Source organism: Pelodiscus sinensis, chromosome 24, assembly GCF_049634645.1.
Source record: "Pelodiscus sinensis isolate JC-2024 chromosome 24, ASM4963464v1, whole genome shotgun sequence".
NCBI classification, from domain to species: Eukaryota; Metazoa; Chordata; order Testudines; family Trionychidae; genus Pelodiscus; species Pelodiscus sinensis.
This window is the reverse complement of record NC_134734.1, coordinates 13068595-13182067: the sequence shown is the minus strand read 5'-3', so window position 1 is coordinate 13182067 and position 113473 is coordinate 13068595. Positions and strand designations below refer to the sequence as shown.

At 54.2% G+C, this 113473-nt stretch overlaps 3 protein-coding genes and 1 long non-coding RNA gene across 5 annotated transcripts; 1 reads left to right on the top strand and 3 right to left on the bottom strand.

The window, feature by feature from the left end:
- Window positions 1–3724: 3724 nt before the first annotated feature.
- Window positions 3725–13293, bottom strand: VSIG8 (V-set and immunoglobulin domain containing 8). Its single transcript, XM_075908070.1, has 7 exons — window positions 12903–13293; window positions 9548–9714; window positions 7820–8021; window positions 6248–6412; window positions 6025–6159; window positions 4741–4879; window positions 3725–4421 (listed from the first exon to the last, which is right to left on the bottom strand). The coding sequence occupies exons 1-7, from the start codon at window positions 12949–12951 to the stop codon at window positions 4328–4330; spliced, it is 951 nt and encodes a 316-aa protein (XP_075764185.1). The 5' UTR covers window positions 12952–13293; the 3' UTR covers window positions 3725–4327.
- A 25795-nt stretch (window positions 13294–39088) lies between these two features.
- Window positions 39089–70798, bottom strand: CFAP45 (cilia and flagella associated protein 45). The gene is made up of 12 exons (XM_075907756.1): window positions 70615–70798; window positions 70389–70514; window positions 60533–60675; window positions 55150–55294; window positions 54092–54262; window positions 53357–53535; window positions 53005–53134; window positions 52518–52664; window positions 51587–51700; window positions 49442–49635; window positions 47233–47457; window positions 39089–42563 (listed from the first exon to the last, which is right to left on the bottom strand). The coding sequence occupies exons 1-12, from the start codon at window positions 70615–70617 to the stop codon at window positions 42488–42490; spliced, it is 1653 nt and encodes a 550-aa protein (XP_075763871.1). The 5' UTR covers window positions 70618–70798; the 3' UTR covers window positions 39089–42487.
- On the top strand, window positions 65359–106036 carry LOC112544499 (uncharacterized). Of its 2 annotated transcripts, none has more exons than XR_012897473.1 (4): window positions 65359–65566; window positions 69079–69172; window positions 99914–100112; window positions 104962–106036. It is a non-coding gene; the product is annotated as an uncharacterized LOC112544499 (long non-coding RNA). The 2 variants fall into 2 exon arrangements; XR_003087848.2 differs by lacking the exons at window positions 65359–65566; window positions 69079–69172 and adding exons at window positions 97749–98125; window positions 98202–98275.
- Window positions 79715–95144, bottom strand: TAGLN2 (transgelin 2). Its single transcript, XM_006115188.4, has 5 exons — window positions 94990–95144; window positions 82950–83145; window positions 82430–82604; window positions 81263–81365; window positions 79715–80774 (listed from the first exon to the last, which is right to left on the bottom strand). The coding sequence occupies exons 2-5, from the start codon at window positions 83127–83129 to the stop codon at window positions 80633–80635; spliced, it is 600 nt and encodes a 199-aa protein (XP_006115250.1). The 5' UTR covers window positions 83130–83145; window positions 94990–95144; the 3' UTR covers window positions 79715–80632.
- Window positions 106037–113473: the final 7437 nt, after the last annotated feature.

Genomic DNA, 113473 nt, shown 5'->3' with positions numbered 1-113473 from the left:
TGGGTCTGCACTGACCGAGGGCAGCAACTGTGAGTGGGTGTGAGGAGGGTCGAGCATATGGAAGGGGACTTTTGGGTGGCTGGACTTAAGAGCCTGAGAGGAAAAGGACACTGCCCACTTGGGTGGGACTTTGACTCATGAACTCTGTCTGTGACTCATGAACGCCGAGTGACTTCCCCCTTTCATTAAACGGGGTCTTATCCGCACACGAGTGGGGAAGCAGTGCCTCCCAGAGGCACCCAGGGGTCAGGGTCCATCCCTCAGGCTACTGGTGGGGGCTCGAGTCGGTTCTCTGTTGTGTTGATGTAAAGGTTCCTTTAGACCGGCCCTGGTTGCTCCTGGAGCCACCTAGCAGAAGGGCTACAGCGGGAAAAGCTGGTGTGTGGATCCAGGGCATTGGAAGGGGTATGGTTTGGCAAAGGGCGAGGTCACCGTTTCCCATATTCAGGGCAGTTCCCCCACTTCTGCTGTCCATGCTTTATGGTGAAGGGAGACACATCGGCCCCTGGCCAGAAGGCATCCAAGCCGCAGCCACGAGTGGGGTTTGGGGTTGGTGTGTGCTACCGACGTATGCCAGTGTAACTACACCACGCAGGGTGTACACAGAACTATGGTGTCTCCTCCTGTCAACATAGTGAGTGGCTCTTGGGGAGGTGGGGTACATACGCCAGCGGCAGAGCTTCTCCCATTGACACTGAGCACTACATTGCCACAGTGGAGAACAGCTTTTCATTTCACAGCCCCCCCCATAGGCAGGGAAGGGACCTCCCCTCTCTCCCCGCCCCACGGGACAGATGAGAGCTGAGGCTAAAGGACAGGATCAAGGTTATTCTACAAAGCCAGTGGCAGAGCTGGGGAGAGACACTCAGGCAGCTGCACCCCCTGTTCAGGGTGCTCTCCATGAGCCCAGACCCTCACCGGAAGGGCAGGGCCAGAGATGGGAAGTGAGCTGAACAGACCAGAGCGGGGGGTAGGGTGGTAGTGGAGGATAGAGTTGGGGGTGGGATATAGGCCAGCACTAGGGGCTGCTGCTCCCCTGCCTCCCCTCTTCCTGCCCTTCCAGTGCTCAGCTGCCTTCCCCCCCCCCCCACTTCATTCTGTTCCAGCATCCACTTGCCCTTGGTAGCCGGAGAAGAGTCTATACGTGACTCCACAACCCAAAGGGGCCCTGGTGCTCCTCTCGCCTGAGCCCCTAGATGCCCCAGGCCTGGGACCAGCCCAGGCGAATTCCTTGTGAGAGAAACATCCCTTCCTGGCCTTAGCAGCTGCGGGTGAGGGAGACTCTGCCGGGCCCTTGGGGGCCGTTCCAGTGGCCAATGGCAGTAACTCCGAGGTCAGGGCGGCTGGGAAGGCCGAGAGGGCTCTGGGCAGCCAGGAGAGGAGTTCAGAGCAGGAGCAGGCAGTGGAAGTGCCCCTCTCCTGGGGGCTGTGTGGGGCCACGGCAGCCACGCCGTGGCAACACTGCCCTGGTGGGACCCAGAGAAAGAATGAGGACCAAGGGTAAGGGTCTGAAAGGAGCCTGTGCACCCACGCAGGCCCAGAGCCTGCCTTGGAAAAGCCGAGTGTGTGTGAGGGGCTGTGTGCATGCGACAGGTGTGTGGCAGGGGCTGCGTGTGAGCGTGTTTGCACACCCGTGTGTGGCTTTAAGGGGCAGAGCCCTCACACCCTCCCCACCTTGTAGCCAGGAGGGGGAGGGTCTCAGCCCCCTCCGTTGGCTTGGGACTCCCATGGATGCTATGACACGTCCCATAAAAGATTCAGTCCGTTTGTCTCCTTTAATGGCACTGCTCTGTACATACCGCTCCTGTGGCCAGCCCGGTGCCCCTGTGCGACACCCACGATCTACAGACGGGTGCCTCTCCCTCGGGAGCAGCGCTACTCAGCTCTTACGCTGCCCTCCGGACGCAGGGCAGCACCACCCCTGGCAGCCCCCAGAGGCAGCAACGGGGGCAGGTTGGCAAAGGGACCTGCGCAAACTCACACAGGGACACCTCTGAGATGGAAACTGAACCCAGAAGTCTGGGTTCCCTGCTTGCCACATTGGAGCATAATGACTGAGCCGTGCAATAATTAAAGTTGGTGTCAAAGTTTCTACCCCACCTCCCCCCAGCCCCAAGCCCAAGCCCACCCCATCTGACCCAGTCCCCCCGACCCCAGGGACGGCCCTCAACATCTTTATGCATCACCCGAGGAAATCACTCTATCTCACTCCATCACCCCTGGCCCAGAGAGCCCCTCCCCATCTGAACCCATTATCCCTGGCTCAGAGAGCCCCCTCCCCGTCTGACCCTCTCACCCCTCCCCATCTGACCCCCCAGTACCCGTGGCCCAGAGAGCCCTTCCCGATCTGACCCCCCCATTACCCCCACACAGAGAGCCCCCTCTCCGTCTGACCCTATCACCCCTCCCCATCTGACTCCCCATTACCCTGGCCCAGAGAGCCCCATCCCCTTCTGACCCCCCATTACCCCGACACAGAGAGCCCCTCCCCATCTAACCCCCCATTACCCCTGACACAGAGAGCCCCTCCCCATCTAACCCCCCATTACCCCTGACACAGAGAGCCCCCTCCCCATCTAACCCCCCATTACCCCTGACACAGAGAGCCCCTCCCCATCTAACCCCCATTACCCCTGACACAGAGAGCCCCCTCCCCATCTAACCCCCCATTACCCCTGACACAGAGAGCCCCCTCCCCATCTAACCCCCCATTACCCCTGACACAGAGAGCCCCCTCCCCATCTAACCCCCCATTACCACTGACACAGAGAGCCCCTCCCCATCTAACCCCCATTACTCCTGACACAGAGAGCCCCCTCCCCATCTGACCCCCCCATTACCCCTGTCACAGAGAGCCCCTCCCCATCTAACCCCCCATTACCCCTGACACAGAGAGCCCCTCCCCATCTAACCCCCCATTACCCCTGACACAGAGAGCCCCTCCCCATCTAACCCCCCATTACCCCTGACACAGAGAGCCCTTCCTCATCTAACCCCCATTACCCCTGACACAGAGAGCCCTTCCTCATCTAACCCCCATTACCCCTGACACAGAGAGCCCTTCCTCATCTAACCCCCATTACCCCTGACACAGAGAGCCCCCTCCCCATCTAACCCCCATTACCCCTGACACAGAGAGCCCTTCCTCATCTAACCCCCCATTACCCCTGACACAGAGAGCCCCCTCCCCATCTAACCCCCCATTACCCCTGACACAGAGAGCCCCTCCCCATCTAACCCCCCATTACCCCTGACACAGAGAGCCCCTCCCCATCTAACCCCCCATTACCCCTGACACAGAGAGCCCCCTCCCCATCTAACCCCCCATTACCCCTGACACAGAGAGCCCCCTCCCCATCTAACCCCCCATTGCCCCAGACACAGAGAGCCCCTCCCCATCTAACCCCCCATTACCCCTGACACAGAGAGCCCCCTCCCCATCTAACCCCCCATTACCCCTGACACAGAGAGCCCCCTCCCCATCTAACCCCCCATTACCCCTGACACAGAGAGCCCCCTCCCCATCTAACCCCCATTACCCCTGACACAGAGAGCCCTTCCTCATCTAACCCCCCATTACCCCTGACACAGAGAGCCCCCTCCCCATCTGACCCCATCATCCCAGTCCCAAGGAGTCCCCTCCCTGCATGACCCTGTCACTCCTGGCCCAGGGACTTCCCCCCACCTAACCCCATCACTCCTGGCCCCCGAGAGCCCCTCCTCATCTGCTCCCCTCCCACTGGCCCATGAGTAAGGTGGACCCCTGATTCCAGCTGGTGCCCGGACAGACTGGGCAAACCCCAGGGCCTCCTCCAGAAACAAGGGGAGGTTTCCAGGTGCTGTCTGCCCTTCCCCTGCCACTCCCGTGCCATACGTGTGCCCGGCTGGGTGGATCGTGTCATGACACGTGTCCTGACATGTCGTGACGCAGCTCAGCCCCGCGGTGTGTCGGGGGGGGGGGTGGCTCTAGGACTAATGTGTCTCCCTAGCTGTGGCTATGCTGGGCGGGGGGGCCTCCCACTCCCCACAGGCAGGAATGGGGCAGGAGCTCAGCAACCCTGTGAGAGGTCAGTGCTGGGTCCCTGGATCTTGCCACTGCCCTGGGGGCTCAGCCCCAGAGCCCTGCCCTGCCCCACCGCGGGGCTGCCCCAGAGCAGCTGGGATTGTCCATGGGCGTCACGTGGGCAGGAGCAGTGTCGGAGGGCGGCTGGATCCCAGGGGCTGGGCGCACAGCGGGGAGGTGTTTGCTTCTTGTCTTGCTTGGAGCCGGAGCGTCGCTGGGAGCCCCCCTGCTCGGCGGGGGAGCTCTCCTCCCCGCCCCTGGGCGCTACTTCTGGCACGGCGTGTAGCTGACGTGGTGGGAGCAGCCGTGGCAGGGGTGCAGGGGCCCGCCTCGGCATGGGGTACCAGCGGCACTGTCTCTGTGGGCAGGGAGAGGCAGCGTGAGGTCACTCCTCCCTGCCCCATAGCGCCCGGCCCCCTCCGCCAGCTCCCTTTCTGCCACCCCGAGTCTGCTCGCCCTTGGGGTGCAGCCGGGGTCGCTCTAGGCACCCACAAAGCTCGCGGCGGCACCCTGAGCCTCGGGCGCCCTCCTGCCTGGTGTCGCTCGATGGTTCCAACTCTTCCCTCCGCCGCCCGTCTCCCCTCTTTGTCCTTCACCCCCTTTCTTTCCCTGCTCCCCCCACCTTGTTCCCTGCCTCCCTTCCAAGGCGCCCCACTGCCCCGGGCCAGAGGCGTCACCTGATCTCGATGGGCACCCCCGGGTGGCAGTGCCTCCGCTTACAGTACCACAGCAGGGCCCAGAGGAGCGTGAGCAGCAGGATGAGGAGGAAAATGGAGCCCAGGACAGATCCCACGATGAGCCCCACATTCTTTGAGCCTGCCGAAGGGGAGCAAACCCGTCACCGTCTCCCCTTCCCACGCAGGGCTGGGACCTGTGCCCAGAAAGCGCCTCAGGGACGCCTGTCTGCTGAGCCCTAGCGATTCCCGCCCGCCGGGCACCGGGCCGGATTCATTGTCTGCCCCATGGGCACCACCTGCCAGCCTACTCAGGAAGCCCATATCACCCATAGGGCCCTGCATGGACCACAGATGGGTCAGTGCATTAGCCTGGAGCTTTGGCTCAGACCCACGAATCTGCCCTCCCAGGCAGCTGGCTCAGCCCCGTGATGGGGAAAGGAATCGGGGGAATCTTCAGGTCTGTCTACGGGAAAATGGTGTAGGGAGTCTCCACTGAAGGAGGATTAGAGTTATAGAGTTTAGGGCTAGAACAGGGGTGGGGGGAACCTTTTTGGATTGGGGGCCGCTGACTCAGAAAAATCAGCTGGGGGCCACACACAAGAGAGAAGCAAAAAAGCCCCCCAAAAACAAACCTTCCTTGACATGGCCCCCAACTCAAAAGGCCACACCAGAGCCAATGCGGGGGCCCAGGCTAGAAGATTTTGTGTGCTCCAGCCCCACGGGGGAATGGTGGAGGAGAGGGGTTGGAGTGCCAGCACGCACTCCCCAGTACTGCGGGGGGAGAGTCCCAAGCCTCGGGAGTCAGATCCAGGCAAGCTGGAGGCAGCATCCGTCCCCCAGGCCTTGTGTTTCCCACCCTTGGGCTAGAAGAACCCATCAGGTTGTCCAGCCTATCACAGACGTCCAGACCTCCCCACACAGCACCCCGATATGAGCCCACGCACTGGGATTCCACTTGAGCATCAGCCTGCCAAAGCTTTGGGGTGCCAGACCCACTGCCCAGGAGGGGCCGAGTCTCCATTGCTCCCCAGGAGGCTCCAGACTGTCCAAGAAGGAGGGTGGGGTCCAGTGTTGGGGGCTGAGCTCTGTTCAGGCTGCCCCTCGCCCTGATGTTTCTGGACAGGCCCATCCTCTCAGGTTGCTCCCAGCACCGGGTTGGTCCCGCTCCCAGCCCACCCTGGGGCCAGGAGCCTCCAGGAACTAGACCCTCTGGTCCTGCCCATGCTGCCCCACAGGCTGCTCTGCGGCTGCCCCACATTCTGGCATTGTGCCCCCCAGTCCTACCTGAGTAGCCGGGGCGAGAGACAGAGACGTGCACCATGCACTGGTTGGATCCCACCCGGCTGGTCACGCGGCAGCAGTAGGTCCCGGAGTGCTCCTGTGAGAGATGCTGGATCACCAGGTCCCCAGAGCCTTGTGCTGCAGGAGAGATGGAGCCCCGTGAGCCCCCACGAACTGCACCCCCCATGGTCAGCTCACCAGAGTGGGCCCCTCCCCCTCTGCTTACCCTGCACTGCCCCGGAGGGCAGCCAGCTGCTGGCATAGTTCCCCCCCATCTTGGACCACTGGTAGGAGACGGGCACAGAGCCTCCATTTGAGGAGCACTTGAGCGTGAGGTCCTGGCCCCAGACCGGCTCCCCGTCCATCCAGCACTGAGGCGCCGCCGGCTTCTCTGGGGAGAGAACACAAATGGCAACAGTGACAGGCAGCTCGTGGGGAGTAGCAGGGAGGGACCAGCCGGCACTCTGTGTTCCGAGGTAGGCAGGCTTGGGGTGGCCAGGCTGGGGGGCTGAGGTCAGCACCTGGGGGCTGGCAGGCAATGTCGGTGGGCGGGGGTCGGCACATGGAGGCTGGCAGGTGGACCAGCACATGAGGGCTGGAGGCAAGATCAGATCTGTCTGTCCACATGGAGTGGTGGTCAGGGACAGTGGGCAGAGGTAGGTCATGGTGAGGGGTTGGGTTAGTGATGGGTGGGTCAGTGTTGGAGTTTCAATCTGTGGGCAGAGTGAGGTTGTAGGGGTTGGGTTGGTGGGTGGAGTTTGGGTTAGTGGGTGGGGTCGGTGAGTGGGACTGGGTTAATGGTTGGGGGTTGGGTCAGTGGTTGGGGTTGGGTTAATGGTTGGGGGTTGGGTTGGTGGGCAGGGTTGGGTTAATGGATGGGGGTTGGGTTAATGGTTGGGGGTTGGGTCAGTGGTTGGGGTTGGGTTAATGGTTGGGGGTTGGGTCAGTGGTTGGGGTTGGGTTAATGGTTGGGGGTTGGGTCAGTGGTTGGGGTTGGGTTAATGGTTGGGGGTTGGGTTGGTGGGCAGGGTTGGGTTAATGGATGGGGGTTGGGTTAATGATTGAGGGTTGGGTTGGTGGGCGGGGTTGGGTAAATGGTTGGGGGTTGGGTCAGTGGGTGGGATTGGGTTAATGGTTGGGGGTTGGGTCAGTGGGCGGGGTTGGGTTAATGGTTGGGGGTTGGGTCGGTGGGCGGGGTTGGGTTAACGGATGGGGGTTGGGTCGATGGACTGGGGGAGTAGCAGGGTCAGTGGGACTCACTTCACAGAAGGATGGTGGCCTGGCGGGTGTTAGGAGGGGTTGGGGTTGGCTTAATGGGTCAGTGGGTGGAATTTGGATCAGTGGGTGGGGTTGAATGAAGGGGCTGGAGGATCTGTGGGTCAGCAGGGGGGGTGAAATTCACCTGGCATGGCCTGGGTGCCCTGCTGGTTGTCAGCAGGAATTGGTGTTTGGGCAGTGGGAGGTCAGTGGGCAGTGGGGGGTCAGCAGGAGGGTGACCAGACGTGTGGGTGGGCAGGGATGAGGCAATGGATGGGGCAGGGTTAGAGGCCCACAGCAAGGGTGGGCCCCTCTGGACTCTTTCCCCCACCCCCCTCCCCTCATCCCTACTCTGATGCTCCTGCTGGGGAAATGGGGCTGGTGCACAGGCCCTCGCCTTGCTGTACTGACTGGAGCATGGTGTTTCTCCTGCCCCACCCCGAGCCTCCCTTCGCAGACCCCGCTCCCTGGCAGGCAAGCAAGTGGAGGTGCCAATTCCCCCCCACCCATTGCCTGGGCCTTCTGGGCTGGGTGGGCTCACCGAGTACCATGATGGTGATGACGTGGGTGTCGACGGTGGCTTTCTTCACCCTGCACTCGTAGCTGGCCGAGTCTGACATCTGCAGGTTCGCCAGGTAGATGGAGGCGTCGTAGTGGCTTGGGTCCGGGGCCACAAATTGCACCCTCTGCGGCAGGCCTGGGGCGCTGCCGTACCTGACCTTCTGGTCCTGGTAGATCAGGAGCTGGCGGGGAGGAGCCGACCCGCAGTGAGCTCCAGCGGATGACGAGCAAAGGGGACTGGGCAGGAGCAGCACTGGGGGGCTGACCGCCCCAGTCTTGGGGACCAGCCTGGACAGGGAGCTGCTAGGGATACCTGGTCTGCAATGAAGTTTGAGACTCCTCCGTCTACACCGACGGGGGGCAGAGAGGCGGGTGGAGCCCAACCCAAGCCAGGCGCACCCAGCATCCACGCAAGAGGGGAGGGACGGAAGGGCTTCCGCGGAGGGTGGAAGCACAGGGCCCAGGGGCAAGGAGTTGGGGCCCGCGGAACAGAAAGTGACAATCCCTCCAGAGGGAGGCCTCTCGCTGGGGCAAGTCACAGTGGGGAAGCTGGGTCAGGACAGTTCAATAGGGCCTGGGGGAGACTCAGGCCTGCTGCTGGGGCTGTGCCCAGGGGAGGGACTGGCACAGGGAGGCGGCTCGAGAGAGCATGCACAGGTGAGGGAGGCTGGCAGGGTGCCATCGGCCACGTCGGCAGAGCCCAGGGGTCTGTGCAGCCGGCTGGAGCCACAGGAAATGGAATCCGAGCCAGGACAGTGAAATTCTCCAGCGCACTTGTGCTGGGCAGGGGGTAGCAGCCCACCCGAGCCCCCTCCCTCTCACACATATGGGGTGCCAGGTGTCCGGCATTGTACCCAACAGTCCGGTATTTGCGCGCTCTGTCCGGTAAAAAAAATCAGAAAACACCAGACATGTTCAATGTCCAGTATTTTCTGATTTTTCCGGCTGCGCACCGGACGGAAGCCTGGTGTGGGTGGGGGGAGCGGCTGGGAGTCCCAGCTGGGAGGCGGGGCCACGATTGCCACTGGGAGCCCTCAGTCGGTTGAGTGTGAGGAGGAGGGGAAGCCTCCTCGCTCGTGCACGCCGGGAGCCTGCGCGGGACAGGCAGCAAGTGCCCAGGTCAGTCCTGCTCCCCGCCGACCAATTTGCTCAACCCCCCTTCCCGGCTGGCCGGTTCTCCCCCACTTCCCCTTCTGATCTGCCCCGGCCAGCCCCCCTGCACCTCCCCCAGCTCTGCTTCCCGCCGGCCCATTCCTCTTCCTTATCTCCCCAGCCTTATGCCCCCAAACACCCCTCCCCTCCAGCTCTGCTTCCCGCCCCCCCTTACTCCCGGCCATTCCCACCCCCTCCCAGCTGGTCCCCCCTCCCCTGATATCCCACGGCCAGCCCCATTCTGCCCGACCACCCCTCACGACCAGCCCTGCTTCCCATTGGCCCCGCATCTCCCACAGCCAGCCCTGTTGCCCCCCTCATTAGCTGTTTCCAGGCCCTCCCTTCCCCCCCTTTTTTTCCCTTCAACAAAATTTTTTCCTGGTGGTTTTTTTTTGGGGGGTGGGGGTCGGTATTTTTGTTTCAGCCATTTGGCAACCCTACCCACACATGAGGGGAAACTGAGGCAAAGTCAGCCCAGGGGTCCCACCAAGCCAGCGTGAGTGCTGGAAACACACCATCCTGGCATGGGTCTTGCTAAGGAAGTGGGGTGACTCACCGGCAGCTTCTGCTCAGTGTTCATCATGGTCCATACGATGTCCAGGTCCTCGGCTCCATTGTCCTCAGGCTCCAGTACGTAGGGGCAGCCCAGCTTCACGGAGTCCCCCTGGGCCAGGTACAATGTCTGCTGGCCCTTTGCATTGATCCGCACCGCCGCCAGCAGAGCTGAGAGGCAGACAGACAGAGCCTCCCATCAGGCCAGACAAACTAGGGCTGGGGAGAAGGTCTTCAAAGAGAAGGAGAAGTCCCTGGGCGCCTGCTCCAGAGATGGAGCCCCTCCCTGCGGTACACAGAGCCGCCCCGCACCGGTGCGGGGCATAGATGCCGGCTCAGCAGGGCGCCAGTGTGGGAGCCTGTGAGGGGAGTCTCAGATGGGGGAGAAGGGAGAGTCCCCTCAACTTTTAGAAGGTATCACGTGGTGGGGCATGATCCCTGCAAGGCCAGCCCACCAATCTCACAGAGCCTGTGGGACAGAGCATGCTCCGGGCAGGGACCAGGCTCTGCCCTGGGCAGACATAGGGCTCTGTTGCCAGGGATTTGCCAAGCCGTGGGCATCCGGCAGCAAGGCTCCCACTCGGCCCGGTCAGAATACAGAGAGCCGGGGGGGGGGGGGGGTTAGCCCTGTGTCTGAGCACAGTGTGATCCCTGGGCCGTACTTACCTCAGGTCAGTGAGGACAGACAGCCCCGAGGGGGAGCCACGCGAGGTGGGACATTGACACTGTGTGCAGCAGGGGGCACTGTGACGCGCCCACGCGTGGGTCAGGCACCCCCGTCCCAACCACCAGAGGGCAGCGTCCCGCACAAAGTCCCCAGCTGGTGGAGTGAACAATGTCCCTCACATCTTAGAGGGGGCGGTCCTGTGGGTCTGTAACTTCAAAAACCGCGAGGAGTCCGGTGGCACCTGCGAGACTCACAAATATGCCACAGGACGACGTGTCGTTTCTAAAGTCACTCAAGGGGTTTTAAAGTTGCCAGGGTCCCCCACCGGCCGGGGGAAGTGAGCAAAGGCCCTGCAGGGAATGAGGAGCGGGGAGGGGGGGGTGTTTCATTGAGGCTCACTCTGCCAAGTGGGGAACGCACCCCGCCCCGAGAGCCTGGGGGGTTTCATGCTGCAACCAGCCTGGGTTGGGCTATTTACTGAGCGACTCTTCCCAGAGCTCTTTGGAGACGCACGCAACCCAGGTGCAAAGGGCTCTTCTCAGGATGGCTGTGCGGCGGGGCAGCGCTGCAAGGGATGATGGGAGAACAGAAGGTGCTGCTGGTGGCCCGGAGGGGATTTCAGCTCAGGCAGAGACCATAGGCCAGCTTGGAGGAGCAGCCGTGTAGCACGGGCAGCCCAGTGGGATGGGCTAGCCACCTGAGCAAGTGCCTGGGGAGGGGCACATTCAGGGGTGCTAGCCTGTAGCTCAGCAGCTGTCAACCAGGGTGCACCTAGCCGGGGGGCACACAGAGGGAGGCACCTCAACTCCTCTAGCTATTTGCCTACTTTTACAGCTGTCAATACACACAAACGTTTCCTACAGTGGCTTGTTTATGATGCTCTATGTACTATCCTCAGAAGTCTAAGTACAATATTTACACTGCAGTCTGTTTTGCTGATAATTACTGGGTGGTAACGAGGAGAAAGTCAGCACTTTTCCAGTCCCGGTGTGGCCCAGGCACTTTGGTACTCTTACGTCTGATTTTGCCACCCACTGGTTTTTAAGTGAGGTGAGATTTGGGGTATGCAGGACAAATCGAAGGGGGACAGCGAGCTGCAATGCTGGAGACTCACTGCTGTAGTGCATTAGCTCGAGCAAATCTATCCCAGGTGCACCCACCTGAGGCGGAAACCACAGCATCAGCCCCAGGGTACATCTATCCTAAGAGGTTTCTCTCTGGGGCTATGTCTAGACTGTAGGCTTCTTGTACAAGAGTGTGTCCACACTGCAAAAGTGCATCGGAAAAGCGATGCACTTTTGCACAAGAGAGCGTCCAGACTGCATGGGTGCTCTCTCGCAAGAAAGCCCTGATTACTATTAACAGAATGGCCACCAGGGCACCTGTGCTTCTTTCAATAGGCTGTTTTTGAGCAAAACCCCCATTTCCCGTCCACACGCACCTTTTTGCGCAGGAGCTCTTGTGCAAAAAGAGTTATTCCTCATAGAAAGAGGAATACCTACACCGTAAAAACCCCCTCTGTTCTGTTGATTCACTGTAAATTTTCTTGTGCAAAAACCACGCTTGAGGTGTGGACGTACCACGAGTTTTTGCACAAAAACTTTGCAGTCTAGACGTAAACTGGCTACATTTGATCAGTGCCCCCTACAGGAAGTGCTCGGACTTATGGAGCAGGAGGAGTTTTGTGCCGCACTAAGCGCTGGACAACACAGGTGTAAAATGACCAGTATAACAACACGGCTAGCGAGGGCTAATGATTCAGCTAGTGATTCAACATGGCTAGCGATTCAGCTTTAGGTCGGCTTCTTAACTCGCCTGGTGTGAACGCTGCTCTGGAACAAGACTGATTGTCCTCCAGCGTAATCACCCCACTCCACAACGAATTCACTTTTATGTGGGCATCAAGTGTCCACACCGGACGGTTATTCCAGCACAGCTATTGTTATTATTTATTAGCTCTATTACCAGAGCGCCTAGCAGCCCCATCCAGGGACCAGGCCCCATTGTGCTAGAGGCTGTGCAAATGCAGACCATTCCTGCCCCATGGAGCTCACAGGCTAGAGCCCAGGAGTTATTTCACATCAGCCAATTTCCCAAAGTAGATGAGCTCTAAATCATTAGCCCAGGTGCCATGGTGGGTGAGGTGGGTATAGAACCATAAGAACATAGGAACAGCCATATTGAGTCAGACCAAAAGTCCATCTAGCCCACTATCTTGTCTGCCGACAGTGGCTACTACTAGATACCCTAGAAGTAGTAAACAGAACAGGTAATCATCAAGTGATCCCTCTCCTGTCATCCTTTTCAAAACTTTGACAAACAGAGGCTAGGGACACCATTTCTACCCATCCTGGCTAATAAGTATTGAATTTGTCCTCCATGAATTTATCCAGTTCTTTTTTGAACCCTGGTAAAGTCCCGCTCTTCACAACATCCTCTGGCAAGGAGTTCCACAGGTTGACTGTGAGCTACGTGAAGAAAAACTTCCTTCTGTTTGTTTTAAACCTGCTACCCATTAATTTCATTTGGTGACCTCTCAGTCACTGGCGTTCCCACCCTCCCCCAGATGCTGCGTTGGGATGGTTCTGGGTAGAACTTCTGTTCAGGCCAGAGTCTTTTTTTGCCCAGCTAGTTTGCTCAGGGACCTGTCACAGGCTGTGGAGGTCTGAAGGGGTCCCTTGGCAGAGCCTACCTGGCATTAGAGAAAAGAGAAGGAACTGGATAGTCCCTTGCCCAGCCATGGCCCTGCAGCCTCTGCCGGCGTATCCAGCGCAGCAGTGAAGAGAGAAGATCCCGGGTGGAGAGCGTGTGGGTGGTGAGAGCTCCTAGACAGGGCAGCAGCGCGGCTCGGGGCTGCTTTTATCTGCTGGGGTTGGGTGTTCCTCCCTGCGAGGAGGATGCCTTTGGGGTGAGTGAGCAGCTCCACGCCATGAGTGTGAGTAGCACCCGCTCCCTGCTGTGCCTACCTGGTAATTAACACTGGCTTGCTTGGCTGCTGAGGGCTTTCCTGCCAGCCGGGCCCGTCGCCCGGCCTCCCTCCAGCACGGAGAGGCCGGATGGGTGGCTCTGTGGGCTCAGGGCTTGGGCGGGAGGCTGGCGACAGCCAGTCTCAGGGCTTTTAATGGGGCCTCGACTTACCCGCTGAGTTTACACCTAGTTTCCACCCGCCGCAACCGGCACCTGGGACTGGGGAGCAGGGGGATGCCTGTCTACACTGCCCCTTCTTGCACAAGAAAAACCCTCTTGCGCAATGCCGTTCTTCCTGAAAAGTAATAGGTGTAACGGCATTGCTCAAGAGGGTTTTTCTTGCACAAGAAGGGGCAGTGTAGATGCTCCTTGCGCAAGAGCCTCTTCTGAAAAAATGGTGGCTCGTTAGGGATGCAAATGAGGCTCGGCGACATTCCACGCTTAGCCTCATTTGCATATTACTTGCACAAGAAGCCGCAAGTGTAGACATAGCCTGAGTGTGGGATCGTGGGACCACGAGCCTGGGATGTGGGGGGTGGGCCTGGGAGCATGTGACTGGGTGAGACAGGGTGCGTGATATGGTCTGCGTGATGGGTTGTGGGACGGTGTGTTACAGTGTGTGTGACAGGGTATGTGACTGAGTGTGTGAAGAGGTGTGATGGGGTGGCTGTGAAGAGGTGACCGTATGTGATGATTTGTGTGACTAGGAGTGTGTTACGGTGTGTGTGAGACAGGGTGTGACAGTGAGCATATGATGGGGGGGTGACTAAGTGTGGTGGAATGTCAGGGAGTGAATGTAACATTGTGACTATGAGTGTGAGATAGTGTGTGTGTGATGGTTTATGTGACCAGGTGTTACATTGTGTAAAGGGGGGTGAGGATGTGTGCAACTATAGGCATATGATAGGGTTTGTGACTGAGTAAGTGATGGGGTGAGACAGTGTGTGTGTGACTGAACATGTGAAAGTGTGTGTGGCTGTGTGTATGTGATGTTTGTGTGTTACAGCGTGCAAGATGGCGTGTGTGACTGTGAACGTGATGGGATGTGACTGAGCAAGTGATTAAGTGTGACAGTGTGTGTGTGTGACAATGTATGTGATGTGGTGTGTGTGACTGTTCATGTGTGATTATTTGTTTGACTTGTTAGAGTGTGCGTGAGATGCGGAGTGTGTGTGACTGAGTGAGTGATGGAGCATAATAGTGTGCACACAACTGTGAGTGCTACTGTGTGCGTTTGTGAGCAGGAGACGAGATGTGTGTGATGGTTTGTGTGACTGTATATTACAATGTGTGTGAGATGGGATGTGATGGGGTGTGTGGCTGAACCCTAATCTAGACGCTCAGATGCTTTGGTGTTGCTCCTTTAGGGGCTCTGTGCCACCCCCTCCCCCCTACGAGGGGAATGGCCCAATCCAGCTTCCTGTGGCACCCCGCCCCCTCGCGCTGCATGGGGCACTGGGGTCGGCCCTGGCTCTGCGGGTACAGTGCTCCAGCCCGACTTGCTGCGATTACTTTTCCTTGAAAAGCTCTGCCCAGAACGGGACCTGCCCCGTCTGGGGATCCTGCAGGATCTCCCCGTGCAGTGTTATTGTCTCATTAATTCACTCCTCTGCCCAGAGCACTTTCCCCGTGTCAAGGGGTGTTGTTAGTGTGTGGGAGGGAGAGAAGCGGGAGGAGGAAGGTGCCGGCGAAGGCTGGGGGGATCATGGGGCGGGGGTTAAGCCTGAGGCCCCCAGTGCTGGTGATGGCCCAGCCTTTTCCAGCAAGTCAGAAAATGGGGGAATTTGCACAGGAACACATCCTTCTCCCCCCCCACCACACCACCAATCTCTTTTTGAAATGTTCTGACCTCCTCCATCCAGCCGGAGAGGATGGGGGCAGGGGAAGGGAAGTGTTGCTGCTTCCCCCCAGGGTTGCTCATGTGCCAGTATCAATCACCTCCGTCCCAGTCTGTGGGATGGAGCAGGACGGCAGCTGCCCTGCCCTGAGCCCTGCTGGCTGCACTCCAAGACTGCGGGGGGATTTGAAGCCTGAAGGAAGCAGGCAGGCGGGACCGTCGCCAGGATTGTTCCATTTCAGGGCTTGTCGTGGTCTCCTTCTTCCAGGCGTGATTCCGCCACCGTGGGAACGGCTCTCCCAGGCCACCTTCTCTCAAAGCCGTTCCTCAGAAGCTGCTTTTGTGTGACCCTAAAATGGAGCCTGCCCCACTCACCTCAGCTGTCCAGACACCTCTCAGGCTCTCCAGGGAGTGGCATCTTTATACTCCCACCACCAATGTTCCTTCTATTTTCTTCCAACCACATGCAGAATACATTTTGTCACATGCACTCAGATATGTGCTGGTGCGCACCCCCAGGAGAAACTCATGCGGCCAGCTGTGGGTGGTGTGGGTACTCAGTTGGGCGGTATTTGACTTTCTTCTGGGTGGCTAGCCAAGAGTTCAGCTTACAGGGAACGCTGCTCACCACCAATCCCAACCCACTTTTGTGCAGCCATGTAGCAACAGAGATTTCTTGCTCTTTCCCACAGAACCAGAGGGGGACCAAAACTCTCCCACTCTGGGACATCAGAGCATGCTGAGCTCAGCTAACCCCATCCTCATCCCCCACCTGCCTTCTTTCCTGTGCCTTTTTTTACAGCCCTCAGCTGAGAGTCCCCAGACTGATCAGCTAATTAGCTGCTTATTTCCCAATCAACCTTCCCTAGGGGAACCAATTAGGGCCTTTGGGTACATCCCCATTGCAATTAGACATTTGCAGCTGGCCTGTTCCAGCTGACTTCGGCTCGTAGGTCTCGCACTAAGGGGCAGTGGAATCGTAGTATAGATAATGCCATTCATCTGAAGAATTGGATTGTGCCCATGAAAGCTCATGATACCAGCTACAAGCTTTGTTAGTCTCTAAGGTTCTGTGGAACTATTTGCTGTTTTTTAAGTTTATTCAGTTAGGGCGTGTCTAAACTACATGGCTCCGTCAATGGAGCCATGTAGATTAGGCTGATCGGCAGAGGGAAATGAAGCCGCGATTATTTAAATTTAAATGGCTGCTGCGCTCTGCCGACCAACTGATGATCAGCTGTTTGTCGGCAGATCGGGGCAGTCTGGAGGCTCCCGCGCTGACCTGAAAGCCCTTTGTCGACCTTCCCCTTATGCCTCGTGGGATGAGGTTTACCGAGGAGGTCGACAAAGGGCTTTAAGGTCGACAGGGGAGTGTCCAGACTGCCCTGATCTGCCGACAAACAGCTGATCATCAGCTGATCGGCAGAGCGTGGCAGCCATTTAAATTTAGCCTCCAGCACTGTCACAAGCCTCCCACCTCTGCTCTGCCACTAAGGCCTTGTCTACACTGGCATGTTTTGTCACCAAAAACTGCCTTTTGTTGACAAAACAGTGAGAGAGTTTATGCTACACTACGACTTTTGTTGGGAAAAACACCCAGTTCTGGAGACAAAAAACTTCTACTCTGTGACAGACTTTTGTCTTTTCCCCTCCCTTTATTGTTGACAAGAAGCCAGTGTGGACTCTGTAGTTTGTTTTGTGGCGAGAACTGGCTTCCGCCAGTATCCTGTAATGCCTGCCCTGATGGCTGTGCTCAGTGTTTTGTGATCTCTGCTGCCCTGCAGACATGAGTCCTTCCCTTTTCAAAACTCCAGGCAGTATCTGACAGCTGAGTGAGCTGCTCTGTTTGCGGAACAAATAAAAAGAGCAAATAATTTGAATGCTCCTGTTCTGCTCTGCTAGAAACACAGCACCGGGCAGACTGTTGCTGCAAGGGGAGGGCTGGAGAGACCGCTGTGCTGCTTTAACATTCCTCAGCACGGAGAGCTCACAGAGCTATTCATGATGCTGCTACTGGCAACTGAGAATGCTGTTGGAGAACTCAGAGAGAATCCCAAGAAGCACAGAGATAAGCTTGTAGATCCATCTCTGTATTAATCATAAATCTCTGTATTAATCATTTTCATCTGAATGTGGATCATCTTCATATAATCGCTGTATTAACTTTGTCTCAAGTCCTTTTATATAGAAACTAGGTATCTTCATATAGAACACAGAAACTTTGTATTGAGTCTTTTATATTAAGTCTTGGTAGAATAGTTCCTAAAAATTAGTAAGATAAAGAGAATATCTTTGTATCAGAATTGATCTTTCCCCTTTTACTTAACTGATTGCCCTGTTGGGTGAATGAGGTGTGAAGGGATAAGGTGTGGAAGGCAAGCACCACCAGGCAGTTAGAGAGGGGATGGAAGCCAGATCCAAGAACAATGAGACCTGTGAAGTGGGCCCATTGAAAAAAGACTGAACCTATGGATGCGTTGGGAGTCAGCAGCAAGTGCCTGCTTTTGAAAGCCCTCTCATTGAAGATGGAAGTGGCAGCATTAAGACAACACCCAGAAAAAGGCGCCAGAGATGACTAACTGCATACGATGACTCTCACAGATTTTGCATATGCATAAGATGATAGATTTGCATGAGAGGGGAGCTACTATAATATACATCAAAGGTATCTTGCAGAGGTTTTGTCTTGTCAACATGGGAGCATTGACCTGGATTGGCAGAAGCCTGGCTCCACCCCTCCCCCACCTAACTCACCTGGCCAGTGTGGTTAGGGGGAGCAACTGGTAACAAGAAGATGGAATGTGTTTGTGTGTGTGAGTGCATGAGTGTGATATGTCATATGCATATGATAAGTGTGGATTGCTATATGTATCACCAGTATAGGTGGCATTTCGCCTTTTCCCCTGAAAAGATCCCTTGTAGCACTAAGTACAAGAAAGTCTGCCTTCCCATAACACTTCACTGTGGGATGCTTACCCCCAGTGCATTGCTCTCTCTGTTGTCAGGGGAGCTAATGATGTGGCCATGAAATGCCGATAGTGGGAGGCCGAAAAATCAGTTTGATCAGTTTTCACTTTTGCATGTCGACAGCACTTTTGTTGCCAAACCTTCCCAGTGTAGCCACAGCCTAAGGTTCCCTTACCTTGTGCTCTCCCTCCGTTAGAGGACTGGTAGCTTTTCCCCAAGCTCATCCTTAGGATGATTAACCCCCTGCCACCCGCAAAAGTCACATTTCATGAGTAGGGAATAACCTCATAATTCTTTTTTTGGCTCATTGGTCCTTACACTAGGAGCAACCCAAGGTTAATTTCTCTCCCCTGCACTGTTCTGTCCTCTTCTTGTGTTTTCCCTCTCGTCTTTAAAAGAGTCCTGATGTGTTAAGGCCTCTCAGGGGTTAGTCAAGTCTCCCCCACAGAGACGTTACATGCATCCCCACCAGCACACCTATACATGTGCAATTTGAATCCAATGAATTCCTAAGATAGCCGTGGGGAATCTAAGGCCTGGGGACTGGATGCAGCCCCCAGCTTGCCTGGATCTGGCCCCAGAGGTTCAGGGCCCTCCCTCAACACTGAGCCTGTGGTGGCTTTCTTCCCCTCCTCCCCCTGCTACTCCTCTGTGTGAGGGGAATGTGAGGAGTGTCTATCTCTTTCTCAGTTGGGGCCACCTCAGCAATGGGGTTGATTAGTTTGTCTGTTTGTTTTTCTGCTTCTCACTTGTGTGCAGCTCCTGATGGATTTTTCTGTGGGTCAGTGGCCTCCAACCTCAAAAAAGTTCACCACCCTGTCCTAAGATACAGTAAGGGCTTGTTCCGGATATTGCAGGAAGTTGCCATCTCTGTCACACTACATGTCTAGTTTGGGGTCTTTCATCCTTTTCTTACCCACCACTGCTCAGTTTAACACCCTATTTCCAACATATTTTCCCCAGTCTTTTTTTATACGCCCAAACCATCTGACCCCTGTATTCCATCAGCTTTTCTGTAATTAGGGCCACCAATACACTGCCTGTAATTAACAGTCCAAACTTGGTCCATTCTTGTCATTCCAAGCATCTAGCCTAAGATTTTCATTTCCGCTGTGTCCAGTTGAGTGGTCAAGGCCTATACAAGAGCAGGCCTAGCTACAGCCTTATAGATCTTATTTTGCCATTTGATGGGCATTTTCCTATTGCTGAGCACTCCACTTCTCTGCATTTAGTCCAGGCCTTTCCTGTTCTGCTTAGAAGTTCTTCGCTGAGTTCACCAGGGTAGCTGTGTTAGTCTGATTTAGCAAAAGCAACAGGACTCCTTGTTTTCTTTGGAGCAGGGAATGTTCTGTCCCTTCCCAGTGTTTTCCCGCTCGCCTCTCATTCGCCTTAAAAAGAGTCTGATATCTTAACTGCTCACGATAGTTAAGACCACAGCAGACTGTGAAGAGCTTCAAAAAGATCTCACAAAACTAAATGGCAAATGAATTTAAATGTTGATGAATGCAAAGTAATGTAGATTGGAAAATATAATCCCAACTATACATGCAACATAATGGGGCTAATTTAGCTATTGCAACTCAAGAAAGAGAGAGATCGTGGAGTCATTGTGAATAGTTCTCTGAAAACATCCATTCCATGTGCAGCAGCAGTCAAAAAAGCAAAGAACATTAGGATTCATTTAAAAAGGGATAGAGAATAAGACAGAGAATATTTTATTGCCTCTGTATAAATCCATAGTGCCCCCACATCTTGAATGCTGCATACAGATGTGGTTGCCTCATCTCAAAAAAAGATCTCTTAGCATTGGAAAAAGTTCAGAAAAGGGCAACAAAAATTATTAGGGGTTTGGAATGGCTGCCGTATGAAAATAAATTTAAAAGACTAGAACTTTTCAGTTTAGAAAAGAGGAGACTAAGGGAGGTTGTGATAGAGGTCTATAAAATCATGACTAGTGTGGAGAAAGTAAATAAGGAAAAGTTATTTATGTGTTCCCATAACATAAGGACTAGGGGTCACCAAATGAAACTAATAGGTAGCAGGTTTAAAACAAAAAAAGTATTTCTTCATGCAGCGCACAGTCAACCTGTGGAACTCCTTGCTAGAGGATGTTGTAAAGATCAGGACTTTAACAGTGTTCAAAAAAGAACTAGATAAATTCATGGAGGACAGGTCCATCAATGGCTATTAGCCAGGATGGGTAGGAATGGTGTCCCTAGCCTTGTTTTTCAAAGGCTGGGAATGGGTGACAGGGTAGGATCATTTGATGATTCTTTGTTCTGTTCATTGCCTCTGGTGCACCTGGTGCTGGCCACTGTCGGCAGACAGGATACTGGGCTAGATGGACCTTGAGTCTGATCCAGTGTGGCCATTCTTATGTTTTTGCTGAGTTCACCGTTATCCTGTACTATTGAACCTAGATACTTGAGCTTCTGTCCTTGGGCAGTGGCTGCCCCAAGACTTGCGGTCTCATTGCATTCCTGCAAGGTAGCATGGAATCTACAGACCATATTGTTTAGTTTATTTCTGCTGCGCTTGATGTCATCTCTTTCAAGTGTCCCTTCTGTCTCTCTCAACTTCCACTTCTTCTTTGCTTGTCCTCCAGGAGTCTGCAAAAAAGCCTGTTCAGGGTGCCACTTTCTGGATGTTTTCTGAAAGTAGCTGCTGCACCTAACTGAATGCAAAGGAGTTTCGTGCTGAGCCTTCATGGAGTCCGACTCTTCCTAGAAACCGTTCCTTTCCTCCACGCGGCCTTCCGACTGCACTGACGGCATCTGGTGTGTGTCCTGGATGAGTCTGAGATAGTCTTGGGGTAACTGTTTTGCTCTCATACATCGCCAGATGCTTGTCTACATGGAGAAACGGATCAGAACAGCTGCTCCTGTGCACACAATTGAGTCCACTCTGGGAGTTCTTCCAGAGCAGCTGATCCCACAGCAGCTGTTCCAGTTCGTTTCCCTAGGTCGACAAAGCCCTCAGAAAGGAAGGCGACAGCAATGGAGTTCTGCAGATCCTCACTGCAGGATGGGTGCTACGAGTCTCGTGGTCCTTGTGCCAGATTTAGAGGAGTATTTAGGCACCAAATGTAGGTGATTCCTGCAGGTAGACCCCTAGTGGCATTTCCAAAAGTTCCTGATTGCGTTGGGCTCCTCAGCCTGGCTGATTTCAGTGGGAATTCCGCACATAGGAGTAAACACCAGCGAGGACTAGACCCACAAAGCGGCTAAGGAAGGGGCCCTCAGACCCCAGCTAGCTGAGCAGGGCACCCCCAAAACATGCAACGGGGTGGGAGTCAGGGCCCTGATCCGCAAAGGTGCCTGACTTCCGTTGACCCGGGCCGTAGGCTGCTGGGCTGGAAGGAGGCACCTCTCTCCACTCAGCCATGAACCTCCCCCAGAGCCAGGTGCCTGAGCCGAATCCGCCCGTTCTCAAGAAAGAGGGAGACAACCCCCAGCTTCTTGCCACCAACAGCCCAGGATTTAGGACCCTCCCTTGGGAAAGCCACGTTCAAACGCCTGCTCTGTCTGATTTGGAGCGAGGAACTGAGCGTGCCTTCCTCCTCCCCACGGAGAGCCCCAAGAACAGGGCTATAGGCCGTGCCAGGCTGGGGCTCTCCCTGCCAGGAAACCAGGGCTGTGGCAGAGTCAGTCTCCAGCCACTTAGCACATGCAGCTGGTTTGCAATGGGCTCCCTAATCGGCTACGCCGCTGGAGTGGTGGAGAGCGTGAGCAGACGGGCTACACCCAGCAGCCACTGCACCGCGCACTTCCCCATAGCAGAGATGATTCCTGCAGCTTCTTGTTTCCAGCCTTGTTCTAGATGGGCCCGTGCTTTGAACTTTTAGGGTCAAAGAAAATGTTTTAATTTTTTTCTCGCATCAGAAAAAAATGAAACTTTTAGGGCCCACGGAAATCTATAACATTTTGCCTAAAACAGAAAAAAAATGTTGAAGTATTTAAAGTTATATCAAAAATAATTTTTAATATTGATATTATTATGGTGGGAGGGGCCCTCGAAAGTCATAATGCGGCCCTGCCCTATCTAGGGCGAGAGTGGCTGCTTGCCCGAACCCTGCCTGCACCTCAGATGGGGAGGGAGGCTCAGGGAGCAATGTGGGCATGGGTGTGTGTGTGTGTTGGGGGCGTGTGTGTGTGTTGGGGTGTGTGTGTGTGTGTGTGTGTGTGTTGGAGGGTGTGTGTGTGTGTGTGTGTGTGTGTTGGGGGCGTGTGTGTGTGTGTGTGTGTGTGTTGGGGCGTGTGTGTGTGTTGGGGGCGTGTGTGTGTGTGTGTGTTGGAGGGTGTGTGTGTGTGTGTGTGTTGGGGGCATGTGTGTGTTGGAGGGGGCGTGTGTGTGTTGGAGGGGGCGTGTGTGTGCGTGTTGGGTGTGTGTGTGTTGGAGGGGGCATGTGTGTGTGTGTTGGACTGCGTGTGTGTATGGGGGCGTATGTGTGTTGGAGGGGGCGTGTGTGTGCATGTTGGGGGTGTATGTGTGTGTTGGGGGCCGTGTGTGTGTGCACGTGTTCCAGAGTGAGTGTGTCAGAGCGCTGTCTCTTGAGACAGTCTGCCCAGGAGCTCTGGCAGCTCCCACTCTGGCACCAACACCTCCCCGGATCCTCCCCGCACCTCAGCAGAAAGGTCGGATTCAGGGGCAGGGTCCTGTACCTCCAACTCACACTCCTGGCTCGGCCTGTGTGTCTGATGAAGCCTCCTTCCCCCGCTGCCTCCGCAAAGAGGTCAAACCCCACCTGTGCCTGGGGCTCCGGTTTGCTGGTTAATTACAGGCGTGGGCTTGGTGCCCAGGGCCTGACACGGGTGCCCCCGCCTGTGCCTCCGTCTCCGCGCCCAGGCAGCGCATTTAGTGCCTCCATGGCCGTGGCGTCTCCGCGTGGAGGCTCGGGGCGCTTGTACTTACTGCCCACTTTGGTTTATTTCAACGTTACAGAATTCACCTGGTGGCCACCGAAGCCTGCACTGTGGCTGAGAGCACGCCCTAACCGCCCCGCCCCAGGGCCTTCCAAGATGGCATCGGATTCTTAACCTTTGCAGCCACCCTCAGCTACAGCTACACCCGCCATGACAGTCCTGAGAGCCCCCTTGCCTCTCATTTTGCTTCCTGCAACGGGTCCGAGTGCCGTACTGCTCAAGGGGAGAATCCAGCCTTGGTCAGGGACTGTGGTGGCTGCCGTTCTGTAGCTGTGAGATGAATCCCAGAATACTCTTTGCCCACGATCCCACCCTGCTTCCCAGGGGGCCAATCCGCTAAGGGCCCCATCCCCAGCATCGCCTCCCTCCCGTCTCCACACTGCCGCCCCGAGCTGTGGATAAAGCACCAGGCGCAGCCTCTGTTTGTAACACTGGCTCCAGCAAAACCCTCCTGCAGCTGCTGCAGAATCTCCCCCAGCAGGGCCCCGAATCCAAGGATTTGGCTCCAGCCCTGAGCTCCTGGAGCAGCACAGTAACTAATTGGCCATGAATTCCAGCCCCGACCAATCCAGGCCATGACACCACCACTCACCAGGCACCCAGCTCCTCAGCTCCGCCAGCCCAGGCAGCCAGTAAAAGCGTCTGCCCCGGGCACTGGATTTGTGGTTTTCCAGTTGGGCCCCACGCCCAGCGCTGCCCAGCCTGCTCCACCAGTCAAACTCAGCCCCAGCCTGATTATTAACACCCTGCTGGGCCACCTGCTGTCCCAGTCACTGACCCAGCACCCGGCTCGTTTTTCTGATTGAACCCTGAGAGGGCTGGAGCCACGCGGAGCCAGCCACGCTCTCTGCAGCGTCTGTGATTTAGCCAGCCCGGAATCATAGAATCATAGAATAATAGGACTGGAAGGGACCTCGAGAGGTCATTGAGTCCAGCCCCCCGCCCTCAAGGCAGGACCAAGCTCCGTCTACACCATCCCTGACAGATGTCTATCTAACCTGTTCTTAAATATCTCCAGAGAGGGAGATTCCACCACCTCCCTTGGCAATTTATTCCAATATTTGACCACCCTGACAGTTAGGAATTTTTTCCTAATGTCCAATCTAAACCTCCCCTGCTGCACTTTAAGCCCATTACTCCTTGTCCTGTCCTCAGAAACCAAGAGGAACAAATTTTCGCCTTCCTCCTTGTGACACCCTTTTAGATATTTGAAAACCGCTATCATGTCCCCCCTTAATCTTCTTTTTTCCAAACTAAACAAGCCCAGTTCATGAAGCCTGGCTTCATAGGTCATGTTCTCTAAACCTTTAATCATTCTTGTCGCTCTTCTCTGTACCCTTTCCAATTTCTCCACATCTTTCTTGAAATGTGGCGCCCAGAACTGGACACAGTACTCCAGCTGAGGCCTAACTAGTGCAGAGTAGAGCGGCAGAATGACTTCACGAGTTTTGCTTACAACACACCTGTTGATACAACCTAGAATCATATTTGCTTTTTTTGCAACAGCATCACACTGTTGGCTCATATTCAACTTGTGGTCCACTATGACCCCTAGATCCCTTTCCGCCATGCTCCTTCCTAGACAGTCGCTTCCCATCTTGTATGTATGGAACTGATTGTTCCTTCCTAAGTGGAGCACTTTGCATTTCTCTTTATTAAACCTCATCCTGTTTACCTCTGACCATTTCTCTAACTTGCTAAGGTCTTTTTGAATTATGTCCCTATCCTCCAAAGAAGTCGCAACCCCACCCAGTTTGGTATCATTTGCAAACTTAATAAGCGTACTCTCTATCCCAATATCTACATCATTGATGAAGATATTGAACAGTACGGGTCCCAAAACAGACCCTTGAGGAACTCCACTTGTTATCCCTTTCCAGCAGGATTTAGAACCATTAACAACAACTCCCTGACTACGGTTATCCAGCCAATTATGCACCCACCTTATCGTGGCCCTATCTAAGTTATATTTGCCTAGTTTATCAATAAGAATATCATGCGAGACCGTATCAAATGCCTTACTAAAGTCTAGGTATATGACATCCACCGCTTCTCCCTTATCCACAAGGCTCGTTATCTTATCAAAGAAAGCTATCAGATTAGTTTGGCATGACTTGTTCTTCACAAACCCATGCTGGCTATTCCCTATCACTTTATTACCTTCCAAGTGTTTGCATATGATTTCCTTAATTACCTGCTCCATTATCTTCCCTGGGACAGACGTTAAACTGACCGGTCTGTAGTTTCCTGGGTTGTTCTTATTCCCCTTTTTATAGATGGGCACAATATTTGCCCTTTTCCAGTCTTCTGGAATCTCCCCTGTCTGCCATGATTTTTCAAAGATCATAGCTAAAGGCTCAGAAACCTCCTCTATCAGCTCCTTGAGTATCCTGGGATGCATTTCATCAGGACCTGGTGACTTGCTGACATCTAACTTTCCTAAGAGATTTTTAACTTGTTCTTTGTGTATCCTATCTTCTAAACTTACCCTCTCTCTGCTTGTATTCACTACGTTAGGCACACCTCCAGACTTCTCGGTGAAGACCGAAACAAAGAAGTCATTGAGCATCTCCGCCATTTCCAAGTTTCCTGTTACTGCTTCTCCCTCCTCACTGAGCAGTGGGCCTACCCTGTCCTTGGTCTTCCTCTTGCTTTTAATGTATTTATAAAAGGTCTTCTTGTTTCCCTTTATGCCTGTAGCTAGTTTGATCTCATTTTGTGCCTTTGCCTTTCTAATCTTGCCCCTGCATTTCCGTGTTGCTTGCCTAATGGATGAGACGTGTCCTGTGGAGAAGCCTCCTGTGGCCAGCGGTGGTGCAGCTCCTCTGCTCCAAAGCCGTCCGTCGGGCTCACACTCACGGGGCATCTCTCTCTGGGCAACAGCTGACAACGTCTCATCCCAGCGTTGGTTCACTTTGCTCCACGAGGCTGAGCAGCGACAAGCTGTCCTGGCCTCCTGCCCTCACCGGCAGGACCTGGAACTGCCCGAGCAGCTGCAGACACAGAGCAGTGTCCAAGGTCCTTGCAGTTGGACCTGGGGACTTAGACCACATGACCATCATTCCCTGTAGGCTTGTGCGGCCCCTCAGGAGAGATTCAGGTGCTGCCCAGCTGATTAGCAGAGCGCTCACAGTTACATTTGTGTGTCTACACTAGTCGACTAGTCGACAGGCAACTTCCGCCTTCCTCCTTTGAAATGTACAAGAGCCCCCGCTGATTGAACCCTGAGGGTACATTTGTACCTTGTACATTTCAAAGGAGGAATGCGGAACTCCGCGTACAGGGGCCAGCAGAAAATCCCGCTGATTTTGGGCTGCATGCTTTGAAATGCACTAGAGTCCCCAGCGGGGGCACTTGCACATTTCAAAGCCATGGAGCCTGGGGTCAGTGGGGGACTCAGAGTCCCCCACTGACCCTGGGCTCCATGCCATGCTGCATGCCACTGGAGCCCGGGGTCAGCTGAGGACTCCCCAGCTGACCCCAGGCTCTGTGCAGCACTTCCCCGGAACCTGCCCCAGCCCCCCAGCTGATCCCGGGTTCTGGGGAAATGCTGCAGGGAGCCCGTCAGCTGCCCCTTTGAAATGCCGCCTTTGAAGTACCCCTTTGAAGTACCCCTCCCTGTCCCTTTGCTGCCTCTATCTCAGGGTATGTTTACACTTGCCCCCTACTTCGAAGTAGGGAGGCAAATGAAGCATACCAGCTAATTCGAATTAGGGGCTTTAAATCGGACTCCTGTTTCACTGCCGCGTGTAGACGCGGGCAGTTACTCCGGGCTAGTGAATTTCTAAAATGGCGACTGGCCGGGAACATGCAACTCAAGCGTGGGATATTTAAATCCTGGGCTTGATTTGCAACATCGGTATGCATCATTTGCCTCCCTACTTCAAAGTAGGGGGCAAGTGTAGACATACCCTCATAGAGGTAGCAAGCAGGATTGACTAGTCGATTAGTCTTTAACATCTGTAATGTACACATTTGGTGGAGCACATTTGGCACATGCCTTGGTGCACATAGCAACATTTATTCCGCACTTGGATAGAGACAGTCTTCACCTGGATGGAAAAGGTTAAAGGGAACTCTGCATGTGCCCCCAGTGCTCCAGAGCTGTGCACTGCTTAGTTATTGCTGTTATTTATTTGTGTTGTCATGGGGCAGTGGAACCCAAACTTTTCACATCATCCCTCCCCCTTGCTCCTGTCTGCCCCCATCGCAGGAGCTGAGGCCAGGAGTGGGGCTGCAGCCACTCTCATATTGTGTTCTTCCGAACAGCAGCCCTTCCATGATGTTATGGAAAACAGATCTTTTCCTGGGGCTTCCAGTTGTCCTGACACAACCCAACCCCGAACGCGTTTTAAGTTAGGAGAAGAGGAAGCTGTATGGTGGCCCTTGAGCAGGCTGGCTCAGGTGGAATAACACCGGGAGCTATGCAGCCTGGAGACACCCTGAGCAGAAGGGAAGGAGACGCACGTATCTCCCCCAAACAGCAACAGCTGTGTGTCCTTAGTGGGCCACTGAGCAGAAAGACTGACACAGATGCCCTGGCTTGTGGCACTAACATAGGACAGGACACGGAGCAGTTGGATTAGCTTCATGGGGCAGGGCGGAGCAGCCGGGTGGCAGTGGACTCAGCACATCAGCAGCCTGAGTGTTGTGATGTTCTTAGTGGGCCCCACAGTGCAGTGGGGAGTTGGAAGGGGGCCATGAGGGGCAGCCAAGCCTGATAGTTTGTTGGGAAATGTAGCCAGAGGAATTCATGCACTCAGGACCCTGTAGGGCCAGCACCAGTTTGCAAAGGTGCCAGTGCCTAGCTCCACAAAGGCTGGCACCTAAATCCAATGTGCAGGTGCCAATCATAGAACACTAGAACCGGAAGGGGACTTGAGAGGTTATCGAGTGCAGTCCCCTGCCCTCACGGCAGGACCCAGCACCATCTAGATCAGCAGTTTCCAACCTTTTTAAGCATGAGATCACTTTTTGAATTTAAGTGCAATCCAAGATCTACCTCAAACTCAAATATCCTTGCCCCGCCTCTTTTGTGCTCCTTGCCCCACCTCTCTCTGAGGCCCCGCCCCTGCTCACTCCATCCTCTCTCCCTTCCCCCATCCTCACTCACTTTCACCAGGCAGAGGCAGAAAGTTGGGGTGCAGATTCCGATCTTGGGTTAGGGGATTTAGAGTGTGAGGAGTTCTGAACTAAGCTTGGGGCAGGCAGTTGGGGTGCAGGAGGGGGTTCTAGGTGCAGGCTCTGGGAAGGTGTTTGGATGCAAGGGGGCTTCGGGCCCTGCAGCACTCCCAAAAGCAGCCAGCAAACTTGCTCTGTCTCTAATCCTCTTGTGCCCCCTGACGCTCTGTGGAGATAGGATACAGGGTGGGAGAAGGGGGCACCTTGATATCAGGGCCCTCCTCTGCCTCCCCTGCCCTGCGCCGCAAGCAGGAGGCTCCTGAGAGGACAACTCCAAGGCAAATGGCAGGAGATGAACAGCAGTGGGGGGAGGGGCAGCTGAAGTGCTGGCACTTGATAGCCACCGGGCCAAACCAGTCAGGGTCACCTGTCAGAGGCTCCAAGATCTGCCAGTAGATCCTGATCTACTGGTTGGGGGCCACTTGTCTAGATCATCCCTGACAGGTGTCTGTCCAACCTGGTCTCCAATATCTCCAGCGATGGAGATTCCACAACCCCCCTAGGCAATTGATTCCAGTGTTTAACCACCCTGACAGGAAGTTTTCCCTAATGCCCAACCTAAAGCTCCCCTGCTGCAATTTAAACCCATTGCTTCTTTTCCTATCCTCAGGGGCCAAGGAGAACAATTTTTCTCCCTCCTGTTTGTGACATCCTTTTAGATACCTGAAAACTGCTATGATGTCCCCTCTCAGTCTCCTCCTTTCCAAACTAAACAAGCCCAATTCTTTCAGCCTTCCTTCACAGGTCATGTTCTTTAGACCTTTTATCATTTGTTGCTCTTCTCTGGACCGTCTCCAATTTCTCCACATCTTTCTTGAAATGCGGTGCCCAGAACTGGACACAATACTCCAACTGAGGCCTAATCAGCGCAGAGTAGAGCGGAAGAATGACGTCTCGTGTCTTGCTCACAACACGCCTGTTAATGGAGCCCAGAATCACGTTTGCTTTTTTTGCAACAGTGTCACATGGTTGACTCATATTTAGCTTGTGGTCCAGTATGACCCCAAGATCCCTTTCTGTAAGACTTCTTCCTTGAGACTGCAGAATCCTCGTTCGGCTGTTGCCCAGGCCATGGGGTGCCCACATTGCTGTCAGTCAAGTCTCCATCCTAGGCATCGACGTTTCCCCCAGGGCAGAACCATGCAAGTCCCTGGTGCCACCCCACCGTTAGTGAGCTGCTCATGCCCCAGGCAATCCCCTCTTCCCCCATCTCACCTGCTGGCCTTGATCTGTAGGTCAGCTCTTAGCACACCCCACCCACATAAAAACCAGCCGGGGCAGCAGAGTGGGAATATTTCAGGCAGGCATCCTGGGGCATGGCAGAATAGCTGGGTGCTGGGGCAGGGCGCTGTCCTGGGCGTGTGTGGTAAACCTGTTTCAAATCCTCACCCCACTTAGCTCTCCCTCGCCCCGCTCCAGGAGCAGGTTCGTGGTTGGGAATCCCAGGGGGGCACCAAACTCCTCAAGGGATGGGGCTGAGGCAGCGCGACAACTCCTGGTCTCTGGTGCTGGGTTTGGGAGCCCCGGGCACTGTACAGGGAGTTTGGGCGGCTCCAGCAGGCAGGCCCCAGACCACTGCAGCGCCTGCCCCTCTGTGGACTTACCCCTGAGTGACACCGCAGGGAGGTGAATGCACAAGGACCACAACGGGCAGGTTGGACTCACGCTTGGAGGTCTCCTCCCATCACCCCAGTCTGTTGCCCCCCCTTCCTGCTGCTGCATGTGGGATGCTGGGGGAATGGGAGGGGTCTGGGAGACCTGGATGCCAGGCAGCTCTGCAGACCCTGGAGTGTGAGCAGCCTCCCTGCTCCCTGGCCTGGCTGAGCCAGGGCTGGCTGAGTTAGCGGGAGGGGTGGCCGAGGTTGGCGGGCTCCCTTGGGCACACAGTTGCAGAGAGACAGCAGCAGAGGAGAGTGGAGAGAAGCACAGCAGACCAGAGTCTTGAGGCCTAATCCCTTCCTCGTGCCTCTCTGCAAAACACCCCCCACCCCCGGTGCAGGCATGAGCTGCCCCATGGCCCTGTTAGCTGCGGCTGCAAACAAGAGCAGTGTCGTCTTGGCTGGCTGGGCCCAGCCTCTCGGCATCCAGGCTTAAGCCCTTCAAGATTCAGTCTGTGTCCCTTAGGTCTGTTTGCACCCCCAGGCGGCAACACTATCCCCCCAGCTCCGGCTGCCCCAGGGCCTGGGCTGGCAGAACCCCTCACTGAAGCTGGTGGACTGGCAGGACGGGCTGCCCTGTTGTCAGGACGCAGGAACGGCTCCTGACTCAGTGTCTAATGGGCTGGGCTGGGCGCAGAGAGTTGGCCCCAGCCTGACAGGTGCTTTGGGAGCGCCAGAGAGAGGCAGCAATTAGAGGAAGCTGCTGAGCAACAGCTTCACTGCTTTCCTCCCTCCCCCGTGGGCAGGTCAGCTGGGGAAGGGCGCAGGCCCACCGCTCTCCTGGGCAAGGGGCTACAGCTAGGGAAGGAGCAGCAGGGGAGGCCAGGAGCTGCAGCAGCTGGACACAGGCGGGCTGGCCAGCAGGGACAGAGCAGAGCCTGGGGGAAGCAGGGGCCAGGGCCCTGAGGTCAGACAGCTAAACATCAGGCCCTAAGGTAGTCGTGAGAACACGAGCTGGCAGCCCCCCAGAGGTCAGCCACCAGGAAGCAACTTGGGGAGCAGGGCAGGTACACAGACACTTAATGCCTCCGGGGTGGGGGTGGAATTTGCAGCCTCAGTGTGGCTCACAGCATAGTCACGAGCTCCGTGCGAGTCCCTGTGAGGCAGCCGTGTGGGACCAGAGCCCGCCCAGGGGGCCTGCTGGCCAGAACCAAGAGTCTGGGAGGAACAGGAAGGGCAGAGTGGGGGTAAGGGTGGCTACATGGATAAATAGGGGGTGTACGTGGGGTGTGAACACCGAGTGTGCACGGAAGGGGTGCATACAAGTGAAGTGGTGCCAACCCAAGAGGCTTGTGCCAAGGGCAATGGCAGAGGCCACCCTTCCGGAGCCGGCCTTCTGCCACGAGGCAGCACTTGTTTCTGGCTAAGGTGGCCGGTTCCACTTGGATGTATTCCTGGAGGTTTCATCAAACAACAATCTTTAATTAAAGGTTACTCTTTAAGGCAGGGGTGGGGAACCTCAGGCCTAGAGGCCGGATGCAGCCCTCGGCTTGCCTGCATCCAGCCCCTGGGTCTCAGGACTCCCCCCCCCCCCCCCCCCCCAGCACTGGGGAACCTACACTGGCATGCTAGCCCCCCTGCTGCCCCACTGTGGGACTGGAGCACAGAAAATCTACTTGGCTGGGTGCCCCTAGGCTCTGGTGTGGGAGAGGAATGTGGGGAATGTCTTTCTCTTTCTCAGTTGGGGTATGTCTACACTACAGCGCTAATTCGAACTAAGCTAATTCGAACTAACGCATCCAGACTAAAAAACTAGTTCGAATTAGCGTTTTGCTAATTCGAACTAGCATGTCCACATTAAGTGGACCCTGAACCGGGGTTAAGGATGGCCGGAAGCAGTGCCGGCAGGGCATCAGATGAGGACTTAGAGCGTGGAGCTGCTGCCTCAGGCTAGCCGAGGGCTGTGCTTAAAGGGACCCGACCCCCACCCCGGACAGACAGTTCTCAGGGGTGCCCCGCTTGAAAAGCAGTCCTGGCTTGGATTGCCCGGACTACCCACACTGGGCACATCACAGCACTCGGCCATCAGACCGGCTGCACTTGCCGCAGGCTGACATCTGGGGAGAGGGGGCAATTCGGGGGCTGCAGGAGAGCTTCCACCCCCAGAAGCCCGCAGAGCCAGCCCAGTCCTCCCTATCGGGGGCTCGTAGCCCACTCCTCCCTCACCTCCTTCCACTTACCCCTCCCTAGCCCCCCTTCCTGATGTACGAAATAAAGAAAAAGTGTGGTCAAAAATAGAATCTCTCTTTATTGAACAAAACTCGGGGAGACTGGGAAAAGGAGGTGGGAGAGGGGAAGAGAGAGGGTGGGAGAGGGGAGGGCAACTAAAATGATCAGAGGTTTGGAACAGGTCCCATATGAAGAGAGGCTAAAGAGACTGGGACTTCTCAGCTTAGAAAAGAGGAGACTGAGGGGGGACAGGATAGAGGTCTATAAAAGCATGAGTGGGGTGGAGAGGGTGCATAAAGAAAAGTTCTTTATTAGTTCCCATAATAGAAGGACTAGAGGACACCAAAGGAAAGGAATGGGTAGCAGGCTTCAAACTAGTAACAGAAAGTTGTTCTTCAAAAAGCAAAGAGTCAACCTGTGGAACTCCTTGCTGCAGGAGGCTGTGAAGGCTAGAACTGGAACAGAGTTTAAAGAGAAGTGAGATAAAGTAATGGAGGTTGGGTCCATGGAGTGCTATTAGCCAGGGGGTAGGAGTGGTGTCCCTGCCCAAAGTTTGTGGAAGGCTGGAGAGGAATGGCACGAGACAAATGGCTTGGTCACTGTCTTCGGTCCATCCCCTTCAGGGTTCCTAGGGTTGGCCGCTGTCGGCAGACAGGCTACTGGGCTAGATAGACCTTTGGTCTGACCCAGGACGGCCATTGTAAGCTCAGGGCTCAGGGTCGGGGGTCTCAGTGGACCCCCTTGATTTTCATGCACACCTGCTCCTGGATGTCCAGGCTGGCAGCTCTCCTGCCCTAGACGGCCACTTTCCTGTGCCTAGTGCGGAGGTCGTGGACGAGGTCCACGATGTCCGCACTAGACCAGGCGGGTGCCCGCCTCTTGCGGTCCTGGGCAAGCTCCCGGGAGCCGCCAGCCTGGTCCCGGGAAGAGGGGGATTGCTGGAGGGCATTGGGTGGCTGGCTCGAGCCGTGCCAGGTGCAGGGTCTGCTGGCTGGGTGCTGGCAGGCTTGCACCTGGCACAGGCACCGTAGCCAGCCCGTGCCCCTTTAAGGGCTCTGGGGCCGGGAGGGGGGCAATAGAGTTTCCCTGGTGTTGGCCAGAGTGGCCACCAGGGAAAGCTGGGGAGGGCTAGCCTCCTACTAATTCGAATTAAGGGTCTACACAGCCCTTAATTCAAACTAGTAAGTTCGAACTAGGCTTAGTCCTCGTAGAATGAGGTTTACCTAGTTCGAACTAAGTGCTCCGCTAGTTCGAATTAAGTTCGAACTAGCGGAGCGCTAGTGTAGCGCCTATCAAAGTTAATTCGAACTAACGTCCTTTAGTTCGAATTAACTTTGTAGTGTAGACATACCCTAGGGGACCATGTCAGTGATGGGGTTTTTTTTGGGGGGGGGGGTTGGCTTCTCACTTGTGTGCAGCAGCCCCTGACTAATTTGTTTGTGGGTCTGTGACCCCCGACCCAAAAAGGTTCCTCGCCCCCTGCTTTAAGGCCTAGAGACTTAGGAAGGAAGGCGAAAGTACAATTGGAATTGCAGCTAGCAAGAGATGTGAAGGGTAACAAGAAAGGTTTCTACAAGCATCTTAGCAATACGAGGGTGATCAGAGAGGGTGTGGGGCCCTTATTGGATGAGGGAGGTAACCTAGTGACAGATGATGTGGGAAAAGCTGAAGTACTCAATGCTTCACGGACAAGGTCACCTCCCAGACTACTGCACAAGGCAATGCAATATGGGAAGGAGATGGGCAGCCCTCGGCGGAGAAAGAACAGGTTAAGAACTATTTAGAAAAGCTTGACAGATAAATCCATGGGTCCAGATTTAATGCATCCAAGAGTACTGAGGGAGCTGGCAGACGTCATTGCAGAGCCTTTGGCCATTATCTTTGAAAACTTGTGGAGATAGGGAGAGATCCCAGATGACTGGAAAAAGGGAAATGCAGTGCCCATCTTTAAAAAAAGGAAGAAGGATGACCCAGGGAACCACAGACCAGTCGGCCCTACCTCAGTCCCCAGAAAAATCATGGAGGGGATCCTCAAAGAATCCATTTTGAAGCAGTTGGAAGAGGGGAATGTGATTAGGAATAATCAACATGGATTCACCAAGGGCAAGTGACCAATCTGATTAGCTTCTATGATGAGGTAACTGGCTCTGTGGACATGGGGAAGTCAGTAGATGTGATATATCTTGACTTTAGCAAAGCTTTTGATACAGTCTCCCACAATATTCTTGACAACAAGTTAAGGAAATATGGATTGGCTATATGGACTGTAAGCTAGATATAAAGCTGGCTAGATTGTCGGGTCCAACAGGTAGTGATCAATGGCTCAATGTCAGGTTGGTGGTTGGTTTCAAGTGAAGTGCCCCAACGATTGGTTCTAGGCCCAATTTTATTCAACATCTTCATTAATGACCTGGATGAGGATTGCACCCTCAGCAAATCTGCGGATGACACTAAGCTAGAGGGAGAGGTAGATAAATTAGAGGGCAGGGATGAGGTCCAGAGTCACCTAGACAGATTAGAGGATTGGGCCAAAAGAAATCTGAAGAGATTCATCAAGGGATAAGTGCAGAGTCCTACACTTGGGATGGAAGAATCCACAGCATTGTTACAGGCTGAGGACCGACTGGCTAGAAAGCAGTTCAACAGAACAAGACCTGGGGATTACAGTAGATGAGAAGCTGGATATGAGTCAACATTGTGCCCTTGTAGCCAAGAAGTCTAATGGCGTATTAGAGTGCATTACGAGGAGGAGCATTGCCAGCAGATCTAGAGAAGTGATTATTCCCCTTATTCGGCACTAGTGAGGCCACATCTAGAATATTGCATCCAATTCTGGGCCCCCCACTACAAAAAGGATGTGGATGCACTGGATAGGGTCCAGTGGAGGGCAACCAAAATGATTAGGGGGCTGGAGCACTTGACCTACCAGGAGAGGCTGAGGAATTTAGGATTATTTAGTCTCCAGAAGAGAAGAGTGAGGGAGGATTTGATAGCAGCCTTCAACTTCCTGAAGGGAGGTTCCAAAGAGGATGGAGAGAGGCTGTTCTCAGTAGTGACAGATGGCAGAACAAGGAGCAATGGTCTCAAGTTACAGCGGGGGAGGTCTAAGTTGGATATTAGGAAAAGCTATTTCACCAAGAGGGTGGTGAAGTACGGGAATGGTTTACTCAGGGAGGTGGTAGAATCTCCATCCCTGGAAGTTTTTAAGTGTTGGCTTAACAAAGTCCTGGCTGGGATGATTTAGTTGGGGTTGGTCCTGCTTTGGGCAGTGGGCTGGACTCAATGACCTCCTGAGGTCTCTTCCAGCCTTATGATTCTATGACTCTAAGACAGTCCTGGAGACTTGGCAATCATATTTCCAGACAGCACTGTCTGCCTCCTTTAGGCAATGACAGATTACTGCACAGGCCCATGGGGTACCTGCCCAGGGGGCCCAGCCAATTTGGGAGCACCCCACAAGGGCACTAGAGCTCTCACCCTACTTCTCCTCTTCCCCCAAGCTCCTCACCCTTTCTGATCTGGAAGCCAAAACCCATTTATGGGAAGGTGACCATAGTCCCCCGAGGAGCTGGCCTAAGCCACTCGCCTGAGTTCCCCTTAGACATCTTGAACAGAGCTGGCCTCAGTCTCCATGTTCCACTTTGTGGGGCTGGCCCAAGCCCTGCTGCACACCCCCGCACCAAGCCCCTCCCCCCCCTTTTTTTTTTAGCAAAGCTGGCTTGTCCCATTTGTTCTTCCCAACAGATAATCAATTGCCTAGTTTTGCCAGAAAAGTTGGGATGACTGGGCCAAAATGGGACGTGAGGTCATCCTAGGCCAGTGTTCCCCAAACTATATTGGTCGCCCACCTCCTTAGCCAGTCTGTGCCCCCATGGCAGCTGGGGCTGCAAGTGTGACCAGAGCCAGGCGTGGAAGCCCGGCAGGAGTGACGGCTGGACAGAGTTATGGCTGGGCCAGGGTGCATTTACTCCCCACTTCCCATGGGGACTGACCTAGGCCCTGCCATGCTCCCCAAATGTTTCTCCATGCTCCCCTATGGGGCAAGACGCACACAAGGGTGCCATTTAGAGGTGGCTAGGGCCCCTGGATTTCATATGTGAGGTCTGCTTGAATCCAAGCACTGGCTCCAGAGCAGTTTTTAAAGGCTACAGAGTATGAGCTCCTTGCAGCTTTGCCTTTGGGGCAGGGAGTTTGTTATAAGAAGAGGGAGGCGGGTGATTAAGAATAACAAAAGGCTGGTCATTCAAGTAATTGAAAAATTGTTAGATCGTCATGAAAACATTGCCAGGTGCTTCATTTAAAAGACAGGAGAAAAAAAAAGGAGCAATGGGTGTTGTACTGCTGGGATTTCCATGTGGACTACTACTGTTAAACTTATCAATGTTCTTGAAAAGGGGGTAAACAGTGAGGTGGCAAAATTTGTAGATGCTAAAAAATTATTCAAAATAGTTAAGTCCAAAGCTGACTGCAAAGAGTTACAAAGGGATCTCACAAAACTGGATGAGTGGGCAACACAAGGACAGCTGGAATTCAGTGCTGATAAATGCAAAGAAATGCACGTGGGAAAATATAATCCCAACTATACACACAAAAATGACAGGGTCTAAAATAGCTGTTACCACTCAAGAAAGAGATCTTGGAATCATTGTGGATAGTTCCCTGAACATATCTGCCCAATGTGCAGTGGCAGTCTAAAAACTAACAGAACATTGAGAATCATTAGGAAAGGAATAGATAAGACAGAAAATAGCATATTGCCTCTGTATAAAGTCATTGTATGCCCACATCTTGAATACTGTATGCAGATCTGGTCACTCCATCTAAAAAAAGATCTATTGGATTTGGAAAAGGTACGGAAAAGGCAACAGAAATGATTAGGGGTAAGGAACAACTTCCATATGAGGAGAGTTTAATAAGACTTGGACTTTTCACCTTGGAAAAGAAATGACTAAAGGGTGGGGGGGATATATCTTGGATGTCTAGAAAATCATGAACAGTATGGAAACATAGAACAAGGGAAAGTTATTCATTCCTTCACTACATAACACAAGAAGCTGACCCAATTAAATTTATAGGCAACAGATCTAAAACAAACAAAACAAATTATTTCTTCACAGTCAACCTGTGGAACTCTTTGCCAGGAGATGGTGGAAAGGCCCAAATTATAACAGGGTTCTAATAAGAACAAAATACATTGAAGGCGGATAGACCCATGACAGGCTGCTCGCCCAAATGGGCAGGGATGGTGTCCCTAGCATCTGTTTGCCAGAAGCTGAGAATGGGCAACAGGGGATGGATCATTTGATCCATCTGTTCAAGCCTTCTGAAACACTTCACATTGACCACTGTTAGAAGACATGATGCTGGGCTAGATGGACCATTGGTCTGACCCAGTATGGCCATCGGATCTTATATAGAGCCCAAATGTATCTGCCCCCTGCTGTAACCCACCAGACCCCACTCCCCTTCCAGAGCTGACAGTGTCTCTCTCTCTCTCCCTCCCCACAAAGTTAGTAAAAAAGTAAGACTATATTTTAAGGCTAACCAGTGTACCTTAAGGCTACATCTACACTGCTTTTTGCGCAAGAACAAATGTTCTTGCGCAAAAACTTGCAGAGCATCTACACTGCACACACGTTCTTGTGCAAGTAAATTTACAGTACAGTGTCGGAAAACAGGGCTTCTTCCAGAAGAATTATTCCTCTCCCCATGAGGAATAAGCCCTCTTGTGCAAAAGCTCTTCCACAAGAAGGCAGTGTAGACAGGCAACATGAATTTCTTGAGCAAGAAAGCCCTGTGGCTAAAATGGCCATCAGAGCTATCTTGCGCAAGACAGCGTCCACACTGCCATGGACGCTCTTGCGCAAAAGCACATGGCAGTGTGGACGTGCTCTTGTGGAAGTCCTTTTGCACAAGAACTCTTGCGCAAAAAAGTTCTTGAGCAAGAAGCCTGCAGTGTAGACGTGGCCCAAGTGATTTGCCACAAGATGTCAGAACTTAATATTAGAGCTGAGTGGGTTTAATATTTATTTCATTTTCTTTCTTTTATATAGGAATTGGATACAGTGCTCCTGTCAGCTAATTGCTAAGTTATCTGCCAAAAAAACTAGTTTTCCGGTGCCTTAGTAGTCTTAGAAAGAGGTGATGTGAGAGGGAAGAGAGGGGGAGGAGATTGGTTCCAATGCTCCTTCTCCCCCCCCCCCCCCCCCCCATTTGCTGCTTGGCTTTTACCCCAAGGTCACATTACACTGCGCAGGTGAAGGGTCCCGAGCTCACCCAACCAGCCTTGGCAGTTCTTACCAGTGGCCTTGTGGGGAAGGGGAAGAACAGGGACGTGGGGTGTAAATATTCTGCACTGAGGGCCCCAATAAATCTTAATCTGCCTCTGCCCCATGGCCTTTGCAGAGTGGAAAGTTAGTGGGTATGCCCTAGGGGAGAATGATACAACACCCAATTCCGCACAACGTACTCTAAAGTCATGGTCACCAACCGGTAGATCGTGATCTACTGGTCGATCGCAGGGGCTCTATGAGTCGATCTTTAGCTCCTTCTGGACTGCACGCCTGCGCACAACTAATTTTGAATTGGCATTCTTTGCGGAGCAGCAACTCACGGAGCAGCAACACAGGTGAGTAGCTGTGGTGGGATCTGTTGGGTCGGGAGGGCTGAAACACCCCGGCCAGCTGGCTGTGGAGGAGGAGGCTGCACTGTGCTCCAGCCGATTAGGCCATTTTCCCTCTGCTCCAGCCCAGGTAGAGCGTGGTACACCTGGGCTGAACACCATGGCCAGCTGGCAAGGCATCCGCTCCTCTTTGTTCCAGCCCAGCTGCACCGCACTCAACCAAGGGAGGCTGCGCCGCTCCCCTGATGGCCGGGAAGCCCTTCCTCTTTGCTCCAGCCCAGCTTGAGCGAGGCGCAGCCTCCCCCCTGCTCCCACCCCAGAAACCTGTCCCTTGCCCCCACTGCCACCCTGTCCCAGCACTCACTAATACCCTTTTCCAGTACCACGTCCCCTGCTACCACCAGTACAGTTGGGGCCACATTAGTGAGGCGTGGGGGTTTTTGGAGTTTTTTTTTAATCTCTCTTGTGTGGCCCCAACTTACTTTTCTGTGGGTCAGTGACCCCTGACTCAAAAAGGTTCCCTGCCCTTCTCATAAATAAAGACAATGCAGAAACTTTGTGTGTTTGACAGTCTTTTATTTAAAAATGAAACCTGGCCAACAAACCCCCAATGGGAGCCAAGCCCCCATCTGGCCTCAGCATTGTAACACTCCTACACCACCCCAGACCCTAGATCTGAGCCTATCATACACTGGAACCTCCTGCCCTGAGCCCCTCACATACCCCAACCCAAATTCCTGCAGCCTCACAGCCACAAGCCTGTGGCTTGCTTAGTAGCCCAACCCTCCATCTGACCCCAACATTCCCCAGCCTGGAGCCCCCTCCCCGAGCTGGAGTTCCCTTCTCCACCTCCTCCTGCATCCAAATTTCCTCCCAGAGCTTGCGCCTCTCACCCCCTTCCCACACCCAAATCCCTCATGCCCACCCCAGAGCCCACACATCCTGTCTCAACCCAGTGAGGGTATGGCTAGACTGCAGGAGTTTTTCCAGGATTCCAGAGATATCCCGGAAAAACTCTTCTGCATCCAGGGATGCATTTGTTCTTCCATTTTTTTAGTGGAAGAGCAAATATGCTCTTTTGGTAACCCCTATATTCCTCGTTCCACGAGGAATAAGAGGGCTGCCAAAAGAAGGGGTTTTTCTGACATTTGGTCCAGTCTAGACAGGCCAAATGTTGGAAAAATCTCTTCCCATAGAAGAATCAGAAAAAAAAAGGCAGTGTAGGGTGTATAAGGGTTGAGGATAGCAAGTGATGGAGAGGAGGAGAATAGAGAGGGCAGTGCTTCAAGGAAGAGGTGGGGTCTTGGGGGGATGGGAGGGGCAGTAGATCTTCACTTGTTCTGAGATTTAAAAAGTGATCTTGAGTGTAAAAAGGTTGGAGACCACTGCTCTAAAGCCATGGGCCTAAGGAGAGCATCTTTTCTGTCTCACAGTCCCTGCCCTCCTCCCCAGACCACCTTGATTCTCTCCTCTGTGTGGCTATCGGTTGGGCCTTAATCCGTCTCCGCAACAGACAAGTCTGGGACATTTTGGGCTGTGGGAGGAGTTGCCAGGCCTGCTTTCTCCTGCAGAACCCCCAGCTCTGTGACAACCCTTGCAGATCCCCTGGTACAGGGGTGTCCAGGGACAGGAGATGACACAGCCTAAGGAGTCCTGCACCCCAGCTGATATCTGCTGCCACAACACTTAGGGTAGTCTACCCAGTGGCGCTATTTCAGGATACTTCCGGAATCCCTAAAATGTATTCCGTGTCTCAACAGTGCACCTGTTACTTCAAAATATCTTTTGAAATAACGGGCGTGCTATTCCGACATTCCATGAGGATTAAGGAATAGCGCTCTATTTTAATTTTGAAATAAGCTATTTCAAAATACACTCAAAATGAGCTCCACAATTTGCTTAGCTTATTTTGAGCTACGGGTGCAGTGTAGATGCACCCTTAGCGAGCCTATTACTTAGGGCAGCCCTCAGGCTGCTTTAGCTTACGCCAATCTGTCCCCATCTGCCTCAGTGCAGGGGAGGCCCCCAGCCTCTCTGAGGCCCCCATGGCTGTAGACATGTCACACTCTCTGATCCGTGGTATCATTCTGCTCTGAATTATTCAGCAGAGTAAGCCCTGAGCTCCAGGATTGAGGGCCTTGCCATCTCAGAGAGGGAGGGACAGGCCTGGTAGCTGAGATCTCAGCCCCATCCTGCTGCCATCTACAGGAACCAGCTATTCCGGGACTTGGGACAGAGCTCAACCTGCAGGAGCCAGAGGGAGAGGCAAGCTGAGGCTTCAACTCCTCTTACCAAAGACTCCGCCCATGATTTCTCCTCTTTCCATTCCCTGCTCAGTCACTCTCCTCCCCTCCCCGGCCTCTATATCAGCAAGTGCTTATCACCCAGGGAACCAGCAGATGCTGTTGTAGGAGCTGTGAGGAGCAGTTGAAGAATCTTTTGTCCCAGGGTCATGGGGGCTAGAGCCTTCAGTCAGGCAAAGCTTCTCCATGGGGGGGAACCTGAGACAGTGGCTCCCTGCACTCCTGCCATAGCACAGCCAGGAGCAGGCTATCTGCACTCAACCATTCTGCTCTTGTTGCCCCAGCGCCAGGCCGTTTTCCAGGTAACAGGACTCTTTCCTGTACCTATGTTCTCAGCATAAGCATCAGGTATTTGTTCAACAGAACACCAAACGCAGGACAGAACTAGATGACTGTGAAGGAAAATCTGGCTGCAACTTAACTCTAGCGCTGTTCTCAACACCACTCCCTACAGCACCAGAGCCAACACTCAGGGGTGGCCTGTGGCTATAGGTCGACTTGGCCGTCACTTAGGGCGCCACCTTCAATGGCGCCCGATGATGACATCACGGGGCGCCCGATGATGATGTCACCCCATTATCAGCCGTGCAGGCAGGGGTGCCTATCACGCGTTCCGCCTGGGGTGCCAGCTGCTGCAGCCCACCTCAGGCTGCTCCTGCCAACACTGCACACAGGCTGGGGGCAGGAGCGCTGTGCAGGGACCCGTCAGCCATCCAAGAGGGAACTGGGAGCCAAAGATGGGGCGTACTGGGAGAACTAACATGCTGAGAGCTCTGGATGGGGTTCTGGCACCGTTTGTCCAGCTTAAATGATGAGGGTTTATTAAAGCCCAGGGAGTGCTGCTCAGTGCTAGGAGATCCAGAACTGTGCCGAGAGCCATCCAGTCACAGTTCAGAGGATTGTTTGGGGTGACAGTCCTACATGGATTTCTCCCTTGAAGCCAATGCTGGCCGCAGGGCAGGGGCTCAGCAGGGTTTGAGGCTGATGCCAGCGGGAGGGCAGGGGTTGGGGACTGACACCGGTCAGAGGGCCGGGGCCCAGTGAGGTTTCCAGGGCTGCATTAGGAGCAGGCAGAGCTCAGACATCAGAGCCCAACTGCAGCCTTTCCCATTCTCTGCTGATGGGCATGAGGACATGAGAACAGATCAAGCTTGTGGGGACTCAGTGTGGGTTTCCCAGCTGCCAGTGACTGGCCAATGTGGCTCTGGGCCCAAGCCGGCTGAAAAGCCCCTGCTAACAGAACTGAGGGCTGTAGCACAGTGAAGAAAATGCCCATTTACCTTGCCCACAGTAACTCGGGAAGCCTGGGGCAGAGCTGGGGCCACCAAGGTGCTAATGCAGGACCTGATACTAGCCCCTCCATGGAAGCAGAGGTCTCATTGCTGTGGTACCCATTAATGCCTCCCTCTCGCCTGGGGAGCATGGGTGAGCCTCTCTCCACAGCCCGCAGAGCTGGAGAGGGGTTGCTCTTCCCAACTTCGCTGGTGGGGCTGGTTTGGGGACATGGCAAAGCAAAGAACCCAAAACCTCCATAAATATCTCTATTCATAAAACACTCTCAGAAACTACCAAAATATACAATCTAGGCCCCGACAGGGATGGGCCATACGATGCAGCCATGGCAAGCTGGGCGAGGTTGCCCTGGGGCCCCTCAGTGCACAGGGGCAGGCTCAATGAGGGCTCGGCGCTCCACCTGGGCACAGTATTTCTCAGGCAGGCCAGCAGCTCTAAAAACAAAGGAAACAAGGGAAAGGAAGTCATAAAGCCCCCAGACCCTATTGCAGAATGCTGGGCTATGGGCCCAGCCCACGATCCCATCTCTCCCTGGGGAGAGCCAGATGGGAGGGCCATGTTGGACCTGGGACCACCAGCCTCCTTGCTATGATCACTGGAAGGTATCAGCTGCCTCTTCCACAGGGTGATCCAGCCCCAAGTGTATGGGGGCAGAAAGGAGAGCTGGAGGGGAGCTCAGAGTGTATTGGGACAGAAGGAGAAGACTGGGGGGCAGCATTAAACACCTTGGGTGTGTCTAGACTACATGGCTCCATCGACAGAGCCATGTAAATTAGTTTATTCGGCATATTCAAAGAAGCAGGGATTTAAATAATCCCAGCTTCATTAAAATAAACATGGCTGCCATGCTGTGCCGATGATCAGCTGATCCGGCACAGCGCGGCAGTCTAGACGAGGCGCGGCTGACAAAGGAAGCCTTTGTTGACCGCTCCCGTATGCCTCGTGAACCGTTGATGGAGCCATGTAGTCAACGGAGCCATGTAGTCTAGACACACCCCTCTCCTGCTCTTACGGCTAATACAAGTCAAATGTTTCAGCCCTGCTAACCAGATTCCTCTGCTGGTCAGCCCAGCTTTGTTCAACAGCTGTTCCTCCCCATCTCCCTGCCGACTCCATCACCTGCTCTCCTTCATCTGTGGTACTGGGGGAGAGGCAAGGATGGGTTTGTAACTCTGAACATCCCAGTCTTCACACCCTACGCACTACTTCAGTGATCAAACTATGCCGTTAGGGCTATTTGAAAATTACTAACACACAGGCCAATAATATCATTGCAACAAAGCTGCCTGAGGAGTTATGAATGCCCCTTGAGATGCCGTTTAGAGCCCTGTGCCGATACAAGTTTATACCTGTGGATGCGGATAGCCGCAAATATAAACCAGTATCTGTGGAACTGCAGGGCTCTCCTGGGAACCACAGAGGTGAAAGGAGTAGAATGTCGCTTCCAGGAGTCAGTATTCTGCACTGGCAGCTCCTCCTGGATGGCTGTTCTGCCTCCAGCCCTACCCACTGGGACAGGCACTAGCCTCACCAGCGTGCCCCTGGCCAGGTGAAGCAGACAGCTATGGGGAAGGGATGCAGGCAGGTCTGAGGGTGAGGTTGGGGGGGTAGTACAGTCATGCCAGAGGAGTTGCCAGCACAGGGCACTGGCTCCTGGGAGCAGCAGCTCCACATGCTGCTCCTTTCACCCCTGTGGCTCCCGGGAGAGCACTGCCGTTCCTTCTGTGGATATACATTTGTATCCACACGGGACTAACTATATTTTCAAGTCTATATTGGAGCAAAGTAGAATCAATGTACTTGAAGAGAGATGTTTTTCAAAGGGTGACTGGGCCATAAAGAGGAGGGACAATGAACCACTGAATTTTCCTTCACCTGAGGTGACAAGGGAAATGGCACCTCATACTTCTGTGATTGAAGGATACTTAGCAATACTGTGCCACAAGTCAGCGATGCTACCTTAAACAAATACTGTAGCTTGCTAGATTAACTTTGTCTTTTAGACATGGGTTTCCACTTTGATTTCTTGTAACTCTCTCTCTCTTTTACTTGATGTCACCTAACCTGTGCCCTGTTGCAGATAAACTGGTATTATTCTAATCTAACCCAATCCAGTGCTGTGTCTGAAGTGAAGGACTTATTAACACCAGTTAATATGACAAGCTGCTGGGTATTGGCTCTTTAAAGGAGCAAATTACCCTGATTTCTCTGAGTGGTCCAGGAGAGATTTATGGATACAAATATGCATAACTCCAAGATACTTTGGACAAAATACCTCATGTAACCTATCAATTTTAATGTCTCAATCTGCAGGATGTGTAATTTTGGTGTGTGTATCGTCCTTGTATGTAGAGTTAGGAAGATGGAGAATGGAATGGTTTATGGCCGTGGTCCCCAACACGGTGCCCGCGGGCGCCATGGCGCCCGCGGGCGCATTTGTCTGCGCCCGCCAAGTGCTCAGGGGTGGCCTGGCCCCGGGTACGTGGCACATGCGCGGTGCCGGAGCCGGCCCCGGGGCGCACGGTGAGCGCCGGCCCCGGGGGCGCCGCGGATTCACCCCCCGCGGCACATGGGGGGGGGGGAAGAGTGCCAGCGCCAGCCCCGGGCGCGCGGCGCTTGGGGGAAGGAGGGGGGAGAGAGCGCCGGTCCCGGGCGCGCGGCGCTTGGGGGAGAGAGCGCCGGCCCCCGGAATGCGGCTATGGGGGGGGCCCTGCCCCCCCCGGGCGCCCGGCGGGCGAACGGCCACGCCCCCTGGCGCCCGGCAACCCCAAATGGTTGGGGACCACTGGTTTATGGTTTTAAATGTGCAAATGAAAACCATCAGGGGTGTTTCTCTCAATATCTGGGTGAACAACTGTAAACAGCCTCTTTGTCCTTTAAGTCTTAGGATGGTCACATATCTTCCTAACTGGTAAGGTCTGACCATGTAGTTTTCCATGAAAGGGGAGAATGCAACAAAGAATTCCTGCCTAAAGAGGAAGGCTATTTAAGATGCAGAGTTTTCAGCCTTTTGGCTGGCAAGTCACTCCCAAGAGAATGAACCAGAGATACCAGGGAAAAAAGATCTTCCCTAGCTTGGAGGTTTAGCTGAAATGAGAACAGGTTCAGAGTAAGTTTGCTATAAGCTTGAGGGTGTTAGAACTAGCTGAGCCTTTTCTGTTATTTTCAATTTAATCTACTTACCTCTGCCTGTTTTCACTTGCAATCACTTAAATCCTACTGCTTGCACTTAATAAAATCACTTGTATTTACTATCAAGCCCAATGTAAATAATTATTACCTGGGGGAGCAGTCAGTGTGTACATCCTCCTTTCATTGTTAAAGAGGGCTTCCCTGAATGATTTATTTGAGGTTCTTATCCCATTTAGGGAGTGGGTTTCCTGAAAGCTGGGCCCAAAACTGCATTCTCCTCAGACCTGAGGAGGTTCAGTGTCTGCATTGCTCTTTGGGGGCAGGGGACGGTGATCTCAGCTCTGCCTTGGGGGAGACCAGGAGATCTGGCCCAGGAGGACAGAGTGGTGAGAAGCCCCAGAGAGGAAGGTTGTGAATGTCAGTGGTTCTGCCAGCACACTGAGAAACAGGCCTCCAGGGGTCTTCTGTGACCCACCCCATCACATGTATCTTTAAAGATTTCTCTGAGTGATCTAGGAGTGGGCTGCAAACTTCAGGACAGATAGTCTTGGAATCATCTTGCCAGGCGTAACCAGTGTTGGTGAGTGGAGCTATTATGTTACAGACAGGCTGCTAGGCCAGGGCTGCACAGCACACAGACACTCAGAATACTGCATGCTTGTCTGCTGGTTGTTTGTGTCTGGGCTGTGAGCCACAACAGCAAAACATTGAAGGCACTCAGGGCAGGCAATGACACGAACCCTTACTGAAGAGATGGGGAACCCATGGCCTGTGGGCTGGATCCAGCCTGTAGCTTGTCGATCTGGCCCGCGAGGCTGGGGTTCCTCCCACCCCTGTAGGGGGTAAGCCAGGGCACTGAGATTCTCCCCCCTCCCCGCCACATGGCTGGAGTGCCAGTACTGGCTCCCTGCTGCTGAGGGGAGCCCCAACCTCACAGGCCAGATTCAGGCAAGACCTGGCCACATCAAGCCCTGGGCTCTCCCTGGAGGGAGGAGGAAGCGACTCTGTGCTGGAACCGCAGTGCTGGGAAGCTCTCTCTCCTATGACAGCTTGCAGACTCCACCCCATTGTTCCCACTGGCCATGAATCCCAGCCAATAGGAGCAGTGAGGGCAGTGTTTGTCCAGCTACCTGCACTGCCTCCCACCCTCTGCCTGGGGAGCTGTGCCAAGGAGGTGACCCCATCCCATACCTCCTCCCACATTCTCTTTCCCCCTCCCAGATACCACACCCCCAACTGGCTCCTGCACTCTCCCTCCCACTCAGACCCCCCCCAAAACACACACCTCAGCTGGCTCCTGCCCTCCCTCTTGCTCAGACTCCATACACCGATCCGCTCCGCCACCCTCCCACCTGTCCAGACCCCAGACCCTCAGCCTGGTCCTGCATCCTACCTCCTGCTCAGACCCTGCATTGCACCCCCAGCTTGCTCCCTGGCAGCCTCCTCTCATACACTGAACCCCTTGTTTTTGGCTCTACTCCCACAAACCTACTAGCCTCAGGCCCCAGAAGAGTTAATCCGGCCCTGGGGGAGGGGAGCCTGGAGCCTTGGCATCTCCCTCCACCCCCCGGGCACACAGGGTTAGTGTGTGAGGGGAACCCTAGCACCCCGAGTTGCATGAGTGAGGTGAGTGTCTCCCTTTTTTTCTCCCTCCTGCTTACCAGTTGGGAGCCAGTCCATGAGGGCTTGTTTGTTTTGCTTCTCACTTGTGTGAGGCCCCCGACTGATTTATATGTGAGTCAGTGGCTGCTGACCCAAAATAGGTTCCCCACCCCGCCTTACATGTATGGATTGCACCCCAAACATTACAGGGTACCATGCTGGATGGTGCCATTGAGCAGTGACCCCCCTGTCTCCTTTCCACATCCCATGGCCTTGCCCAGCACTAAGAATGAGCTGAAGCCATGCCAAGCCCAGCCCAGGAGCATGGCCCCCAAGGCACCGGCCTCCTGCTTGGCCCTGCACACTCACCTGAGCTCCTCCATCTTCTTCCTCTTGATCTCATTGATGCGCTCGCTGCGCCGGCGCACCTCTTCCTTCAGGCGCCTGCCCTCCTCGAAGGTGGTGATTCGCTCCTGTATCTGCTTCTGCTGGTGCTCGCGCACCTGGCGCCGCACCTCATCAGCATGGGTCAGCTGCAGGGCTTTGCGCCGCTCCTGCTCCTTCCGCTCCTTCTCAATCTGCTCCCGCTGAGCTCTGCATGGAGACACCACACTGCATGACCCTTGGGCTCAAACTGCGCCACAGGCAGGGCCAGTAACCCTCTTTCCAGGGCTCAGAGCCAGGCCACAGCCATAAGTTCCTCCGGGCACAAGCGTTTCACCTCCCCGCTTTTGCAGTGATGCAGGCAAGGATTTCCTTTTTCCTGACGCTGACCGCCCTGGTTGTGTGCTCTCAGGTGGAGGTTTGGGGTGCTGAGCAAGCCGCAGGCTTGTGGATGTGAGGGTGCAGGAATTTGGGTTGGGGTGTATGAAGGGCTCAGGGCAGGGAGGTTGGGAGTATGATGGGCTCAGGACACAGATTTGCAGTGTGTGGATGGTGCAGGAGTTTTGTGGCAGAAGACTGGGGATGCAGGGGTGCAGGAATTTGGGGATCTCAGGACACGGGGTTCAGGTGTATGATGGGCTCAGGATTGGAGTCTGTGAGGAGTGCAGGAGTGTTATGATGCTGTGGCCAGATGGGGGCTTAGCCCCAACTGGGGGCTTGCTGGCCAGGCTTCATTCTTAAATAAAATATGTCAAACACAAAACGTTTCAGCATTTTCTTTATTTATGGGAGGGGAAGGGAACCTTTTTTGGGTCAGGGGTCACTGACCCACAGAAAAATCAGTGGGGGACCGCACAAATAAGATGCAAAAAACCAACCCCTCCAAGCCTCACTGATGTGGCCCCAACGGAGACACCTCACTCCCCTGGCGCTCCAGCCCCATGGGGGTGGGGAGGATAGGCAGGACTGAGGTCCAAGGCCTACAGCCAGATTAACTCTTTGAGTTCCAGGGGTTAGTGGATTTTTGGGCCACCCTAGGCTCTGGGATGAGGCCAAAATGATGGATGCAGTGTGCGGGACAGGGCTGCCTGTGATTGGGATAGGGACGGGGGTGCAGAATCTGGGTGGAAAATAGGGTACAGGAGCAATCTGGGGATAGGTGTCTGTCCAGGAGGGAGTGGGAAGAAGCAGGGTGCTGATGGGTGTCTGGCCAGGGGGCAGGGGCAAGGTGATGACAGGAGTCTGGGCAGGGGGGAGGGTGCTGGTGGGGGCCTGAGTGGATGCCAGGGTACTCAGTGGAGTCTGGGCAGGGGGAGAGGACAGCATAACTTGGCTGGTACCTGGGGGTTCCACAGCTGCGCACCAGATCCAACATCTCTGGAATCACATGCGCTGCTCCTCCCCACCCCAAAACAGCTGGCGTGCTTCCTGAGACACCGGCTCTAACGAGGAGCCGGGGACTTCCTTCCCCGTGCTGCCTTCCTTTCTGCGGCAGCAGCAGGTAGTCCCGAGGCTGCGTGCCAGATCCGTGTCTCAGGAAGCGCGTGCGTGCTGCTCCTCCCCGCCCCAAAACAGCTGGCATGCTTCCTGAGAAGTTGGGACTTCTCCCCTTCCCCACCGCAGGAAGGCAGGCAGACATCATGGGGAAGGATGCAGGACCAGGCTGAGGGTCTGGGGTCTGGGGTCTGGACAGGTGGGAGGCTGCCCACACCAGAGCCAGAAGGAAGCATGCTGTCTGTTTTGAGGAGGGGAGGAGCAGCGCACCTACTTCCTGAGACACCGGATCTAGCACACAGCCGCAGGACTTCCCCCCCATGCCACAGGAAGCTGGCGCTACCTCCATTTTCCCAGGAGGTTACAGAGCCAGTGCAGGCTCCTTCTTGGGGATGGGGGGGACGAGGAGGGGCTGTGAACACCTCGCAATCGATTGGTTGTGCCCCTGCAATCGACCAATCGATCACGATCAATGGGTTGGTGACCACAGATCTAAAGAAAATCCTTGGTCTGAGATGCCCCCGAAGGAAGCCCTAGTGTTGAGAGGGCAGCAGATCAGCCCCCCAGTCCCTTCTGCACTGGACGGGACAGAGGTAAGGTGTGTAACCAGAGGCCCTTTGCAGCATTGCTGGGAACTCAGTCCCTGAACTGGCTGGGCCTCAGCTACTAGCTCTGACCCCAGCAGTGCCACCCGTTGTACCTGAGGATCCTCTCAAACTCATTGCGGTCCCGCTGCACCTGCACAGCCAGGTTGTGCTCCTTGTAGGCGATCTGCTCCAGCCGGCTCTTCTTCAGCATGGCATCGGTCTCTGCCTTCTTCTGCGCAGCTTCCTTCTCCTTCCGGCGCCACTCTCGCTCGGTGGCCTCCTGGTTCCGCTTGGCCCTCAGTGCGTCCTGCAAAGAAGGGAGCGTGCTGATCCCCATTGCGAGCGGAGCAGGACTAGCTGCGTGGTGTACACAGCTCCACATGCCTGGTGCGGGGCCCAAGGCAGACCACCCCTGCTGCTCAGGCCCTTGGGCTCGCTTGGTCTGTGCGGCAGAAGAGCCAGCTGGGCTCTGTCCTGCACGCTAGCAGGGCACCCAGTTATGCACATACAGTGATGCTGGAAGGACCCAGCCACAGTTGCTTAGCGAGGGCAGAGCCAGTAGTGCTGGACATTACAGAAACTCAGTTAGACTGGGGATCAGAGTTGAATGGAGAGAAGAAAGGTGCAAAACAATGGGCTGGTGCCAGGGCCGTCCTTAGGATTTCTGGAGTTGTAGGTGGTACTTGTCAACTGGTGCCCCAGAGCCCTATGGCAGCTGCGGGGGGAGGGAGGGGAGACAGTTTTTAGAGCTGTGGTTTTATAATCTACAGCAACACAACAGTAAAATATTTTAAAGCAATTTTCAAACTAAGGCCCTGTCATCTAACACAGTCAATTCAGAAATGGTCTGCATACATCTGGGGTTGGCCAATGCCTGTTACATGGCTTCATTGCCACTCAATGGCTCTTTCACAGGTTCAGAGTTGTGTGAACAGGTCTGGCAGGCTGTGCCACTTTTACTTTAACTAGCTCCTCTCCCGAGTTAGACTCGCTCTACAGCAGCCACAGAACTGAGCTAGGGAGCAGTGGGTGGACATTAAGACCCAGTGGTGCCCCAAATTTTTGCATTCCCTACGCAGCAGCTGTGGATGTTGGTACTATCTATGAATTCGGAGTTACACTGGCCCTCGGCTCACAGCCTCAGGGTCCTTCAGAGCCAGCGATCATCTGTTGGCTGCAGAAGCCGTTCCTCTAATACTGCACCTCTGCAGCCACCTCCTGAGCAAGGCAGGCTGCTGGGAACGCGTAATATTAGGTTCTAGTGCAGGGTTTCCCAGCCTATGGGTCGGGACCCAAATAGGGATCGCCATTATATTTCAAAATGGTCACCGAGTATCTGCAGGTGGCTCTGCCACCCCTTCTCCCCCTGTTTTTGAATTGCTTTGGGTCATCAAGTCTTTCTGAATTGTCAAAATGGGTCCCCATGTGGAAAAGGTTGGGAACCACTGTTCTAGTGACTCCACCAAGGGACTGGTTCTCCACAGCCCTGGCCTGGGAGACCCGCCTCTCATCCCATCACCATGGCAAGGCCCGGCTGTGGCCTCTCCAGGACAAAGAGCAGAGCTTTCTGAGCACTGACACAGCTCAGGTTAGAGCCCTTTGGACGAGGGTTTCTCATGATTCTCCTGCTTTGCTATGAGACTCCCACAAGGTGTGCAAGGCAGCAGCATCATTGCCAAGGCAAGGGACAGGGCAGAACTTCCTCCCAAGGACGGGGAAGGCTGCTCTACACCCTGGTACCTCAACAGGGCATCACAACTGGGTTAACAAGGTCAACTTCTCAGTGTTTCACTGAAATATCCCACTTCTCGCAGCAACATGAGTGGAGTGGGAGACTCCCACTGCCCCTGGCAGGACGGCCAACAGAGACGTGCTCTATCTTACCCTGCCCCAGTAGCCCTTGCTAGTCTCTTGCCAGTCCCAGAAAGGGGGACAAGTATCCTGTGTGAAGGGAAGCTGCTAATTCCTTGCAGCTGGGGCAGGAGTTTGCTCATGGAGTGTGCTGCTGAGCTCCCAGATGCAAATCTCTTGTAAAGTGAATGCAGTGTCTCCCCAGGCTCCTTGCTTGGCTCCTCCGCCCACTGGCTTGGGAAAGTGCAGGCATAATGCACTCTGACCATATGTCCTGGCCAGAGGGTGCACCCCACCCATGCCCCCTACACCCGGTTTTGCCTTGCCTGGGATGGAATCAGGGGAGACAGAGGCAGGGAATACGATGGACTGGAAAGGGGGCACAGGGCCATCTTTGCAAGTGTTACCTGCTCTGCTTGGTAATCCTGGGCCTTTTCCTGCAATGCCCTCAGACGTGCCGTCTCCATCTCCTTCTCCCGGCGGATCCTCTCCTGTTCGGCTTCAAACTCTGCTTCCCTTGCCTGGGCCAGGCAAACAGCACAAAATCAATGAGCTGCACCCAGACCGTTAACAGTAGGCCTTCCTCATCACCCACCCACCACCAGGACATAGCAGACACATCCAGCATCTCTCTGGCTCCCCGCTCCCCCCAGCCTCCTATATAACAGGGACGAGATAACTTCTCCAGTTAACTCCTAGAGCAGATCTTTTAGCTACACATCCAGTCTTGTCAGTGATGGTGAATCCACCACAACCCTTGGAAAATTGTTCCCCTCCTTGTCTGAACTCCTTCCAGGAGCCAGCAGTTAGCCAGCCAGCCATTCTCCCCGTTCTCATCGAATAATGCTCATGTAGCAGAAAACCTGGTATGCAGATTCATGTGTTTGCCTGTGGGGTATGTACGTCCCAGCATCCACCCACATCCATGGGTCTCTCTGATAGATTAATAGAATCGGAGAATCCTAGGGCTCCAGGAGACCTCAGGAGGCCATCGAGTCCAACCCCCTGCCCAAAGCAGGACCAACCCCAACTAAATCATCACAGCCAGGGCTTTGTCAAGCTGGAACTTAAAAACTTCTAGGGATGGAGACTCCACCACCTCCTAGGAAACCCTTCCAGTGCTTCACCTCCCTCCTTTACAACAGGTGTTAAAGCCAAAAGGGACTAATACCATGATGTAGGGATGAATTCCTGCATAGCACAGGCCCGAGAAGCTCACCCCCGCCCTCAGGCCCAGAACTCCAGGTTAAACAGAGCAGAACTTTCCTGGTGACATGCAGCCCAATTTATTGGGCAGGAATGCCACCCGTCTCTTGTCCCCCTGCCCACAGCACATACCATTTTCCGCTTCTGGTATTCCAGCACCTGCTGGTCAGCCATCCTCTCCTGCGCCAGCTGCTCCTCCTTACGCCGCTGGTTCTCGTCATTGATACGCTTAACCTCAGCCTGAATTCTCATCCTCTGCTCATGTCTGTTCTCCATGTCCTGAGAAAGGTACGAGGGCAGGGGGTGTGAGAGGTACCCCAGGGAGATGCCACAGCACAGCCCCCTTCCCAGACCATTCTTGCTTTGGCATTTGCCTGGAGCAGTATGCACTAGCAGGGACGAGGGACCAGCTATTGGGCTGGGGCTGAAGAAATGCCCAGTTGCTCACTATCCTTTTGAGCTCCTCGTCTGCTTCCCATAGTCCTCAACTGCGAGGAGACTAACTAGCTCTGGGCTGCCCATTCCCCTGGCCCTGGGGGATACTAGGGAGCTGGGGTTCAGGAGGGTTGGATGGGCTCAGAATCTATCTCGGACGCCTCACCTCACCCGTCTCTCTTACCGTCATGTCTTCCATCTGCATCTGCTCCAGATAGTCCAGCATCTCCTGGGCCTCCTGATCGCGCTGCTCTGCCTTCATAGCCCGCTCCTCCTGGTTCTTCTCTATCTGCTCGATGATATGTTGCTTCCCTCTGGGAACAGGACATATCAATGTCTCTGGCACATCACACTGTGCCTGGCACAAATGCCTGCCAAGCCAGCAGGGCTGGACTGCCTGCTGCCCATGCCCCACGGCCACACAGACAGGTATCCCCTGGCAATGGTTGCCTCACACTGGGTTTCCTTGGGAAGTGCTGGAGTGGGGCTGCATGTGATGAGCTGCCCAGGGCTTGGGGAGGGATATTGCTGCTCACCTGATCATCTCCTGCTTCCTCTTCTGTTCCAGCTCCTCCTGCATCTTGGTGGCTTTTTGCCTCTCCACCTCCATCATCTGGTCCAGGCGCTTCTCCTCCTCCCCCAGCTCCTTCTCAATCAGCTGCTTTTCCAGCATCTGTGCATCACGGATCGCCTGGCACTTTGCATTCAGGATCATCTTTGGGGACAAGGAACTGCTCTGGCTCAACCATGCGGGTGGGGCACAGACAGAGAGGGCCCAGGGGGCAGGGAAAGGCAGTTCAAGAGGAAACAGACCATGATCTAGGGGTTAGAATAAGACTTAGCTCCATTCCCAGCTGTGCCACTCACTCACTGTATGCCCTCGGGCACCCTGGTTTCCCCACATCGGAGTACAGCCAGGACTGCACAGTGCAGGAGGCAGGCAATGGCACAAAGAGCTTCCTCCCACAGGGACCACTTCAAATCCAGCCCAGTGACTGTAGGTCCTTGCTGTCAGAGGGCAGGTCAGTGGTTCCATGTGGAACAAGTCTTGGCCCCATCACACCATCACAGCAGGAGCCTTTGCTGACAGCCATCACTCAGGGACTCAGCTTCCTTCTCCCTGCACAGGGTCCCTCCAGGGCAGGGCTGAGCTTGCCCTGCTTTGGCTACGCCTGGCTTGGAGTCCCTGGAACGATGCTGCCCTGCTTGGCAGAAGGGCCCAGTTTCTGGGGAGAGGGGAAGACTGCAGAGCACAGAGCCCGAGACCCCACCTCGCTGAGCTCCTTGACCTCTTCCTCCTGCTCCATGCGCATCCTGGTGGCCCGCTGCAGCAGGTACTGGGCTCGCTCCTTGGCCTCCTCTTCCAGGTCGCTCAGCTTCTCCTTCTTCTTCTGCACCATCCCTTTCTGCTTCATGACGTGCTTGCGCTCATTCACCCCGGCCTGGAGGGGAAAGGGAGGCTGCTGACAGCCACCTTCCTGGCCCTAGGGAGCCCTGCCTCACTCAAGTGCTGCCACAAGCCAGATTCTTCTGGGCCAGCACCACCATGACACGATGCTGGGGACAGGGAGGAGACTGGCAAGCTCTGAGGGGACTGCTGTGCCTGCACAGGTGAGAGCTGCAGGGAGGCTGCACCGCTCCCAAGGGAGATGCTCACGTCCTATCGTGTCTGAGACAGGAGGGCTGCTGGAACCATGGCCCGTGACATACACCCAGCCTGTGTCCATGAGCCAGCGGCTTTGTGCGGCAGGCTCCACCCACTCTCTCAATGGCCAGAACTTCCTGGGGTGGCAGCATTGCTGTCTCCTCGCACTCCCACCCCAAGGGGGGAGGATTCTCTCTGAGATATGAACTGTGGGGGCCTGGCAATTCCTACATCCTCTGAGAGCCTGGGCCACAGGGGCAAGTCTGTGGGTGCCAGTGTAGGGTGCAAGTTCGATGTCTCTCCTGCAAGGGAGGATTTGGATGGGGAGCTTTCCAAAGTTCTGCCAATTGCTATGAGCCACCATGACAGAGAAGCAGTTTGGGACTAGCAGCATAAACAGTTCCCTGGCTCTCAGGAGTCTGCCCAGGGGCTTCCTCTGGGAAGCCTGGCTGCTCAAGAGCCCCACTCCCTCCTCTTGGTCTGCACCCACCTCCCCATCCCTAGCCCAGATGGCCCCAGGCAGGCCAGAGCTGGGCCTGGCACACCAGGAATGTGTGGGGTAGCTGCCGTAGCCCCTGCAGTTGGCCCTTCCCTGCAAAGTCCACCCTATGTGGCCACTTCAAACAGCACCCTGGAATGGGCCTACAAATCAGCTGACAGCAGGAAGCGAGAAGAGACACTTACGATAAGAGCTTCTCTCTCTGCCTTGAGGGCTGCTATGTTGGCCTCACGCTCCTCCTTGGTCAGGACTTGGGATGCTGCCTTAATGCGGTGGAAATCCTCTGGGCTCATAATGAGGGATTCTCCTGACGGGTCCTCTGCAGGAACGCTGGCAGAACAAGCAAGAGGAGCAGAGAGGTGACATGGAGGCTCCCTACTCCCATCACCATGGGTCAGCCTGGGAAATGCCTGAGGGTCTCCTGCACAGAGATCACACCCTGTGGTGCTGCCTGCAATAGAGGTCACCAGAGCCAGGGAAGGACTGTGTGAGAGACTGAGTGAGTCAGCAGAGATAAATGCAAGAGGGCCCAGATCCACAAAGGGACAGGGGCATTGTCAGACTGAGGATAGTAATGCCTAACATCTGGTGTCCTGCCACCCAATGGAACCCACAAAGCCTGAATTAAGTGCCTGGGTTTTCTACCCAATGAGGGGGAGAGATAGGTGCCTGAGAATGGGATCCACCAAAACCACGCTAGGTGCGGAGCTGCCTACACTAGTCAATTGCAGATACTGACAAGAAGGGTGTGGCCTAAGCCCCGCCCCTCTCTGGGACTTAGGCATCTCAGCCCTAGCTAGCGGGAGGCACCATTTCTGCTCTCAATCTACCACGAGGATCCCTCTCCTGGAGTCATGCCTAAACCATTTATCACAGGAAGAGTGGCATGTGCCTCACTCCATACAAGCAGGAGGGGAAGGAGAAGGCCTCCCTTGCAATCTTTAGCCATCCTGCACTGGAGGTGAAGAAGGGACTTGGGTATATAAAGTCATCAGCACTGCTGTTGGCCTTGGCCCAACGCCTATTTCAGTATTTATACTAAGCGGAACACCTTCCAACAGGCGATCTGAAGAGCTTTGCCCCAGAACACCCATAATCTTGTGATTAGGGCACTCACCTGAGAGGCGGGAAACCCTCATTTAGTCAGGCAAAGAAGGAAACTGAATAAGGGTCTCACACCACAGGTGGGTATCTAACTGCTGCACTAACAGGTATAAGGAGTTCCTCCTAGTCCCCTCCCCCGGCCAGCTTGTGTAGAGTTAGGCATGCTCACAGCACACCGATCAGCGCAAGCCCTGCAGGCAGGATTGAGGATCAGATTAGAAAATAGGCAGGTGCCCAGACAGCTATGGGAACGATGTGCATGCTCACACGCAGAGACTTAGGTGATGTTTACAGTGAACATGCAGGTGTCTATGGGGGCAGGCAGCAGCTGAACAGGGATTTGGTGAATCGACACAGTACCCAAATCTGAAACTTTGTGTATCTGAACCAAAGTGCCTGGGCCAAGTCTAGTGTGGGGAGTAGGCGAAGGTGCTACAGGAGAAGCACTGCCAGGTTTGAGACGAAGGGAGAGCCCCAAACCCCAGTGAGAGCAGCATGATGCTGTCACAGGCTGGGCTAACTGACTGCACCCCAGGAATAACAGTGTCTAGACTAGGGATGTTAAATATCGGTTAACTGAACAGTCAATTAACCTCCTGATTTCCTATTGGTTACTCGAGTATTCTAAAGTCCCCGGGGAGTGGGGGCTGGAAGCCAGTGCGCTCTGGCCCCACTCCTGAGGAGCCCCCTGCCACTCGGCGCTGCTGCCTCTGGTACAGAGGCAGCAGCGTGGATTGCCAGGCTGGAGCTGGTCTGCAAGGGGAACCAGTTTAAAAAACAGCTCTCTGCACAGGTCGGCTGCCTGTTGCCTCGCACTGATGCCTCTGATACAGAGACAGCAGCGCGGGGTGGCAGCAGCCCTTGTCCAGGGAGAAGGGTTGAGCTCCCAGACCCGGTGGAACTGAGCTGGGCTGCCTGCCCGCCTGGCTCCTAATACACTTAAAATGCAGATCTGCAGCAGAGGTAGGTCCCAGACCCAGTGCAAGCCAGGACTGAGCCACACTGCTGGCCAGTCTGCTAAAAAATATACTGGCAAGGGAGGGAAGAGGAATGCATGTAGTCAATAGCATTATCCGATAAGCTTTTGCTTTTGCTTATCAGGTAATCAACTATACTATTACATCCCTAGTTTAGACAGCTCCAGGGATACTGTGTAAGTGCAGAAAATCAAAGACTCCCATTCCTGTAACTGCAATGAGAACACCCCAACCATCAAACACATCATGCAGAATCCCAAATATAGACTCAAAGGGGGAACTGGAGGATATCTACAACCTCATAGAGGTGGACTTGAAATGGTCTATTGTCCTGTAAGTGCATCTACAGCACTGCAGATGCCATACATGCACATGAAAGACAGTGGCAGCACAAAGACAATCATGACCAGGCCTGCCTAAGCCCAAAGTCTATTGGCCAGCTTTCCTCCTGCTCCACATGGACTTCATATAGAAGCACATGGTAATGAACAGCACAAGGTACCTCTGTAACTGCTTTGTGCCAACCGATCATTGCCTGTGTACACCCCACAAGCGCAACTGGAATCACAAATAAACAGTGTATGGAGCTATTTAGTCCCTGGGAAAGATGTTCCAAACATTTCAGTGTCACACTTGAATTTCCGGACTTTCATGTGAAAGCAGCTCAACTGTCATCCTGGCGCTTTCAGCAGTGTCAGTGGGACATGATAATCTTCCTTGCCTGCCCTCAACAACAGGTCCACATTGCCATGCACCTTAAAACAGGTGTTTGCATTTCCGTATTGGCGGATGTGAGCCATATGCCTAGCTTGTATGGCGCTTTGCTAAGACTGCAGAGTGTCTCTAGGGATAGAAGATACCAGGGAAAAACAAAGACACTGTCTGAACCACGAATTCATTAGTACATGGCTATGCCAACGCTGGTGCCCTACCCCAGAAACCACACCTTCCTCCCGGGGGGTAGAAGAGCAACCACTCCATGGTGGGGAGCTGTGGGTGGCAGGAGCAGGATTGCCAGCTCTCCTGACTGGATGCTATTATTGTGAAAGGCATCAGGTCTGTCCAGTCTGGGAGAGCTGGCAACCCTCAGCAGGAGCAGGAGCAGGAGCAGGAGCAGGAGCAGGAGCAGGAGCAGGAGCAGGAGCAGGAGCAGGAGCAGGAGCAGGAGCAGGAGCAGGAGCAGGAGCAGGAGCAGGAGCAGGGTGGGAGGCTCACCTGACATCCTCAGGCAGGAGGTGCCGGCAGTAGCAAACAGCGAACGTAGGCCATGGAAGCAGAGGGCGGCCACGCAGCCAGCTGGAGAGAACACCACTTTGAAGGGGAAACCATTGCTTCTTTCCAGCTGCCACTGAGTGGCCACCCTCTGCTCCTCCTGAATCCTCCAAACCCTTCTGGTGAGCAGGGGCTGGGCACAGCCCAAGGGGCTGACTGGGCAATGGGGCTGTGTAGGGCTCAAAATGTCATGAAGCCCTATGCAGCTGCATACTTTGGGTATTGCTAGGGATGGTCCTGATGGCAAAGGGAATAGAAAATATCTGCATGCCACACACATTGGTGACAGATGACCCTTGAAGGGTTAATATCGCTACATAAGGCAATGTAGTTTCGTGGAATGATCACAGAATGAGGAAAGAAAAGCAACTGAATTCTAGTCTCAGTTCTGCAGCTGACTCACTGCATGACCTAGAGGAAGCTGACTGTGCCCCAATTTTCACAGTTGTAAAATGAGGATAATATGGGCCTATTTCCCAGGGGAATTCTACAAAATAAATGACTGCGCATTACTCAGATGCCATGGTGATGGGCGTGGTATAAGAACCCAAATAGAGGAGAATGTGTAAAGCACTTTGAAGATGTTCAGTGCTAAATATTTAATAATAATTAGCAGTATTATTATATGTTGCCTTTCATCCACCCACACAAACACTGAGACCTGCTTAATAGTTTCTTCAAAGATGACAACAGCAGACTGGATTCCAGAAGCACTTCAAAGAATGGTTCATAGCAATAACAGCATCACTGCTGTACACAGAACCTTTCATCCCAAAGGGCCCAGAATAGCCACCTTGTCAAATGAGACATTAACCTGAGGTGTCTCAGTGTTTGGGTTCCCAGCCTGAAACATCTTGACATGACCTTCAGGAGCTCCCATTGACTTCTGTTGGTGCTCACGCTGCTCAGCTTCTCTACAAGTCAGCTGCCAGGGGTCAACATCAGGGATCACCTTTGAAAATGTTAACCTGAGTACCTTGGATCATTCCACCTACCACAAAAATGAACTCACCTCTAGCGTGAGAGGTGATGGCTGTTTACCAAGGAACAGCAACACTATACAACTTTTTAAGCCGGAAGCTGAAGACAACTCCTGAGTGCAGGGAAAACTTCGGGAGATAGAAAGTAATTGTCTGAAATGGTATTTGGTCAAGACAATACCCTTATTCTTGCAAAGTGCTGCAGGTTCTTTAATGACCTCATTTCAGTCCTGTTTAGAAAACATTCCTGGAGCAATCCACAGACCTGTTTGCTGTGTGTGTTAAGGATGCTCTATTTTATGTACTGAGGCTGCCTTTCACCTGTACAGGGACATATGGGGGCAGCATCAGACCAAATCAGAAAGATCACTGCATATATCCCGAAGGTGCTTTGTGCTACTCCTGCCCATCATATACTAATGCAAGGGTGGGCAATAATTTTTGAAAGGGAGCCATCTCATGAATTTCCAAAGTGGTCCCAGGCCAACCTAGATGGGATGGAAGGGGTGGGGCCAGGAGACTTCATATGCTCCTCCATCCACAGGCCTTGATTAGCCTGGAAGTGCGTAAAGTCTTTGCCAGGGGCGCGCATTGCCTAGAAAAAACTGACAGCTGTCCAAAACAGCTGGCAGTTCCCTCTAGGTGACACATGCTCCTGCAGTGGGAGGAGACTTTGTGTGCTCCCTCCACCCATAGGTCAATTAGGGCCTGGGGGCAGGGGAGCACATGAAGTATTTGTCCTCGCTTCCACCCTGCCAGGGGTGTGGGACACCTAGAGAGAACCACCAGCTGTTTTGAATAGTTGACGGTTTCTTCTGGAGCTGCGTGCCCCTGGTGGGCAAGAGGAGACTTCGTGTACTACCCCGTCCACAACACTCGATTGGCCTATGGGAGGGGAAGTGGCAGATCGGCCGGAGGCCAAATCAAAGGGCTTGGTGGGCTGGATTCAGCCCATGGAGGCTGTCTTGCCCATCCTGTACTAAAGACTGGACAAGAGAGGCCTGTAATGTGGCCACTGAGGGAGCTTTATAGAGCAGGGTGTTAATAGTGTTCTCTGACTGACCCTCCACTCACTTCCCACTCAGACCAGGCATTCCAGGGGGTTGCCACTTGCTTGTCTCCAGGAGGCTACACAGTAAGGGCTAGCCTAGCACTGGAGCACTTCCATGGGACAGGCACCTAGTCCCTGGGGCCCCTGACACACCCTCAAAGCAGAGGCTCATGTGCTGGCTTACACAAGATCACGGATGAGATCCCTGGTGATGAGGCGGATGGTCTCAGGTTTGTGGCCCCAGCCACAGGCAGAGGGTGATTTCTGGACAGTCTGCACATCCCGTAGGATCACAAGGGGGCTGTCAGTATAGGATCGCGGCAGGTTCTGAAAGACAAGACAGACGGACAGATTTTCTCAGGGTTTCTCATTGCTCTCCACATAACACACCTTTAACTCCTGATTATCCCTCGTGCGTCTCCTTTGCGTGGCTGTCCCATGGGGCGAGCACTGACTGGGGCTACACTGGGGCCCACTGACCCCCCAGCACTAACTTACCACGGAACATTCACGACCCTTTCTGGCAAACATCCTGACAGATTGCAGGGTCGAGGAACAGGAGATGAAACCTTTCACCTGGTTCTTACCCAGGCCAAACACCAGCTCCTCTCTAGCCCCAGCCACCACAGCCTGAAGGATAGTCTCTCCTCACCGTTATTTAGGTGCCAGCACCAGCCTTGGTCCGTGAACATCTGATTGAAATGAGCTGACATTGTTCACTGTCCATCTGCCCAATGCCCAGCCCCACTTACTTTGAGGACGGGGTGGCCGAGCCTCTCTAGCTATATACGGGGCCTGGCAGAAGCGTGAAGCTGGAAGCAGAAAGGAGTGAGGACAAGTGGGCCCAGCTCTCCCATGAGCAGACAGTGAGTAGGAGAGGTAGTGGGAGATCCTTTGGAGGTTTGGATTCTGTGGGAGCCAAGCGCTCAGCCCCTGTACAAGGCACTGGATCTTGCAGAATCAATTAATTCAGCCCAGAAATGAATCTTTCAAATAATAACTTTCCCTAACACTGGTCCCATCCCCATTCATTTGAGCTGACATTGCCACCTAGTGAACAATCCAGTGCACTCCAGGCGTGATTCAGCCAGACCTGCCTGAAGGCGCTTGCCCTTTCTTAATACAAAAGCAGGTATCAAGAGGCATGTTAACACGCCATGGGGTAAAAAGTTCAAATACTCAAGCTCAAGCAACTGAAAGGTGACAATCTCCAGAATAGTGTTAACAGAGCCACACTGCACACAATGACTTCTGGGTATCAGAGAGAGACTATGGTGCTGGGATGCGCTCCCATCTAGTCTAAGTGCAGAACAGTCCCAAGTGATAAATGCAGGGTACTGAACAATGCTGTGTCCACTAGGGATGTTACAGTTAGATTAATTAGCTAATCGAATAGTCGATAAGGGCACCTTTGCCTTTGTAGTGCAAAAGCCACTTCAAAGGCGAAAGCGCTGCAGGAAACACGGGGCTAGTGGGGGACTGCTTGACTCCCCTGCTAGCCCTGTACTCCACGCAGCATTTCAAAGCAGCAGTGATGCGTGGAGCCCAGGGTCAGCCCAGTGTCAGTCTCCACACAGCATTTCAAAGTGGCAGCACCACATGGAGCCCAGGGTCAGCAGGGGAATCCCCAGTTGACCTGGGGCTGCATGTGGCGTTTCAAAGCGGCAGACCTTGGGCTCCACATAGTGCTGCCACTTTGAAACACTGCATGCAGCCCAGGCCAGCTGGGGACTTCCCAGCTGGCCCCGGGCTGCACACAGCTTTTCAAAGCAGCAGTGCCATTTGGAGCCCAGGGTCTGGCCCTGGGCTGCATGTGGAACTGTGGCTTTGAAGCACTCCCTTCTCTCCCCCCCCCCCCCCACTGCCTCTTTCTGATAGAGGTAGCAAGGGGGGCAAAAGCGACTAGTCAACTAGTGTGTTGACTATCTGATAAGCGACAGGTGGACAATAATTTTTGAAGGGAGGCCACTTCACAAATTTCTGAAATGGCCCCAGGCTGTCCCAGAGGGGCCAGGGCCAGGATGCTTCCCATGGTCTCCCACCTGCAGATCCTGATTGTTTTGAACAGCTGACGGTTCCCTCTAGGTGCCATGCATCCCTGGTGGCAGGAGACTTCACGCACTGCCCCCATGTCCAAGCAAATCAGGGTCCCAGGAGCAGGGGAGTGCATGAAGTCTTTGCCCCCTGCCTCTACCCTGCAAGGGGCGTGTGGTGCCTAAAATGAACTGCCAGCTGTTCTGAACAGCTGGCGGTTCCCTTTGGTGCCACACACCCCTGGCAGGGGGAGGAGACTTTGTGCACTCCCGTCCCCAGGTCTCATTGACCTGGGGGTGGGGGAGTGGCAGGGTGGCTGCGGGCTGGATTAACTGGTTTGGAGGGCTGGATCTGGCCCACAGAAGCTCTCTTCCCCACACCTGCGATAAGCATTTGCTTATCGGATAATCGACTAATCATTCACATCCCTAGTATCCGCAGCACCTCAGAGCTTCTTGCAAAACCCTCATGAGACAAAACAAACATTATTATACCCATTTTACAGATGGGGAAAAGGCCAGAGAGGTCGGACTAGGTCCTGTGACACATGCCCACAAATATATGTGCATTGTGGCTATGCTAATGCTGCTCTAGGGATTTTAAGTTTGTGTCTGAATTCTCAAAATTAATCTAATCTACCTGTCAATGCAGAGTCAAAGCGATGAATGGTGAAGTAACAGGTTTAGCACTGAATTACCTGCCCTTTAACACAAATAACAATGTTCATTTATTCCAATCAGTGACTGAGTCTGACACTCCCAGGTTCCTCTAGATCTCATAAGTGCCTGGGTTTGCTCTGAGCTGTCATACATATCAAGGACCTCAATTAACACTCCAGTGATTACTACTGTAAACTCCCCAATGATAAGCAACACCTGGAGGCTTGTGTGCTATCAGATCATAAACCTGTCTAGGGCTCTTCTGACTAGCAGTATTTTAAAACAACACTCCCAGGAGTCAGGCCAATGCTCATTCCCCAGATATAAGATGGACTTCTCTTTGGGTATGTCTACACTACCACCCTAGTTCGAACTAGGGTGGTTAATGTAGGCATCCGAAGTTGCAAATGAAGCCCGGGATTTAAATATCCCGGGCTTTATTTGCATCTTGCCGGGCGCTGCCATTTTTAAATCCCCGTTAGTGCGGACTCCGTGCCCGCGGCTACACGCGGCACGGAATAGGTAGTTCGGATTAGGCTCTCTAATCCGAACTACCGGTACACCTCGTTCCACGAGGAGTAACGGTAGTTCGGATTAGAGAGCCTAATCCTAACTACCTACTCCGTGCTGCGTGTAGTGTGGACTCCGTGCCCGCGGTTAACGGGGATTTTAAAATGGCGGCGCCCGGCAAGATGCAAATGAAGCCCAGGATATTTAAATCCCAGGCTTCATTTGCAACTTCGGATGCCTACATTAACCACCCTAGTTCGAACTAGGGTGGTAGTGTAGACATACCCTTGGTGTCCCAGCCCCTTGAGAAGCCTGAAGTGTGAAAAGCAGTTACCGTTTATTTACCCACATTTTCTACCTCCGCTTTCCTAATCCAGAAACTGCCAAAGGGTTTTACTCAGTTTTCTCTCAAAGAATCACCTTGGAGGTGACCAGTGTTCCCTCTAATGTTTCCCACATGTGCAGAATGAATTTTGTTATGTGCACCAATATGGATATGATTTGTGGCACCTTACCGCCATATTGATGCATATAACACAATTTCTGGGGTGGGGGTGGGGTTGAAGGATTCAGTGTGTGGGGGCGGGACTCAAAGCTGAGGCAGAGGATTGGGGTGGAGGAGGTGAAGGTTGCAGCTGGGGGTGCATGTTCTGGGGAGAGGCTGATGATGAAGGATTTGGAGTGCAAGCTACATGGGGACTACAGTGGGAAGAGAGGGACTCCCTCCAACTCTCTTTCCCTGCAGCAGCACGTGGGCTGGAAAGGGGATGCAATTCTCCCTGGTACGGCAGCTCCAGGACTGGAGCCAGTGGATAAGCACCTCTCCCACAGACGCAGCAAGTCCATCCCGGGACTGGACAGGAGCCAGATTGGAGCCTGTACACAATTACACGCAGGGCGGCAGTCAGCTCCCTGTAAGCCGGTGTGTGGAAGGAGCAGACTTTTAAGATGGCTCCCCATGCATACTTGCTGTCCCATGCTGCTGCCTCTATATCAGCGGCAGCAGCACGAGGCAGCAGTTGGCTCCCCAGGGTGCAGGGAGTCAGCTTTTAAGCCTGCTACCTATGTGTGCAAGGAGCCTGAATGTATCTGTGAACATAGTTCAACTTTCACATCTCTGTTGCAAGGCCTACATTTTAGGTGTCTAGGAAATCACTGGGACTATCCATTGGATTTACAAAGCCTGAGTTAGGAGCCAGGACTCCCTATATTAGGGATGTGAAATCCCATTTAATTGGTTAACCAATTGAACATATTGTGTAAATATGTAGACTTCTAAGCCTGTTGAAACCATTTCATTATAGATTAACTAATTATATAATCATTAGGCCAGAGAGAAACTGAGTGAGAATGTTTCCATAGCCTAGTGCCTTTTGGATCTGGAAAGTGAGAAACCCAGGATCCTGTTTCCGAATGCCAGTGGCCCTTCAATCATCCATCCTACAGTAGACTTCCGATAATCTGGCACCTTTGGGACCTAGATGGTGCCGGATTATCGGATATGCCGGAGCATCAGGAGGTACTGCACACTCCCAAACCAATCTCCCTGCCCACTCACCCTCCCCTGCAATCAGCTGGCTGGGACACTGTGAGTAACCCAATCCACCTCCTCCTCCCCTTTCCCTTAGCCAAACACTTCTGCTCCCTGCTGTAACCCGATCCCACTCCCCCCCCAACCTTATGCTAGGTCCCGGTACAGCCCACACTGTGCGTGTGCTGGCTTTTCAATCAGCTGGCCGGGACACCCTGAGTAATCCAATCCCTCTCCCTTCCCCTGAGCCAAACACTTCTGCTCCCTGCTGTAACCCACATGAGAGTGGATGACCTGAGCGGTTCCAGGTTCAGTCCCAGTTCCGTCAGGAGCACTTGCCATTTTGATGCCAGACTATCGGGAGTACCGGACAATTGAGTGCCGGATTATTGGAGTGTTACTGTATTTGGAACAGCTTCAACAGTAGAGACCGAGGGTGCCTCTCATCAGACTGAGAATTATACCTGTAACTCTCACATCCCAGGTGAGCATTCTAACCACAGTGCTAAAACTTGTAAGATCTCCATTGCTTCCTCCTCCTCCTCCTGGATTTTGATGTGGTAGCTGTGCTCTGAGCATGGCAACTGGATCAAGCAAGACATTAACCCGCCCCGCTCATCCCCCCGTCTGATCTGAAATTTGATTTGTCCTTTTTATATGTGTTCACTTTGGTATATATGGTCATGCCAATTTTCTTCCACAATTTGATCTCAGGAAGTGGGTCTGGCCCAGGAAAGCTCATCACTTAATAAACCATCTTGTTAGTCTTTAAAGTGCTACATAGTCCTGTCTTATGTTTTATCTTTCCTTGGTTTTTGGTTCACAATGGAGCTCAAGCATCCAGATGCCTAGAATGAGGCAGCAGTGTGCATGCCCAGAGGCAAACACATCAGCACATAGGAAAGCTTTACAGTGAAAACATAGATGTCAAGGGAGTTTAGCTGTCTACAGCAGTGTTTCCCAATTGGTGCTCCGGGGAACCCTGGGGTTCCGTGAAGCAAAACGAGGGGTTCCGCGAGGAGCCGGCACTCCCCCGCCCCCTCTGAAAGAGAGAGAGAGAGGGCTAGCCAGCAGAGGCATGGGCGGCGAGTTGTATGGGCTCGTGGTGCCTATGCTCCACCATTATTTGGAGCTGTAGCGGGCCCTGGTCCCCCCACGCATCCTCCCACCCTGGCCCCGGCCCATCCCTGCCGTGCGTAACCTTCACTGAGCTTCCCCCTTGCCGGCTGCTGCTGCCCTACACGGTGTGCTTAAACCAGTGGGCGGGGAGATGCCCGGGCATCATGTAACGTCACGGCCCGGGATTTTAAAACTGCTGGGCGCCGCGTTGCGCCGTGCGGCTGAGTTGCGGGTTTGGAGTCCAGGGACAGAGTGCAGACTCCAGCCCTGCAAAGTAGAAGGCAGAAGGTAGGGGAAGGGGAAGGGCTGGGAGAGGAAGGGGCTTGTGCAGAGGGGGAGGGGAGAGGAGGAAGAGAAGGAAAGGCACCAAAGGGACAGGGTAGAGGAGAGACTAATGCCAGGGGGCCAAGTACAGACAATGAGGAAAAGGGCAGCAGGGGCAGTGTCAGTAGGAGAGGGAGGGGGACGGGGTGATGCTGGGTGGGGAGAGGGTAAGGGCATTGCGGGCTGGAGGGGGAGGTGCTGGGAGAAGGCTTGAAAGAAGGGGTGGGCATGAGGAAGGCCGGGATGGAGCAAGTCATGTGTGAGGGCACAGGGGCATGAGGGGAAGAGGGGCAGAGGATGGTGAGGGGGTGGGCATCCACGAGGAGTAACGGTAGTTCGAATTAGAGAGCCTAATTCGAACTACCTACTCCTTGCCGCGTGTAGCCGCGGGCACGGAGTCCGCACTAATGGGGATTTAAAAATGGCGGCGCCCAGCAAGATGCAAATGAAGCCCGGGATATTTAAATCCCGGGCTTCATTTGCAACTTCGAATGCCTACATTAGCCACCCTAGTTCGAACTAGGGTGCCAGTGTAGACATACCCTCACTTGTGTCACCCCAACTGACTTTTCTGTGGGTCAGTGACCCTTGACTCAAAACAGGTTCCTCACCCCTCTCATAAATAAAGACAATGCTAAAACCTTTTGAGTTTGACATAATATCTTATTTAAAAATGAAGCCTGGCCAACAAGCCCCCAATTGGGGCCAAACCCCCATCTCACTGCAGCATCATAACACTCCTGCACCACCTGACCCCAAATCTGAGCCTATTATACACTGGAACCTCCTGTCCTGAGCCTCTTTCATCCCCAAACTCCTGTATCCCCACATCCTCAGTCTTCTTCCACAACACTCCTGAACCATCCACACAACACAAATCTGTGTCCTGAGCCCATCATACCCACAACCTTCTTGCCCTGGGTTCCTCACATATCCAGCCCAAACTCCTGCACCCTCACATCCACAAGCCTATGGCTTGCTCAGCACCCCAACCTTCCACCTGAGCCCAACACTCCCCAGCCTGGAGCCCCCTCCCCGAGCCAACATCCCCTTCTCCTGCATCCAAATTCCCTCCCAGAGCTTGTACTTCTCCTCACCCCTTCCCACACTCAAATCCCTCATTCCCACCCCACACCTCCTGTCTCAGCCTAGTGAGAGTGTATAAGGGCTGGGGATAGCAAGTGATGGAGAGGAAGGGAACAGAGCAGATGAGGCCTCAAGGAAGGGGGGTGGGGGGTCTTGGGGAAGGAATGTGATTTTCATGAATTGGTGGGTCCCTCCCCCCCCCTTTTTTTGCTTCACAAACCTAGGGGTTCTTTGAAATTCTGAAAAGCTGAAAAGGGTTCCTCGGCCAATTTTAATTGGGAAACACTGGTCTACAGAGTTAGCAGCTGATCACAGTGGTGCCTAAAATTGAGGCAAAGGCGCCTAAATTTGGGATTTAGGCACCTAAATTGCCTATGTGACTTTGGACCTAAGAGATGAGAAGACAGCTGGATTTACTTAGGAACAATTCCTTCTTTCAAAGCCTGACTGGAGTGGGGCCATGAGTGCAAGCTGTAGGGCCACCTGTGGGCTGACCTTTACCTATTGTCCCAACACAGGCTATAAAAGAGCCTAAGAGGGGGGAGGGATAGCTCAGTGGTTTGAGCATTAGCCTACTAAACCCAGAGTTGTGAGCTCAATCCTTGTGGCAGCCAGTTAGGGATTTGGGGCAAAAATTTGTCAGGGATGGTACTTTGTCCTGCTGTAAAGACAGGGGACTGGACTGTCCCTTCCAGTCCAAGGAGCTAGGCAATCTTCATTAATTTAATTTAGCCCTCACAAAGTTCCAGTCCTCAGCCTTATCCATAAAAGAGCTGGAGTAGGTGTTTTAGTGAAGCTATTTTATATCCACAGAAAGAAGGAAGTTAAGGGGAGTATATTCATGTTCATTTCTTTCTGGGGTATTTATGATTATGCTTTTGAAATACTGTTTGTATTGTGTAGTGTGGGGTGGGCAAACTATGGCCCACGGGCAGCATCTATCCCTTTCTGTCTGTTTCTCAAGCTCCCACCAGGGAAGATGGTTGGGGGTTATTGAGGACAGTGAGAATGGTTCCACTCCCTGGCTGGAACAATTGGCGGAAGATCAGAGCTAATAGCATCGTGAAGAGACTCATTTTTCCAGGGCTCTTCAAGTGGTTTGGGTCCAGTGACTAACCCATAGAGCCCTACACATCCATGTATAGCTGTGGATGTCAAGGCAGATCTCTGCAGCTCATTTTTTTGCAGCTACAGACTAGGGATGTTAGGAAGCATGTAATTCACTAATCGTCTAGCCGACAAAAATGTTGCCAGTTACACAATTAACCTATAAGCAGCTCTGTATTTAAATAGTGATAGAAATGTAGTCGTGTTAGTCTGGTGTAGCTGAAGCAAAATACAGGGCTATGTAGCACTTTAAAGACTAACAAGATGGTTTATTAGATGATAAATCTAATAAATCTAATAAACCCTCTTGTTAGTCTTTAAAGTGCTACATAGCCCTGTATTTTGCTTCTGTATTTAAAGGCACGTGAGTCCTGGCTCATGCCGCGTCCCAGCTGCGGCTGTGCATCGAAATCCTTAGTTTTGCTGTCTGTCAAAAGGCCGGATCCCTGCCAAGGTAAGAGTGAGGATGTGAACACAGCGCTGCAGTGGGGGTCGTTCCTGGGAGCCGGGATTGAGCCAGCGTGCCTGCCCCCCGGCTCTCAAGCGCCGGGGGTGGGGGGTTGTGTGTGTGTGTGTGTGTGGCTGGCTGGACGGAGGGGGGGTTGCGTGTGCGTGTGTGTGGCTGGCTGGACGGAGGGGGGGTTGCGTGTGTGTGTGTGTGTGTGGCTGGACGGAGGGGGGGTTGCGTGTGTGTGTGTGTGTGTGGCTGGACGGAGGGGGGGTTGCGTGTGTGTGTGTGTGTGGCTGGACGGAGGGGGGGTTGCGTGTGTGTGTGTGTGGCTGGACGGAGGGGGGGTTGCGTGTGTGTGTGTGTGTGTGTGGCTGGACGGAGGGGGGGTTGCATGTGTGTGTGTGGCTGGCTGGACGGAGGGGGTTGTGTGTGTGTGTGTGTGTGTGTGGGGCTGGCTGGACGGAGGGGCGTGTGTGTGTGTGGGGCTGGCTGGACGGAGGGGCTTGTGTGTGTGTGTGTGGCTGGCTGGACGGAGGGGGTTGTGTGTGTGTGTGTGGCTGGCTGGACGGAGGGGGTTGTGTGTGTGTGTGTGTGGCTGGCTGGACGGAGGGGGGTGTGTGTGTGTGTGTGGCTGGCTGGACGGAGGGGGGTGTGTGTGTGTGTGTGGCTGGCTGGACGGAGGGGGGTGTGTGTGTGTGTGTGGCTGGCTGGCTGGACGGAGGGGGGGTTGCGTGTGTGTGTGTGTGGCTGGACGGAGGGGGGGTTGCGTGTGTGTGTGGCTGGCTGGACGGAGGGGGGGTTTTGTGTGTGTGTGTGTGTGCGTGTGGCTGGCTGGACGGAGGGGGGGTTTTGTGTGTGTGTGTGTGCGTGTGGCTGGCTGGACGGAGGGGGGGTTTTGTGTGTGTGTGTGTGTGTGTGGCTGGCTGGACGGAGGGGGGGTTTTGTGTGTGTGTGTGTGTGTGTGGCTGGCTGGACGGAGGGGGGGTTTTGTGTGTGTGTGTGTGTGTGTGTGGCTGGACAGGGGGGTGGTGTGTGTGTGTGTGTGTGGCTGGACGGGGGGGGGGGGGGGTTGCGTGTAGCCGGGAGCGTTCCCACCTGTCGGTTCGTTTCCCCGGCTCCCCCTGTGGTGAAGCCAACTAGCCACGCTCAAGGGCCAAGCAGCCCCGTGGCGAGCGCGGGACACGCGGCGCGACCCCCCTGCGGGCTGCCCCGGCCTCACCTTGGCCATGCCGAACAGGCTCTCGTCCACCTCCGAGTTCACGGCCTTGGTCCTGTAGCGCGGGCGGGCCCGCGAGCGGTGGGAGGCGGCGGAGGAGGCGCTGAGGGAGCCCGAGGCGCTGGCCGGCTGGGGAGCAGAGAACCCCGCCCCCGGTTAGTGACCAGCGAGGGGCACCCCCCGGCCCGGGGGCGGACACGGGCGGGGGAGGGGCAGGCTGGGATCTCACCATCTTCGCCCCGCGGCCGGCTCCCGCGCAGCCTCTTCCCCCGGCTGTTGGCCGGTCGCCATGGCAGCCGCTGCTCGGCAACTGGAGTCACGCGGGCGGAATGGAGCAGGGGCCCCTCCCGGCTGGGCGCTTCCGCCTCCAGCCGGCTGGCAAGGGGGCGGGGGCGCCCTTCAGAGAGAGAGACCATAGAGGCGTCGGAGGAGCTGGGGCTAGAGCGGCCCACGGGCGGGGCCTCGATGGCGGGCGGCCTGGACCCCGCCCCCTCCTCCTCAGGGCGGAGCCCGGCCCGTGGTGCCCCGCTTGAGACAGAGGCAGGGGGGCGGGTTCCAGGGCAGCCCCGCCCACTCACTGGCTGCTTGAACCCAAGGGGGGCGGTCCCCTCCCCGTCGCGCGCGCTGCGCTCCCGGCCCAGCCCGCCCTCGTGCGCGGCCGCTTTGCCTGCGTGGGGGGGGGAGCCCGGCAGGCCGGTCTGCACGGCGGGGGGGGGAGGGGTCAGTAGCCACCGGTCCACCTGCCAGTCTCGGTGCCGCCTGTCGGTTAACCGGTGGCCCGGGCCTCGCCCCGTTTAACCGCTAGCGGCGGGGGGGGGGGTCCTAGTCTGCACTCGGGGTGCGAAAGTGGTTAGGTTCCCCGTGGGGGTTCAGCTCGCAGGCACTGACTTGCACAAGTGCAGGAGGTGCCTGGCCCCTGGGTCTACAAGACTCTACCTTCAGGCCCCCCCAGCCTTGCTCTTACCTCCCCCAGCCCAGTGCCTTCCAAATGCTGCAAAATACCTGATCATGGCAGGTGGGAGGCCAGAGGGGGAGGTGCTGAGCCACAGACCCTTTCCCCTCCCCCCCCCCTTGTTTGGAAACCCTGGAGGGAGGGGAGAGTGGATTTAGGGGGGGGAGGCTCAGCAGCACTCACCTGTTTTTCCCCTGGGTTCTCCAGCCCTGGAGCACCCACATCATCAGTGCCTGTGGTTCAAATCACATCCCCCTCCCCCCATGCTTCCCCTTCCAGGGTCCTGCCAGGCTTGCAGAGATGTCAGCATTACCTGTGTGAAGTTACAGACAGGTTAGCAACACCTTTACTCAGAGCCACCTGGCAGATACCTTCCCTCAGTTTCCACACTCCTGGCATATGTGGGCTGCGGGAGGCCCGCCTTGGCTTTTGAGGGGCAGAGAAGTGGCCAGAGATAAGAGGAAGGAGCTGTGATAGTGTGTTCCCAGCATGAGCAGAGCCTCCCTGCAACAGACTTCACTCTCCTGGCATGAATCAGCTGTATGAGGGCCTTGCCTCTGCCAACACTGGTTGATTGCAATAGCCCAGCCCCCAAACTGAACTGCTCAGGTCTGTGACAGGGTCTGGCAGCAGGAGCAGGGCTGCCAGAAACAGAGCAATCCCCATCCCCAGCATGTGGCAGGGCCCAGCCTCCACTCCCAGCTCAGTTGCTTAATTGGCGACTTGGTTCTAGGAAGTGCCTATGTGGGGAAGTATATTTGGCAATGGCTGGAAGTGGCGAGAAGCTGAAGTTAGACAAATTCAGACTGAAAATAAGGATACAAACTTTTAACTGTGGGACTCAGTAAGCTTTGGAACAACTTGCCAAGGGTGGTTGTAATGGGTTTTCCCTCACTGACGAACTTTTCACTCAAGACTGGATGTTTTTCTAAAAGCTCTGTTCTGGGAATTAAGCTGGGGAATTTCTATGGTCTGTGGCATTCACAGTGGTCCCTCCTGGCCTTAGTATCTATGAAAAGTGCACGGGCTGGGGCATTCAGTTCCTGGGGGATACCTCATACATGCTCATAGTGGAGGTTACCTAGATCCTGGAGGATAGGGGGAAATGCACTGGGTTGGGGCAGGACCATGGCATTTGGTTCTGTAGAACCTTGTGAGGTTCATGCCCTAGAAGCGGGTTGAAAACAACATGGAGATTTTGTTCAAAGGGGAGGAGAAGGATCTTCCTGCCTCACAGGGTCCTGCCTCACCCACACAAAGAACTGCCTTGTTTCTCTTTAAGCCTTTGGATCTTGCATGGCCTCTGCTGGTCTCTGCCCTCTTGGGTGCCTCACAGGCATGAGGGGCAGGTTCATAGGGATGAGTAACTTGGGGCCCATGCAGAGCCCCTGGCTTCTGTGCTCTGGCTTTGTGCTCCAGAGTCCCTGTGCTAGCAGCCAGCTCACATGGGGGGAATGGGGTGCAGTGTTCAAAGGCTTGGGATAAGCAGTCTGGTTTCCCCTCAAGAGGCTGACTCCATCCCATCTCCTTTACCTTCTTGCAAAGTACCCAACCTGAGACCCCCTCCCATGCCAGCAAACCTGGGAATCTATGGGGGAGCCAGGGAAACCCCAGAGTGAAGGGTGTAGTCTTGTGCTCCCTAGTCTGAGAGACCATGGAGGGACACCCTGCCCTCAGCCAGCTGCCATTCCATGGGCTTACCAGCCATTGCTTTGCTGGGCTGGCTTCCCCCTGTGAACACACCGGTGGCCTAGTGAGTCTAGTCAGGTCAGTGACTGGGGCCAGTGCAAGAGGCTGCTAATTAAAGAAGCTGAAGAAATCTCAGCCCTAGCCAGGAAACCTCCCAATCCTTGTCCCGGTTCAGCAGAATCTGTGAGATCCCATGCCCCAACTTCTCTAACTTCTTCTGCCAGGAAAGATAATGGAGCAAGTAATTAAAGAACTCATCTGCAAACACCTGGAAGATAAGGTGAGAGGTAACAGTCAGCATGGATTTGTAAAGCACAAATCATGTCAAACCAATCTGATAGCTTTCTTTGATAGGATAACGAGTCTTGTGGGTAAGGGAGAAGTAGTGGACATGCTATACCTAGACATTAGTAAGGCATTTGATACGGTCTCGCATGACCTTCTTATCAATAAACTAGGCAAATACAACTTGGATGGGGCTATTATAAGGTGGGTGCATAACTGGCTGGATAACCATTCTCAGAGAGTAGTTATTAACGGTTCACAATCCTGCTGGAAAGGCATAACAAAAGGGTTCCGCAGGGGTCTGTTTTAGGACCGGTTCTGTTCAATATCTTCATCAACCATTTAGATACTGGCATAGAGAGTACGCTTATTAAGTTTGATATGAAGCTGGAAGGGGTTGCAACTGCTTTGGAGGATAGGGTCATAATTTAAAGTGAACTGGACAAACTGGAGAAATGGTCTGAGGTAACTAGGATGAAGTTTAATAAGGACAAATGCAAAGTACTCCACTTAGGAAGAAACAATCAGTCTCTCATATACAGAATGGGAAGCGACTGTCTAGGAAGGAATACTGCAGAAAGGGATCAGGGGTCATAGTGGACCACAAGCTAAATGAGAGTCAACAGTGTGATGCTGTTGCAAAAAAAGCAAACATGATTCTAGGATGCATTAACAGGTGTGTTGTGAGCAAGACACGAGACGTCATTCTTCCGCTCTACTCTGCGCTGATTAGGCCTCAGTTGGAGTATTGTGTCCATTTCTGGGCACTACATTTCAAGAAAGATTTGGAGAAATTGGAAAAGGGCAACAAGAATGATAAAAGGTCTAGAGAACATGCCCTATGAAGGAAGACTGAAAGAAATGGGCTTGTTTAGTTCGGAAAGGAGAAGACTGAGGGGGGACATGATAGCAGTTTTCAGGTGTCTAAAAGGGTGTTACAGAGAGGAGGGAGCAAAAATTGTTCTCCTTAGCCTCTGAGGATAGGACTAGAAGCAATGGGCTTAAACTGCAGCAGGGGAGGTTTAGGTTGGACATTAGGAAAAACTTCCTGTCAGGGTGGTTAAACACTGGAATAAATTGCCTAGGGAGATTGTGGAATCTCCATCTCGAGATATTTAAGAGCAGGTTAGATAGATGTCTATCAGAAATGGTCTAGATGGTATGGGGTCCTGCTGCGAGGGCAGGGGACTGGATTCAATGACCTCTCGAGGTCCTTCCAGTTCTAAGTGTTCTATAATTCTATGATTCTTAAAAGCCTGAATGGCTAAAAGCAGAATCCCCCAGGCACGTTGGCAGCGGCCCAGCCGGAAGCTCCAGATGGGCAGAGAGATCACCCCCTTGTGGCCAATACAGTCAGTGGGATTGTGTTGAGAGGGGGTCTGGCTAGGCTGCAGTAAAACCAAGCTGCAGCACACAGCCCCGTGCTGATGCCTGGCCTTTAAGACCACCCTGGGTTGGGCTCACAACAGAGGCCAAACATCTTCACTGCAATTTTATAGCCCTGCAGGGCTGAGTCAGTTGACCCAGGCCGGCTGCAGCTTTGTGGTGAGTCTCTTATTGCAGTGTAGAGGGAGCCAAGGGGACCGCAGGGTAATGGCAAACCTAGCACAACTAAGAATGGCCTCATTCCACTGCCCCTTGCTGGGATGCAGAGCTGGTTCTTATCCACTCAGGGACTGAGGCCCCTCTTCCCTCCTGGGGCCTGAGGCCCTGCCCAGCTCTTTCTCCTCCAGAGAATGCTAGATGTATGTGCACACTTACATGCTGGAGCAGTGTCTTTGTATATCCTCCTTCTGCATTCCCCTCCCCCCGCATGCTGCACACTGGGAATGTCTCATGCACTTCCGTACGCCTGAGTGCTTCTGATCTGAGGGCCCGCCCTGGACACAGCCCCTTGACAATGATTTTCCACTACGTGAATGAAAGGAAATGACTCACTGGGATATTGTGTCACCTCCTTGCCGCTGCTCCGGGCCTTACGCCCAGCACAAACGTTGGTTCACAGATGGGCAGTGGCTTTCTAGAAAGGGTTAGAAGCCGGCCTCATTGCCGGGCCAGACTGCAGAAGTGAGCTGACGTGCACCAATAGTACGACAGAGCAAACAGACACACCCTGACACCCACCACATGTGTATACATGCCCCCCTGAGTGCAAACACCCTGCCCCGGCCTCAGGCTCCTCCCACATACCGTGTTATTCAGCCTGCCCCCACCTGTCCCTTCCAGACATATGCTCTTCCTGTCAGCTGGTCCTGGAGTTGGCAGAGGGGGTCTCCATTCAGCCTGTGAGGAGGGGTCAGCTCTGGTCCTGTCCTGCTGTTGTGACCCCACTGGTTTCTGTTCCTTTCCACAAAGGAAAGCTTAACCAATTATTTTACTGACCAGTCCTAACATACTGTAACAAAATTCTCTAACCAGTCATAATCCTACCACCTTAATTGATTTACACTCTGCAAAATTAATGATACAGCAGACTGAAACAATGAAACCCCACACAGATCACACAGCAAACAATAGGGAATTGGGGGGGGGGGGGGGGAGGAGGAGGGACGACCACCATGCTAGAACAATAAAGGAATGAGGATTTTACAACCCCAGCTATAGATAAGTGGTTTCTTGCCGGACAAAAAGCTTCTAAACTAAAGTTTCCTTCAACCATCTTGGGCTCTGATTCTTTGCCTGGTGATATTGGGAGCCATTATGACAGTCTCCTTCTTAATAGTCTGGTGACACTATTTTAATGTAGATTAGCTAGCCATGGATTCCCAGACTGGTGGGCGTGCCCCCCTTGGGGGGAGGGGGGTGAAGAAATTCCAGGAGGGCATGAGGCAACCCAGCCCCCATCAATCTCCCCCTCCCCCAAGTTTTGCTGCTATTTTTGTTTCTCATCCCCCATCCGTTCCTTTTTTCCCCCCTCAACAAGTTTTGCTGCTATATTTTTGCAGGGGGTGGGGGGTATCTCAAAAATCAAAAAGGGGGCATGATGCCAAAAAGTTTGGGAACCACTGAGCTAGAGGGTGAGGAGAGGACATGACTTCCTGTTGCTCAGCTAAGGACGGCTGCTCTTTCAGATCTGGCGGCAGACAAAGGACGTAGGCTTTTGGCCTTCCAATGTGGCTACAGAAAAAAGGCCCTATCCTTACACAGCACATGGCCCTTCACCCCAAGACAGCTGTGTCTACACCAGGGTCTGGCCCAGGTCCATTGGTGGAGTTCAAAGTGCTAGAGTTAAAATGGCACAAACTCTGCATCATCCCCATCTGCTGCAGCATAGCGCTGTGTGCTGAAGCTATCCCAGGTGGAGTCTGCCAAGCCAGATGCAGCAGCACAAGCCCCATGTTGGCACAGGAGTCCCTGAAGGCAAGACTCAAAGTGGAGGGGGGGGAGAGAGGAGCAGCTGCACCCAGAGCCTGACTCCTGCCACCCCAGCATCCCACTATGGGGCCTCACCCCCCATGCCCAGGGCTCCCACTGAGCCTGCCAGCCCACACCTTGTACAGGCATCCACACCCAGGCAAAGCAAGGCTAGCTAGCAGGGCAGTGCTTGGCACTGATGACAAAAGCCAGGCACCAGGCCAGCACACTACCGTCCCGCCTGGCTCAGCTGAGGCTGCTTGCCTGACCAGGATGGTTTTAATCCAGGTCCAGACCCCACTTGGGCCCAGCTGAGCAGGAGTTTAACAGAGCTGACTCAGGCCAGGGTTGGCTTTTCCCTCAGTGCCACACCCTGGGGCCAGGCTACACCAGCCAGGGGCAGCCTTGCCCCACACCCAGAGGGAGAGCCTTGTAGCCCGGCTCTCACTCAGACAGGCCTTGGCTGGTGGCCTTGGGTTCCTGGCCCAGACTGGTCAGTTGTTAGAGCAACGCGAGTGTAAATATTTGCTGGAGGCGGCGGCGGTTCCATGTGGTTGGTGAGTGCTGCCAATGCCTTCGATATCAGAATCTGCAAACAGCCAGCACAGGCTGTGCCAGCAGGAGGGGGCCACGCAGCAGACCCAGCCTGGCTGGGGGAAGGAGGAGGAAGGGGAGGGGCGTGCACACCACACACTGGCTGTGCTTTGCCTGGACCCAGGAGCTGGAACAGAGCTGTGTGTGTGAGAGTGGGAGGCACATAGCCAGCTTAACTTGGGGTCCAGGTCACCCTACTGCAGCTCCTCAGAGGGGTAGGGTGCCTGCACCTCCTGCTTAAGAGAACCCACTATGTGCCCCTTGTCTCAGGGGTGGAAAGCCTGTTCACAGGAGCCAGGCAGGTACGTTCCAGCAGGAGCTCCTAGATATATACTGGTGAGACCAAGGGGCTGTCTGGGCTGGCCCCACGCTGTGCTGGCTACATGGAATGGGCATGGCCAGGGGCTGCTTGGTGCTACTTCACAGCACATACTGAAACTGGATTAAGACAAATACTCAAGGGTAGGGGTGGGCCAGTGTAGCACATCACTTTCCCATAAGAACTGGGGTCACCACATGATAGTAGGCAGCAAATTGAACACAAAACAAAAGGAAGTTTTTCTTCACTCAGCCCACAACCAACCTGTGGAACTCCTTGCTAGAGGATGTTGTAAAGGCCAGGACTTTAAACAGAGTTAACAAAAAAAAGCTAGGTACATTCGTGGAGGATAGGTCCATCAATATTAGCCAAGATGGGTAGGAATGGTGTCCCTAGCACTTGTGTGTGTCAGAAGCTGGGAATGGGTCACTTGACTCCCTCTCCTAGTCACTCCCTCTAGGGCACCTGGCATTGGTCACTCTCAGAAGACAGGATGCTGGGTTAAATGGACCTTTGGTCTCACGCAGTATGGCCATTCTTACACTTCCTAGAATTCAGACCTCCCCCTGGGCAAGCAGAAGACTGGGAACCCCAGGCTGCCAGCTTGTGTCAGGTCCTGTGGGTACCCACTCCTCTTCAGCAGAAGGCCAAAGGCAGCAAGACAACTCCAACTTCAAACTGGCTCTGCTCCTGAGCCCTAGGAGAACCAGGCATCCTCCCCCTCGGATCTTAAAGCTTGCAATTACCACCCACTGCTCAATATACCAACCCCATGGGCTCCTGGCTAGCTCTCCAGGGTTGGGCTGGAACCCAGGCCCACCTGTTCTTTGGAAGGCATGAGGCAGGGGTGCTGGAAAAGTTTGTGTAGTGGGAGTTCTAAGAGCCAGGGAACCAAACTAAACCAGGTATACGGTTGAAAGCTTTTCAAGCCAGGGGTTGCCACAGCACCCCCCCCCCCCCTCCCATTCCAGCACCTCTGGTTGGAGCCATAGTAGGTAGGGCAGGGGCTGGCTCCAGGGAGTAGGGCAAAGGGACTGTGGGTCTTCATGGAGCTCCAGTTAGCCCCTGCCTCTGCTGGTGCTGCACAGCCCCCAGCTCCAGGCAATAGAGTGCTCTGATCCAGCAGGATCTTGGCAGGGAGCTTGCCCTGAGCCCTGGTCACAAAACCACCCTTGTTCCCACCCAAGCTGGGTGTGGGCGGGCGCTGTGCTAATGTCATTAACCTTCCACTCCTCAACAATGGTTGGGGCTGCCCTTCCGAGCCCAGAACTGGATGGGGCAACAGATCAAGACAGGACTTTGTGCCGCCCGCTCTGTGGAGCTCCTGCTGCCGTGGCTAGTAGGCCAAATTCCCCCCTCCCCCCCCCCCAAGTCCCAGCTGCTCCAATCAAGGGGCATAGCCCAGCACGCTGATTATTTTCAGGAATAACAGTATTGCACAAGAGGTTTTTTTTTTAAAAGGCTAACAAAACATGTAAATGGCATCAGGAACTTTGTGGGTTGTGCCCACGACAGCTCCTGATAACATGTAGCTGGTAAGTCTTTAAGGAGTTGCGAGACTGTTTGTCTAAGTTTTTAGTTTTATCATAATAGCCATTAGGCTGGAGGCTGCTGCTTGTAACCCTTACACCAAGCTCATGTTTGACCCTATCTTGGATACTTCCTCTTCTTGTAGAGGAGGCAGGCCCATGGCACAGGCTAGGCAGGGGGCCTCACCCAATCCATCTGCTCAAAGGTAAAGGGCTGCTGTCATGCATGAGCAGGTCTCTTTCAGACTGCCCCCACTGCAGCAGTCAATGCCCAGCATCTGCAGGCTGCTCCTCTGCCTGTCAGGGGACCTCTGATGCTGTCCTGGTCAGGGGAAGTGGGGCCAATAGGAGGAACCAGCTTGTCTCCATCCCCACTCACTCCATCCAGTGCAGAGGGACCCTTGCCTCGTAGTCCAGAGGCTAACCCTTCCCACGTTCCCCTCCCCTGCAGCCAAGCAGGACTCATGTGGTCATTTCCCCTCTGCTGTAGGCTTAGCAGGTGGGCACATGAAGCAGCTTGGACACCAGCCTTCCCCCCCCCCCCCCCCCATCCCACACCCACTCTTTTGTGCTGGGCTTCTCCCTTCACACACACAAGGACACAGGATTATAAACAAGATTTGAGTGATCTTTATTCCAACTGGTGACCTCAGGCACATGCCACAGTGATCAGAGCACAGGAGACAGCTCCAGCCTAGCTCCAGAGCCAGGCATGCAGCACTGCTGGAGTAGCAGGGCTTGGGGTCAAGCAACACGTCACCAGGAGCACTATGGCCCACAGCTCTGGGGAGCTAGCTAGCTCTGGGGTCATGGTGCAATGGACTCCCATGGAAGGGCCGAGCACTTCCTAGCTCCTCCAGACCTGGTGAGAGCACAGCTGCTCCAAACCTTGAGGGAGAGGGACCCGCTGGCTGACAATGCCCTGTCCCAAGCCCCTTGCAAGGTACTGCAGCCTTTCTTCTGAGCCCCACCAGCTGGAGCCTGGGTTTTGTTACCTAGCACAGGAGAGAATGCAGACAGCTCTGCAGCACAAGCACCGGATTAGATAGGACAGCTGCCAGCTGTAACTGCGAAGGAGATTCGTGGTCCTAAGACTATGGACAGTTTAGCAAAGCCACAAACCTTGCTATCTGGAATGGAAGAGGCAGGTTTGCCACTTCAGAGCCCCAAGCAGGAGAGATCTGGCCTTGGCAGCCGGGGGGGCAAGCCTTGACTGGTCCCAGTGTCAGCCTAGACACTCATTTGGTCCACATGGAAATGGAGTTTGGTCCCTACAGAACTGGGGTGTACAACAGTATCAGAGCGTTTGGGTCTTGCACTGGAGACAAGAGCCCCTCGAGGTGCTGGAATGGGGAGATTTGAAGGCAGACTCAGTGTGAGGCCCTGGCAGGTTACACTGGAGAGGTTTGTTTGCTGGGGATATTCAAGGTACCATGCCCTGATTTTCTAGACTGTAGACAAATATATTAAACCCTAGTGGGAGGGGTGGGAGACAGGGGAGAGGGAGTGCTGCCGTGTGGGCTGATCAGAGGATCTGGCGTGGCATCCCGTAGCCTGTCATGCCTGCCTGGGATGCACCCCGGTTGGTGCCCATCTGCAACCCAATCACATTCTGACCCTCCTTCAGCTTGTCCTCTGAGAAGCCCCGGCGGTTCTCCTTGGATTTCCTGGGAGTGAGGAAAGCATGAGTCAGCGTGGAGGGGACACAGGCAGAGATCTGGGGGGCACCCAATGGCTAGACAGTGACCCATACTGAGCTGCAGAGGGGAGGCCCAGCAGGGGAGGGCACAGTGACTGCTCAGCCTTCACATCACTGGCAACAGAGCCTTCTAGGGCACAGTCAGGCTGGATGAACCGATACCCAGTCACTGTACAAGTGGGCAGAGACCAAGCCCTACAGTCCCCCCTTTGCAGGCTGGGGAGGGGGCAGCAAGATGCTGAAAGGTGCTTGCATCCCTTGTATGCTGGCTGCTGGGCTCAGTCCAGCCTCCCTGTCTGGAGAGTAGAATCCCACATCCAGTGGCTCCAGGCCAGATTGGGACAGAGTACCAAACCCTGAGCTGGGCCATACCTGCTTGGCCTGACTTCTCCCCTCCCCCAGAGGTCCTGGGTCACAGGGGCTGTTGTGTTACTCAAAGGTTGAAGAGCCACTTACTTGGGGAACCAGTTGGGGTCTCCCACAAAGAGCCCGTCTTCCCGTGTAACAGCCAGACCTCCCAGGTTCATCAGGGTCTTCTGCACACTGGCCATGTTCTTCCCTGGAGGGCACAGAGACCCTAAGCAACATGCTGCCGTTTGACTCGGGTGCATTCAGCACCAGCAGCGTGCCCAGGGAGCACTGGGGGCCAGTAACCCAACCCTACCTGCCAGTGGGGCCTGCAGCTCACCCCAGTTCACCCCCAAAGTCAGTGGGTCACATGCAGAGCCTGAGCAAGGCTCCAGGATAAGCAGTCAGTCTAGAGAACCATGATAATATACCAGGGGTGGCCCATCATTTTGTAGGGGGGGCCACTTCACCAATACTGGTAGTGGTCACAGGCTGGCCCTAGAAGGGGCAGGGCCTCAGGTGGAAGGGGCAGTTCCCTCTAGGCACTGCGTGGGGGAAGATGGAGATTTTGCATGCTCTCCTATGGGGCAGGGGAGCACAGGAGGTCTCTCCTCCTCACCCCTCCCTGCCAGCTGTGCACGGCACCCAGAGGGAGCCACCAGCCGTTCTGAACAGCTGGCAGTTCCCTCTGGCACCACACCCCCCTGGTGGGGAGGGGGAGATTTTGTGTACTCGATTGGCCTGAGGACACGGCAGGGTGAGCTGGGTCAAACAGCCAGGCAGGCTGGATTCAGCTCATGGGCTAGATCTTGCTTACACCTGTAATATACCATCCCCAGACTCTTGCTCAAAGCAACCGGCCTGGCCCATCCAAAGGCTATGCATTTGATAGAAGCATCTGCTGTCCCCTGCTAGCAGGCAAAGAGCCTGCTGGGAAAGGGCCAAGCGACTCTGCTAACACTGAAGCAGGAGATCCATGCACCTCTCCCACCCACAGATACTAGGGTGTAAGCTGAGTCACCCAGGGGAGGATCCCCAGGATAAGCAGAGTTGGGGAAGCAGCCTTGTGCTGATGAAGCTAGGACCCCCATGAAAGGGGTGAGTTTGGATTCATGCACGGCATAAGGGCTGATCTAAGGTGGGCTGCTCACAGAAGGAGTCTTTGCCTTCTCCAGCTCGGAGCTCCCTGCTCCTCCTCATGCCAGGGGTTAGGCATCCTGCATGAGCAAGGGCAGTTGTGTCCATGCCAACCGCTCCCCCCTCAGTTCTCCCTACCTTCCCAGAGATCCACGGTTTGGAAGATGTCAGTGGGGGCGATGCCATACCGCTCCGCAGCCTGCAGGAACTGAGAGATCTGCTCCATCTGCTTGAAGGCCATGGCTGAGGCCTGGATTTTGGCCACTGGCTCTTGGCCCTTTGGGAAGAGGCTGTTGATGAGTCTGCAGAGCACCTGGACAGGAGGGAAGGACAAAGATAAACCCAGGACTCAGCCAGTGCCCTGGGCTGCTTCCTGTAGCAGCCTCCCCAGCACCCTGTAACAGGGGACAGGGCTGTCTGTGGGGGTTCTTCAGGGCAGAGTCCCCTCTTTCTTTGGGGGCAGAGCCAACCTGGCGCCTCTGGTCTTGAGATCTAGGCTGAAACTTTCCCTGACCAGAAGCCATTGCTACAAATGGTGTCTGGTCAAGAAAGCTGGCAACCCTGGAGAGACTTGGAATGCTGGCCCATTTTGGAGGGGAAGCTGCCCTGTGTCCCAGCTCCTGGGCAAAAGGGGGGTTCCCACCCCAGTGATCCGCACCGTGCCATCTTTCAGCCACTCCTGGAATTTCTCACGCCCAGGCTCAGGTGCCTGGATGTTGGAGCCGCACTGCGCCAGGATCCACTGGGTGAGGATCTGCTCCAGGTCCAGGTCATACTGCCGGTCAATCCTCTGCTGGACCTCCCGGCTGAGTCCATAGGCTGGTCCCCTGTTTGCCATGGCAACGGTGCAGTGTCTGCAGGGACAACAGAGAAGGGGCAGGTGAGAGAGCCCTCTGCACTCAGAGCCATGATGCAGCAGCACAGAATTTTCCCCAGCTGCTCAAAGTTCAGGGTCTCTACCAGGGAGACCAGGGACAGCCCTCCCTTGTCTGGTGGGGGTAGGTGTCCTGCCATCCTGAAGCAAGGATGCCTGGGCATGGTCACAGGGGGACTGCAGCATCCTCCCTGCAAGCACTGGGGTCTGCATTTGCACCATCTGTCAGAGGCACAGCCTGAAAGCCCTGTGACAGGCCCATTTTGGGGGGGAAGAGGGGGAGGGAAGAGGAGAGCCCTGGCCCTGCCCACCCTGTACTGCAGGGGTGGGCAATAATTTTTGCCTGGGGGCCACATCAAAATTTTTTTGAAGTAGCCCCAGGCCACCCTGGAAGGAGCAGAGAGCCTGAACAGGAAGGGGTGGCTGCCCCACCCTCAGACCATGTTTGGTCTGGGGGTGGGAGAGCCCCTTTGCCCCCCCTCTTCCCACTAGGCACCCATGTCCTGGAAGAGGCTTGACATGCTCCCCTGTCCCCAGGCTCTGATTGGCCTGGGGAGCACAGTCTCCACCCCTCTCCCCACCCCCAGCAGAGCACCACCTGCTCCTGGCAGGGCAGGAGGCGGCTTGATGCATTTCCTGCACCCCCAGGCCAATTAAGGGCGGGGCAGAGTGGAGACGGCTTCGGGTGCTTCCCCACCCCCTAGCCCCTAATTGGCCTGGGAGCAGCAAGGCCTCCACAGGTCAGATCCACCCGCTTGGTGGGCCACACCCATGGAGGCCCCTTTTGCCCACCCCTGCTGTACTGGGCCTCTCCTAGCCAGCTCAAAGCATCAAGCCAGCAGGGCAGAGACCCTGGGTTCAGCTGTTTGAGCTTTTGAAATCCTTGTCCCCGGCACGGCCTCCTACATACACCCTGGCCTTGCCCCACTGCGCAGAGCCCCAGGGGAAGCACTGACTATAGGAAGCTGTGCTGGTGCCAGGCTATGCCCCCTGCACTGTTGCCCAGGCTCTGCAAGGGCCCAGGCCCTGCCTTCTGGACAGAGGGAACTTTCTTCCTGCCTGGGAGCCCTGAGAGCTGGGATCAACCCACCCGCCCAGCTCCCAGGTTCCCCAAGCAGCCAGTCACTGCAAGCTCAGTGGAGCCACCAAGCCCTTGCTGACCCCACAGAATGAGGAACTGCCTTTGCTTGACCCCACTGCAGCAGGTTACCAGGGGCCTTCCCCATCAGTGCCTATCACCCGCCCCTGCTGCAGAGCAGGTCTCTCCAGAGACACCCCCAGGAGCCAGCTCCCAGACACCAGCAGCAGCAGGGCCCTTGCACCCTTCCCTGGGCTGCCTCATCCAGTGTCAAGCTGCATTTCCCAGCCCCGGGGCCAGTCTGGGAGAGCCCACTGCGACCGACAGGGGTGTGACCTGAGATGGGGCTGGCAAGGAGCAGACCAGACGGATTGTGCTCCCCAGGGAGCGTAATTCAGAATGCCTCCCCTCCCCCGCAGCCCAGGGCTGCCTTTTCACAAGGCCCCCGAGCCCCCCAGGAAGGAAGGAAGCTTTGCTGGAATTTCCTTTGCTTCCAGGGACAGTTCGATCTCACCAGCTGCGTGGGGATGGGCTCCAGGCCGGGCTCCCTTTGCAGCACTGTAGGGTCAGCCCTGCTCCGGGCCCCTCAGATGGTGGCTCAGACACCGCCTCCCCCCCCAAACCCTCCTGGGCCAAAGCCTCCTCTGCAAGGCTGGGGCAGTTGGATTGCAGGGCAGGAGAGAGGCGATTGTAAAGGAAACTGCTGCCATCTAGGAGGCTGTGCGCAGGGCAAGCTCTCCCTAGGGTGGGAAAGGGCCTGTCCTAGAGCCCGTCTTCCCTGCCCGCCCCAGGCCCTGGGTGCCGTATCGGGAAAGTCGACAGCCCTGCCGTCCAGGCACATTCCAGCCCTAATCTCTGGAATGCAGCTCTGTGCTGGGGCCAAGCAGGATGTGCCAGGGCCTCGGCCCACTTCCAGGCTGCCTGAGGAGGCCAGGAGCCCCCCCCACACTGCTACATGGAGCCTTATGGGAACTGGGGCCGCAGGACAGATACAGACAGGGCCAGAGCAGAGGTGCTGCCAGTCCAGCCCTTGGCTGGCTCTTCGGCTCACAGCTGACACCCCATGTAAACAGATCTCCCCCCTGCCCTTAGCTGGGATCATCCTCTCAATCCCATTTGCTCTGCCCCTCCTCCCCCCAGGCCAGCTGGGGCAGGCTGGTGTCTCAGGCAGCACCAGGCTTTGGGAAGGGGGGGGAGGGAAAGAGGGAGGAGTGAAATTCTGGAGTCACAGAATCCTGCCCATCCCTGCACCTCTGGCCAGGGAGAGTTCAGCCTCCCATCGTGAAGGTGGGCAGGAGACCTCTTCCCCTCTGCAAGGGCTGCGGGCAGCACCCCCACCTGGGGAAGGGGAGGGGCCGTCTTGCTGTCAGTGCCTGGCCAGGAAGCCATGAGTGCTAGGAGACAGAGTGAGGCCACACTGGGGGCTGTACAAAGGGCTCCCCTGGCTGGGAGAGACTGGGATTCCTGCCTCCCCGTGAGAGCTAGACACGCTGAAATCACCCCAGCATAGGAACCAGGCACCTGCAGCATGTGGGCGCAAAGGGGGTCGTACCCAGGAGCTGCAGAGAAGGCTGGGCTGTGAGGAGGGCAGTGGGTGGGGCTGGGCAGGAGGAGCCGTGACCAGGGATGGGGCACATGGGCAGCTCTGCTGTGACTCCTGGAGGAAGAAAGCAGCAGCATTTGATGCGCCCAAGCCTGGGGACCATCTGTGTCCGCAGGGCAGCGCTAGCAGAGTCTCGGGGAGAGGGCGCCCAGGTGCCTACCCTCACAGGGCCTTTTGGACCGTGCTGGATGCAGTGAGCAGGACAGCAACCACCTCCTTCTAGAGCAAACTGCAACTGCCTCTGGCTGGGATCCGGACACTCCCTGATAAGAGCCTGCCAGGCCCTCTCCCCTGCCCCCACGCAGGGCTGAGCCAACAGCCCCCACCATGACGCTGCACCAGTGTTTCCGGGACAGCAACTTATCACCTTTGCAGGGCACTTCCTGCTCCCAGGGTGATGCTAGCGAGTGGGGCTGCTTGGGTAGGAAGTGGTGGGGGGAGGAGGGGTGTGATTTCAGTTCCCTCCCAGCTAGTCTGCAGGGGGAGGTTCCCAGGGGGCCAGTTGCAGCCTTTCCTGGGTGCCTCCGAGTGCACCACTCCCTCCCACTTCCAAGGGCTGCTTTAAATCCTGACCCGCAGTTGGTCAGACGGGGGGGGGGGGGGGGGCGCACAACCCAGAGGCACGTGGGCGCCCAGCAGGCTGGCTCCCCACCCCCCACGACCAAGCTGACCCTGCCAGGACCCAGGCCGACCCAGCACCCACCCGTCCTCTGGAATGTTTGCTAGGGTTGAGAAACCGCCCTGGGGCCCAAGGGAGCAGGGGGCAATTGCGATTGAGCAACTTGGCCCTTTACTCATGTCTGGAGACTGTCAGTTTGGCTCCCTGCGGCCTCCCCTAGAGATGCCACCTTGAGACAAACCCAGGGGGTTCTCCAACTGGGGAGGGAGGGTCACAACCCCTCCGAGGTCACCAGGTTATGTGGGGGTGGGGAGACGACAGCTTCCAACCCTGCTTTGCCTCCCGCATTTAGAATAGCATTCAATAAAAACGTGAAACACTTTTCTGAATATGGGAGGGGTTGCAGGGAGGGGCTTGCAGTGTGAAGCTCAGGGGCAACACAGCTCTGGCCACAGAGGATGGGCCAAAGGTGCCATGGGCCAGGGAGGCAGCAGGTCTGGGCACGGCTCCTGTGGCTGGGAGCAGGTTTGGTACCACATGGCCAAGGAGGGGGTGCTAGGAAGGAGCATGCCCCTAGATAGGCCCCCATCCCAACACAGCTGAGCCAGCTGGGAATGGGGTTCCCAGGTGCATGGGGGGAGGGGAGATATTCCAGAGCTGGAAGGCCGAGTCTATTCCCCCTGCCAGGCTACAGATGCTCAAGGGAGGGGCCTGAGCCTCTGTGCCAAGCTGACCCGAAATGCTCTTTCCAGAGGTACTTGAGCAGTCAGGAGTGGGGGGGGGGGCTGAAGAGGAGCCAGTGATCCCCTGAACCCCCAGTGCCAGGGATCCCACCAGGTCCAGGCTGCAGGGCTTTGCTACAGTTCAGAGCTCACCCAGCTTCCTGGGCACAAGGGAAGGGACAAGCCACCACCAAGCTTGCCTGGGAAAGCAGCTGCAGCCCCTCCCCCCCCACTCCCAACTTACCAGCCCCCCCCTCACAGAGACTGTCAGTGGCTCCTGCCTGCCTGGCCCCAGGGGTGCCCGTATGCACCCTCCACTGGCTCTGCACTTATGGGACGGAAGTGGCAGCCCCTGGCCGGGGGTGAGGGGCGTGCCAGGAGGACAGCTAGCTCTGAAGGCAGGAGAGGGAGCCTGGGTGGGTCTGTGCCCATCAGCTGGGAGCCCTTCACAGCAGAGCAGGCATTGCCCAAGAAGCCAGCCCCTGAAGGCTACCTCCCCTCCCTGCCACATGCCAACTCCCAGCCCTCCGTGCTACAGGCAGCGCTTTCCCATTTGGGGCAGCTGGCTAGCACCACCCACGCGGTGGGGAACAGGCTGCAGCAAGTCCTGTCCCAGCCTTTCCGAAGCACCTCCTGCTGCACTGGGCTTGCCCTCCCTTCCCACCACCACACGCAGGGAGCCCAGCTCTCCGCTGGTTTAGCTCATTCCTGGGTCCCAGCCTGGTTGTGGGCAACAATAGCCAGTCCACTCAGGGTGCACCCTGATCCTCCTGGCCAGGCCAGCCCTAGCCAGGACCAGGCAGCCACTGCCACAGAGGGAGGGGGGGTGGGAAAAATGCCACAGTCTGTGGGGTCAGCCCTCCAAGCCACAGGCAAGGAGTGAGGGGAGGGGAGCAGCAGCATCCATGGCAGCGCTGCTAAGAGGAGACCCCCACCCTCCCTTCTATCTCCACCGCTGGGAAGAGGCACCTTCTCTACTAGAGCACCTCACACCCACACCAGGCAGGAGAGAGATCAGCCGTGCCAGCCCCTCAGCCACACTCCTACAGACCCAGCTCCCATCAGATATGCTGGCAGAACCAGGACAAGGCGCTGGCTTCCGCTCCTGCCCCCCTCGTTAGCTGCACAGTCTCAAACCCAGGACAGTCCAGGGCATGTGGGAACCCAGCCCAGCCCCTCGGCAATGCGTCATGCAGAGATGGGCTCAGAAGGCAGGGCTTGGCTTCCCTCCAGAGGGGGTTAGGTCTGTTTGCCGCCTACCAAGCCAGCTGTTGGCTATGAAGCAGGCCTGGGCCAGAGGAGTCTGTGCCAGTTCTCCATTCATCCTGCCAGGTGCGGCACGCTGACAGCACACAGCTTTGTCCCAGCACGTTAGGGAAGGAGGAAAGCTATGCCAGCTCGTTTCCCAGAACAGTCCCTACACAGCAGCCACGACTGCCTGGGGGGCAGGCCTGCTGCTGTAATATAGATCGGGCTACCTCGGCCACACAGCCAAGTGCACAGACACATCTGGGACCAGGGGATGTAGTGTGCTTGCAGGCTGGGTGGCTGGCTGGCAGGCAAGCAGGAACTTGGGATTCACCATGATCCCTTCCCGAACCCACTCCCCATGTGTACCTGGGACATAGGGACAAGAGGGTCATTGAGGAAAGGGGGTGTGGCCTCTGGCTACATGGACAAACTGGAAAGAGTCCAGAGTAGGGATGTAATAGTGTAGTCGATTAACCGACAAGCAAAAGCTTATAGGTTAATGCTATAGACTACATGCATCCCCTTCTTGCCCTTGCCAATAAATGTTTTAGCAGGCTGGCCAGTGGCCCGGCTCAGTCCTGGCTCACATTGGGTCCAGGATCTACCCCCACTGTGGCTCTGCATTTAAAGTATATTAAGAGCCAGGTGGACAGGCAGCCCAGTTCAATCCGGCTTGTGCCAGGTCCAGGAGTTCAGCCCCTCCCCTGGACATGGGCTGCTGCTGCCACCCTGCGCTGATACAGAGGCCACAGCACAGAGTGGCCAGGGGTGCCTTGGCAGTGGGACCAGCCCTGCCCCTGGGGACTACAGAATAGTCCACTAACCAATAAGAATTCATGAGGTTAAGCGACTATTCAATTAACCGATATTTAACATCCCTAGTCCAGAGAAGAGCAACAATAAGGATTAAGGGTCTAGAAAACAAGCTAGGAGAGAAGATTAAAAAATGGGGTTTGTTGTTCAGTCTGGAAAAGAGAAGACCGAGAGGGCGCATCACTGCTCTCAAGTAACCAAAAAGATTGTTACAAGGAGGAGGGAGAAAAATTGTTCTCCTTGCCTCGGATAACAGGACACAAAGCAATGGGCTTAAATTGCAGCAAGGGAGCTTTCGGTTGGACATTAGGAAAAGCTTCCTGCCTGGGTGGTTAAGCACAGGAATAAGTTGCCTAGGAAGATTGTCACAACCTGCTCTTAAAAATCTCCAGTGATGGCAAACACCGGTCAGGGATGATATAGATCATGCTTGGTCCTGCCATGAGGGCAGAGAACTGGACCCGATGGCCTCAAGGTCTTTTCCTGTTCTATGATTCTATATGGCATTATGGAGACCATGGGCCAGCTACTTAATCCAGTCTTGCAACACAGGAGTAGGTTGGAAAAATTGTAGCAGGCTCAGAAAAGAGCACTAACGATCTGGTCTCATTTAAGGAGCATCTCCAGATGAGCGCCATCTGAGCTTGGAGACCAAGAGTAACTCACCTCAGAGAGGCAACACCCTGTAGCAAAAGATCTAACTGGCCAGAGGAGCAAACTGAAATGTGCAAAGTGCTAACTGGAAAGCAACAGCAGGTTAAGTGATGGTAATTAGCCACTGAGCAAATTGGCAAGGGATGTAGGGGACTCTGGATCCCGTGAAGATTTTACATGGAGCTTGGACATTCAAGATACAGGGGCTCAGCTGTCAGATCTGGATTGGAGGCCAGAATCTGTGGGAGGAAGTAGGGGGGCTGGAAGACTCTGGGCTGAGTTAAGCAGTCACTCAGACTGGGTGATCACAGCTGTCTCTTCAGGCCTTGAAATCTAAGGGAATGTGTCTTTAATTGGGTTCCAGCAGGATCCTGTGGTCTGGAGAGCATCAGGCTACACTGACCCATTATTCTGTCTGGAGACAGCAAAATGAAAACCCTGCCCAATGGACAGGCCCAGGTGCCTGCAAGCCAGTCTGCCAGGCCAAATGCTGCACTGGGAACACGGGCTGAGGAGAAAGCCCCCATCCCAGCCAGGAAGGGAGCTGTGAGCAGCCATGGCTAGAAGCCACCAGCAGGCTGGAGATCGGTTTGCATTGTTTACAGGCATCTCTTCACTCCCTTATCTGCACTTCCACCTGCCCGCCAAGAGGGACCTGCAGGCACTATGAAAAGCTGGTTGAGGGCTGTCTCCCGAGCTTCCCCAACCCCCATGCCAAGCTGTGCATCAGCTCGACAGACAGAATGGGCGGCCGGGCACCCTAGAGGGTCAGAGCCCATTTCCACTGCAGCTTGGCAGTTAGTGTGACAGCAAGTGGGGCACTGCCTGCACCCAAGGGTTAAGAGAGCAGAGGGAGAGACAGCACCCCACTCCCAAGTGGAGACAGATTCTGCTGATTAGCTAGAGGCTCTTAGCAAGGGTTCTGGGAGAGGACAGGCCCAGAAGAGGCAGGAAGGGGGATTTCAGAAGGGCCAGTGCAGACACTGGTCAGTGGCTCTACCAGGCAGTCTCAGAACAGGCAGAGCTTCTGGAGAATGGGAGCAGAGGGGGCAGCCCTCCAGGCTAGGCCAGGAGTGGCCGAAGTGTGTGAGAAAGGCAGCTCCCCTGAAACATTAGCAGCCCTGGGCTCAGAGCCAAGGAAACCAGCAGTAACTGAAATTGGTGGAGACAGGGCTGATTTCCTGCCACAGATGGAGTCTGCTGGAGACAGGAGCACATTGCAAGGGGGAGTCTGGAAGACAAGAGAGCCAGCCCTGGGGGAAGGGAGAGGATGCTACTGAATCCTGCAGAGCAGGAAGCAGCCACCCATGTTTAGCATCTAGGTGGCCAGGAAGCAGTAAGCTCTGGGGGAAAACTGATTCCCCACTCCCCCCACCCCCACACATCTGCACAGGCAGAGCAAGTTACAGCTGCCGAAGTGAGAAGTCGCCACAAACAGGAAACCCCCTGGAAGTGTGGGCAGGTCACCTGGGGATGTTGCTATGGCACCAGAACACAAGCCAACCACAGACCCAAAAGTTCAGGGCACTGCCACTCTAGGGTACCATGAGGGCTGCACACTCACATGGGCACAGCCGGAGCACAGGGCTCCATGAGGCACGCGCCTGGGTAGACACCCCAAGCAAAGGACTCTCTGGCTAAGCACTGTCAAGGAAGGGAGCCCGTCAGCAGCTAGGACAAACCCCATGCTGGGCCCGTGGGCAGAGAGCAAACAGCAGCTCAGGATAAGGAAAAGCCTCGCCTTCACCTGCAGAGGGGTTTGGACACAGCTCTGCTGTCGCTTGTCTCTCCCCACCCCCAGGGCACTACGGTAACCACCTGGCTGGTGCTGACTGCCCTGGCCAGTTCTGAAACCAACTTGCCAGAAAAAAAATTTAATCTGCCTGTTTGGGGTGGGCTTGTTTTTAAGCGTGGGTCAAAGTAACTCTCCTGCAGTCCTGCCATGCTGTGGTATTTTTTGTCCTGTTAAAGATGGCAGAGTTCCTACTTCTGCAGTTTAAGAAAGGAACTGATGGTATCAATCTATACATGTTCTCTCTAGATACTGTAAGCGGCCTTTGGGGGGGTGCAGATTTGCCTAGAGTTTGGGGTGCAGCAGGCTTCCTTTGGGGACTGCTGATCTGTGTTTCAAAGGTGGTAACCTAAACAGGAGTCAGAGTCTGCAGCTACAAGCTGGTAGGAGGCCATGATAGAGGCCAGGAGGAAGGAGCCACATGGCTCACCCCTCCTCCTGCCACACCCTCATCCACTTCCAGCCCATGTTCAAGAAGGCACTGACCCAGCTGCTGCAGCCACCCTCGCAGATGCAGCCCTCATGCCTTAGGGGCCAGCTCCTTGGAGGCTGGACAGTCTCTGCACCCCACTCAGAGCTGGAGATCTTCCTGCTCAAAGCTGGGCCGCCTAGGATTAGCCCCAAGCAGGCCAGCTCTTCGGGACTCTTGGCAGGGTGGGCTGCACCTGCCTTTCCAATTTGCAGTTCCCAGAACTGAGCTCCCATGGGGCAGAAAGAGTCAAATCAGCATCTTATGAAACTTTACAAGGCAGAGTCTCCTCCTCCCCCTGCCCCCCAATCTTCCCAATTTTCAGGGACTCCACCAGCTGCAGAGAGATGCTCATTACAGAGGGGAATAAAAATGCCAGCTCTGCCCGCCCCTGGAGACGCGCCAGCGCTAAGCAGGTCAATTCACACAAACAGCAGCTGCTGTTTCGTGGGGTGGTTTGACTTTATGGAAGCCCTCGATTCAGCAGTGAGCAGATTCCAGTGAAATATTCCCACCCCAGCGCACAGGCTGTTAACACAGCTCTTCATCTGCTGCCCCACAAGCCCAGGCCTGCAGCACAGCCAGTTCAGCAAGCGTCTGTCGTGCTCAATTGGGAGCTGGACCCTCATTACACAGGGCCCCAAACAAAGCCAGAGCCCATGACCCCTCCCTCTCGGTCACTGATGAGAGCAGGGCCAGTGTATGTTCCTAGCCATCAAGCAGCCTGGGAGCAGGGTGGGCTCTCTGGTCCCAAGAACCCATCTGAGTTTGCTGCTGTCACACAAGAGATGTCAATAAGGGCTCCGAGTGATCCCATTCATCCCAGTTACCTGCAGTACCCTCGCCCCACCCTGCACAGAGTGCTGGAGGCCAAACCCAGAGCCTGCAAGCACCCCCAGGCTAGTCCCAGTCCAATTCCACAGGCGCTGTCTACACAGCCTCCAACCACCTCAATTGTACCCCTGGTGTGGCTGTGAGGGTCACACCGACCAAACGTACAGCTGGAGCCCAGCCAGACTTGGCCAGCAGGGGAGGCACCCCTCCACCACATCCACACTGGAGGCCTCTGCTGATTTAGCTACTGTAGAGCCCCACCCTACCTAGAACCAAACTGCTAGACCCCTGACTCTCAGCCTTGCCGGAGCATGGTGCCCCTTTCAGGAGACTGGTCTTTGGTACACCAAGTTTCACCTCACAAACTACTTGCGCACTCAACTAGACAAAGATACAAGCATCTCAGCACTGACCAGTTATAACAACTATAAAAATCAATCAACTGGAACGTCAATGTTGTACTGACATCTCCCTGCCTAGTCTATAAAGTCACGTTGCCCAAATAACCACATGTGGCTAGTGTGTTGTACATAATTTGAGACCACTAGCCACACTCAGCTACATTAGTCGGGAAAATGGACAATAGTTCACTATAGTGGTGACTGCTTCAGAAGTAGCTGGACACCACAGCTGTAAAGCAAGCAGTGGTCCCGTAGCACCTTAGAGACAAACCTACACGTACATATAATCATGGGCTTTCTGGGTAAAACCCACTTTTTCACACTAACACGGCTACCCCTCCGAGTTTATAAAGCAGTACGCTGTGGTTTGCATTGATTTGGCAAGTGCTTTTTCGGTCACCCGTTTTAACACAGCTATCTGGAGGAGATGACTACTCCCCACATGCCCTAGCTGTTAGACACACACCAGCCTTCCTTGCTTCCCCGTGGGGGCGGTCCCAGTCTCTGAAGACGGGACTTTCACATCCCAGCCTGGGAAAAGCACCCTGGAGGTTACAAATCCAGGGCAGTCCCTTCGCACCACGCTATCAAGTGAGTGCAGCCGCACCCTGTCCAGTCACAGCTGGAGGGAAGGGGTTTAGGAGCTAGAGAGCTGCCAGGCCTCCCTTTGCGCTCAGTGGAAACAGCCTTAGCCGGCCTCAGGGGCCAGGTGTGGCAGTGCCAAGTGGCCTGTTCCACAGGGCAGGCCAAAGGCGTCTCAGTCCTACCGCTCTCAGCGGTTTTAGAGGCAAAGCCCTGGAAATCCACCAGCATCTGGGGAGTTGGGTCAGACCCAGAAGCGGCTACTTTTTCCTTTTTTAGAGAGAAACGCGGGCCCTGGCGGGGAGACGGCTTGGACGGAGTCGTCAGGCCCGCGCTGGCCTTTGTAACCACCCTGCTGCCTGCCAAGCTGGGGAGCTCAAGGCAGGGGGAGGAGCGCGGGGCTGGAGCCAGCAGCAGCGTTTGCCCAAGTTGCCTGATTTATAAGGAGTTGTTGTAGCAACAGGCGGCAGGCTCCAGCCCTGGTCTCCGTCACGGCTCGCGGAGGGGTCATGATCGCCCATGAGACAGCAGTTCCTGGCTTGCCCCGCCGCCGCCAAGCGCCCGGCCCCGAGCGGAGCAGCGTCCCACCCCGACTTCGCTCCTTACGCGGGCGCCTGCCGGCCCGCTCGCTCCAGCCGCGGCCCCCGCGCCCCTAGGGTGGGGAGCCAGCCCCAGCGCCGGGCAAAGCCACCCCCTTTCCCGAGCCCCCCACCTCCGGCCCAGCCACCCCAAGAGACGTAGGGCAGCCCTGCCCAGTGGGGGAGCCCGCGCCGGGGCAGCCCGCGGTAACGCACATGGGGCTACCAGCGCACGTGGCTCTGGGGCGCCACCCGGCCGCCTCCTGCGCCACCCCGGCCCGCCTGGGGTAGGAGACCGGGAAGGGGAGGGGAGCGGGTCGCGGCACCTGCAGCACCCCCCCCCGGGAAGGGGCAGCCCCAGCCCGGCCGCGCCCCTCGTGGGACAAGCTGCGGCCGCGGGGACCCGCCGGGCGCGGCGCGGCTCTGACCTGCTGGTGGCGACTCGAAGCGATGCTGGGATGGGGCCGCACCCAAGCCGCGCGGCTATTTGAGGGCTGATGTCAGCGCCCGGGGGGGGCGGTGCCGGGAAGGGACTTAAAGGGGCCGGAGCCTCGGCCCAGCCTCGAGGGGCGCGGCGCCGGGGGATTTGGGGGCAGGATGCGCTTTGCTCCGGGCCGTGGGGCACCTACCGGGGAGCAGGGGCTGAGTTCAGGGAGGCGACTCCAGCACAAATCTCCGGGGTCTGCTGGGACAACCCTCCCCCTAAAGCCCCTTCAGCCTCCCCGCCATGGAGGCCAGGCTGTAGATATCGGCCAGTGACTAACTCCCCCCCTCCCCGCCCATTGTCGCGTTTCACAGCCCTTCCCGGGTTCCAGCTCAACTCCCCGAACACGGTCCCTGCTTGGCTTTAAACCTCCCCCTCCCTCCACCGTTTCCAGGCACCGAAAAGCCAAACCCAGAGACAATTCTGCCCACACTCAAGCTCCATCCTGCCCTCCCCCACTGATCTTCCTTCCACCCATTGTACAGTGGAGATACTGTGAGCCCCTTAGCCAGCGGTTTTCACACTTTTTTCTCTTCTCCCAGTTGAAGACAATTGCTGATGCTGCCACCCAACATAATTTGACTAGAGTGTGGGCCCCGGGGTGAGGCTTTGGGGTGTAGGAGGGGCCTCTAGCCTTGGGTTAGCCATGCAGCAGGGGTGCTAAATCAGCTTCCTGCCTCTCCTGGCACTGCAGACCATGCTGAACCCCAGGATTAGCCAGCAACAGATTCCCAGCCATTGGGAGTGCGGAGCTAGTTCTCCAGGCAGGGGCAATGGGTGGAGTCCTGTGCGCTCTCCCCAACCCCCCTAGGAGCCGGGCCTGCTGCTGGCCGTTTCTGGGTCACAGCGCAGTCTGCAATGGCAGGACAGGCAGGGAGCTGCCTTAGGCCCCCCCCCCCCCCCTCGGTCACTTGATTCTCCTGCTGCAGCAATGAGACCCAGTGCTTGGCATTCCACCACCCAGTACTGGGTCGCCACTGCTAGTTTGAAAACCACTGGTTTAGTGTAACCCCCTGCACAAGGCGAAAAACTGGCAGAGAAACATCCATCCTGAATGAACATTTGTCAGCGATGGCTCTTGAGTGAATTGTTCCAGTGGCTAATCCCTCTCACTGTTACCAGTGTGCCCCTTATGTCCCACCTGAATGTGTCTAATTGCAGCTTCTAGCCACTGGTTCACGTTAGCCCTTTCTCTGCTAGAGCCTGTTATTACATTTCTGCTCCCCAGGTAACTACTTACCGGCTGTGATCAAGTCACCCGTCCGCTGTTCTTTGTTAAGCTAGATGGAGTCTCACCCCAGAAGGCAGGTTTTCCAGTCCTTTAATCATTCCTGTGGCTCTGCTCTGACTCTCTCCAATGTATCAACATCCTTCTTGACTTGTGGGCACCAGAATGGGATACAGGAACTGGCAGGTGGTCACACCAGTGCCAAATTGAGGGGCAGTAACCTCTTTACTCCAAACCAAGTTTTCCCTGTTTATGCTTCCCAGGATCACATTAGCTCTTCGGGCCACAATATTGCACTGGGAGCCCATCTTCAGATGATTATCCACATGGGTGGTGGGTGAAGGTAGGGAATGGGGGAGGCAAGCCCCCAGTCCTGCCCATTCTGTTCAGGCCCCACCCACATGGGAGCAAAGCCCTCTCCCCAGCACCATAGGGAGGTGGTGCGGCATGCAACCCCAGCCTCCTTGGCCCCAGAGCATGGAGAGGGTGGGCGCTCACGATCAACAACACTCTGCCCCCAGTACGCCTACCGTAGACATTCTGGGGGCAGAGTATGGGTGGGGCCAGGCTGGCGGTTTGGGAAGTCAGTGTCTTCTCCCGCCTCATACCCACTGCCCCTGATTATCCACCAGAACCATCAAATCCTTCCCAGAGTTCCTGCTTCCCAGGAGGGGCCTCCATCGTGTAAGTTCAGCCCGCACTCATTGTTCCTAGCTGTGCACATTTAGCCATATTAAAACATAGAGGCTGTGTCTAGACTGGCATGATTTTCCGCAAATGCTTTTAATGGAAAAGTTTTATTTAGATGCGGTTTTGTGCAAGAGAGCCCTGATCGCCATTTTCGTGATCGGGGCTTTTTTGCACAAAACAATACCGCGTTGTCTACACTGGCCCTCTTGCACAAAAGCATTTGTGCAAGAGGGCTTTTGCCCGAACAGGAGCAGCATAATATTTCCGCAAGAACACTGACAATCTTACATGAGATCGTCAGTGTTCTTGCAGAAATTCAAGCGGCCAGTGTAGACAGCTGGCAAGTTTTTCTGCAAAGGCAGATGCTTTTGTGGAAAAACTTGCCAGTCTAGACGCAGCCAGAGTGTTTGGCTTGCTCCCAAATTACCGAGAAAGCCTGTCAAGGTGTCCCTGAGCTGTCCTCGTCATCATTTACTGCTCCCCTATATTGGTGTCATCTGCAACCTTTATCAGTAATGATTTTGTTTTCTTCCAGCACAGTGATAAAAATGTTACGCAGCGTAGGGCCAAGAACTGACCCCCATGGAACCCCTCTGGAAACAGCCCCTCCTGAGGAGGATAAGACACTCTGGGTATGTCTACACTACCCTCCTAATTCGAACTAGGAGGGTAATATAGGCATACCGCACTTGCAAATGAAGCCCGGGATTTGAATTTCCCGGGCTTCATTTGCATAAGCCGGGCGCCGCCATTTTTAAATCCCGGCTAGTTCGAACCCCGTGCTGCGCGGCTATACGCGGCACGGAGTAGCTAGTTCGGATTAGGCTTCCTAATCCGAACTAGCTGTACTTGCAAGTGCAGTATGCCTACATTACCCTCCTAGTTCGAATTAGGAGGGTAGTGTAGACATACCCTTACTTTCCTTCTCGTAACTGTTGTTCTTCCAGATGTGTTTGTTCATACCCATTCCAATCCACACACCATCTGCGTGGATGGAAAATTCAGAAACTTTTTCACCTCGCAGCCACCATCAGGTTGGTTGTGGAGTCCCTTAGAGTGGGACCTTCAATATATGACCCTGCGGACTGCCACCCCCCCTCGGAAGGAGGGTGGGTGCTGGAATGGAAGTGAACATCCCATTTCAAAGAACAGTTGCAAGAAGGTGAGTAACCATCTTTTCTTCTTTGAGTGCTTGTTCATGTTGACTCCAGTCAGGTGACTCTAAGCTCTTCCCCTAGAGGCGGGGTCAGAATTAAGGAATCACTGATAGGAAGACTGCTCAGCCTATAGCTGCATCACTTCTGTCTTGCTGGTACGTGGGCGAGGAAAGCATCTGAAGAAATGTACATCCTTGTTGAGTGGGCTGTGAGTGTCGGGGGATGGATGTTGGCTAGCTCGTAACAGAGACGGATGCAGTCTGTGATCCAAGATGAGATCGGGAGACCCTTCATTCAATCAGCTGTTAGGGATGTAAAAGTGTAACTGTTTACATGGTTAACTGATAACCCTGAGCTCATTGGTTAACGTGCACAGTTGCACACAGTACCCCCGTGCTGGTTCCAAATGGGCCTGAATTAGGAAGTATTGGGAACAAACCCCCTTGCTCCTTAACTTCTGAGGAACCTCCTCTACTGCCCCCGTGGCGAGGAGCGACTGCACCTCTGGAAGGAGTTGCTCGTAAGAAGGGTGCCTGAAGAGGGACAGGGAAGGAGGGTGGGATACACATGCCGATTTTGCTCCTTCCCTCCCTCCCACTCGAGCTCTGAGTTACTACAGAGAATTCCGTCCCATGTGTTTGGCTGGTGGGTTTTACTCCTGGTCTGACTGTCCCTATATTTGGGGGTGGGAAAGAATTTTAAATGGGTCAGATTTGCAGAGCCTTGGAGGTTGGGCGGGCAAAGCTTCTCTTCCTCTGCAGCATGGGGCATGGGTCACTTGCTGGTTTCGACTAGTGTGGATTCTCCATAACTTGACACCTTTAAATCATGGTTTGAGGACTTCAGGATCTCAGAGACGGGGTTTCTGACAGGAGTGGGTGGATGATGGTCTGTGGCCTGCAACATGCAGGAAATTAGACCAGATGAACATAATGGTCCCTTCTGCCCTTAAAGTCTGAGTCAATGAGACCTGCCTTTTGACCTGCAGTTGGACTCCTGAGCCCATCGCTGCCCCATGTCTCTGACTGCTAGTTTCTGACAGCCACTGCTCTGACCACTAGGCATAACTGCCCGAATTATGAGTCTAAGGGTATGTCTACACTGCCACCCTAGTTCGAACTAGGGTGGCTAATGTAGGCACTCAAACTTACAAATGAAGCCTGGGATTTAAATATCTGGGGCTTTATTTGCATGTTCCCGGTTGCCGCCATTTTTAAATGCCCCGTAATTCGAACTACCTGCCCGCGGCTACACGCGGCATGGACTAGGTAGTTCGAATTAAAGCTCCTCATTCGAACTACCGTTACTCCTTCGGCAGTTAGTTCGAACTACGGGGCATTTAAAAATGGTGGCGCCCGGGAACATGCAAATAAAGCCCGGGATATTTAAACCCCGGGCTTCATTTGCAAGTTCGAATGCCTACATTAGCCACCCTAGTTCGAACTAGGGTGGCAGTGTAGACATACCCTAGGAGGGCTTTGTGTGGGGAGGTGGTGTTATGCCAACAGAAAAACTCCTTCTGTGCATATTGGCTGCATCTAAGCTAGGTGACTGTGCTGGCACAACTATGTCAACATAGGCTCTGGAGTGTAGATGCATCCTCAGCTTTCATGTACAAAATGTTTCAGGTCCTCAGGTTTGCAAAGAAACGGCTGAAAACATGACTGGAGTGTGTCCTCAAAGCTCAGAAAGCAAAGACACATAAAAAGACCCCAAATGAATTATTTATTTCTATTTAATCTCATTATTTTAAGCCAGTCTCATGATGTTTTTTCTTTGGCTTCTGATGTTAGTCTGCCTGAGGTTGGCCGTGCTCCCAGGAAGAAGAATTTTGCATTGACGTAGCATCTCTTGGAGGCAACGTTTCATTTTGGCTATTCCAGGAAATTAAGGAGGACGTAGGAGGTAGCAGGAGACTAGAGTTACTAGAAGATTGTTGTGTACATTTTGGCTGATACAAGTGGCATGTAGACACAATATTTTTGTTCCTAGGTAAGTAACAGATTTCTTTGTACAAAGAAGTATCTGGCCACTTAATGCCAGGGATGCTGATGTTTGACAGGCATACCATGCATCTTGGTTTTCCTGGACATGATCTCCCTTATGATCCTACTCTCTCCAGATAGATATTAGAAATATGAAAAACTTCCCTGAGAATCTACCATCACTTCTGTGGAAGTTGTGGGAAAGCGTCTGTCAAGAACTACTGGTTGTGTTGGACCTTGGGGTTGTAGACGAATCCCCTAGTGCAGCATTTCCCAGGCTGGGGGGGGGGGCACCTCAAAAGGGCGAGTGCAGAAGGGTCACTCGTAGGGTCACCATACTTTTGGGTTTTCTGGCTATGGCCTCTTCTTTAGTCCTCTGATCTCTGTCCAAGTGGGCTTTAGAAATATGAAAACACGCCCATGGTTTTTCTTTGCCTTCAGAGCTGGGTGGCTGGAGTGGCAGCAGCTCTCAGTTACTCAGCCTGAAAAACATTGCCACTGCCACAGGGTGGCAATGCCACAGGGTGGCAATATCATAGCTTGCTACGCTTCTTTCTGCGCTGCTGCTGGTGGTAATATTGACTTCAAAGCTGGGCTCCTATTGACCAGCAGCTGCACAGAAGGAAGGATGGCAATACCATGCCACACCACCTTTCCTTCTGTGCTGCTGCTGGCAGCAGGGCTGCCATTCAAGCTGGGCACCTCACCAGAAGCTATTGCTTTGCGGCCATCCAGCTCAGAAGGCAGCCCCAGCCAGCAGCAGCAGTGCCAAAGGAAAGGTGGCAATAACATACCATGTCAGACTTCCTTTGCACTGCTGCTGGTGGCAGCATTGACTTCTGAGCTGGGTGTCTCTGCCAGCAGCCGCTGCTCTCTAGGGGTACGTCTAAACTACATGCCTCCGTTGACGGAGGCATGTAGATTAGACAGATGGGCAGAGGGAAATGAAGCTGTGATTTAAATAATCGCAGCTTCATTTAAATTTAAATGGCTGCCCCGCTCTGCCGATCAGCTGTTTGTCGGCAGAGCGGGGCAGTCTAGACGTTCCCCTGTCGACAGAAAACCCTTTTGTCGACCGCCCTGGTAAACCTCATCCCACGAGGCATAACGGGGCGGTCGACAAAAGGGTTTTCTGTCGACAGGGGAACATCTAGACTGCCCCGCTCTGCCGACAAACAGCTGATCGGCAGAGCGGGGCAGCCATTTAAATTTAAATGAAGCCGCGATTATTTAAATCACAGCTTCATTTCCCTCTGCCCATCTGTCTAATCTACATGCCTCTGCCGACAGAGGCATGTAGTCTAGACACAGCCTAGCTGCCCCGCTGGGAAAGCAGGGCTGCCACCATCAGTGGCACAGAAGGAAGGGTGGCAGTGGCAGACCTTTCGGTGTTGGTGGTGGCAGACTGCCTTGTGCACTTGGCGCCTGCACTCTCTTGCTGCCCAGCTTAGAAGCGGGTACCACCACCACCAGCAGCAGCACAGAAAGAAGGATGGCAATATCAGAACATGCCTCCCTTCCTTCTGTGCTGCTGCTGGCAGCTGGGTTGCCATCTATGTTGGGCACCTGATCACTTGCAACCAATTCTTGGCCACCCATCCTGCCAGCAGTGGCACTCATGGAAGAGAGGCAATATCATGCCATGTACCCTTCCTCATCTGCCGCTGGTGGTGGTGCCACTGCCTTTCCAGCTGCCCGGATTAGAAGATAGAGCTGTCACTAGAAGTGGCACAGAAGGAAAGACAGCAAAACCATCACCTGCCACCTTTTTGTTAGGTGCTGCTGGGGTTGCCTTCCGAACTAGGTGCCTGGCCAGAGGCTGCTGGTCTGTGGCCTCCCAATTTGGAAATCAGTGCTGCCATCAGTAGTGACACAGAAAGAAGGGAGGCCATACCCCACCATGCCACCCTTCCTTCTATGCTGCTGCTGGCGATGGTGCTGCCTTTCTGTCTGCCCAGCTTAAAAGGTAGAACCACCATCAGCAATGGCGCAGAAGAGCGGCAATACCATACAGTGCCACCCTTCCTTTTGTGCTGCTGCCGGCGGAAGCACTGTCTTCTGAGGTAGGCACCTGGCCAGTGGCACCTGCTTTCCAGCCACCCAGTTTGGGAGGCAGGGCTGCCACCAGCCGTGGTGCAGAAGGAAGCATGGCAATGCCATACCATGAACATAAGAACGGCCATACCAGGTCATCCTAACGGTCCATCTAGCCCAGTATCCTGTCTGCCAACAGTGGCCAATACCAAATGCCCCCGAGAGAAGGAACACAACAGGGAATCCTCACATGATCCCTCCCGTTACCCACCTCCAGAGAAAAAGAGGCTGGGGACACCATTCCCACCCATCCTAACTAATAGCCATTGATGGACCTAACTTCCATGAATCAATCTAGTTCTTTTTTGGACCTTGTTAAAGTCCTAGCCTTCACCATAGCCTCTGACAAGGAATTCTACAGGTTGACTGTGCTCCGAGTGAAGAAAAAGCTTCTTTCGTTTGTTTTAAACCTGCTGCCTATTAATTTCATTTGGTGACCCCTAGTTCTTATATTGTGGGAATAAGTAAATAATTTTTATTCCACACCAGTCATGATTTTATAGACCTCTATGATATCCCCCCTTAGTCTCCTCTTTTCTAAGATGAAAAGTCCAAGTCTTTTTAATCTCTCTTCATGTGGGGCCCGTTCCAAACCCCTAATCATTTTGGTTGCCCTTTTCTGATCCTTTTCCAGTGCCAATATATCTTTTGAGATGAGGCGACCATATCCGTATGCAGTATTCAAGATGTGGGCATACCGTGGTTTTATATAGAGGCAATAAGATATTTTCTGTTTTATTCTCTATCCCTTTTTAAATGATTCCTAACATTCTATTTGCTTTTTTGACTGCCACTGCACACTGAGTGGATGTTTTCAGAGAACTATCCACAATGACTCCAATATCTCTCTCTTGAGTCGTTGTAGTTAAATTAGTCCCCATCATATTGTATGTATAGTTGGGATTATGTTTTCCAATGTACATTACTTTGCTTCAATTTCATTTGCCATTTGTTGCCCAAACACTTAGTTTGGTGAGATCTTTTTGAAGCTCTTCACAGTCTGCTTTGGTCTTAACTATCTTGAGCAGTTTGGTATCATCAGCATATTTTTCCACCTCACTGTTTACCTCTTTCTCTAGATCATTTATAAATAAGTTGAATAGGATTGATCCCAGGACAGATCCTTGGGAGACCCCACTGGTTACCTCTCTCCACTCTGAAAACTTATCATTTCTTCCTACCCTTTGTTTCCTGTCTTTTATCCAGTTATCAGTCCATGAAAGGACTTTCCCTCGTATCCCATGATAACTTACTTTACTTCAGAGCCTTTGGTGAGGGATCTTGCTAAAGGTTTTCTGGAAATCTAAGTATACTTAACAGCCACAGGAAAAACAGGGTCCCATTTCTGTTTGGACTGACCAGACGGGACCCTCCTTTCCCAGTCATCGGTCCCTGCCTTGGCTTCCCCTGGGGTTGGTGTCTGACGACATGGGGCAGGGAGCCCTGGCTGGCCAACTATGGTGTCTCACTCAGCCACTTTAATTTCTGTTTAACTAACTTCCTCATTTTTGTGTGGTTCCCCTTTCTGAAATACCACACCATGCCACCCTTCCTTCTGTATTGCTGCTGGCAGTGATGCTACCATCTGCTCTCCAGCCACTCCATTCAGAGGGCAGCCCCACCACCACCAGCAGTGCGGAAGGAAGGGAGGCAAGACCATATCATTCAACCTTCCTTCTGGGCTGTGGCCTAATAGTGGCACTGAATTCTGAGCTGGGTGACTTGCCAGTGGCCACTGCTCTGCTGCTGCCCAGAGTCAAAAGAGTGCCACCACCAGCAGCAGTGTAGAAGGAAGATACCATAATATGTCACTCTTCCTTCTGTGCTGCTGCTGGCAGTGGCGCTGCCTTCCAAACTGGGTACCCAGACAGTGGCCACTGCTTTCTAGCTATCCAGGTTGGAAGGCCAGGAAAAATCACAGACATGTTTTAATATTTCCAAAATCTGCCCGGAGGAAGATCTGAGGACCAAAGAAGTCATGTCTGAAAAAACTGGGGACAGATAGTGAGCCTGCTCATGACCCTCCTCCACTAGCCTTGTGAGCCCTCCCCCTTTTTGGGTTGGGAGTCATTAGAGAAAGGCTGCACTTGGGAATTTCCCAATGACCCTGAAGTCTCCAACATGTCCAAAAGTTTCTGGCAGATCATTTCCCACAACTTCCACCGATTAGGTCATAGAATGGGCCCTACCAAATTCACGGTGCATTCTTGTCAATTTCACGGCGAGAGCTTTCCCAAATTGCTCAATTTCATGATTTCAGATGAAATTTCATGACATTTTAACCATGTGGGTCCTGATCTAAAATAGGATTGTGAGGGGAGGGGGGAGAAATTGCTAAGCTGTTGTGGGGAAGGGGTCCCAAGAATGCCACCTTCATGCCTGTGCAGACTTCAGGGCAGGGCTAGGGTAGGTTCCACCCTCATTTCTGCACTGCCTCTCAAGGTGGCTCTGATCTCCCTGCCAAGAGTGACGTAGAGGAAGGACAACTCCTGTCCCTCTCCTGTATGGCTAGATTAGCAGCTGGGAGCCCCAGGCTCCTACCAACATGAGGAGATCAGATTTCACGGTGCCGGGTAGATTTCATAATCCATGACATTTTTCATGGCTGTGAAATTGATAGGACCATAGTCAGATTCTCAGGAACCTTTCTCCCCATAGTGGCCTGCACTGAATGGTAGTCTCCACTGGAATGTTCTGGCCATGCTACAAACACCAAGGGGAGTTCTTCAATTCACTGTAATAACTTTTTCTTTTCTTTCTAGAATCATGGATTAAGGATGCTAGCAGCCCGAGCGCTGATTCTGGTGGAAAAGGCATGCTAAGGAGGCCCTCTTGGTCTTTTCAAGTCTTCAGTGGATCCATGTGGTATAACCCTTGTCTCCAGCGGCGGATTTAGGGCAGGGCGAGTGGGGCAGCTGCCCCGGGACCCGCGCTTCCTGATGCCCCGCACATGCGCCTTGGCACCACACCGCATGCGCTGTGTCAAAGGGGGGGCCCCGCGAAATTTTGCTGCCCGGGGCCCCGCGGTGCTGCCCTGGGCCCCGCGGCACTCTCATCCTCCCCTGCTTGTCTCCTTTCGCTTCCCTGGATGGTGCATTTCATCATCAGCTGCCCTGGCCCTGTTTATATCCTGGAATGATCCTTGCCACTCGGCCAGCAGTTTTGACTTCAAGTTTGGCAGCAACAACAAATCCGCTCAGTGGGTCAGCCAATCAGCATCTAGATACTGAGAAGTGGGAGGCTGAGAGGTCTCAGCAGATGTCCCAAAGGATGGCCCATGTCAGCACTAGAAGGGATCAGCCTTAGAGCAATTCCAGTCCCACTTCTTTGGGACAGCCTCCTACAAAGACATAAGAGGTAGGTAGGGTGCGTGTGTGTGTCTGTGTACCTCTGTCCTGCCTGGCTTATGTCAGAGTCTGTGTGTGTGTGTGTGTGTGTGTGTACTTCTGGCTGAAGTCAGGGTCTCTCTGTGAGGTCACCACCACCACACCACTGTCCTCCAATAGGCTGAGGTCCCGCAACAGGCCTTTTATGATGTCACTGCCACACTCAACCTCCTCTGCAAGGCTGATGTCCTGCCCCCAGCCAGCTCCTTTGGGCACATCACCTGTTAGGGTTGCCAGGTGTCCGGTTTTGAACTGGACAGTTCAGTATTTAAGCTTTCTGGTCAGGAAACAAATTGAGAGAATATAAATGAGAAAATATAAATGTCCGGTATTTTCTAAATAAGATGTAATGTAGATTGTCATATAATGTCAAGTGTGTCTGGTATTTTTGTTGAAACCATCTGGCAACAACCCTATAGACTGCTCAGAATAAAGTGCTCTCATATGAGCTACAGACCAGTAACTGCTCATAGTCCTTATTCAGCAAGTATTTGAGAAGAACTGGCCCATTGGAGAGAATCAGGAACTGCGCAGACACTATAATTGCAGAGAAGCATCACGATCAATTAAAAGCCACGATTTCTTGTGATTTGTTTGGTCGTAAAAGAGATCAAAAGGGCCCGAGTCTCCCCTGTTAATAGCCACCTGCTCAGCTAATGAGCATTGAGACCCTGAGAGCTGGGATTGGAGGAGTCTCAGCAGAAGTCCAAAAGGACGGCCAGGTCACCACTGGATGGGATCAGTCTCTGAGCACTATTCCAGCCCCACCTCTTCGTGTGAGGGCCTTCCACAGTGAAAACAACCCCCCCCCCCCCGAAACACATGTAACCCCTCCTGTTGGCTAGCCCAGTGTGAAGTTATTCAGCATAGGGGAAGCTTGTGACTTCTTACACCACTGTGGGGGGAGGGCTAGGCCTGAGGCTGCTCGGTGTGCTCTGCGTTGTGTATGTGTGAGTGCACCTCAGACCAGACCCACTCCGACAAATCACCAGGAACAGGCTTTATTCTGTAAAAAACATAGAACAGGAAAACAGTTCAGCAGCCCCCTTCTCTCAGCATGCAGCCTGTGTGCTGCTTCTAGCACAGTCCTTGCTGAGACCCTGCTGGGGGCAGAGGGCACATCCTGGAAGGAACCAGGAAGTTCTCCCAACATGCCGCAGTTTGTAGTCCACAACTTGTAGTTCCCAGGGCTGCTGCTGAAACACACTGGACCTTGGGCTACACCCTTCCCCCACTTATTGAAAGGGCGACCTCGTCCCTTTCCTTAATCAAAAACCTCTCAGCGTCCTGCTGCACATCCCACAGCAGCTCTGGCTAACCCCCCAGTCTCTACTCTTCTTTCATCAGGCAGCCCTCTGTTCCAAATCGAGCCGGACAGGTGCTCTGCGCTGTCTTGTTGAGCGCCGTGGAGCTGGTGGGTTCTCTCTAGGCATCTCTTCGGTCTGGTCCCAGTCAGTCTGCCCTTCTCCGATCCAATTCAATTCATTCAGACTCTCCTCAGTTTGGTCGGCCTTTTCTGTTACCCCCATGGTCTGGTCAGGCTCCTCCAGGTCAGAGAACTGAGAGTCTGAGTCAAAATTGTCTGGCTCTGGGGTCTCATTGCAGTGTAATCCTGACTCCCCCATGTCCCGGGTATCCCCTGTGTATGTCATCCCCCTACAGGTTTTCTTTCCTCTATAGCCCCCTGGACTATCTATAGGGCCTCTAGTAAGTTCTATTCCTGCCCCTGCCTCCAACGGGAGGCTTCCCTCATTTTCTGGCATGGCTTCCTGCATGTCTACTTCCCTGCCAACTGGTTGACTGACTCCACCAATAGGTAGAAACATGCATGGGGTAATTCGGTTATGATGTATCACCAGTTCCCCCCCTCCTGTTTCTGGCTGCACTACATAGACAGGCAAATCCCCTTGTCTTCTAATTACAATATAGGGAGTTGATTCCTATCTGTCTCCCAGTTTCTGTCTCCCTTTCTTTACCTTGGCAACTAGCACCCTGTCTCCAGGAATTAATGGGGCTTCTCGTGTCTGGTGGTCATAATACTTTTTCTGGTGATGTTTGGCAGCTTCAGATGCCTGTGCAGCCTGATGGTATGCTGTCTCCAGGCATTCTCTGAGGTGGGAGACGTACTCCTCCACCTCTAACCCCTCATTTCCTCGGTGGGGGAGACCCAAAGCTAGATCTATCTTCAGCTTTGGGTGCCGGCCAAACATTAAGAAGAATGGGGAAAACCCAGTGGACTCATGACGAGTGCAGTTGTAGGCCTGAGTCATGGACTCAACATAGTCCTTCCAATTTGCTTTTTGCTCTGGACACAGGGTTCCCAGCATATTCATGAGTGTCCGGTTGATCCGCTCAGTAGTCCCGTTCCCCTGGGGGTGATAGGGCGTGGTTCTGCTTTTTGAGATCCCCAACAGTTTCCAAAGCTGGACAAGGAGATTACTTTCAAAATTCCTCCCCTGGTCTGTATGTATCCTTTCAGGGATGCCATAGTTGCAGATGAAGTGTTTCCACATCACCTTGGCCACAGTAGATGCCCGTTGGTCACGAGTAGGGTATGCCTGAGCATAGCGACTAAAATGGTCAGTAACCACAAGGATATTCTCGATGCCCCCTTGGGATAGTTCTAGGGTGAGAAAGTCAATACATACTAGCTCCATGGGCCTACTGGTATGGATGGACATAAGTGGAACTCTGTTTCCAGAGATGCCTCTATTTCTTAGGCAGCACCTTTTGCAGGAAAGGCACCACTTCTGGATGGTGGACTGCATGCCTGGCCAATAACAGCGAGTGCGGATGAGGTCCACTGTACGGTCAATGCCCATGTGTCCCATGTCTGTGTGCAGAGCTTCAAACACTTCTCTCTGGAGTTTCTCTGGTAGCACAACTTGTTGGATCTGTCCCTCTCCTGGGATTGTTGTTCTCCTGTAAAGGATCCCTTCTACCAGCTGCAATCGTTTCCATTGGTTCAGTAATATCTTCACTGGTGTTACTTCCTTCCGCCTCTCCCGGGGTGTCCGCTGTCTGGGCAGGTAGGATCTTACTCAAGAGATTACTGCATCCTTTTCCTGCAGCCTCCTCAGTTCTTCCTTAGGCAGGCCTGGGATTAACTCTATGCCTGGCCAATGGAATGGCTCAGCTCCACCTGTTGCTCTCCCTTGGCCATCACCCTGGGTTGCTATGGAAGACACATTGCATCCGGCATTCAGAACAGTAGCCACCTCCTCCCAGGGTAGTCGAGACAGACCATCAGCATTGGCATTGCTTCTCCCAGGCCGGTACTTTATGTCAAAGTTAAACTCTGCCAGCTTTGCCATCCACCTTTGACTAGTTGCTTGCAACCTAGCGGAAGTAGTGACATAGGTCAGTGGATTGTTGTCAGTTAGCACTGTGAATTGGTGTCCTAGAAGATAGTCTCTAAATTTATCTGCAGCTGCCCATTTTAATGCCAAAAACTCCAGTTTATGGGCAGGATAATTTTTTTCTGAGGCAGTTAAGCGCCTGCTGGCACAAGCTATGACTCTCTCCTTTCCTAACTGAACCTGTGCCAGTACAGCTCCTAGACCCTCCGTAGATGCATCTGTCTGGAGAATGAATGGTGAACTGTAGTCAGCATAACCTAATATTGGTGCAGTTGTCAGCTTTGTTTTCAGCTCTGTAAAAGCCTGGTCACATTCCTTTGTCCGAACAAAACTTGGTATCTTAATAGGACCCCTCTTATTCCTCCTTCTAGTCTGGGTGCCCCCTCCAGTTAGTCTGAATAATGGGGCTGCCAATTTGGAGTAGCCTTTGATGTATCTTCTGTAGTAGCCAGTGAACCCAAGAAACTGTAACACTTCCTTCCTGTTAGCGGGGATCCTCCAGTCTCTCACCTGTTGAACTTTATCTGGATCTGTTGCAATGCCTTAGGCAGATACTATGTGCCCAAGATATCGTACCTTTTCTTGTAGCAGATGACATTTTCTGGGCTTTAGCTTGAGCTTGTGTTGGCGGAGTCTGTCAAAAACCATCTCCAAGCGCTGCAGATGCGCCTCAAAAGTACTGGAGAACACTATGACATCATCGAGATAAATCAATACTGCTGAGAAGTTTAGATCCCCCAAAACATGTGTCATCAACCTCTGGAAGGTAGCTGGTGCGTTCTGTAGACCGAAGGGCATCCGATTACATTCAAACAGTCCCATGGGGGTGATAAATGCAGTTTTGGGTTTATCTTCTTCTGCCATTTCTATCTGCCAATATCCTGAAGTAAGATCTAGTGTAGAGTAATATCTGGCTCCTCCTAAGGCATCCAGAGCTTCTTCCATACGGGGCAGAGGAAATGCATCCCGAGTGGTTTTAGCATTCAGCTGTCTGTAGTCAATGCACACTCTCATAGAGCCATCTTTCTTCCTTGCCACCACCATTGGTGAAGCATATGGGCTTTGACTTGGTCTTATTGCGCCCACCTCTGCCATACCCTGCAAGTGCTTGCGGACCTCCTGGTACTGTGCTGGAGGTATCCTCCGGTAGGGTTGTCTAACAGGAGTAGTGTCGATCAGGGGTATCCCATGCTTGACTGTGGAAGTTCACCCCAAGTCAAGATCATTTTTAGAGAATACATCTGCGTTCCGCTTCAACAGTTCTTCCAACATCTTCAGTTGAGCTGGGTCCTGCACAGCTATCTGACTCAGGTCTACTTCTGGCACCTCGGCATTGGCTTGTGCCTCTTCTCTCAGTGCTTGCCCTGGAGAGTAGTTTAAGCTGCTGTTCACGCTAGCCATGCTGTAGACTACTGATGCTGTAGCTAGATGCTAGTTCCTCCCTATTATTGCTGTTGTTTGTCCTACATTCTGCAGGTAAACATAAGCCTTCCCGTGTTCAACATCTACTATACCTTCCTCCACCCTCAAATTCCCTGGCAGGTGACTCTTAGCATCAGGTTCAACCATAACAGTGTATGGCTCCCATCCTGCACCCCAAGGGGCCTTCACAGGTACAGTTTTTCCTTCTCCAGCTCTCAACAAGATGGGTTGCTTGCCAGTGTATCTCAAGGATGGTCTCTCTTGGCCAGAGATTACTTGCTTATAGGCTGCATGCCAGACTGGTGACTTCTCTTTCAGGCAATCTGGGAATTGGTTGCCCAATTGGTTGGCTAAATCCTGCCAGCTGGAACGTATGACATTTGTCCCCAACAACACAGGGACTCCCTGTCGGTACTTCGTTCCAGGCACCAGCAGGGCAGGGACTCCCTTGTAGGTTTGCCCAAGGAAAGATAAATCTAATTTGATAGCTCCTAGATGAGAGACTGCTTGGCCACCAGCACCCTCTATCAGGAGATCTACAGGTGTGGGATGTGACTTGCCCAGGGTAGGGTGATTTCTCCAGAAATCCTCTGTGATGGTTGTGACCTGCGACCCTGAATCAATTAGAGCTTTGCACAGAATACCATTCACTTCCACAATTTCCTCGGTCAAGGGCCCCATCAGGCTGGGAGGCCAGCTGGCAGATGGTCGGGTACACTGGGACGTTGTGCACACTGATGCTATTGGGGAACTTCTTACCAACTCTGTGCCCTTCACTTGCCCCTCAGTGTCAGGCTTTAGCAGTTTAAAGAGGAGGGAGCCTGAGAGAGTTGACGGCAGCCACGGGCTATGTGGCCTTCTTGTCCACAACGGTGGCATACAAAACGGCCTCTGATGACACGGGCACTGTTGTCAGGGGTACTTCCCTCACTTTCCCATCTAGAATTTTGAGGTGCTGCCCTCATTGCTACACCTTGCTGCAATACCTGTGCCTCCAGCTGTCCCATTCTCACATGGCTCTGTTTCTGGAGGGCAGTCAGTTCCTGGACTAGTCCAGTTAGGCCCTTCATTGTCTCCAGCATTGCCTGATGCGGGGTACTGCTGGGTGGAGGTACCTCAGGGGCAGCCTGCACAGCATCATCTGACGGGGCAGCTTGTTGCAGGCTATTTATCCTCTGGGCTGGCCCATGCATTCTACCCTCTACATTCCTCTCCCGGGCCAACTGACGCAGTTCTTCTTGCAACTGTCGGAATGTCATGTAGCGAGGCTGCATAGGTGCCAACCTGTTCCGCACTTCTCGGTCCCGGATGCCCCACATGAACTGTTGTGTCAGTTTATAGTCCCGATCAGGGAAGGATCGGCCCTGTTGGAGCTTCTCCTCTACTACCCGCAGTAAGGCTTCTAACTCGATGGCATAGGCTGAGGCTGTTTCTCTAGGGCGTTGGCATCGCTCATAAAAGTCTGCCAAGGGGTCCAATGATAAATGACAGTCACTGTATTCTGCTCTAAGCTCTTCAACAGCTCGGGCTGGAAACTGCTCCTGAGGCGGCAGATTAAGGACTAATTTACGGGCTCCCCCACTTAGGTATCTGACAAGGGTGGGGAACTTCAGAGGCTCAGGAATGCCAGTGGCTGCTAGCAAATACTCTATATCTTTTATCCAGTCCTCAATGTCTACTCTGCAATCTGTACCGCCACTGAAAACAGGCACCCCACGGATTTGGTGCTGTGCAGGGAGATATGGCACTGCTATGCTCTTCCCTAAGGTTTCCCCTCTAACAGCTATATCCTTAGCCACAGGGATCTCTAGGCCACGACACCCATTAGGGGTCTCTACTTTCACTGACACCAACCCCGGGTCATACCAATCCCCCTGGGCTCCAAACTGTGAGTTCATGCTGTCCTGGTGTGGCAGATTCCTAACTCTCTGCAAACTAATCAAGCTTCCCCCATCCGAGTCACGGCACCAGTCACTAAAAAATGTAACCCCTCCTGTTGGCTAGCCCAGTGTGAGGTTATTCAGCATAGGGGAAGCTTGTGACTTCTTACACCACTGTGGGGGGAGGGCTAGGCCTGAGGCTGCTTGGTGTGCTCTGCGTTGTGTATGTGTGAGTGCACCTCAGACCAGACCCACTCCGACAGATCACCAGGAACAGGCTTTATTCTGTAAAAAACATAGAACAGGAAAACAGTTCAGCAGCCCCCTTCTCTCAGCATGCAGCCTGTGTGCTGCTTCTAGCACAGTCCTTGCTGAGACCCTGCTCGGGGCAGAGGCCCTACAGCACACAACACAGCCCCCTTGGAACACATGTTCCAACTCCCACAGTAACTAAACCCCACGTAACCAAGTCCAGGTTCTCCCTTTGTGTCATTTAAACTCCTCTCAGGGTGCTCTATAGCCCTTTCTGGTCCTACCTGTAAAAAACATAGAACAGGAAAACAGTTCAGCAGCCCCCTTCTCTCAGCATGCAGCCTGTGTGCTGCTTCTAGCACAGTCCTTGCTGAGACCCTGCTGGGGGTAGAGGGCACATCCTGGAAGGAACCAGGAAGTTCTCCCAACATGCCGCAGTTTGTAGTCCACAACTTGTAGTTCCCAGGGCTGCTGCTGAAACACACTGGACCTTGGGCTACACACACCCCTCCCTCCAAAGTGGAGGCAGGAAGGAGTGAAAAGGTTGAAAAGAAGCAAGAGAAGAAGAGAAAGAAGGAGGGAGGGAAGAAGGAAAAGGGAAACCTAAAAGGTGATTCTATGGGACAAAGAAAGCAAATCACTTTAACCTAGTGAGTTCTAAGCCTAGAATTCAGCTGGTACCGGGGGATCAGACTGAACAGGTTCCAGACCGCTCTACGGCCCTTTCCTTCTGAACAGAGGCTGCAAAATCAGCAGCAAGAAAAGAGAAAACTCCAGTGAGGTTCCTTCTCATGCTCACGTACATTAATCCTCATTCTCTCAATCCCCAAGGAGAGCCCTTACGCTGAAACCTTCCAGCTGCAAAGCCATAGGAGTCTCTGAGCCTGCCCCGCCTGGCACCTCTCTCCTGCTTGGCTGACATTAGGGTCTCTCTATGAGGTCACCACCTCCCCATCACTGTCCTCCAATAGGCTG

Excerpts from the sequence above, each read along its gene's own strand:
- TAGLN2 (XM_006115188.4), bottom strand. The coding sequence starts at position 83,129 with ATGGCAAACAGGGGACCAGCCTATGGACTCAGCCGGGAGGTCCAGCAG. Across the intron at positions 82,605-82,949 it reads AGTGGCTGAAAGATGGCACG|GTGCTCTGCAGACTCATCAA; the intron begins GTGCGGATCACT and ends CCTCCTGTCCAG. Across the intron at positions 80,775-81,262 it reads GACCCCAACTGGTTCCCCAA|GAAATCCAAGGAGAACCGCC; the intron begins GTAAGTGGCTCT and ends CCTCACTCCCAG.
- VSIG8 (XM_075908070.1), bottom strand. The coding sequence starts at position 12,951 with ATGGCTGGGCAAGGGACTATCCAGTTCCTTCTCTTTTCTCTAATGCCA. Across the intron at positions 6,413-7,819 it reads CATCACCATCATGGTACTCG|AGAAGCCGGCGGCGCCTCAG; the intron begins GTGAGCCCACCC and ends TTCTCTCCCCAG. Across the intron at positions 4,422-4,740 it reads GGGGTGCCCATCGAGATCAG|AGACAGTGCCGCTGGTACCC; the intron begins GTGACGCCTCTG and ends CCCTGCCCACAG.
- CFAP45 (XM_075907756.1), bottom strand. Across the intron at positions 60,676-70,388 it reads GCCTGTTCGGCATGGCCAAG|AACCTGCCGCGATCCTATAC; the intron begins GTGAGGCCGGGG and ends CTTGTCTTTCAG. Across the intron at positions 49,636-51,586 it reads AGGATTACCAAGCAGAGCAG|GACGCACTGAGGGCCAAGCG; the intron begins GTAACACTTGCA and ends CCTTCTTTGCAG.